Source organism: Anopheles ziemanni, chromosome 2 (genome assembly GCF_943734765.1).
Source record: "Anopheles ziemanni chromosome 2, idAnoZiCoDA_A2_x.2, whole genome shotgun sequence".
NCBI classification, from domain to species: domain Eukaryota; kingdom Metazoa; phylum Arthropoda; class Insecta; order Diptera; family Culicidae; genus Anopheles; species Anopheles ziemanni.
In genome coordinates this window covers 52,709,337-52,853,217 of record NC_080705.1, presented here as the reverse complement: position 1 = coordinate 52,853,217, position 143,881 = coordinate 52,709,337, and the positions used below count along the sequence as shown (strand labels likewise).

The 143,881-nt window shown below is 41.5% G+C and overlaps 10 protein-coding genes across 11 annotated transcripts; 6 read left to right on the top strand and 4 right to left on the bottom strand.

Annotated features, from left to right (window-relative positions):
• Nucleotides 1-13,643: 13,643 nt before the first annotated feature.
• Nucleotides 13,644-16,844, bottom strand: LOC131289223 (activin receptor type-2A-like). The gene is made up of 7 exons (XM_058318438.1): nucleotides 16,710-16,844; nucleotides 15,796-15,969; nucleotides 15,395-15,708; nucleotides 15,146-15,331; nucleotides 14,728-15,067; nucleotides 14,185-14,483; nucleotides 13,644-14,109 (listed from the first exon to the last, which is right to left on the bottom strand). The coding sequence occupies exons 1-7, from the start codon at nucleotides 16,744-16,746 to the stop codon at nucleotides 13,927-13,929; spliced, it is 1,533 nt and encodes a 510-aa protein (XP_058174421.1). The 5' UTR covers nucleotides 16,747-16,844; the 3' UTR covers nucleotides 13,644-13,926.
• Nucleotides 16,845-36,738: 19,894 nt separating this feature from the next.
• On the top strand, nucleotides 36,739-41,805 carry LOC131293849 (chymotrypsinogen B-like). Its single transcript, XM_058321902.1, has 3 exons — nucleotides 36,739-36,856; nucleotides 37,220-37,882; nucleotides 41,792-41,805. Exons 1-3 carry the CDS (start codon nucleotides 36,739-36,741, stop codon nucleotides 41,803-41,805), a joined length of 795 nt encoding a protein of 264 aa, XP_058177885.1.
• Nucleotides 41,806-43,251: 1,446 nt separating this feature from the next.
• Nucleotides 43,252-43,788, top strand: LOC131282499 (uncharacterized). The gene is made up of 2 exons (XM_058311982.1): nucleotides 43,252-43,332; nucleotides 43,426-43,788. The coding sequence occupies exons 1-2, from the start codon at nucleotides 43,252-43,254 to the stop codon at nucleotides 43,762-43,764; spliced, it is 420 nt and encodes a 139-aa protein (XP_058167965.1). The 3' UTR covers nucleotides 43,765-43,788.
• An 8-nt stretch (nucleotides 43,789-43,796) lies between these two features.
• On the bottom strand, nucleotides 43,797-44,547 carry LOC131293848 (perlucin-like). Its single transcript, XM_058321900.1, has 3 exons — nucleotides 44,463-44,547; nucleotides 44,303-44,379; nucleotides 43,797-44,232 (listed from the first exon to the last, which is right to left on the bottom strand). The coding sequence occupies exons 1-3, from the start codon at nucleotides 44,545-44,547 to the stop codon at nucleotides 43,861-43,863; spliced, it is 534 nt and encodes a 177-aa protein (XP_058177883.1). The 3' UTR covers nucleotides 43,797-43,860.
• Nucleotides 44,548-45,705: 1,158 nt separating this feature from the next.
• Nucleotides 45,706-53,331, bottom strand: LOC131293847 (C-type lectin 37Db-like). Its single transcript, XM_058321899.1, has 4 exons — nucleotides 53,193-53,331; nucleotides 46,673-46,773; nucleotides 46,496-46,604; nucleotides 45,706-46,432 (listed from the first exon to the last, which is right to left on the bottom strand). Exons 1-4 carry the CDS (start codon nucleotides 53,329-53,331, stop codon nucleotides 46,191-46,193), a joined length of 591 nt encoding a protein of 196 aa, XP_058177882.1. The 3' UTR covers nucleotides 45,706-46,190.
• A 5,558-nt stretch (nucleotides 53,332-58,889) lies between these two features.
• On the bottom strand, nucleotides 58,890-85,910 carry LOC131282726 (mucin-2-like). The gene is made up of 5 exons (XM_058312261.1): nucleotides 85,634-85,910; nucleotides 71,531-71,554; nucleotides 68,988-69,509; nucleotides 65,804-65,818; nucleotides 58,890-60,813 (listed from the first exon to the last, which is right to left on the bottom strand). The coding sequence occupies exons 1-5, from the start codon at nucleotides 85,713-85,715 to the stop codon at nucleotides 59,153-59,155; spliced, it is 2,304 nt and encodes a 767-aa protein (XP_058168244.1). The 5' UTR covers nucleotides 85,716-85,910; the 3' UTR covers nucleotides 58,890-59,152.
• A 2,481-nt stretch (nucleotides 85,911-88,391) lies between these two features.
• LOC131288247 (regulation of nuclear pre-mRNA domain-containing protein 1B) lies at nucleotides 88,392-90,328 on the top strand. Of its 2 annotated transcripts, none has more exons than XM_058317374.1 (4): nucleotides 88,392-88,629; nucleotides 88,705-89,324; nucleotides 89,615-89,758; nucleotides 89,831-90,328. In XM_058317374.1, the coding sequence occupies exons 1-4, from the start codon at nucleotides 88,479-88,481 to the stop codon at nucleotides 89,984-89,986; spliced, it is 1,071 nt and encodes a 356-aa protein (XP_058173357.1). In that variant the 5' UTR covers nucleotides 88,392-88,478; the 3' UTR covers nucleotides 89,987-90,328. The 2 variants fall into 2 exon arrangements, with proteins under 2 accessions (XP_058173357.1, XP_058173349.1); XM_058317366.1 differs by having other exon boundaries at nucleotides 88,705-89,342.
• Nucleotides 90,329-90,818: 490 nt separating this feature from the next.
• On the top strand, nucleotides 90,819-96,849 carry LOC131281791 (intraflagellar transport protein 172 homolog). The gene is made up of 4 exons (XM_058311142.1): nucleotides 90,819-90,857; nucleotides 90,928-92,966; nucleotides 93,038-93,378; nucleotides 94,049-96,849. Exons 1-4 carry the CDS (start codon nucleotides 90,819-90,821, stop codon nucleotides 96,847-96,849), a joined length of 5,220 nt encoding a protein of 1,739 aa, XP_058167125.1.
• A 1,994-nt stretch (nucleotides 96,850-98,843) lies between these two features.
• Nucleotides 98,844-101,321, top strand: LOC131293846 (all trans-polyprenyl-diphosphate synthase PDSS2-like). The gene is made up of 4 exons (XM_058321898.1): nucleotides 98,844-99,088; nucleotides 100,169-100,498; nucleotides 100,577-100,989; nucleotides 101,050-101,321. Exons 1-4 carry the CDS (start codon nucleotides 98,844-98,846, stop codon nucleotides 101,319-101,321), a joined length of 1,260 nt encoding a protein of 419 aa, XP_058177881.1.
• An 8,101-nt stretch (nucleotides 101,322-109,422) lies between these two features.
• On the top strand, nucleotides 109,423-129,452 carry LOC131293844 (uncharacterized). Its single transcript, XM_058321897.1, has 7 exons — nucleotides 109,423-109,627; nucleotides 109,706-109,843; nucleotides 114,786-114,929; nucleotides 117,984-118,137; nucleotides 123,499-123,801; nucleotides 125,085-125,501; nucleotides 128,555-129,452. The coding sequence occupies exons 1-7, from the start codon at nucleotides 109,423-109,425 to the stop codon at nucleotides 129,450-129,452; spliced, it is 2,259 nt and encodes a 752-aa protein (XP_058177880.1).
• Nucleotides 129,453-143,881: the final 14,429 nt, after the last annotated feature.

The following is a 143,881-nucleotide window of genomic DNA, read 5'->3' as shown; positions in this document are numbered from 1 at the left end:
CTGTTTGGTTTGGAGACACTGGCCAATAGTAGTTACACCCAATGTATATATGAGCACAAGCTAATTTGCATTTATATACATTGCCTTGTCTTACTGGATACGTTAGATGTGTATGCCATAACGCGAGACCTTAGGTCCGGAGCCTTGTGTTGGATCCCGAAGAACTGGCCACTTACTGATAACTTACTGTTTTCAGCTGATGTGGGTGCCTGCTATCCATCGAGGACAATGTGTATCATTCGACGGTCGGACACTTCGACCGGGAAGCGCGATCGTATCGGGCACGGACGAGCCGCGCGTGACGTCCGTTTGCGTAAGGCAGTTTGTACCGTTTAGTTTAAGGTAAAAAATCGGAGTTTTAATGTGTACGTGTTCGTCAAAGAAATATAGTTTGCAAATAGAAGATAATTATGTGTGCCCACTAAAAGCAGCAGTTATGCGAAAGAACATAAAACATATAATGGTTTAGGAAACCTAGTGGACTTCAGTTCATCGGTTCGTAAAGTAAGTGCACTTCCAAGAAATTTTTCCCGTTTTAGTTATGACAGATATGGATAGTAATTGTGATTATCTTAGAGCGGGTTAGTTTTAAATTTAAAAAATCCGCATATACAGGCCAACTTGGAGGGATAAATTAAATAAAATATGTTAATGTACTACACAACAACCTTTTACAGATCAGAAAAAATTCAAAACTGACGCGATAGCGGCTTGGAAAAGAGCGATCAGATCTACTGCTCCAAAGCAGCGTATTCTAGAGTTAAATACATTTTACAAACTAATTACGACGTTTCTTCAAGTACAAGTACTTCATTTCATGGTATATGAATTTAAAGTGACAGTAAATAATTAAATTGTAATATGTATATGCGGACATAACTGCTTCGAAAACAAATGCAGCAATTCGTCTCACATGACAAATAGTAGCAATCGGGAGGAGGATACTCACCATACTTGAAACGATCGATTGCTAAAAAACTCCCATCAACAGTTGTTTTCATCTTCAAAACCATGCAAAACATGCATACTTACTTAGTAACAGAAGAAGCTTAAACTTTGAGACTGACCAAAAGTAGCTCACGACACTTTGTTAGCTCCTTTTCATCTTTGTTTCCTCACAAACATCACTTAAATACACTGAAATGGATAAACGGATACATAAATAAATTAGAAAACTATCTATACAATCATATATACAACAACATTAAAAATTATGAATAAACGCTTATGAGTGCCTTCAATTATCTTTACAACTTTATATAACAGGCATGGGAGATTAATTGTCACTTGTTGACAAAATTGATCAATTGTATAATACTTACTTCCAATTAATCAGAAGACTTATTTAGCATTATGTTCAAACAGATTAACTGTACACAACATACCACACTATGCATTCTTTCTGGAGTATTCAAATGTTCACAAAATACAGCTCCTTTTAATGTTTTCATCATATAGGCACTGCCATCGTGCAGTGGGAATGGAGTAGGTTTTGAAGTATTCATTTTCGCAAATATCTCCATTTTATCTTTTATGCTTTTCACTCTGCGCCAACAATCTCTCTACGCTAGAAATAGAAGGAAAAATATATAATTGAGAATGATTTGTTCACTCACATAGAACTAACTTCTACTGCAAGTTGCTGCATCACTTAATCTCATTCATTCGTTGTTTTTACATGCCATACAGAGGAGTCATACAGTGAACGGGAATAGATCTACGTACCATGGTTTGTCTCATTCTCGATGCGGCAGATTTATTACGGTTTTAATCAACGGCATTCCAGCACTTTGCTTTATAGAAAAAAATTGTTTCACGAAACCGAAAAATGTATCCGGACAAGCTCGCATTTCTTCCCTAGTACGACCAATTGGCGTCTGTTTCACAACCGGAAAGCATCTAAGCTAACTACTTGACAGCTCTCACGGATTCTATTCCTAATGTGACATTTATTTTCATGAAATGGCGTTACACAAATGAACAATCTGACATGCGGTTGTAGAGTTCTGTACTAAAATCACATTCGAACTGCACCTACAACCTGTGGTCACAGCTTTCCGCAACCATGCATATGGTTGCGTTTTTGATCTGTCAAACGAGCACAATTTTTTGGCAAAAATAATACTTTAATGTTTGAATATACCACTTATATGAGCATACAATCTCATTAAAGTCTACTAGGTACAATATTTACTGTTGACATATAAAAACGCAAGAGTCTGCGGCAAGAATCAAACTCGTTTGATTTTTTAGTACAGAAACCGCAAGGTCTTGCGTCTGCGGTGACAGCCCATGACAGCTCCTATCTCTCCCATGGGAAAAAACGCAACCGCATGCGGTTGCGCGAAGCTGCGACCAGGGGTTTACTCTTTTTCGGAGCCGACCGTCGAGCTCCGACAGGTATTTTCGAACGAGTTTAGTTGATCCCGAAGAAATCCTCGAAGGTTTAAGAGAACAAAAAGCGTGGCAGGTAACCATCATAAAACGAAAAGACAGTGAGGAGAAGATCGTTAACACGAAAATGGCAATAATAACGTTTAAGGCCTCCAGACTACCAAAATCAATTGACTTTGGGTGGTATCCTCTACAAGTAGAACTTCTTCTTCTTCTTCTTCTTCTTCTTCTTCTTCTTCTTGGCGTAACGACCTCTTGGTCATGCCTGCCGTTTAAGGGCTTACGAGACTTGTTTCCCTGTTGTACATGGATAGTCAGTCCTCTCGTACAGGGGAGGATCCGGTCTCGGTTGGGATTCGAACCCACGCCGTCGAGGTGTTGAGCCCCGGCGCTCATGGGCCGATTTTCTAACCGGCGCTACCGCTCGGCTTTCGCGGACCCGCGTACGACAGTAGAAAAAGTTAAACTGATGGTTCTAGTTAACGAAACACATATCACGGAAGTTGAAGTTTCACATACCAGGATACCGTGTCGAATCTTGTTTGTCAAACTCGCGACATACTGGAGGAGTTACAATATATGCCAGAGACCCGGTTGTATTCAATGTTTTATCCCCTTAAAGGGGACGGGAAACGAAGCGTAATCGCTAGCGTCATCGTGGTATTCTGCTGGTCAATCTGTCAAAAAGAATTTTGGCTCACCTACCCTATAATCGCATGCGTAATCTTGTCAGAACGTAAACAAACGAATCAATAGTTCATTCATCCGTGATTAGTTATCAAATTTCTATGATTATTTAGCGTAGTTTTTGTATTTATTACAATAAACAACAAAATAATAGCAGTAGCTTCAACAAATGTTGCCATTTTTACCAAATCGCAAAACATAAACAAAGCAAAGATGACGCTTGGCCTGAATATCGACGATACACGAGAGACCAGCGATTACGCTTCGTTTACCGTGCCCTTTAAATGAAATGAAAGAAGGCAACTGGTTTTTTGGTATTGCGGTAGCTCGCAGTGTGACAGCGGCGAACTATGGAGTTGTTTATCATTCACCTAGTTCTAGTGACTCTGGGTTCGTAGGTGTTTTGGACGGGTGGCTGAACAGATTCATCGATTTCAATAAACGTAATATTGTGGTTGGTGACTTAACACGTTGCGTACCAAGCGTTTTAGCACAATTTTTAGTACAATTTTTCTAATTACAATTTGTTTATAATATTTGTTAAACCGATTGTTTTCGAAGGCCAAGCAAAAACTTAGCTTCCCAAAATATTTATATAAAATATTACAATAATTTTTATGTTGCATTTTCATTTATTTATAGGTCAAAAACTTTTTTGTACTAAAACTGCCGTCACCCATATTTGGGTGACGCGGTACGCAACGTGTTAAATATCGATTGGTTGAACACTGAAAAGTCGGTTCCCTTAACACTAGAATCCAAATTGGGATCATTTTGACCCCAACGCAATTTTCGATTTTAATATCTCGTAAACGGCTGAATATTTTTACAAAAAAAAAACAAGGCTTTCATAAAATCCAAAATTATATCTAAAACAAAAATTTCAGATTTTTCTGTTCGACCAGTTCCGAGAACCAACTTGACTATACCTAGAATGCTTTTTAGGGGTCATTTTGACCCCTACTTGTAAAACGCTATAACTTCACTATTTTTGAAGATTTTTCAAATCCGTAAACTGTCACTTTTTAGTATATTTGTTGATTATCTTTTGGCGTTTTTGGTTTTTCGATGCATTTCTTCATAATTCCGCAAGCTCGGTGTATAGCAAAAACGGTCGAAATTGCGTTTTTTTCAGCTTTTATTCAATCAAAATCTTTGAATTAAACCTAGAAAAAAAAGTGTGCGCTAGAAAGTTAGTATGGTGAGCAACATTTAAAAAATAAAATCATATTTTTGCCATTACAAATGACTCCATAAATTGGCCGCAAAGATTAAAAATAACGCCAATTCCCATAGTAACGCATCACGCATAACGCTTCGAAACGCTCGCATACGGAATAACGGAACAAAGCGCAGAACGGAAACTTCCTATGGAAAATGTTAAAATCCACATCTTTAAGATCAAGTTGTGGCGTTATTTGTTAACTAAAAAATATGATATTATTTTTCAAAGGTGGCCTAATATATCAACATCATAGCGCACACTTTGTTTTCTAAATTTACATTATACATTTTGAAAGAATAAAAATTGAAAAGGATTAAAATTCGACTCATATCGATCTTTTTTGCTATACACCGAGCCAGCGGAATGGTGAAGTGGTACATCAAAAAACTAAAAACGCCCAAAGATAGTCAATAAATATACTAAAACGTAACAGTTTACGGATTTGAAAAATCTTCAAAAATAGTGAAGTTATAGCGTTTTCAAAATAGGGCTCAAATGACCCCTAAAAAGCATTCGGGCAAGTTTCCAAAGCAATGTATTCTAGTGTTAAAAAGAGCAATGGAAGCAGTCAACTTGAAACAACTGGTTAACCAGCCGAATCGCATCACGAGGCTGAGTAGAACCCTGATTGATCTGTGTACTGCAATGTTGAGTCTTTGTCAGTTGCTACGGTGTCGGCTCTCAAGATAACTGACCACGAGACTCTAGGGTTGAGCCTTCGTAATGAGCATTCCAACATAGTCCAAAAACGTATTTCTTATTTGACCGGATACTCCAAACCATCTCTTTGTAATTTCGTTAGAGAGGGTTTGCAGAGTACAATTTCTGGTTTTAACGAAACGGCTAAAGCAGTGATGTCAAACTCGTTTCACCTCGCGGGCCGCATTTCCTGCCAAAATAGGTTCGCGGGCCACATTTCCTCCCAAAACAGGTTCGCGGGCCAAACCATATAATTGATTGGATTGATGAAAATATGTTCTTATCAATGTGGTTTTATCTTAACTGTCAATCATGTTTTACATTTTCAATTTTTTTCATATTATATTACTTCTTATAAAATTTACAAATTTTGAGTAAAAGAGAGGGTTTGTCGCTCAATCGTTTGCCAAATTTTAACGAATTCAAATCAAGTTTATTGAAATATATGTTGCACTTCAACACTATTGTGTATTTGTAAAGATTTTAGAAAAGTTAAGGTATATAATTACCATGGCTTATTGATCCGCATCTGTTATTTTGTTTGGAATGGTCTTGTAGTTCATCACATTTGTTTCCTATAAGCACTATTTATCCACTTGCCTAGAAAAATCTGTGTAAAACCTTTGCTGTTGTCAACCGCTACATGTCGGCGTGAAGTGGATCAAAGTTGCTTATAACTTTCTTATTGAAATTGTTTAAATTGACATTCGTTCATTTCTTTTGCAATTCGAAGTTCGTGAAACGATTTACATTAAATAATTTGCTATTGAAAGGAAAGCCAATACTCAAGGATCTAAACTTTCGATGTATTGTTTCAAAGGGGTCGCGGGCCGCACCCAATGTTCTCGCGGGCCGCATGTTTGACATCCCTGGGCTAAAGTATTGTGGGTTACTCTGGAAAACGCCATGAAAACCTTTACAGTGGATCGAACTATGGCCTTTAGGGATTCAAACAAGTGGTATAACACAGATCTAGCAATGCTTAGGAGCAGGAGGGACTGTGCCTATGCAAAGTTCTTAAGGACAAACATTTCTCAGCAGTAGTGGGAATACACCGCTTTGAGGAATGAATATACACAACGTCTGAAAGAAACAAGGCAACAGTTTTTTAGCAACCAGATCAGGGACCACCAAGGTAATAGCAGGGGACTGTGGAAAGTCCTCAAGTCTATGATAAAGCCAGAGGATAAGCCTGGTTTAAGTGTAACATTTGAAGGATGTGCCATTTTTGAGGAAAACACCATTGCTGAAACATTTAACACTTTTTTTGTTGATAGTGTCAACTCTATTCATCAAAGTATTCCTTCCGTGGCTGAACCTTTGACATTGAGACCAAATAGTAACCCAGGACAACAATTCAAGTTCGAACCAATATCGATTGAAAAGCTCAAATCGATTTGTTTTAGCTTAGAGAACAAGGCTGGAATTAGCAAAGTGAATGCTCAGGTACTGCGTGACTGTTTCCATTTCCATGGGGGGGTCCTTCTTTCACTGATCAACCAATTATTGGAGGAGGGTATTTTTCCTGACTCGTGGAGGGAGTCTCCAGTAGTGCCAATTCCTAAAGTGTCAGGAGCCACCAATGCGGAGGAGTTTCGTCCGATTAACATGCTTCATATACTTGAAAAGGTGTTGGAACTTGTTGTCAAACAACAACTTGTCCAGTATCTTGACAGGAATAACATGCTGGTGGAGGAACAGTCGGGAATAGAGAAGGACATTCTTGTGAATGAATGCGCTGTACCTTTTATTAGCTAAGTGGAAGGAGTTAATGGAGCGAAAACAACCGATTGTTGCAGTGTTCTTGGATTTGAAACGGGCGTTTGAAACGATATCGCGACCTTTGTTATTGGAAACAATCAAAAGGTTCGGTATCGATGGAGTTGAGTTCGAATGGTTCGCATCTTATCTCAGTGGAAGAACGCAACGAACAATTTTCATGAACTGTTGTTCAAACCCTATCGAAAACATCCTTAGGGTTCCACAAGGAAGTGTTCTTGGGCCAGTGTTGTTTATTATGTATATAAACGACATGAAAAAGGTGTTACAGTCATGCGAAATCAATCTTTTTGCGGACGATACAGTCTTGTTTGTCTCGCGGAAAGATTTAAAACAGGCCAAGGAACTTTTGAATGTCGATTTAGATGGTTGGTTAAAATACAAGAAATTGGCCTTAAACATCAAGAAGACCAATTCATGGTATTGTCTTCGAGACAAATTACTGATCAATCAGCTATTGTCATCAATTAGGAACCAATCGACAGAATCTCCCAGATAAAATATCTAGGAAAAAAAAATTGACAATGTCACCTCAAAAGTGGCAAAAAAGTGTGGTGTGATTAGTAGATTGGGCAACAATCTTATTTTTTTCGGAACATTTCAGCTCTACAAATCGTTAATAGCACCACACTTTGATTTCTGTGCATTAATTTTATTTCTCGGCAATCAAACACAGTTACAGAGACTGCAGAGGTTCCAAAACAGAGTCATGCGAATGATTTTGAGTTGCGGCTGGTATACTCCTTCGGTTGTTATGCTCGACGTCGTACAGTGGATGTCGGTCAAGCAGCGGATAGTGTTCCAAACTGTAGTCTTTGTGTACAAAATTTTGAAAGGCCTGGTACCAACGTATTTGGGGGAAAGGGTAGTGGTTGGGTCTGACGTGCATCGGTATCATACTCGTAATGCCGGTGAGCCAAGACTTCCCAGCTATCTGTCTGGCAACGCCCGAAATTCGTTGTTTTTTAAAGGAGTACAATGGTACAATAGGATGCCGAGAGAGATTAAACAAGCGAGAAATCTAAGGGAGTTCAAACCCTATGCGCCGTATACGTGAAGCAGGTAGTTTGACGCTGTGCTTGTAATATATTTAGTAAATGTTGTCATAAAAATAGGTTTTAACTATTTACGTGTTCCCTGTTCATATAAATTCACATTTTTTTTTTGCCGATTTTTCGACGTGCCATTATTCTAAGGTTGTCTTACAGTGGTACAGGGCCAATAAGATATATTTTGTACCAAAACCAAATTTTTCAGAATTTCGTCCCTATGAAAAATACTGGGCAATCACAAAACTTTGTCTTAGGCAAAGTGGTGTAACAGTTAGAGATGTTCTTGGCAAGAGGAAGTGAACGGAAGTTGCGAAAACGGTGTACCCTTCCACGATACAGGCGCTAATGCAAAACCAAAAACAAAATACGTTAATTTAGAAGAACAGCCACCAAAGAAACATACTTTTCATTTTTTTGTTTTTTTTTAATGGGTTCCCGGTCTATTCAATTTGCTCAGTTGTCTTGGTGCTAGAGTATTTTGTGCGGATCATTTTTGGTCGTTCAATTTCCATTATACGGCATTTAGCGAAAAACAATAGTACAGGTTTCTCACTTTCACAACTTCATTGTTACTATTTACTAATACTACTAAAAATATTTGTTTTTGGCTGACGCCACTAGAGGCGCCACAGTAGCGCGCTTTCTTTGACTCAATTTACTATGGGACAGGCTTTAAGTGATTTTTTCTTACTAGAGAATGCTTATTATGAACCAAATCAACTAATAAAAGTGTACGAATTGCAACATTAATCGACATGAGCGCCACAACATCCACGAAGCAAGAGATGGGCCCATAAATGGAAAAAAGCCAACCGCCGCAAGAAAACTCCGGCGTCCAGTTAAAAACGCCGGACGCACCGGTACTAAAACAAAAAAAGGTCGTTACAGTCCTCTGCTTCCAAGGGGCATTACCAGGATAAAGAAATCCACACCCAGCGTCGCAGTCTTCGTCTCGCGGCCAAGAAGAAGGAGGAGAAGAAAGCACATTAAACCAACATGTAGGAAGAATCCATACGACGACGAGTTGGCCGATGTGTGCATCGTTTGACTGCCATTGACGTTATTGCTTCGTCTCGTCAAGGGACTTTGAAACTGAGATTTTTTAAAATAAAGATTCCCAGAATTGTTTCCAATCAGACACCGCGTTCATTCGATGTGATCGGGTCGTGCACCAACCAACCTAGCGTCGGGTGTATGCGTTGCTTCCCGGTTGTTCCGGTTCCCGATTCCCCATCGGGGGAATAATTTTACAGAGCAATTGAAATCAAAAGGAAATCAGAATCCAATTCTCATGAACAGGATTATCGATATAAGATGGTCTTACCAGGGCTGATACTGTAACAGCATTCAAAGGTGGATTTCATCACATTAAGGAAGCGTTGAATCTTATAGGTAGGCTGACCAAAATGAAAAAAGGGGACAATTCAGGAAGCAAGCATTGTTAAAAAAATGTCTCAATTTGAAATTTGCTTAATCGCCATAATCTGGATTAGAAATTGCAAAAAATTAAGATATCTAATAAGTGGACATATTACCAATGACTGCAAAAATAAGTTGGCCTGTTCAAAACGCGGTGATAAAATTTTTCCTTTCCGTAAAAAAACGCCAGATTTTTGTGAATTTCGGAGCTGAATTCTGTCCTGCTCTTACCGACTACTCAGGAGCTCTATTTAATATTTGACTCAACAGTATTGCCCAGCGGATCGGCTCCAGGATTTTACTCTACGCTGATGAACTTAAAATGTGTCTACATTGACAACGTTTCGTCCTGTGAGTAGTGAAAGTGAAACTCGTGAGGTTTACAATAGTTCACAATGGTCTAACTATTAGTCTTATCCCCCCTAACAGACAAGTTCTCTTCTGTTTGGTTTGGAGACACCGGCCAATAGTCGTTACACCCAATGTATATATGAGCACAAGCTAATTTGCATTTATATACATTGCCTTGTCTTACTGGATACGTTAGATGTGTATGCCATAACGCGAGACCTTAGGTCCGAAGCCTTGTGTTGGATCCCGAAGAACTGGCCACTGACTGATAACTTACTGTTTTCAGCTGATGTGGGTGCCTGCTATCCATCGAGGACAATGTGTATCATTCGACGGTCGGACACTTCGACCGGGAAGCGCGATCGTATCGGGCACGGACGAGCCGCGCGTGGCGTCCGTTTGCGTAAGGCAGTTTGTACCGTTTAGTTTAAGGTAAATCGGAGTTTTAATGTGTACGTGTTCGTCAAAGAAATATAGTTTGCAATTTTTTTTTTTTTTTTATGTGCCACGACATCCCCTAGTGGGACAAGGCCTCTCTCCGAAGAGAGTTTGTGTGACCGAAAGACGGCATATTATAGATCGGTGGTCAGCCGTTCGTAATACCGGAGGGTGCCAGACTTGAGATTCGATCCCACACCTGTGGTGTGGTGTTTCTTCGCGCTACCGCTGCGCCATGGGCAGTTTGCAAATAGAAGAATAGAAGAATTATGTGTGCCCACTAAAAGCAGCAGTTATGCAAAAGAACATAAAACATATAATGGTTTAGGAAACCTAGTGGACTTCAGTTCCTCGGTTCGTAAAGTAAGTGCACTTCCAAGAAATTTTTCCCATTTTAGTTATGACAGTTATGGATAGTAATTGTGATTATCTTAATGCGGGTTAGTTTTAAATTTAAAAAATCTGCATATACAGGCCAACTTGGAGTGATAAATTAAATAAAATATGTTAATGTACTACACAACAACCTTTTACAGATCAGAATAAATTCAAAACTGACGCGATAGCGGCTTGGAAAAGAGCGATCAGATCTACTGCTCCAAAGCAGCGTATTCTAGAGTTAAATACATTTTACAAACTAATTACGACGTTTCTTCAAGTACAAGTACTTCATTTCATGATATATGAATTTAAAGTGACAGTAAATAATTAAATTGTAATATGTATATGCGGACATAACTGCTTCGAAAACAAATGCAGCAATTCGTCTCACATGACAAATAGTAGCAATCAGCAATCACTCACCATACTTGAAACGATCGATTGCTAAAGAACTCCCATCAACAGTTGTTTTCATCTTCAAAACCATGCAAAACATGCATACTTCCTTAGTAACAGAAGAAGCTTAAACTTTGAGACTGACCAAAAGTAGCTCACGACACTTTGTTATCTCCTTTTCATCTTTGTTTCCTCACAAACATCACTTAAATACACTGAAATGGATCAACGGATACATAAATAAATTAGAAAACTATCTATACAATCATATGTATACAATAACATTAAAAATTATGAATAAACGCTTATGAGTGCCTTCAGTTATCTTTACAACTTTACACTGTTTTCAGGGCCAATTCGTCGGCATCAAGCTGCTCTTTGTTGGTAGTAGGCAGTCAATTGCACGCGCACGGTTTTCGTTTGGCATCGTTAGGAACCAGTTTGGGCTTATTAAGTTTAACTTTACCGTTATCGGTAGCAACATTGGCGCGACGAGAAAAGGTCGCGTTGTTGTCGCGGCACCGGTAAAATAAAACGAAGGTAAAGTAAAACGAAGTGGAAAGAAAGAAACGAAGTGAGTGCATCAAAATGAAGCACACTGGAGGACCGACACTGGCGGACCGACACTCGCGGACCGACACTGGCGGACCGACACTGGCGGACCGACACTGGTGGACCGACGCGACTCATGAATTCGTCAATCCATAGGGGTCAACGTGGCGTGAAGGGAAACTTCACCGTCACTCTGGTCGTCCATGGGACTGATATGGCGGTTAACGTGTTAAGATGTATTCTGGAGTTGTTTGAGATCCGTGACGAAGCCTGAGTAAGCAGTAATCTTTGAGGAAATACATTCATTAATGGTTCCCACCCGAGCAAGCGAAAGAAAGTACTGAAAAGGGATTGAACTGTATGCACTTCCTGTTGGAACATGCATTTGATTCGGATTCCCGCTGAGTCTTGTTCGAATCTCTTATTTGGAAAAATCATCCTTATAAACTACCAAAATTTAGCTCAGGGATAAAATGTGTATGTGTAACAAGCAGAAATTACCAGTAAGTCTGTCCCATATTTTGTTTATGTTTGTTTTATTTCCATAATTACTTGTTCATTTCTTTAAGTGCCATGTCGTTACGAAATACAACAACCTGACATATAAATCAATCGTACCGTTAAAATAGACATCTCTTCCGCTTTTAACTGTAATTTTCTCTCATATGAAATTGCCTTCCAAATATGTCGAATATGCTGCTGGGTTTTACTCGACTTACGTTTATGTATTCTAAATTTTGCAAATATTATTTCTCTTTTTCCTCTCCTTCTCTCCCTGGCTCTCTTTCTTTCTCTTTATCCACTTATCTAACTATCTACCTTGTAAGTCTCATTTGCTGGCACAGTTGGTATTTCGACACGTGCCGCTTTTTTCGCATTGGCCGATGATTTTATTTTGATTTGTTTTGCGTTATTCCGTACATGCTGGTGACCCTGAATTGTCCGGCCGTCTTTGCGTCAGCCGAGACGAGAACAGGGGGTGCCAAAGAAAACGTCCTAACGGGAAGACTTCATTCGTTCATTAAAAAAAAAAAACCACGCCAGTACCCCGACTAACGTCCGCCCCGCGCCAACCAAACCCCACCAAACAAATAGCTACCAAATCCTAAATCGTTCCACCCGGGGTTCGTATACGCGGGAAAGTTAAGCCTAAAGATTAGTTGTTATTGAGAAATGGGCTAAGACACGTGTAGAAAATGTCGGAATTTAGTGTGAAAGGATTTGCGGATGAATCGTGCACGTGTGCGGGGGTGTGTGTGTGCTGGTGGGATAAACAATTGTTATATGCTTCTAAATAATGTAACCATACTGCTCTTTTAAGCTCTGTTCATCAAGCTAACGCTTGCGGCGATGGAAACCGCGGCAGTTTGCTCGGTTGCGAGCTGAAATAGCTCCCCGGATACACTTAGTAAAATATAATAAAAGCAATCGATAAACGGCATTGTTGCTCGTCGTCATCTCGTGAACTAAGAGTGAATATAGTGGTGGAACATGCCAATGTAACAACAGTACATATATTATTCGTTCGTATCACTATAGAAAGGGACCGGGAAGATGGTCGTTGTAAGCGACGAGTGGAAAGGATCTGTTGCTTTCAGCTCAACAGTTGGCTTGCATTCTTAAACATAAGTTACTTGTACCAATTTACGTACCTCGCGAGCTTATATACAAACGTAGAAAAAGCTCTCCAGCTCGGCTTTGCACTACTGGCTGTGGCTACCGGAACTAGGTACGTGCGGAAATGAATCTTAATACCGTCCATGCTGAACATCAGAACAAACACAACCATGGAGGGTGCACTCCAACCAGCCTAGCCAAAACAATATACATTGGGTGTCACTGCTTCGGGGTTTGCCCCCGTAGCGCATGCCACTTTATCGAGTTATTCTACCCATCCATATAATTATAAACTGGTATAAGTAGCCTATGGTTAGTAAACTAATTGTCGTTACTGGCAACAATGCCACGCGCGGCGAAGCTAGCTGGGACATCGACAGACCACGATCGGCCCTTTTTGATTCGAACCTCCGAGCGAGCAGGTCCAGTTAAGCGATTTATTATTCAAAGTTAGATTAAGTTTAGTTTAGGTTAGGTTTAATGAGAGTATAATAAATTTATAACGTTTTTTGAAAACATAATTATATATTAAGATACATTTATGTAGTATTAAAGTTTAATGAAGATGATATTTTACATATAGTATGTACATGACGATCGCTGCGTTATATACATACCACATACATATCGTAGAAAATGTAATGTGTCTATGTCAAAATTGTTTTCTATCGTTTAAAAAATCAGGGGTCACAAATACTTCTCACCTCGCCAGAACGCATTCTGGTCCGATCAATTGCTTTCACCTCACTGCTTCCAATGCGCATAAAAGCAACGGTGATCCGTCCTCCGTCCTATCCTCGATTCTCAGTATCGCAATATATTCGTGCTGTCCCACGCAATTCTTGGCAATGTTTCCTGTCCGGACGGAACTCGGCAAGGGAGGGACACATCCGTCCGCACCCGTTCCCCTGCAGCGTACGAGAGCGGCTTAAGCTTTCACACGCTCTCGGACGCTATCTTCGTCGGCAGCTCGTTGGTGGTGTTGGTGGCGACGAAAAATTGGCGTGTTGGAAACCGGGCGTACTGCGAGAGCCGCTCGAGCACGCAGGAAGATGACAGCCGGGCCTCGGCATCGTGATCCCAGCAGTCCTCCATCGTTTCACAGATTGCATTCAGGCCCTGTGAATTGTGGTACGCGAGATTGAAGGCGTTGATACATAGAATTGAAATGGTATTGCATTGAATTTTACTCACCGCATGGTTTCGCCAGGGATCAAAGATGCTCGGGCGCAATTTCTTCGTCACCACGTTTTCCTGCATTTCCTCCAGCGTCGGGTGGGGGCCAAGCTCGGTTTCGAATGGCAATCGGTACTCGTCGACTGGGCCGCCGTGAACGGTGCAGCGTGATACCAGCTCCCACAGGACGAGCCCACACGCGTACACGTCGATGCGCAGGAATGCGTCCCGGGTGAAATTGATCGCTCCCTCGAGCACCTCCGGTGCCATGTAGCGGCGCGTACCGACCTGTCCGTGCGTATCACCGCACGATTTTCCTACGGGCGACAAATGTTAGAGGAGTAACATGGAGGGGAAAAAGCGTTGAGAACAAACGAAAATATCCAATCCAAGGATTTAAAACATGGCACAAGTTTAAAGTGAAGCGAAAACCGACCACAACGATTCAAACGAGGTTTTGATTGACGTTGGAGATGCAAACACAATAAGGCTTCTTGACCCGAGCTCCGGAAGTGTTTATCATGGAAGTAGTGCAAGGATTGTAAAGGAAATTTAACTAACCTGGTGTGAATACTAGGGCCAAGCCGAAATCAGCGATGCACGCAGTAAGATCCGCCTTGAGCAGCACGTTTTTGCTCTTGAAATCACGGTGGGCTATCGAGGGTTTGAGACCGTCGGTGCGCGTACCCTGTACCTCCTCGTGCAGGTGCGTAAGACCACGCGCCATCGTACTGGCAATCTTGCATAGGTCTGTCCAGCTGACGGTGTGTGCCTTCAGAAAATCACACAACGACCCATTTTCACAGTAGGCCGTGATGAGCCAGAAGTCCGTGCTGGCCATGTCGACACGCTTTTCGCAGCCGATAAACTCCAGAATGTTGGGGTGGTTCATACGAGGCAGCTAGAAACGGGGTGAGGATGCCAATGGCGTTAGCGTGCGTGCGTTTAGGAAAGGTACTGTCCTGAATGATGAAGCTACCTTGAAAATGTCCTGCTCGGTGATCCACGACTGGCGCTCCTGCATGGGGAAAATCTTAACCGCCACCTCCTGGTTACCCAGCTGTGCGCGCCATACCACACCGAATCGTCCACGGGCTTTGATGTCCTTGAGGTCAATCGGCCGGTTGGAAATGTTGGTGGACGAGCTCGAAATGTCCGGTTCAACCTATGTGTGGGAGGGGAAAAGAAAGCGTTAGAAAACGAAAACGGACCATGACGAGATACCAACCGTTGGAATTTCGTTGAACATAGCTTGCTTCTGATGGGTGAAATAGTAGGCCCACAGCAAGATCAGCGCAATCACAAAGGACGTGAGTGAGATGACGGTAATGATTGGCCAGTTGGCCTCCGCGGCAACCGACTCAGCCAACTCCGGTGCCTTCGTTGAGATCGGGACCCATTTTTGCTCCTTGTTGCATAGGTTACCGCGACAGCAGCAGAAGTTGAGATTTTTCCTCATATCGGTTGACGTGTCGACGCACTCGGTATGATTGCAGTCGGTCGGGTGCGTAAAGCAACCTTTCATCGTTACGTTGATCTCGTCTAAAATGATGCAGGTCGAATACAGATTATGGAAACGGTAAATCAAATTAGATCGATCTATGAGCTTAAAGCAGCTCCATAACTTACTGGTCACATTGTTCGTCATCCACACGACGAAACACCCTCCGCACCGTTCGGGCTTCGTCTCGTCACAAACTTCCTCTCCTTCCATGCACTCTCCATCCTTGCACGCGTACGTTACGCACCGAAGTTCATCTGCAAGGCGTGCCCGACTCAGCGAACCCTTTATAACCATCAGCACTGGAAACCGAGAGCACGAGAGGCCCAAGAGGAAAGAAACACATTATGAAACATGTGTATTGCACTATTTTTGGCATACACTTCTATATATGATCGGAGCGATCCGCTCTGCCTCTCCTAGCCCGTGCACGCCTGCCACTATCTGCTTAAAATACAGTCGACTCTCGATAATTCAAACGTTCGATAATTCGAAACTCTCGATAATTCGAAGTATATTAGTAGTCCCTTGGAAAACTCTTACTATTTCGAATAAAAACAATACGATTTGGTACACTCGATAATTCGAAGTAAAATTCAAAGCTAGTTTGCTCTCTTCACGCGGTAATTCGAAGCTGTACCCACTCAACTCGCAACAATTCGAAGTTCTGAGCAAGTTGAAACGTGGTAGAACGCGTCACATTGTGGGTGCCCTGTAACACTCTGTTGAATGGATACGAAAATGTTCGTCCGAATTAGACTACATGGTGTAGACGGGCGGACGGACATATTTGGGGCACAACTGCTTTGTAGGAAGGTGCACAAAGAAAAGTGAAGAAAAAACAGTTAGCGAAAACCGTAGCTGCTTATTTCCTACCACTCTTGATAATTCGAACTCTCGATAAATCGAACTTTTTTCTGGGTCCCTCCAACTTCGAATTATCGAGAGTCGACTGTAATAATATGCGTGAGCAATCGCTTCGTAGACGCAACGGGTAGGCGAACGAAATGCACTCGGTGAATAGAAAAGAATGTTTACTTACGGGAGAGGTAGAAAAGAAAATGCACCAAGCCACACATTGTGCCCTTATGCCTCTGTGGCTTGAGTTTGGAAAAGTTATGCGCAACGATTACGCTTACACGATACACACTGCACTATTGAATATTGGCTTATTGCATGTTAGAGAGGTAAGAGATACCGATCGGTATGTCAAGCCTTTCGCGATAGGTACCAATTGTAGAAGAGATTCTATTCTATTTATTCTTTTCCGCTCCTCAAATAATTTAGTATTGGCAGAATCGGGATTCGGAAGATTTGATCCCTAGACGGATTCTAAAGACTCGGATCCCATCCGACAGATTCTACACATTTGGATCCCATTTGGCGGGCTCCAACTGCCGATAGGTTGGAGTGGTGCCGTTTGATGTTTCTCGGCGTCTTTCTCGATGTAATCGCTGAAGTGCAGGTGGCGGTGACGTAGCGCAGGATAGATTTAACTTAACTTTCACTGTTTTTAACTGTACTGCCACTTCACTATCCGAATGTCCAATCTATTCGGGCGCCAGTTAACGTTCCTGGATTTCGGGGGTGAAATCAATAACAACCAGGTTCTTTGAGTTCTGCGTCTTTACGACGTTTATTATTCGACTGGTGTACTGAGAGTGATCCATACATTGCTTGACTAGCTTTTATATTATTCTATAAGGTATAGTTCATGAATGTGGTAATTAAGCATAAGACATATCGGCTTACCCACCTCATTTATAGGGGCAATGATGCTGTATCACACATACAGAGCATACTACCCATAACAACATTAAGCATACTGCAGATTTTGGCAGTATATACCTGATTGGTAATTAAGCATAAGACATATCGGCTTACCCTCTTTCTCTTCAACAGCTACCACCAATGTAATCACGACCACTGTTAACCACGACCGTGACAGTAAAAAAAAAAAGAAAGAATATCGAATCAAGTGTGCATTACAGGTAGTGGCTAGGTGAGGGAAGAGGAAAGATAGCGGAATGAGGAGGGAAAACAGACCTAGAGTGGATATTATTTTTGAACCTAGATGGATAATTTTTTTCGAACCCACTATTTTGAATTTGAACCCACCATCAAATTTGAATCTGACAGCCCGTCAACATCGCTGTCAAATCGGGTCGAAATTTACTGCGCATCGTGCCCTGGACCGACCCGTTTTCGCCCGACCCGTACGTCAAAATCTTTGCGGTTCGTGTAGCCGCGTTTTGTGGTACCAATTCAGTGAGCCACGCTACACGAGCCGCAAACTCAAAAACTTTGCGGCGCAAAGAGGTTTTTGTTTTTGATTTTTCAGTTAACTCAAAAATCTTCCTTCAAAGCAAACAAGATCTTATTTCAATTCACACAAAAAGTAAAAGATGGATAATCTGTTGATGAGTGAAGTGTGGCTAACTACCCTATCGCGGGTCATCGAGTTGAGTACCCAAAACTTGCAACAACGCAACAGGCGTATTGTGCTGAGGCAAGAAGATGGCAACCGTTTGCTGGACAATACTGTAGCAGAGCAAGCACATGAAAATATAATTAACTTTCTTTGCTTCAAGAAGGAAGATTTTGATGTTCTCAAGTTACATAAAAAGTGGTAGGATAAAATATTTTAATCTTTATCATTAAACTTTTTGAAACTTTTGGATAAAATCAGTTGATGGGCCGGACTTTGCCGACCCCTGATCTATGATGAAGTTATAATTGATATTCTAGCTATAAAATGACAAAATATTACCTTCTTCTTCTTCTTTCGCTATGCGAGTCGGGGTATATCCTCCTACGCTAAGTCGAACGTTTGTTCCCTTACTCGTAATCAGAGGCGTACCGACTCTGTCCGAACTCCTATGAAGGGGCTCGTCCTTTAGGACCGGCTAATAATAGCCATATGTCCACCCGCCGGCCACGGGAGGGATAATTCCTTCCGTTGTCAGGACACAAGAACTCGTGGTCCGCTTGATTGACTCAAACAGAACGAGATGTGCGGCAGCTAGGATTTTTCTGACCTGAGCTCCAGCTCGGGGTGACCACGCGGTCGTGCCGTAACCTTACTTTTCCGCTAACCCTTTCAGGAAACTTATGCACTGCTAACATCCGCTCTGATGCACTACCGAACTGGAACTGAAAAAATATTACCGTAACTACAAAAGAAACACGTAAATTTATCACCATATGTTCGTTTATTTTGTTTTTGAGATTTGTTATGTTTACATTTATTTCTTTTTCGTTTTCTTCTTCTGACGCATTTGAGTTTGCGGTTAGCTGCCAAAAACTTCGCGAGTGCAGTTTTCAGCTCACGGAGCTGAAAAGTTTTTGACGCAAACTTTTCGGTTGTTCCCCTCTTCGCGCCGCAAAGTTTTTGAGTTTGCGGGTCGTGTAGCGGGGCTCTTATTTCGCTCTTGTTAACGTTAAATTCGTTAGTAGCGGATTTACTCGTATCGATTTCATTGGGTTTAATTCGAGATAGAGCATCCGCTACTACGTTTTCCTTTCCCGGTTTGTAGATAATCTCTATGTTATCGTTTGAATTGTTTCTAACTGCTACTATAGCTCTACCTTCCTTACTGTTATAAATGCCGGGAAGGATTGGCAATTCCTTAAGATTTATTTCATCGTTTACAATGAAGTCGCCTTCCGTTTCTGACAGTATTGGAATAAGGTGACTTTCTTGGGCGTTAAGAGTGCATGTTTCTTGTGAGAGGTGCTTTTTCTCGAGATGCAATATTTTCCTTCCTATTTTGATTTATCCTTCCTTTCCTTATATCCAGTGAAGTATGTCTCGTAAAGTTTCATACCCTATTAGGCCGTCAAAAAAAATTATGAAAATCGAAAATATTGAATTTAATCTTCTTATTTATATTGAATACGTCGAAAGATGCTAACTTTGTAATGATGTGTTTGCCTTTGGCGTTTGTCACGAATATATCTTTTTCAGTTTTGCAGTTCTGTAGATTCACGTGAGCAGTTGATATATAATTTTTGTTGGCGCATGTATCAATAAAAAATTTAAGGACTTCCTTAGTTGTGAATATTTCTAAATAGGGAATAAAATTATTGTTTATCAAAGTTCTTCCTTTTTTTCTGATTCATGAGAAAATTTAGCTCATCCAGTTCAGTATCATTTGTGTTTGTAAATTGTTCTATATCATTATTATTTATCTGCATTTTAGAATTCACGGTTCTCATTGAGGCATCACTAGCCGTAATCTGTAGGGGCTCGTACTTTCCAGATAAAGGCTTTGGACTTTGTCCTATCTTACGCGATCCGTACGACGTTGACGGTAGCTCGTATGTATCCGGTTTTTTTTTGTCGATCCTGTATCGGTAAGCGTTCTAACTTTTTTCGGTATGCAGCGTTCGTTTATATATTTTGCGGATATGGAATACGCTTCGTCTATATTTTTCGGTTTGCTACCCCTAACGTATGAGGATAACGATCCCTCAAGGACATCGATGAAGCGTGTGATTGTGATAACTCCAATCAAATTATGGACCCCTTCAATAAAATTTTTATATTCTTCGGTCACTGCGGTGATTGCCCTTATTTTAGATGAAACGCTTTTTAGGTTGTTATAATATTCTAGCAGGGTCTTATTTCCCTGCTTTTCGTAGAAAAGGATTTGTAAATGGGAAGTTCAATCCCTTTTATCGTCAAAGAAGTTTTGCAATACTTCCTTTATCTCGGGCCACGTGCTAACATTCCCGGCGACAATTATTGCTTCTCTAGCTTCCCCGATTATTTTGTTTTTCACTGCCCTAACTATTTGGTCGTAAATTGCACTATTCTTATACTAGTCAAAGAGTTGAAGCGCTCACTCTCTACGTCCTCGATCCACACGCGAGTTTCGTGTTTTTTTTCCTTCGTAGGTGGGTAGGTAGCGGATGATGTCCGGCGTTCTAAAATGTATGATAGACTCGCTTGACCACGCTTTCAGGCTATTCATTTCCCTGACGAGTTCGTTTTGCGCGTTAGTGAGTTGCCGAATGTGTTCCATCAACTCTTCCTGTGTATAGTTTGGTTCCATTGTTTCCACTAAACACACTTTACTCACGGCCAGAATATTTTCTCTGCTTCCTTTGGTGCTGCAGCGCGTGCTCTGGAGCGTTCTGAGTATTACAGCCTTTTACGATGGATAGCATAAGTTGAAACGCGTTGAACGCCTTTGTAAACTCCGTTATCGCATCTGGAAACTGGAATATGACATCTTGCAATCCTTCATCGCGTTTGTCACCTTCATTAATGATTCTTTGAACTCGAATATGACATCCTTAAACTTCATTATCGCCCTGTCAGCTTGCAGGCCAGTTTGTTTTGGGTTTCATAGATGCAAATTGTGTACACATACATATATGGTTAACCATTCGAAAAAGATCATCTCCCACAATTGTGATATCATCTGCCACGATTGTTGTATACATGCCTCACTTGGCTTGTTATCTGTCACGTTTGTGAAATCATCTACTGAGTTTGTGATATCATCTGATTATTTTGTCTAATCAAATGGTAAACCCTGTAAGTAGGTTGAAGCCTTTGCAATGGGTCACAACCTTCATCGCGCCGAAACGATCCTCCACGACCTGTTCCGCTTGCATGTGGAGTGGGTCGTCAAAGAGCAGCAGCAGCAGCAACCCGTCTTTGGAACCCGCCACAAGCTCACCATCGCGCTGCGCACAAATCATTGATAATGACCCCGCATATGCCTGCTTCATGAAGCGGCCGATAACGTTGGAGCACATGGGTTTGCTCTCTTGCGCGAACGAGATCGCCGCCTACGACTTTTCGCTGCCCTCGAACACATCCATTCGCTTGTACTGCATGCCGTGATGTTTCAGCGACCGGAATGTGATATGGTTAATCCCGATCGTGATGATCTGCCCTTCCTCGATCGGATGGAACGTCTCGATGATCTTTCGTTCCCTCTCCGCCGTCTGCTCGTCCCAAGTAGAGATCTTATCCGCAAGTCGTCGATCACAGCCCGAACGTTTCCGCTGTCCGAGCAACTAAACGACAGGCAGCTGATCGTCCCGGTAAACTCCCCGCAACCGATCTGGTTAAGCATGACGTGCGCCACCGAGTTCGAGACGAGAATGTGGGGTAGAGAGTCGTGGCGATCGTTGCCACCGTATTGGCCGCTCGCTTCTAGCAGCTTGACATCGTACGTCTGCCCAAGGTCGGCAGTGCTCGCGATCGGCCGGGCGTTGATGCACATATCGTCGTTTGTGATGCACACATTATGGTTTTTGCGCTGAACGTCGATCAGCCGCACCAAATCCCGATCAACCATCGTCGTTTCCTGGGTGCATGATGACATCGTGATCTCGTCAGTTTCGTTTTTCTGCGATACCTCCAAAGTGCATGTGGTTTCCAGAGTGTGTGCTGTTTCGAAAACAAGTGAGGTTCTAACCTTCATGGGCTCCGTTGGTGGCGCGTCACTCCTCGGTCTCCAGGACGGCAAAGATTTCTTTGTAGGCAATTTTTCCCCGTCAACTCCTGTGCCGTACTCCTCCGCGTGGGCAAACATCCAAGGTTGATGATCTCTCCTTTCAACCTCCACTCTTCTCGCGTCGGCAATTTGCAGATCCAGCATCGCCAAATCAAGGAGCATTTTCCGTCTCCATTCTTCTATACGAGCCATTCGACTCGTCTCACTGCGCGTCGTTGCTTCGGCGGATGTGTCGCTTGACGACAATGTGAAGGATGTTGATGAAACTTGCCAACTGGGCCCCGAACTCGCAGGTTTCGCATCACGCAACGTAATGCATCCGGCGTTGCCCTTTGGAGGCATTACTCCTTCCGCAGCCGAATAAGATGGTCCCGGGCCGAACGGTTTGCTGTGGACGCCATCGCGTTCTGTCGTTGGGCTCCTCGCGTGTGAAACAATGTAACACCTCACTACCTCACTTATTCCCTGCACCGGAGTATTAATTTTCATCTTCACTCCGCTGTACTCGCGAACTTAACGTCGGCTTACTTATAACGCACGCTATCACGAAAAAATGATTCGTCGATATGCAGATTTCTACGCGCACGTACCCGTTTCACGGACGAATTTACGGCGCGAAAGCTCCGACAGAAACTCCCAGAATGTTAGTTCCAGACAGGATTTTTTGAAATGTTAAAGACAGATTGTCTTTAACGGGCTCTACGTGGACCGAAAATAGAAATTACCCAGCTTTTCTTGCCTTTGTGAAAAGATCTTTTTTATTGTAATAGCAATAGCCAAAAAAATCGTCTGGCTTTCTCATTTACGTTCGAAGAGAACGAAGGCGCATCCTTCGATCTCTTTTATACATTTACAAAAATATCGCCGTCGCGGCGACGTTTCCGTTCGGCCAGCTTCGTTGGACCGATACATTACAGCGGTTCCAACAGTCCCCAAATAATTTGTTAATTACATATTTGAATACTGAAAAAGATCTTTCACCTCTAGCAGTAGGAATTGGTATCTATTCTACAGTGACCGGCAGGAAAAAGTGCCCACTTCGAATTTTGTTGATTTTCGCTCAATATTTTTTTCTCAATCCAACTAAATATACTGCAAGTATTTTTCGTATATTGATTAACATATTTCATATAAGATCAGCTAATGAGTAAGCGAAAACAAACATATTTTGATTTTGAGAAAAAATTAATAAAAAAAAGTATCTAAAAAAACAGTGACAAGAAAAAGTGCCGCGACTAGGTAAGACTATTTGCTCAATATACATTTTCCCCTCCAATCCTTCCATCCCCCCGCAAATCACCCTACAAAGTGCAATTAGTGCGACTTAGTCCCCAAATTGGGTGGTCATCCATTAATATCGCCGTGTTCTTTCATGCAAACCTATTCAAACTTAACGTGTTTCAGAGAATTTCGGATTTCTTAAATGATGAATGATCTTGATTTCAATTTCATCAATTTTGTTTTGAAGTTTTTGATGTCAATAATTAAAATTCTTATAAACAGCGGGAACTTCTCGCATCTTAAAATAATGAAGCTTAATTGAAAATTTAACTTAAAAAGGGGTGCGCTTTGTTGCCTGCTTTTTGAAAATGGTAAAAATCGCTTCGAAGGTATTAAAGAAGTTTTAATTAAAATGATTGAATATAAAATAAATGGTATAACATGCCTTAAATATAAAATAGATAGCACTAAACTGTTAGTTTCTAAAAAGGCCTTTTAATATTGATAAATTTACATGGTCTTTGAGTAATAATTAAAAAATACAAAGTGCGGCATTCAACGTTTTCTAATTTTGAAGGAATTCCTCAATCGCCGCTTTGCACTCGCTGGAATGCTCTGCTTCATGCTCTTCAGGTTTCCCAAAAAAAGGTATTTTTTGTGGAATTCGGCAATTTCTCTAGAAAACATTGAAAAAAGTATAGTTTGTAGTTAAATTCACGTTATTTTCAAAAACCTGTGAATTAATTAAACCTACGTTGGTGTAATTTTTCGCTTCGCCAAAACTCCTGATTGTCGTTTTACGCGAGATGTTGATTGTTCGCTTTCCCTACGAAGAAAAATAGAAAGAATCTTAAATGTTATTGTCATTTAAAAAATTATTTATATAACTGAAACATTCTAACTAAACAAATAGAAACATTAGGGCCTATTCCGAACGGAGACGTCAAAGGTAAACGATCGTTAAGCCAAACATAACCCGAGTAACAAAAATAGTCATGTTGCGCTATGAAAAGGGCGCTTTTCATGGTATCATCAGGATCCTGCCCGACAAACAAAGTTGCCCGACGGCGAGGTTAGGTGCAACTTTTTCCATACAAAACGCCCGGGCGATGAAAGGGCTACCCCAGTGCTCCTCTCCGCGAGTCTATACTTGCAAGCGGTAGCACAACCTCGCGAACAAAACACCGCGACGAAGCGATGCATCAGGAGGAATTTCCTCGTCCCACCCCTGATCGACCCATACTTGCAGATGGCACTGCAACACGGACAGGTTCGGACCAAGGCGTGTTAAACAGGGTAGGTTTGGTAAATGTCGTTGAACTTTTCAAACCATAAAAACCCTGCGGTTGAATCGGAAAATTGATTTATTTCATAACTTAGCCATGGCTCAAAAAAAAAATCGATGAAAAAACTCACAAAATGAGTTATATTAAATACCAATGAAATCAGTTTTCTTAAATGCCAGTACTTTCTATGTATTGCTGCGTTAAACGCGGTAAGGGACTTTCTCTCGCGCGTCTCAGGCGACATCACACTTCGCAGGAAGTTCTTGAACTTCTTGCTTCAGCGTATATACTCGATCAATAGGTTAGCAAAAAATTAGCACTGCACTTGTTTTATCTTGAGCAGTTGGGAGAGTAAGAACGATCGCTCGCACAGCCACCTATCGATAACGTAACGCTATGATGTTCTTTGTGTACGGCTGGTCAAAATTATAGTTCATTGATTACTGCGAATGCGAAAAACCAAAACAATCGCTATACATCTCTCATACCATGATTCATCATGATTCATAATGTAAAGAAACAAAATAATATGTCAAAAACATGGGTCTTCTATCGAGCTATTACTTTCAGTCGAAGAAGTGTAGCGGAGAATTAAAAAACACTTTTTTAAGTGACTGAAAGCGAAATAAGTGAACCAGATCCAAATATTGCGCAAAATAGAATCAATGTGTTCAGCTTTATATCAATCATCACTTCAAACATTGCTCATAATTACCAAGCGATGAAGAAAAATAAAATATCATTTTGACAATTAATTATGAATTTGAACCAAATGTCAACAAGACAACGTAAACCAGCCTACAGCTCTATAAGCCTTAGGCAGTTTTGCCTGCTGTCAGCAGAGTTGTTTTGATCTTGCCACCGCTCGCAGAGTAAAATTGCAGTTCACCAAAAATTTGAAGAAAATAGTCATAAAGCGGCAGTTTTCGTTAATAGTCGGTAAGTAAACGTTATTGAGATAAATAAGAATCAGAAAGAATCCAAACTGAGTTAATTTTTGTGCATTTTTTCTTCCAAAGTTCGACGCAAGCAGCAGCGGCGCCAGAAGATCAAGCGCGGTGTCATCGGTGGAATGAAAGTTTGCTGCAAGGAGATGGCTTATTTTTGCGGTCTCAAGATTGCGGCTCCAAGTGAACAAACGGTTTGTAAAGTGGTTAATTATATTTGAATAAAAAATGTTCTTTTAATATAAAATTACGACTCGGGAATTTTCCTTTGTATGTGATGACAATATATTGAAAACATCGCCTCCATTAAAACACCACGCATTATATAAAAAACATCGCGTCACGTCGTTTTTGTCACGCAACCTACATATTTCACGGGTAGCTACCCATACTGGCGAATTTTGTCTCGTTATCATATCGTTATCATCTCATTTGTTAATTTTCGATCTCCATAACGAGACAAAGTGTTGCACCAAAAAAGGGGTGGGCATGCAACATTCAATCGGTTATTTTGTGGTGGTGTTAGTGCCAAACAGAGGTTACGATAATGGCACGCACACAACTATATAATCCATTTCGGATGTCAAATGAGACGAAGAAGACGGTGTTGTATTCTGCTCGAGCCGCCAACGCGGAAATTTTTATTTTTCGTCGAACTCCTCCGCTTCTTCAACATTCTGCTCTCCCAAGGGCGGCTTCTTCCTCCGGTGTTATTTCTATTGAACGAAACAAACCAAGGAATAGAATTAGTGAATCGCTGTTATAAATGGTTATGATTTTGCACTACCACTTTGTTTACTTACCGATTCTAACACATGAGCTGACACTGTTCTCGACTTGTTGATGGATCCTATTAGTTTCCGTTTAGGCGCCATGAACATTGAAAATTCAACACACTTTTGCGGAAGGTACAACACTTAACATTTTTTCACTTTGGAAAAACACTTTACACTTTTCAACACGACTGTTCTGGCGCTGGATGTTTCGAAGACTGAAAACTTCATCGCGTCGCGATTGACAGTTGGTGCGTGATGGCATTCATACAGACGACCTTTTTTATTCTCTACATGATTTGTCCCTGTCGTGGAGTAATAATTGTAAGACACACTGTAACCCACTGAATTAGTTCCTAAGTTAGTTTCGTTAAGCTAGATAGGGAGTACCCGAGCGGGGCACTCACGTTAGGATATTATTTAAGTGCGCATACAGTGGGTTTCCGGCCTCTTTGGCTCTTTGCCTCTTGGCCAATAAGGCTCGTTCACGTACAACAAATAAAAGCACAGTTTGTAACAAACATAACATGGCGATCCTGCCAGGAGCCCTCTTATCAGTAGAGGAACCGCACCGGTGCTAAACCAAAGAAAAAAAAAAGGAGACCAGGAGAAGAGGCAAGTGTTGTAAAAAGCGCAAAACGTCACCATCGCGCTGAGACGAAGTGATCCGGATGCACCGTAACCGATGAAGAGGAGTGAAGACCACATCAACGCGCCGAGCGATACTATCGCGCATTGTCGTCAAGCTGAACCACGATCCTGTTAAACCGCTGCTGAGAAGGAGCAAACCATCGCATCGACCGTCGCCATCGCGAGTCCAGAGCCACAGATCGGAAGAAGAAGAAAGTGCAAGCCGCACCCCACGCATAGCGTCATCATCAAGCTGAGTACGTAGATCCAGCAGCCCTACTACAAAAAAAAAAGGTACGTGAAACCCACCATACACTGATAAATGCGCAAAGAAAGAAACATAAACCGAAAAAACGTGTGTGAAATGAAAGCTAGATAGGAATTAGTTTGTAAGCGTGAAATTTTTTTTAATTTACTGACAGTGAAAATTTTTAAATTGTGTGTCAAATCAAGTGATAGTGAAACGGAATAGTATTACCTCAAACCAAAAAAAAAAAAATTTTAGAATAGAGGCAAAAATCAAGCATCATTCTTGGCCGTGTGTACCCGTGTATTGTGTTTGATAGTGCGTTGATGCCTCGTGTGCGCATCGATAAATAATACTTTCGCGCGACCATAATCGGTCCGACCGGTCATTTGCTTTTTTAAGTGTCAATCAACTCGCTTAAACGTGCAATATTCAGGACAAATAATTCTCAAGTAAAAAAAAAAAAATTAAAATAAAAAAAAAAAAATAAAAAAAATGTTCCATCTATTCGTACATTTACATACATACTAAAAAAAAAAAAAAAAATTATTACCACATTCGTTGAAAAAGATTAATGATTAATTTAAAGTGTCTTTTAGCTATAATTATTTTCTGTTCCTTTAAATTGAATAACTAAAGCCAAAATCATCTGCTCTCTACTTAATTTTCTAAATGATAACTAGACTCCACTCCACTAGAGCTCAAAATACTACTACACATAACGTACCAAAAAACATGGCTACCACTGACCCGGCAAACACCAAGTCAGCTAGGCTAGATATTAATCTGGCATTAAAGCTAGTTAAACCCTTTGATGGAGCAAACACCCTTTTAACGGCATACATCGAAAGTGTTGAACTGCTGTTAGATTATGCTGAAGGCGTCTCAGAAAAAGACATAATAAAATTTTTGAAAACCACCTTGACTGGTACGGCTCATGGTGTGATAGACCCAGCAAATACCATCAAAGAGGCTTACAGCCTACTTCGTACCCGTTTCAGTGTTCATTTAACACCGTTAGCGGTAGAAAAAGAATTAACAGCATTAAAGCAAGGCACTAAATCGATTACCGAATTCGGGCATGAGATGGAAAAAATGGCTACCAAATTAGCTGCAGCACATGTTTCGTCCGGAAATTTTACTACGGAATTTGCCGCACATAACATAGTAAATCCAATAGTAGTGCGAGCATTTATTCAAGGGTTAAACGAGGCCAATACGAGATTTTTCTTACAAGCACGCAATCCGCTTACGTTGAATAAGGCAATATCCGATGCTTTGGAATGTGAACCCATTGAGGATAGGTCAACGGCCCTTTGGTATCAAGCACCTCAACAACCACGTTATCATAACTCGTATTACCCAAGGCAACAATTTAACCAATCGTATAGAACAAGAACATTCCAACGACACCCAAATAATCAAAGGGATAATAACCAGCAACGGCATTTTGTTAACAATAATAGCCAACGTGGAAATAATGGCAGAAATTATACCAATAACCGCTCTGAACATCGTTCGTCGAGCGAAACATACACTAGTCGGAATAATAATAACACTAGAGTGCATTTGGGAAATGTTGATTTGAATGAGGAATGTAACGAACCGGAAACCCCACCAAATGAGGAACATAATGAAATAGTTAATTTATTTCGTTAACTTACAATTTGATACAGGCGTCAAAGCCAAATTTAATTTATTTGGAACTTATCGCGACCTTGTCATTGATACAGGAGCTACCTGTTGCGTGTTAAATGTAAACTACGTCCCTAAAGAAGCAGTCATAGATAAAACTAAAATACTAAATATTCATGGAATTAATGGCAATACTAAATCTTTAGGATGCATTGAAACAAACATTTCAGCTAATACACAAAGTTTTACAATCGTGTTCCATATCATAGACACATTACCCTCACACATTGTAGGATTGTTGGGTTCAAACTTTCTTAGAAAACATAAAGCTATTCTAAACTTTGAAAATATGAATTTGACTTGTGACACCGCTCACAAGCCAACATGTTTAGTAATCCCAGCTAGAACAGAATTCATTACCTACATCGATACTTCACAAACTGATACCTGTGTTGTTCTTAATGAAATTCTACAACCTAATGTGTACATAGCAAATACAATAGCTAATCCACAAAATGGTAAAATACCAATACGTATAGTAAATTTTCAGAATAGAACAGTATCTATTCCACAACTACAACCTACTATTAAACCGGCCGCAGATTTTAATATAATCCAAATCGAAACACCACCACACGATAGCGATCATGCAACCCAATTATTAAAAGAACTTGATTTATCGCATTTACCCGATGATGATAAAGCTGTCATTTCCAAAATTTGTGTCAAATATAATGACATATTTTGTTTACAAAACGACAAACTAAGCACAACTAAAATTTATGAAGCTTCTCTAAAAATTAAAAATAATACCATGCCTATATATTCAAAATCATACAGACTACCATATGCACAAAAAGAAGAGGTGGATAATCAAATCCGCAAAATGCTACAAAATAAAACCATTGAAGAAACACAATCGGAATGGAACAGTCCCATATTATTGGTTCCCAAGAAGACTTGTACTGATAAAAAGAAATGGAGACTTGTAATCGACTATCGCAAGGTAAACACAATACTGCAGGATGATAAATTCCCTCTACCGAATATCGATGAAGTCATAGATACCTTGTCTGGATCGAAATATTTTTCACATCTAGACTTGTCACAAGGGTACTACCAGTGCAAATTAAGAAACAAAGATCGACCTATTACCGCTTTTACCACACCAACTGGTCAATACCAAATGACGAGATTGCCCATGGGACTTAAAATAAGCCCATCTACTTTTTCAAGAATGATGACAGTGGCAATGTCAGGCTTAAACGCAGAACAATGTCTTGTCTACTTAGATGATATTGTCGTGTTTGGTAAAAACATGCAGGAGCATAACAAAAACTTAATGAATGTGTTCGAACGATTACGACAAGTTAACCTCAAATTGAATCCGGAAAAATGCAACTTTTTAAAAAAAGAATTGATTTATTTAGGACATTATATTTCCGCAGAAGGCATAAAACCAGATCCACAAAAACTTAATTGCATTAACAATTGGCAACCGCCAAAATCCGCAGATGAAGTTAAACGTTTTGTTGCTTTTGCAAATTATTACAGAAAACATATACAAAATTTTGCTGAAACATGTATGCCCTTAAACCGTCTAACAAGAAAAGGAATTCCATTTGAATGGACACCCACTTGTCAAGCTGCATTTGATAAACTTAAACAACACTTTGTTAAACCTCCAGTTTTAGATTTTCCCGATTTTAGTAAAAATAATACCTTCATTTTACACACTGACGCCTCTCAGCATGCCCTAGGAGCAGTTCTTAGTAACCAAAACGGGAAATCAATTTCATTTGCAAGTAGAGCCCTCAACAAAGCCGAACTAAATTATGCAACAATTGAGAAAGAATTATTAGCCATTGTTTGGTCTGTCAAACATTATCGCCCATATTTATATGGAAGACATTTTAATATTTTTACCGATCATCGGCCTCTAGTGTATCTGTTCACTATGAACGATCCTTCGAGCCGTTTAACTAAATTTCGACTTGCACTAGAAGAATACAACTTTACTGTGTGCTATAAAAAAGGAACTGAAAATGTAGTAGCTGACACCTTATCAAGATTACCATTATCTGAACTAAAAGCAATGAATGCACAAGAGGAAGTGCTAATATCTACAAGATCCAAAACTGATAGCAACGATACTTGCCAAAATGATAGTAATTCAGCAGTATCTAAAGTAAACTATATTTCGCTGCAGTTTTGTCCTAATATAAAAGATCTTGTTATTTCAAAAGATAAAATCATGTTGCCACAATCCAATACTATTGTTTACTTACGAGGAATAATAGTGAGGATAAAAGCTTATATTAAATCATTAAAAGAAAAAATATTTTTGGTAATAAAGAAACGTGATGAGGCAACCAAAACATTTATGAAACAATTAAAAACCCTCAATGAGAAGGGAATGCCAGAGATAATTGTCCTCGATGAGCATGTAAAAGTGATAGACGACCATGAACAAGCAAAGAAACTAATCATAATGAACGACTATCATACCTTACCGACTGCGGGACACGCAGGTTTTCATCGTACTGTCAATACAATCAAACAAAAGTATACATGGCCAGGAATCGATAAAGACGTTAAAGAAATGATAAGAAAATGCAAACAATGCCAATTGAATAAACCAAATAGACCGCTAAAAATACCCTTAAAAAGAACAGACACAGCAAAAACATGTATGGACAAAATATTCATAGATTTAGTAGGACCTTTAGTCAATTCTCAAGGCTTTGAATATATTTTGACAACCCAATGTGACTTAACCAAGTTTGTAACAGCCACGCCATTAGAAAACAAAAGAACCGAAACTGTCGCAAAAGCATTCGTAGAAAGAGTCATTCTAAAATACGGAGTGCCAGAAACAATTTGTACGGACAGAGGCACCGAATTTTTATCAACATTGTTCACCGAAATATGTAAATTATTAAATATTCAAAAACTACAATCCACCGCTTATCATCACGAAACTATAGGAGCCCTCGAAAACTCACATAAGCAATTGGGCAACTTCTTAAGAATATATAGTGACAAAAAGGCATTAGATTGGAATAAATGGGTAAACTACTATGAGTTCGCTTATAATAATACCGTACACACTGCTACAGGATATACACCGTTTTACCTGATGTACGGGAGACATGCAAATATACCATCTAACATTGTACATGAAAAAATTGATAGAGTGCATTACGATCTTGATAATTATGCAACCATTTTAAAGATAAAATTGAACATAGCGCATGAGGAAGTTAGAAACCGTCTAATGCAAAATAAGTCCAAAAGCAAAGAATATTATGACAGCAGAACGAAACAAAAAGTACTTCAACCCGGCAAGCAAATATTAGTAAGAGAAGAAAACGTAAAGAAATTAGATGCACCATACAGCGGTCCTTTTAAAGTATTAGAAGATAAGGAAGAAAATGTAGTAATTGAAGAAAAGGGTAAACCAGACTTGATACATAAAAATAGAATAAAAGAATGGCACGAATGAAAAAAAAAAAAAAAAAAAAAGATTGGGCGTGTCGTGGAGTAATAATTGTAAGACACACTGTAACTCACTGAATTAGTTCCTAAGTTAGTTTCGTTAAGCTAGATAGGGAGTACCCGAGCGGGGCACTCACGTTAGGATATTATTTAAGTGCGCATACGGTGGGTTTCCGGCCTCTTTGGCTCTTTGCCTCTTGGCCAATAAGGCTCGTTCACGTACAACAAATAAAAGCACAGTTTGTAACAAACATAACAGACCGACATAAAGTGCACCAACACACATTCGGGTTGCTGTGCAGTGTGGGAATGCTACACGATCGGCTCCGCTATTGCAATGTGTCAGACTGAAAGAGAAGATGTGAAAGGGCAGATGTGACTTCTCCCCTAGCACACCGGTTCATCATTAGAACGAGAAGGAAGACAAAGTGTGCAAGAGAAAGCTGACAGTTCTGGACACGCGGGGGTAGGAATCTGTGGAAACGGAGCAATGTTGCATGTCGCCGTCAGTTGGGTAAAGATTAGCCAAAATGTGTTGCGTTGCAAGGCAACCCAACTGACGGTGACATGCAACATTGCCCCGTTTCCCCACATTCCAACCCCCATAAGTCCAGTTCTGTCAGCTTTCTCTTGCACACTTTGTCTTCCCACTCGTTCTAATGATGAACCGGTGTGCTAGGGGGGAAGTCACATCTGCCCTTTCACATCTTCCCTTTCAGTCTGACACATTGCAATAGCGGAGCCGATCGTGTAGCATTCCCATACTGCACAGTAACCCGTGTGTGTGTTGGTGCACTTCATGTCGGTCAATCATGTACAGAATAAAAAAGGGCGTTTGTATGAATGCCATCACGCACCGACTGTCAATCGCGACGCGGTGAAGTTTTCAGTCTTCAAAACAACTAGCGCCAGAACAGTCGTGTTGAAAAGTGTAAAGTGTTTTTCCAAAGTTCATGGTGCCCAATAGGAAACTTAAAGGAGAAAAAGTGCATCCATCAACAATTCCGCGACGGCGTCAGCTCATGGACGATCTGGTCCGTCAAACGGATGAGAAGTTTGATCGTTTGGAAGGATCTTGGAATCGGTGAGTAAACAGTGTGATAGAGCAACATCATGACCGTTAAAACAGCGATTTGTTTGTTTCGTTGATATTTCCTTTGTTTGTTTCGTTCAACAGAAATAACACCGGAGGAAGAAGCCGCCCTTAGTGTTCCGGGAGAGGAGAGTGTAGAAGAAGAGTCCGACTTTAATGAAGAATAGAAATTTCCGCGTCGACGGATTGCGCAGAACACAACACTGTTTTCTCATTTGATATCCGAAACGCATTATATAAATTTGTGCATGCCAGTATGGTGAAATAACACGCACACCTTCATAACCCCCTGTTTGACACTAACACCACCACAAAATAACCGATTGCATGTTGCACCCCACTCCCTTTTTTGGTGCAACACTTTGTCTTGTTATCCATCAAAAAAATTAACTAACAACATTGTTGCAAATGCAACGTGAGTGAGAAAAACAAAGGAATTCTTTAAGAATTTCGCTAGTGGAATAAACTAAAAAATTAGTCCTTTATTGCTATTGCATTTTTTCACACTGAGTCTGCCACGTCTGTGGCCCCCCCCAGGAGGCAGAAAATGTCACGCGTGACATAAAAATGTTGTATACCCCGCGCAATTAGCGCGCAATTGGCGCGCAATGTAACAGCTAATTGCGCGGGTCTGAGTTACCCTCGGGAGCGATTTTGCGCATGCGCATGGATTAGAAATGGCGGCCCCCGAGTACCCTGTATAGTGATGGTCATCATGCAAACATAAGTCCTCCAGTTCCGTAATATTTTTATCAACATATATATTTATTTCGGTTTATTTTTAATTACCTACACCGCTTAAGACTATTCTTAGTCATAAATTTCACTACATATCACTGCACTACACACAACACTTGTACACTAGAGAATATCTTCGGATTCGCATCCGAGCAGCGGAATCCAAAACAAGATTCCGACGAAAGATGCTCTAGAAATGAAAATAGATAGGAAATCAATTACTATTGATGTTTATACACAATCAATGATGGAATACTCATCTTTTTTTGTTTTTTATCGATTAATTCTGCGAGAACGGATCGGACGCCAGCAGCAGCAGTACCTCTCCGTGCGGAAGAGTAGCGATGTAAACAACACTATCTATCGATTAAATATGTCGTTTTCGGGCTGAATATGAGCAGCAAAGCAAGCCCACACACAATTTCTTCACTCTTATCGATAAAGATCACTAAATAACACAGAAAACACCACTAATTTACCCACTTTATTTTCACTGCGCTCGACGCACTCCAAGCCGGTCCCGGCGGCTGCCATCACTGAACGCTCCCTTGACAGCTTGACTGTGAGCGTGGGTTTGAGACTATGGTGGCTAAAAATAAGTGTGATCGTTGAACAAAAATCGCGTGTGACGAAAGTTTATCTGTCCTAAATTTTTTTAAATTTGATAATGTTTTTTTGTACATGGTTGAGGTTTCGCCTATTCAACAATTGCATGAAAAATCGGTGATAAAAATAATTTATCCACCCGCAATAAACTTTGTCCACAGGACAACCAAATCCCACAATAATGTAGGCGGTTTCGCTTGGCATTGAGTGATTGAAAATCTGGTCGAAGTGTGAATTTGATTTTCATTGTTATTTTCAAATACATGGACGTAAATCATATTGAAAATGATGGAATCGAACGCATAATCTCTTTTCTATGTTTATATCCGTTGTAAAATGTGCTGGAATCATTTGAAGTGTATTATGGACATGCTTTTTAACTTTTTTATTCTGTATAGTTACGTACAAAAGTACAAATACTTTTGGAATTTGACAAATTTGTTGATCATTAATCAAATCGACGTTATTTATTTAAGTTTTGCAAAAATGAAAAAGGTTTGAAAAATTGACTAAGTCCCAAAAGAGCGAGTACGAAAATTCGGGGTCGAAGGTGAGAGAAGGATGGCCTGCTGATTGTAGCAATTGACCGTTGACGATGTTGCACATCGTTTGAAAAGTGTGGGCCAATGAGGGGTGGAAACGGGTGGAGACGGGAGAGACGTAGACGTGACACGGAATTTTGAGTTACCGCTGCCAGCAGGGCCCTTTATATCCTTTTGCCCGTGAGTTCCACGGGCAAAATAATCCGTTGGTACTCAGCCCGTTACGTTAAGCTGCTATCGTTACAGGGTTTCTACAAACCATTTGTAACAAACATGATAACAATATGTTAACAAGATAAAATCCGCCAGTTGGGAAATGATGCGCAACAATGCCCGCTGGGGTATACGTTGAAGGTCAACATTCGGTTCCGGGAATGCTGTAGGCTTGCGAAAAGACAGCAGATCGTCTCTTTTTTCGAGCGTCCTATTTTACTTGCAGCAGACTGTAGAGAGATAGCCGACCTTTGAAACCAGTTTTGCCAGTTAATCAACCCACGCAAGAGTCACGATGTTTCTTCTTTTCTCCCAAGATGGCAATAGAAGCTTGGAAATAACATTATAAGCTGTGGGGGACTTTTTGTAAGCTTAAAGATCAACGCTATATCAGTCATAAGTTTGATTTCGACTTGTGCAGATTCGTGTTTAGTGCCAATAAAGAGAGTGAATATTGTGAAAAATGTCGCGTTTTAAAATATCATCGTGCAGCAATTTCAAATTGCTAAACACTCCTGCCTCTTGGAGGCATATTTTATTTGTCATCCTGACACTATGTGCTCGTGTGTTTGAAACTCAAGGCGGTATTGTTCCGCTTATTCATAACGGCGTGGAAGCAAAACCGGGGAAATGGCCGTGGCATGCCACGTTGTTCATCAGAGATGCAATATGTGGAGGAACTTTCGTTGACAACAACACAATCCTGACTGGTAAATAAAAAATATACGGTGGTAAATAAACAGTGGCAGGCAGTCAAAGCCCTGCTTTGACCTCAAAATGGACCAAGCTTTACATTTTTGAAACATTTTTGAGAATAAACATTCTTAACACACTAAAATGTCGCAACACCTCACAAACTCGTTCTTCGTTTGAGAGGATTTTCGCCAGAGTTTCCTATGAGTGCCCCTGGTACCCAAGCAGCTATAAGTTGGAGGCCCCAAAAACATGCAATATTTTCATCATTTAATTCTATATCCCAAAATATATAAAATTTTAAATTAGAATAAACCACATATTTTTAATGAGGAGTCGAATTTATTCTGACATTTTCATATTCTTAATTTACTTTCATTCAAAAGTAAATTCATAACCTCATCACGCATTTGCTAAACAAGCAACTTTGTTGTAAAAGAATAAAAATAATTCCAAAGTTGAAATAAAAAAAAATGAGTCTAAACGACGGGGCCTTTCGAAAGCTCGGGGCCCCAAGCAACAGCTTAGTTTGCTTACCCTATGATCCGCCTCTGTGTATGGACTTCTCGGGTAGTCTGGTTGGACGTTTACGTAGGTAAATTTGGTTGAACGGGTGAAGGTTAAATAGTTGCGCGTGGAGCGTCTAAAATATGAAGAGTTGTCGTTCATAATCGCAAGCGCTCAGTATCATGTTTTGCTCGGAAAAGAGCCACCCCTCGCGCTCCTAGCGAGTTATAGATGATTTTTTCGAACAACTATTCTGGAAATTCAGATAAGAGGAAAGATTGAAGAACTCCAGAGAAGGTAGGTGTCGTTAGCAACTCCGATGATAAAGATAACTTGACTCACAGTAAAACTATTGTCCGATGGTTGAGCGCCCGACTTTGATTACCTGCCACTGTACATTCAGGAACACACCGATCTTATATTATTCATAACTGTTTCAATTCTCAGCCGCTCATTGTGTTGTTAACGGTGATAGTATAAGAAGTAAATATGATATAGAAGTGTACGGTGGCCGTAAATATAGAGATGCAATAACTGAAAACCTACAAGAACTAGATGTGGCAAAAATTATTGTACATCCTGGGTATAACTACTTAGATCTTGTGAACGATATTACAATTCTAAAGTTAACGTCTGATATTAACATTACGAACTTCGTACGACCAGTGTCTACTTGGAATGTGGATAATGACGAAAATCAAATATTTGGATCGCTAGGAACCGTGATTGGATTCGGTTTGAACGAAGATGATGAACCATCTGATACACTTCAAGAGGCAACGATACCTGTATTGGACACACCAACGTGCCTTGCGTGGGACAATGAAACGTACGGAAAGCACTTAACAACTCAAATGTACTGTGCTGGTGGAAAAGACGATGTCAGCGCATGCAACGGAGATAGTGGAGGAGGCATGTTCTTCAAGATTAGTGAAACGTGGTACTTGAGAGGTATTGTGTCATTCAGTCCAATTCGACCGAATGAGACTGAAGATCTATGCGACAGTTCCAAACCTACGGTATTTACGGATGTTACCAAATACCGCAAATGGATTTGGCGGTACACGAACACTACAAAGTGGATAAACGATCTGAAGCCTTGTAAAGACGGTACGATTGAAATAGACACTGAATGCAACGCTGCGACTCGTTTTGATAACGGTTTCTTGTTGTTGGTATTACAATCGGAAGTTAAAAATGTAACCGTCAAGCGCATTTCGTTAAGTGACGAACTAGCCTTCAATGGTCGTGAAATTCTAGGTGTTAATAGTTTATACGGGATAGATAAAGATTGTGTTGAGGGTCGGTTTTACTGGACTGAAAATGAGTCGATTTTTAGTGCAAAGTATGATGGGACGAATAGGAAAGCTGTCATCACTAAGGATCTAGATCCATCAGAATGTGCAGTGGACTGGATCTCGCGTCGTCTATATTGGGTTGATTATGAAAAAGAAACTATCGAGGTTGCCAGTATGGACAATCCGGACTTGCGGACAACGGTGATGCTCAATGTTGAAGGTAACAGTAGAATCGCTGTTGATCCGTTGCAAGGTAAACTATACAGAACAGTTGGGAATCGAGGGATTGGATGGTCCAATCTCGATGGATCAGAATCAGAACTGTTGTTAGAATCTTCAGGGATCAATAGTATAACAGCTTCCATAGCCACCGGAGAACTTTGTTACGTAAACCAACACACATCCGCGATCGAGTGTATTGATACTCGCAGCAAGCGGACCCGTACGATCGTCAGCAATGTTACCGACACCTTCTACTTATCCGCAACCTATGACATAATGTATTGGTCGCATTACAAAACGTAAGTATTATTATGGTTTGTGCACCAACAAACTTTCTAACATTCTTCTGTTCATTTCATAGTGGTACGATCGAAAGCATTAACCAGCAAGGGGTGCGTCAAAAGCCCTTGTCGAACAATGTAACGGAATTAGGAAGTGCCCCAGTGATCCCAGTATCCGATGTCTGCCCAATGCTCTACAGTCCATGTGCCGTGAAAAACGGTGGCTGTACAGAAAACACAATCTGCCTTCCTAGTCCACGTACGCGATTGGGTAAAATCTGCAAAAGCACCATTTTTCATATTGATGACCTACCGGACCCACCAACAATTATACAATCCAAACCTATTAAGTCTATTAGTCATGGCGACGGAAAACAAAGGAAATGGCCATGGCATGTCACGATATATAGTCCGCTGATAAAGAATACTGGCTATTTGTGTGGAGGATCCATCGTTAACGAGAACACTGTAATCACTGGTAACTCTTTACTGTGTACTATATAAACACTATCCCAACATATGCATTAGTCTTATATTTCTTTTATGGTTTCAATTTCAGCTGCTCATTGTTTTTATTATAATACTACTGAGGGTTATCGCGTAATACGTCAAAATGAATTATCTGTTCGCGTTGGAACTGATTATGTTGATGGAATCACTGCCGTTACCCAATTATTGAATGTGGCACAAATTTTAATTCATCCTGATTTTAACCACTCGAGTGTTGTAAACGATATTGCAATCCTGAAACTATCTACCGATATCAAAATAACTAACTCCGTACGACCCGCAAGTATTTGGAATGCAGATAGTGAACAGGATCAACTTGTTGGTATGAATGGAACCGTAATTGGATTCGGTTCGGACAAAGACGGTGAGCCATCTGATAAACTTCGAGAAGCCAACTTAAGCGTAATTGATGCACAGACATGCCTAGCTTACGATAATGCAACGACCAGAAACCGCTTAACAAGTCATAAGTACTGTGCGGATGGAAGTAATAGAAATAATGTTTGCAACAGGGATGGTGGAGTAGGCATGTATTTCAACGTAAATGACACATGGTATTTGCGAGGAATCGTGTCGTTGAACACAATGAGACCCAATGTCAATCCTCTGACATGCGATAGTTTCAAACCTATGGTGTTTACAGATGTTACCAAATACCGCAAATGGATTTTGCGCTACACGGACACGACAGAGTGGTTAAAAGCACTAGAACCTTGCAAGGATGGTGCGATTGGAAAAGACACTGAATGTAATGCTGCGAATCGTTCTGACTCTGGGTTCCTGCTTGCTATACAAAAGGGAAGCATCTTTCGAGTACCAGTGAATGGTGAACCATCATTTAGCATAAGTGAGGGAAACATGGTGTATAACCTGGATTATGATTGTGTTGAGGGCCGTCTTTATTGGGCTGATTTTTCAGTTAAATCGATTTTTAGCGCCAAGTACGATGGGACGGATAAGACAAATTTCATCACGGAGGATCTCGCACATCCAGCGTATGTTTCAGTAGACTGGATCTCACGTCGTCTTTATTGGCTTGACTATGGAAAGGAAACCATTGAGGTGGCGAGCTTGGATTACCCGGACTTGCGGACAACGGTGCACGTTAATGCTGCTCTAACTTATGGCATCGCCATTGACCCCTTACAAGGAAAGCTGTACAGATTACGTGGAGCTAACGCGATCGCGTCGTACAATCTCGATGGATCTGAACAAGAAGCTTTGTCAAAGTTAACCAAATTAAACGACTCGTACACAGATATTAAGATTTTCATGCCCAATGGAGAAGTCTGCTATGCTGACACCTATTTAAGAATTAGTTGTATAGAACCTCGCAGCAAGCGGATCCGCACAGTCGTCGGCAACCTTACCAACACACGTCGTTTAGCCGTGACGGATGATTTTTTTTATTGGACGCAAGAAAAGTGAGTATTTTTCTATTTAAATTATTCTCGCAACAATTCATCTACTTTTTTTTTCTTTTATTATAATTTCATAGCATCATCGAAAGTATTAATTATCAAGCGGTGCGTCAAAAACCTTTAACACTGTTTGATACGACGAGTGACATTAATTTCATCACAGCTGTGACCAATGTGTGCCCCGTATTCTACAGTCCGTGTGCCATCAACAACGGCGATTGCCCGTTGAATACACTCTGCCTTCTAAAGCCAAGCGTCGCGTCGGGCAAGATCTGCAAATGTATTAAAAATTGCACTGAAACACTGTCTGAGGACTAAAACCGTCGAACAATAGAAATAATAATCTTGATTTTGAAATGCTACATCGTTTTCATAATTTATCCCGATTCGATGCTGTGTTATCACACTAAACACCAATGCCAACATGGCGAAATCAAACTGAACTTTCAAAAATGAATCTGAAGAAAGTCTAGTTTTATCAATTTGATCAAACTACTTTTCGTGATACACCAATAAACTATAAAAATAGCAATCCTGTCAAAATTATGACTTGGAATAGGTCATCTTAAACTACTTAAACCTTAATAAACTTAAATGAGTATATGGGGACCGCGACAGCCGAGCAGTAGCGCCAGTTTGCAAATCGGCCCATGAAGCTCACCACCTCGTCGGCGTTATGACAGATATTGTTGATATAAATATAATATTCCAAGACTAAGATTTTTGCGTCATTAACTATACTCACTATGAGCTATAAATAACACAAAAGTTACTATTCTAAATCATCTATCTGAGTCTCTAGTTTGAAATGTAATAACAGATTTGAACAAAATAATATAGAATGTTATGTTACAAACATTTATACAGCACAAATCGGTAGCAAAACTGTAATAGGCAGAAATTTGATTAGAGATATGCAATAAAGTAAGTAAAATCTGTTGCCAGGCATCAACAAACAGTCATAAAAAATTTAAAACTTCTAAAAATAGTTGAGAAAAACAAGTATTAAATATAAAAATTAAGTGTTCTAATTTACGTTTGGCTAACAAAATTGTGACTTTTTGCATTTTCGATCATTGTGCCGCTTGGTGACCAATTTTTAAGTTCTAGTTTTGCACATGCTTCGTAGAAGCATGAAACCACAAGCATCACAAAGAAGATGTGATAAGCGAAATTCACTGTTATCAGTTCAAAGTGTTTTTAAATTGACCTCAAAGGCAGACAAGTATTCATTTCTAAGTGCCCCTCTTACCGATTTGTATTCTGTATAATCGTTCTGTATTTTAGTTCTTAATTGCTGAAAACCATATGAAGCGAAACAAAATCAGCCCCAGTACGGACTTCGATCGAATGAATCCGAGGTATCAATTTTTATATAATACATATTGCGTCAAAGGGTACTCGATTTGATCGAATTCATTCAAACGAAGTCCGTGCTGAGGCTGAGTGAAATAAACTCTCACTCCACCTACCACTCCGTTGGGTGATGGGTCATCTAACGGAATCTTATAATAAATCTTCTTCTGTAAACTGATGTAAAATAATATTAACCACTTTTTTCATATTATACGTCTTATTTGAACAAAACATAGTTGAACACGATGCAACCAGCATTTTTCTAATGAAATTTCTTCGGGATGAAACCACCTTGTCTGATACTCCACATTGAGCGCAACTAGTATGCAGCGTAGGTTGATCTGGCCCCGGTGGCAAAATCATCATGCTTTCTCGTTCTGTTGGTATCAATTGTCAATTGGACAGAACGAGAGAGCATGCTGATTTTGCCACCAGGGGCCAACGTTTTCCTCGCAACGAACGTCCCACGTTAAACGACATTACAAAAAATACCGTTATACGTATGCAACAATTGTCATCGTCGTGTTTTGTTCGACTAGAAGAAGTTTTGATATAGTAAATTAATTTACTTGCGTACTAATTCATGTTTTAGCATTGTGTTCAGATGAAAGAATGAAAATAATAATTTGTATTTGTATTTGTATTTAATGTAGTTACCGTAGAGCATTTTTTGGGGAATAATAATTACATTTTTCGATATGTCCGTTATCGATAAAAAATAAATTCTTTAAGTAAATTTTGTTACTTCAATAGTCAATGGGGGGTGCCCATGGCGCAGCGGTAGCGCGAGGAAACACCACGCCACAGGTGTGGGATCGAATCTCGAGTCTGGCACCCTCCGGTATTACGAACGGCTGACCACCGATCTATAATATACCGTCTTTCGGTCACACAAACTCTCTTCGGATAGAGGCCTTGTCCCACTAGGGGATGTCGTGCCACATAAAAAAAAAATAGTCAATGAGCCTCAGAAAATGTTTCTTCATTAATGGTCCAGGGAGATTGGTTCTGTTCATATGCTATCAACGTAGTTCCCTATCGGTGTGATAGTGGGGTTTCCCTCCTCGTCAGTTGTTTTGAATCCGTGCTGGGCGAGTTAATCAGGCAGTTGATAAGCCGTTCGACTGCCAGCAGCTCGCAGCATCCCCTGTATATTGACCATTGGTGCTTGTGAATCGCGTAGTGGTGTCTCGGGAAGCTTGGTGCCAAACTTTAAGCCTTCATCATGAAACTGTGCATAGTGCTCGCTGGGGGACTGGCGTTCTTGTTGCACGCCTTAACCTTTGTCGATTGTAACGTCCCCAGAACGGCCCAGGGTAAGGTTTCAAGCAAGCAGACTGAAATGAACTGTGCCCGCCACTGAACAATCTCACACTGATTGATTTGCAGAAATGCTGACCCAGAACTTGTGCATCTGTCCTTGCGGCAATCCGAAAGGGGGAAAACTTTACCAAGTTTCGTATGATGTGGTGGTAAGTATATTCAATGTTTCGGAATTGGTAGGATCCTCTCATCGACATCGTTCTTCTTGCCACTCCTCACCGGACCGAACCTCACGAATGTAGGAGAACTGGTACGATGCCGTGGCGCACTGTAACGCGTTGGGAATGTCGATTGCGTCGATCGAGGACGCTAGTCAGCACGTGCAACTTCAGCAATACTTGTTCACACACCGCTACAACCGCAACGTGCAGTACTGGATCGGTGCAAACAACCTGGTCTCGGGTCGCAAGCTCCGGTGGGGTCTCACCGACCGGGAGGTGCATAACGCAAACTGGGTCGGCGCCAGGGAACCGCGTTTCGGTCCTTCGCATGCGCTTTGTGCCACCATCAATGGATATAGCATGTTATGGTCCGGATCGGACTGTGAAGCGAAATCAAGGCAGGTGATTTGTGAATATTGAACAAAGCAATAAAATAGAATAAATGTGTGGCTGCTGATTCTTTATTCGTTCGATCTATTTTGGAAGGCGCGTAGTGTATCGTGCTCGTCCATGCTCCTACCAATCGTTCCGAAACCGTTGGCAAACGAATCTCTTTTCCTGTTTGCACAAGAAGTCGTTCCACTCGAGGGTACTCTTTTCAACTGCAACGCATCTCTCCATGGGTCCGTCCTCCCCTTCTACGCGCGCATTGTTCGGTTCCCCGGAGGCCCAGTTTGTGTAGGTAACGGTACGTGTTGTCAGAGACCAGTCGTACCGTCCTGGCTGGACGAGATCGTTTGCACCGATCCAGTAGAATTCCAAATCGGAATCGGAGTCCTCTTCAGCAAGCGTTTCGCGCAGCAGTTCCGCCTCAGCCTCGTTCAACACTTCGGCCATTTCCATCTCGGACGAACGGCAGTAGGACACCGCTCCAAACCAGTCGCTTGTCTGCAAATGTAAACATTCCACCAGTTCAAAGGAAGCCCACTAGACCCTGGCGTGATAACAATATACTCACACGGCTAATCGGGATGTAATATTCCTTAACAGAAAACGGTTTGCATGGACAGAGGCATTTATTCGACATAAGGATATCTATAAACAATTGGGAGAACAGTTTAAGAATAACTTCCGTTTTAATTTAAAAACAATGTCCTAAAATGCTTCCAAATACCTACCGTTTACGTTTCGTGGGCCAGAACTTTGGCCGCACACAAGGGCGATCAGTAGAGCAGGAATCAGTAAAACACTTGTCGAAGCCATTGCACTTGACTCTGATTGGCGTGGTTAAGAACAACTGCTGCCTACTGTAATAAACTAAGTAACGCAAATTGTATGTGATTCGTAGCAATGTCGTGAAGGATCTGCCCTCGGGACTTTTCTGTGTGATTGCGCGGAATGATTGAATGGTAAGAATGGTGATAATGGAACGTAGATGTTCGGCATACGCTCGAGTGGTCAGCCTACCTTCATTCGTAGATAACGATTCCAGAGTGTGCTTTTTTGCCAGTAATATTAAAATATTCTTCCGTTTCAGTGAAAGATAGGAAGAAAACTTTTGAAATCACGCACGAAGCAAAAATTAAAATTATATTTCATTTTTCTATTTGCAATTTGTACCTAAGCACAAAGCTACTATCAAAATCTTTATTGCGTTAACTAAAACCCAAATCCTAAAAAAATATTCAGTTTTTTTAATCGTATTTAATAAAAAAATTTCAGGTTTTTGTATTGTATTTAGTTATTTTTATTGTTTTTTTTTCTTTTAAATACTTCTTTTTTAGATAATTAATTAATAACATAGTAGAAATACAGTTTATGTTGTTTAAGAGTTCAGTTACTGTTCATCTCCACATAGCGAACTGTCCTCCGACGAACTGTCGAACTCAGTTCCCGCAACAGCTGGGAAACTCGTAGGAAACTGGTAGGAAACTCTTGACAGCACTAGCAAAGCCCCTCGTTCTGACGTTTAATAACTGACGGATTAAGAAGAAGCGAAGAAGACCGAAACAAATGCGTGTCCACTTAGCGCACTCGGGAAACTCGAAACTCCATACAACTTTGACAGGAGTTTCACCAGAGTTTCCTATGAGTTCGCTATGTGGAGATGAACAGTAACTGTTACGGAATAAAATAAAACTTGGAGCATGTAACATTTTATGCAACGTTTCCGCTATTGCTTATATTTGAAATTAAACGATTTCTTTAAGAACAATGACAATAGATTTCTTTCACGTTATAGCTTTGTATGTACCCATCAATATTACCCGGTGGATTGATTTTTTTATGAGTATGACAATTTATTCGTATATAATTAATCTACACATTTCTGGCCAGCAATGCGCAACCTTATTTACACATACTCCATTGAACACGATAGTAGAACACGACACAGCGATAAGGGAGATAAACCTAACCGTGGCATGAGGGAAAGATTCCGCGGATGAAAAATAACAAACTAGCTGTGAATGTAAATAGCGTCAAGAAATAGTCTACTAACAACACAAAACTTATCGTACGTACGAGTGATCTTAGCTCGCTAGGTGTAGTTGTGCTTCAGTATTTGTCTGTTTGCTTGTTTTCCACGCCCTCGGACGGATCCAGACGATTGAATCCGCATGTTGTATGTTTGAACTACATATTATAAATACTACACGATAGAAGGGAAAGAAGTTGCATCGAGAAAGTGGGAAGCAGGGAGTGAAACAGTGGGAACAGATGGGATGAGCGGATGAGGGTGCTTCACTCTCATTCTGATGACACGGATTTGATGAACACGTGGTCGGTAGAACGCCGATGTCCGCTGGTACGGAACTGTCCGGCGGATAACGGCAAAAGATCTGCAGGATTGAGTTTGGCATTCGGAAGAAACGCTGCTTCCTTCAACGACTGCTGTTCATACTCATCTACACCTCGCAGATGAAATACGTCTCGAAACTACACGGTGTGTCGTTCCACTTCAAGCCCTTGCCGTCCCGATTCCACAGCTCCAGGCAGTGCTCCTCTTCGCCATTTTCGTAGCGGAAGTTGTTCGGCTCACCGGCGTTCCAGTTGGTGAATGAAAGTGGCCGCCCGTTCGAGACCCAAAAGAAGCTTCCCTCCTCGGCTAAATCAGTACCGGACGTCCAGAAGTGTTCCGTTGCCAACCCTAAAGCGAAATGGAATCGTTAGAAGGGACCATTACTCGCCTTAGGCGCAAATGTTTTTTTACCGTAATCCTTCACGTATTTTTCCAGTCGATCGTTTTCCTCTTGTGTCTGTATGCTGGCTAGCTGCATTCCATGGAACCGGCAGTACTGTAGAGCCTTGAACCAATTTGCCTGCGATGTAACGTATTTCCAAAAAGAATTAATCATATTAATTGATTCAGACAACACAAATGGCATACCTTGAAAAAAATGCTAAGGTAGTAACGCTTTTCTCCAAGTTTTAGCAACGGCATCGTCCACCGTGTCGGTGCAGAGGACTCTTCGACGCAGTTCGGGCAATCTATAATTTAAAAAAAAAATGGGTAATTAGAATATTTGTTAGGAAATTGAAAACCATACTCGAAGTCAACACAAGCAAACGATTTCTGTTTTTGTCTAATTGATTCGTACTATCCGTATGTACTATCTATCTTTGTTGAAGGAACACGAATAAAACCTTATGCGATGAGGAGTCTGTCCATGAATACAAAAAGCTCCAAAAACAAATAGTATACTGTATACAAACATTATTGATTCCTTTAATTTCATACAAACGTATCCGTGCTAGGCCATAGTGTCTTCAAATCTCAGGTAAATAATTTGGTTCTTTATTTAATTTCTCTTCCGTTTTACGTTTTTAATGGTCTATGGTTTTTTTTTATTTTTTGAGAAAAGAATACAAATATATATTCAAAATATGTATCGTTTAGACAACGTTAATTTAATGTATTTCTTTTTTACATTTCCTTTTGAACTATTCCACACATGCGGCTCTAAGTCCCTCTAATTAGGACGTTAAGTTTATTGTTGGTTCTCCATCCAGGCGATAGAAAAGGCTACGAAATGTCGATCTGAAGCTAACGAATGCCATGGCAAAGAAACCTCGAACGAAGCAGTAATTTAAGACCATGAAAAAGAAAAGGTAAAAAAAAAACAAAAAGTAGCTAATCTGAGCACAAAATTTGAATAGAATTCCTATAATTTGGCATTATATCTCGAGAGATACGAGGCTAAATTCGTGCGCTGGAATGTGTTGCAAGCGCGCGTGCGCTCCAAAAACCAGAATCCCAACTAGCGAATTATTTAAAAAGTGCCATCAAGATGGAGGATACTGCCACGGAATTTACGACCAAGAGCCTGTCATCTGTGGATCCTCTGAAAGATCAAGTGAATGTGATCGATGATCATGACACTTTGTGCCACTTGGATGTCAGAACTAACCAGTGGTCAATCAGAGACATGAAGCATGCAAAGAGCGGGAGATAGAAGACAGATTAAAGAGACTTCTGCATTGAACACGCAGGTGCATTAAGGTTAAGGTCACTAGCATTCCTGCGAACTGACGTGAAGGAAGAAGTTCCTGTGATGGTTGGAGAATATCGACATGCTTTAATGAAATGATTTCTTGAAGCAACCATGCGGGAAAGGAAGCTGGACAAATCAGCATGAACCAGCGTTCATTTGCCTTCGGAGCAATAAAACCGAAGAAACAAAGCTGTTCACTGTTGTTACTTGCTCGTTTCAAGCCAATCAGCGGCGATCATGACAAGTTTTGATTTATAACCTTGCGACGGAGATTTATTAAGGTTTCAAAATTTTACGTCTTATACCTTTTAATAATAATTATGAATACTATTTCATAACGCTTCAGATGTCAAATAATTCACGTCTAAATTAAAATCTGGTAGAAACGTTATTAAATATTAAGTAATGTTTTTTTAAATAGAGGTTATATTAAAATACGGTCTATTAATGGAACTTCCTCTAATTTTCCGTTGTTATTTTGTTCTGAATAGGAATGTATCCAACAAATGTAATTACAGTATAAGGTAAAACTTGTAAAAACTATTTAAAAATTTGATTATAATATATTCTGCATCCCTTAAGGCCATATTTATTCTACTGGTTGAGGCTCAAATTCAAATCCTGGCAATTTATATGTTCAACCCAGGATTTGCAAGTATCGCAAGATAAATTGACTTAATATCCCGAGGATGAGCTCAATATTTTTGTTTCTTTTCTGCGTTGCGTCCAGATAGAGCCGAGCATGCTGCACCCTCTTTGGGTTCGTGTTTTCCGTCCATAAAAGCAACCAACCGCCCTTATGTAAGCAGGGTTCGTACCAAGGCGTCGGATCGCCGGAATGGACACCTCGTAACGCCAGCCACCGACGAAAGCGCTTGCGCAACGCGTCGCGGTATGGAGATAATTCAATTTTGACATCTTCTCGCGAGGACGGAACCCTGCGCAGCATGTGATGGTAATCGTGGTGCGAGTGTCGCTCATTTAATGTTCAGGTATATTTTGTCAATTTTAATCGTACCTTCTTCTCCCCCCCACGATGGCCTCCGCGACAGCATGATGGCTTCTGGCGACGCGCTGCATCCTCCGCCGATTTTCGGTGGCTTTTAATGCAAGATTAATTATGTGGTAACGCCTTGACATTCATTCCGTACCCCGAAAGTGCCACTCATCACCTACCGCTGCAATGCTCAAACCGGCCTTGGGTTCGGCGTCGGCAATTGCGGAGAGTAAAACGCTTCTGCGAAACGTATGTAAACACCGACAAGTGCGCATCCCGAGTCAACAAAATCGAGGATGCGACACGTTGGGTTGAGAAGGCTTCACCCGGTGCTTTTACTTCTCAGGGATCGCCTTGACACAAACAAAGAAAAAAGTTTGAAATGTTGGTAAAGACTCGTTTTAGGGTGTGTTCAAAATTATCGGATTAAGAGATGTCATTAGGTGGTGCTTTAGTGTACACATCTTAACTAAGGTTCTAATTAAATGCTGCTTGTCTAACTTAAGTTTATAATGAGCCAGAAAATTATTTTAAATAGAACTTATATTGACATTACTATAAAGGAATGCAAAAATTGACTGAGAGAAATTAGATGTTTGTTTTGACTCAAACAGGTACTACTTAGAATAAAATATTTTGAAGTTCATTTGAAAATGATGTGTATGCTGCAACGGAAATACGGGAAAATTTTGAAAACTACACCTGGTTTTCCAATCCAATTTACTTTTTTTGTTGTTTGGCAGTCTTGTTGTGGCAGTCTGTGTGAAGTTTAATTTTTCTCTGACTGCGGTACAAAGCTTGATACTAAAAACAGTAAATGATAGCTCACAAAAAAAAACATACCAGCTTGCGATCTTTAGTGCCAAAGCTTTAGTGCTTGTAGTGGCAAACTACAATCTACGTCGAAAACCGGAGGCCGAACATCTAATGACCGTAGTAAAGAAGATCTATCATCGTCACCGCGGTAGCTTTCAGATGGCTTTCCGACTACATTTCCCACATTGTGTTCCCCTCTCCAGAAACAGCCGTGGTAATCCGTCCCATCTCGGTTGCCTTGCCCGCGGGCAGAAGCAATGACGACCGTGAAGCATCGGTTTTGATTTCATGGGTCTTTTCATCGGGCCAGCTGGAAAATTGTCGGCGGTCCCCGATTGCACCAAAGGAGGACCGCGAAAGATGTTTATCAAACAACCCTCTTAGCGTTTGTCTCTGTTCGATCTTGAGCTAAAGGGGCTTGAGGTCGACTCGACTCGGTCAAGAATGTGCAAGCGTTGCAAGCGAGAGAAACGTATCGGTCACTATAAAACGAAAGCACTGCTAGAGATCTGATGAACCGTCCGACGCATGATGACTTTTTGAAGACTCAAGCTGATGAAAAACAACAAAAACACGGATCGAAATGTCATTTAATTCACATGGACGCACCGAAAGAGGAGAAGGTTAGTTCCTAGGGAAAAATTAACTTTAAACCCTGACCCAACCTTTGGCGGCCTGCGGATCGACTCGGCGTGAAGTTTTTCGTAATTCGTGCATTCGAGGCCCGAGAAGCGAGAAGCGAAAAGAAAAACCAAACCAAAGCAAAAGTACCAGCGGGGGCCGGAGGAAGAAATCAAACGAAACAATCGTCGTCCATTTGTCAATGGATCGGCTGGGACTTCATGATCTTGGGCTGGCAGGCTTGATCGTTTCGAAACAATTGTGTACCCGATTGGTCACATGTCTTCCGCCAGCGTTGTGCTCGTTTGGCATCCATTGGAAACATCATTATGATCACCTTCGAATGCCTCAATTGAAACACGTGTCTTGCTTGGTAAGAATGCGGTCCGGTTTCCTCGTGCAGCCTCCACCGTGCGTGCGTGCAATGGGGCAATGGCGGTGGTGCGTGTTAAGTGATGGCTGAGCACGAGATTCCGCACGCACACGCGTACCGAGTTCGCTGCAGCTGGTTCGATTTGAATACAATCCATCGTTAACGCTACCCCTTATGAGCTGCAACGCCGGCATGCGAGTGCTGAAGTGTCACAATGTGCACAATATGAAGTGTAACGCGCAGCGTGTGATTTATTCGAAACATTTCTGGTTCATTTAAAGCCACGCGACTGAGCTTGGCTCAGAGCCGAGGGAAGGACGCATTCATTCTGCGCTAGAGTGAACTGCCAAAAATGGACCTGCTGCTTGATGGAACCATGACACGAGAGGCTGTGATAGATTCGTGCCTTGGGTGTGATTGATTTGAGTAAACATCATTACCCCCGAAATAGGACCGAACCCCCGATTGGAAACGTACGTGAAGTATGGTCACAATTTCGAATCGAATCATCGCCTTTCTAGGCTGGCTTAAGCTGCATGGTATTTAGATTTAGGGAAGTGAAAGGTTAAACCAATTTATTTGCAATCACGCTGCTATTGATGAGTTTCGTTAACTTGATTGGGTAGATGACGTTTGCCTGTTTCTTCTAGTTTTATTCCATCCAACAGCAAATGTCAATCGTAAAACTCTTCCCATACGATCCAGGTCGAATTAATGAGGAACATTATTCATCCTGAGATGATGAATAGCTTTCACAGTCTTTACATCCTTTAACTTGATAGTTGTTATACACCAAAACATCTACAAGTACGTTTTAAATCAATCTCATCGTACCATTTTTTCCATTTTACTGTTGTCTATTCAGTTCAATAGAAGTGACAACTTATTTTCTTAATTTTTAGGAGTGCTTGTGGAAAGAGATTAAATATATTTGGCATAATTATTCGGTTTCGTCTCACGAACAACAAATCTCGAATTTTGATTGCATATAGAAGAATGCAACAATCTCGTGTTAATCTTACGTTTTTAACACGTTTCCTGCTACGTCCCTCATTAACTGCTTTGCTCTTTGCTTTCTTAAAACGTTGGTTTATTAAATGTTATGAAATGTTCTAAAACAGTGTTTAGTAGCAAAACTAAATCAAGTAAATAAAAATTGTTGCAATCTTAAATTTAAAACTTTTTGACAAACTTTTTGAAACCGAATTTGTTATGAAAGCTAGACTATAATAAGACATATAATAAGATTGTGTATTCTTACATAAGTTGGTAAAACCAAATTATGGATAGTATATGAAAATGTAATTTAAGAAAAAGCAATAATTCGGGATGATAGCAATACAGTGCCTTACTCATTAATACTAAATACAGGTTATGCATGAATATTGTTTAAGTTGAAGATAGAATTCATACCAAATAATTATTAGCGGGACGTTGGAGAAATCCGAAACACAGACGAACTATCATTGCCATGAATGAATTAGCTAAATGATTTGCCAGCAAATTCGTATACTTTATAGCAGGCAAATTCATCCAAGCACCCTCCCTCCGAAGCGCCTTTGTTGGCCTACGAAAGGGCCCGCGTTTTCCGATGGTGAAAATCTCCATCTCAACGCACCGGCGCCAATCAAACCGGAAGCTTACGACATACGCGTCGCACGGTTTACTTCACGCGCCGTGAAGCCGTTAAAGGCACGCACGCCGTATCGATCGCAGCTGGTGCGAGGGAGACACTGAAAACAGAAACGAAACCCCAAACCCGAATGCGTTTTACGTGAGGCTAAGGTGAGAAAAAATCGCTGCACCATGGAAGTCATTGCGCGATCGGGTTTCTAGTGTGTACGTATTTGTTGACTGGATCTCTCTCTATCGCCTCGTGCTGGCACGCATGTGTGTGCGTATATAATTAAGGTCATTATTGCGAAAGGACATGTAAGCGAAGTAGCATAACATTGAATCGATCTCGTCCATTGATGGATGGATCAACCGTCTCCGGCCGCTCGGTAACGTAATCTGCACCGTAATCCTGGAGCTTGTTTCGGCTTGGCACTGGAAACGAGGGGCCGGGAAAGGCTTCACCCCTCTTGCCATCCCCAAAGCAAACCGGGTCCAAAAGTCAGTCGAACCGAAAGGGTTACTTTCTTCGGGCGCAATTATGCTAATCGAGCGATTCCCTTTCGTCCCGCGTTCATCCCTCTTATCCTGGCCGTAAGTTCATCTGTTATGTGGTACGCACCAGGAGAAAGGTCCAGTTTTGCCTACGAGTTTAGCATTAAATAATTTTGGGAGGCATTTCGTCTGCATACAGAAATTGTTGTACCTATTTTTGGAATTTTATGAAACATCATTGTCAGTAATATTTATTTTGTTCTAATTTCCAATCGTTTGCATTTCATTGGTGGTACGAAGTATTTGATGTTTCAATGTGAGAATATTTCCATTGAAAAGGAACGAGAACCACTAAACTGAAAACGATTTTATATGAAAATCACAAACACCGTGCAAAGAAGATAAATAATTACAAACAGTAAACTAAAACTGCATTTAAAAAAGGTTTAAGATACAATACAACAAGGAGCAAGCATTTTTACACTAGAACAGTCATTACTAGTACCGTGGGAGTTGCCTGCGAGAGCCTTTGGGGTCGCGCATCGAACAACACTTTCACTGAATATCACGAGCAGCACGGCCAGGATGAACCCCATTCGGTTCCACTGAGCGCCGGGAAGCAGCTTCTGTTGCACCATCGTGCCTTAGGTTTGATTTCAATCGCAAATTGCCCCTTCCGAATCCAGAACACCGATCGTCCGAGGGACGAAAGCTCAAAAGGAACAATGCACTTCAGGACAGGGATGCTCGGATCCCACGCACGCATGCGAATATAAACCCACTGGGAGGCGGACGACTATTAGGAAAAATACACTGCACGATCACACACGGGGAAAATCGGATGGAAAAGAAAAAGAAACACTCTGCACTCGCGAGCTTCGTGACGTGACGACTGCCAAACCGCAACTAAACACGCACGCGCTCGGCCAAAGACGCGCGCGACCGGTCGGTGCATGTGCGAGCCTTTCCCCCACCAAACGCCGCGACCGACAACAAAGCCACCCCCGGGCGAAAGGAAGGGGTTGAAGAAGTGATTGAGAAGGGGGCATTGGGGAGAGAAAAAATACCCGACAACTGGGTCTTTACCGCGTTGAAAACGATCCACAGCAAAGGCGAGCGTCTTCGGTCACCTTCCTCGAGGTTCGTCGCTTCGATCGAGCGCGGTTGAAGTCTTTCGTTTTGTTTGCGCGCCCCCAAAGCGGCGGACGGGTGACGGCAAATGGTGCGACGGAAAATCGAACCACGAACGCGAAACAAGCTTTAACTAGCCAATCCGCCGAGGATCTCCCCGCGCGCGCGCGCCGTTATGCTAATCGGTTTTGCCGTCGAAGGATTTGCAACAACACAAACAAAACCAGGGGGTCTTAGAACCGAATGGCCTTGGAGTGGGCAAGGTGTCTGCGGTCGCTACCGTTCGAGGCTGGGCATGAGGATGGGTGAGCAGAGGGCGAGATCCACCGGGCACTAGGAATGCAGTTTCGGTTTCACCATCGCGTCAGAAAGCGCGAGCGGATTCTATGCTCCCCAACAAGTTGGCCCCGCGCGAAGGACACGTCGGGCGTCAAAATTGAATAACGTTGTCGTGCAAACTGTAAACATCTCCTGTGAGCAGCCTGAGGCCGGTTGACGTTGTTTGGGATGTGCCTTTCGTAGCGACATTTCACTCTGGTTTTGGTTCGTGCGTAACCGCGCGATCCCTTTTATGGGTGGGAAGTAAGGGAGGGAGAGAAATCTGGACCTCGAAGAAACGGATAAAAAAAAGCTCACCAGGTGACTTTACATCATCACAGCCGTCGATTTGGGGAGGTGGCGCTTTCGGGTTGTACGTAACGTTGGAGTGATCGTGCGCATCGTTCCTGGAAATGTGGCGCATGTTAACATATCGTGGCCAGACCTGGCGTCTCCAATCCGGTCGATCTGGGGCTGCACAAACATACAGAAATATTACGAGCCTAACGTCCAGCAAAGGAGTTCCAGTCAAGTTCGCATATTGCTCGCCAATCCCATCTGAAAATCAACGTTTTCTTTGATCGAATGATTTCCATCTGACCGCTGTTGTTGGAAACGCTGCAATATTATCAGTTTTGAAAGACATTTTTCTGACTATGAACTGCTGCTGATCTTTGCATTGTTAGTTTCTTTAGTTAATTTCCATGTATCGAAAAGTAAAACTATTAGCCTGTGCCATAGAAAACAAATACTTTAAACGCTATTCAAAAATAAGCTTATTTTATATTTTAATGATTAAAAATTACGCCAATAATTGAGTTCAAAGTGGCGAATTCCACAATCGTCCATAGTTTGTTTCCGTTTAATGGTTTGCTCCATAATTTCGTACGCAAGCGTCTCAATGCGTGATGTGGGATGCGGTACTATGTTAATTTGTATATCTTTTGATCTTTGACGACTATTCAAGGCGCAATTATTCATCTTAAATATATTGAACTAGTTTTGGACTAGTGGTTTTTTCAAATATTGTTTTATTATTGGTGCTTTAAAGAGAACTTTTTTTCTGGGTTAATATTTATTCTATAAAAAAAAAGATTGAAAACATGTTTTTAAATGTTGAGACCCGATTGTATCCCTATATTGATCCCTGAAAAGCATATGGACATGCCGCAATTTCAAAACTTGACTGCTTTCGTTGTCTAGCGTTAAAGAAAGGAAAGAACAGAAAAAAGAAAACTTTACAGACTAACCAAAGATGCACGTGTTGCCAAATAAAACATTGTTATGGAATTTGCTAAGTGCATCCTCAAATAGCGAAAAATATGGAATTGTTACGCAATCTCCATGTAGGGTATGTTTGACAAATTCATAAGATATTTTTCTCTCAGTACGAGTTGATAATTTGTTCGATCGCTTTTTCTCTCTAGTACAAACAATACGTTGGTGCGAATTTTGGGCGTCAATTCAGTCACCCAATCGTCATGGCGTTCCGCTGTTTTTGGTATGGAAAGAATGTTTACCGAGCGCCAAGCCGTGATTGGCCCATAAGTCACTCTTACTCCTTCCGTGCGACTGCCAGTTGTCCTCGAACAGCTAAATGTTATTGCATATAAAATACCGCACCGGTTGTCCGATAATGGACTGCAAACGCTGCTACGTACGTACGGAAAGCAAAAGCCGCGCGTTATGTACGATGCGAGGGGTCATTTTGAGGTTTTCTCCCCTCGTGGCTTTAGTTTTCTTTCGCCAAATTTCTGGCCGATTGGGGACAGCCTTGGGACTTGTTTTGAGACCACGACATGCGGAGGTTAGTTGGGTAGTCGGTTTGATTGGTCCTGATTAAAATTTTTGTTCAACAACACCGGTCAGACAGCCGGCCTTACAGCAGGTGAATGGGTTGAGGTTTCATTCAGTCGGACTCGAAAGAGAGTAAAATGGTAGCATTCGGGTTTTACTTTCTACGTTCGGTGGAATGATTTTGCTCGGTGACAGTCTCCCTGTACCATTTATTCGAAAGAATAAGTATCTAGAAGAGAAAGACAAAATTCAATTAAAGCTTGTGCTATTTTACTCCGTCTGGAATTCAACAACGAATGGATTTACTTATTTTTTTTTTCTTTATGCGTTGATTTTAGTACGCCTTCAAGCACACCGACTTTTATACTTCGCTTTGTTTCGCGCTTCTTGATGTCAAATGAATATCATTTGCCCATTGCACTCACTTGTTTATACTACCCAATCCAGGTTAATTAATTTCGATTTTGATGTGGATCCACATGTGAAAATATACTTTTCAAGTTAACTTAAAAATTGCTCAACCTATTTCGTCTGGATCCAAATAGGAATGACTTCTATTGCGTGTTACACAACCAAAAATACAAAATCTGAGTGATCGAAGTCTTTGGCACGCGCTTCGAGCGTAAACAATAATTAATCCTAATTAATTGGCACCTTCTTGGCACGTTACATAACCACCGGAGCATTCTTGGGCTTGTTTAATAGAGCAATATGCATACACAATTCACTTGTCCACTCTGTACGGCGCGAACCAGATCATAACAATTAGAGGATATGGATTATTCATAAAGCAATCATCGGATCAGCATTCTGTACGGTTTTACGATAGCTTTGCTATATGTTCTACTCTGTTATGTTTTCTATAGACCATCCAGCTTGACATGCACTAATTGAAATTCCTTCGAAATGGAATTTAGGAGGCATCTAGTGCTACGAGGTAACGATATTGTTGGTTTGCAGAATTGTTTGGGCTCGAGAGGAGCTGTAAATGAGTTCGACATTCCGGTTTCGGAACGTGGCGATCCGTTTTCTGTTTGTTTTTTTTTTTGTCTTTTTCCCATTCTAGTCTAAAGTTGCAACTGATGAAAGGTGACGACGTCCGGTTGTTGTGTTGTTTTGTGCTGGGGTTCTCCCCCTTCTTTAATTCTTGTATATTCTAGAACCTCAACCGCCATGGCGTGTGGAGATAAAAATAGCGTTCAGCCTTGCGATGGTAATTGAGAAGTGGGCTCGCGCGCCTGGTCTGCCGCTCGCCGGTAATTCTAGAGCGCCTGCGGCTGGAACCATTCCGGTCGATCTGATTCGCGACGCATCGACGATCAGCGCCGGGCGCGGAGGTCAATGTGTTCTGGTGGCATTTCGAAACCGGTAGAGGCGGTAGGTGCGGTTCGGGTTTCCGCTTCGAATCGACTTCGCGTGATTTGGTGCGAAGATACGCAAAATTTACATATTAGTCTCAGCACAGTCGGGAAGACAAGTAGAAGCGACCGCGGTGACGGTCAGAATTTAACAGGAATTATTCATTTCAGTTTATTTTTTCACCACAGTTTGAAGTGTGAAAGTTCAAACAGCACCGGGAGGATTTGTTGGAGCACAATGAATTCCGGAGCATCTTCGTAGTTTTTTTTACATACCCTAAATTGGCTGTTAGCAACGAATGTAAAATGTTTGGTATCATTCTATCTGCTTCGCAACCAAATGTCATCCGGGAGAGCGTTTGATCTTTAAAAGGATCTTTGCAATAAATTACTCTGCGGCATTTGGGAAAGAACTAAAGAGCATCCTGTTCATCGGTTTCCTCTCGACAACACGAGTAGGACATTATCCTGGTTTGAAGTTTACGACCGTGGTATTCTAAATTGTACATAATGCATAATTTCACTTGAAAATTTAATTTAAAATACAGAAGATGTTAAGATTTTAAATCAGGGATTTTCACGAAGTAAAAAGTATTCAGGAACAAAGGGATGAAAAAGAAGGTGGAGGTTTAATAGGTGAAGTAAAATGAGTCCATGAAGCATAGATGTGCATTTAGTTTTGATTTATCAAATTCTTATCATGCTCTAACTATTGCCATTTACGCTTTGGTGTTCCAATATATCTGACGATTAGCTTTAAATTCACCCTCGTTCATCCGGCGTACTTTTTGAATGGTTTGTTCAAGAGCAAGGCCAAATACTTGTAACGGAAAATACTTTATCATTTATTCATTTCAATAAAAACAAAACAAATCATAATCGTAAAATTCGTACACGTGAGCAACATATTCTTGTCCTAAATTTAAACACCAATATTTTTCTCAAAAGAACGGTTATGTAAAACAAAGAGTTTACAGAGAATTGATTAAAATGGAATGATTATAACATATTACCTGGCAAAAAATGAATGGAATTCAAAAGATTAAAAGAATGTTCTTCAGAATAGTAGTAACGCCACCAGGAACTCTAATATACACACTCTCCAACAACATAGCCTCAAAGCTAATCCCAACTAAATCTACAAGCGCAAACAAAACACCCGAAGCAAAACTGGTTAGCACGATCGATTAAACGAAGAGAAGTGGTTTAGAGTGAGGAATTACCTTCTTACTAGGTTCCGCTCATCAGCGCTACCTCCGCAGATCTCCACTGTGTCCAATACTCACCTTCGACGAGTTTTCCAAACCACCGGAACGCCAACGAACAGGCCGCAGAGACACCTGGCGGTCAACACAGCGCTACTACTAAAGACCTACAAAGGAAACCAACTTCCATTCCATCTTCACAGATTTCACTTGTTTTATTTATTACAAAAAAACGGCACACCAGGTAATACTTGTGTGTGCATGTGTGTTTACCATCTACTCAACATTCGATCTCGGCCTGTTTTTGAAAGTCATCTTGGGTACCGAGTATGGTTCGTGTCGATTTACAAAACTAAAACTAGCTCGTAGGGTGGGACTCTCAATAAACAATCTCCCTTGGAATAGTGGAAAACAAAGTCAACGATGGCGTGGTGGTGTTGATGGGAACTACCTTCAGTGGTCGTCGGTGCGTCGGGGCGGGTGATAGTTTGGTTCGCGGTCCAAAGTTAGTCTACTTTAATCTGGAATAGTAAACGAAAAGTGCGGGGAGTAGTAACACCGGGAACTCTTCGTTTGCTGGGCCAGGAAGAGGTTACCCTAAGGGTTTGAATGATGCTAAGTACTGGTGTGCGGGGAGTGGACTCGCACCACTACGTGCTGAAGATGGTGGTGAACGATACACTGAACTCGCCGGGATGCTGCCCAGAGACGTACACCTTCGACACGGCACTGGTGGCGGTTGGCGTTGGAGCTATGGTTGGGGGCGTCGTGGAGACGAGCGGTAGGGAGGGCTCGATGGCGGACAGTAGTCGGTTCTGGCGTTCGCGTTCCTCGAGCAGTGGCAACAGGAGGCTCAGCTTGTTGGACAGATCATCCGCAGGGTTTGCCGTGGGCTGGACACGAATGGTGGAGGTGGTCGGAATGGTCAACGTTTCGGTGATGAAGGATGTGATGACGGTGCTGGTGACATCACTTTCGTATACGGTCGTAAGTATCTCGCGCCCCTGGAAGGTGATAGGCAGCACGATCGACTTGGTTTGAGTGAGCGTCTGGACGACTTCTTTAACGTGCGTCCGGTAGTCGGTGGCAGTCGTCACCACGAGCTGGTAGCGGTTCGGGTCCGGAAGGAGCTCTGTCGGGCGTGGGATATAGTTCGGTTCCGGACCGACGCCCAGATTTCCGAGGAGCAGCTGCGACAGGAGGATATTCGCCAGTGGAGCATTAGATAGCACGGAGTTCGGATCGGCGGCCGGTTTGCCACGCGTCTGCACGAAAGGCGTAGCCTCGTAGATGGTGGTGGAGATGGTAGCCGAATAGGCGGTGGAGCGACCACGGAACGTGTTCTGTGACACCGAGACGGTCGTGGTCGGTGTGGAGCTCAAGATGAACTTGGTGATCTCGAATAGGCCGTCGTTATTGAAGGACGTGATCTCCTTATTGAGCACATGCACTGGAAGTCCATTGGGACCCTGGGTTAGGGAGAAGCAGGAGGTGCAGATCTCCTCGATACTCGTCGTGGTCGTTTTGATAAGGCTGATCTCGGTCTTGGAGTTCGCCACCACCGACACGGTCGTGTCCGTGGGCAGGAAGAATGTCACCGTGAGGGCGGCCGTACTTGGTTGAATGTTCGAACTGCCCATGCTCACCGTCTTCCGACGCCAGTCCTGTGCCGTCGCGCCCGCCTGTCCGAAGCGGTTCCACTTGCGGCCCTGCGGTGCCTGCTGCTGCTCTTCCTCGTCTTTATAGCTGCCCCGGGAATTTCCGGTACGGCGTGTAGTTCCCGGTCGAGTCGGTCCCTTATTGTAGGCGGACAGTGTGAACGTCGTCCGGCGGCTGTTGGCATTGTACACGTTCGGTTTGTAGGCGAGCGACTTCAGTGTGTTGCGATTGCGAGATCGAGCTGCGTTCCGCGCCAGAGTGGTCTGCGTCGAGGTGGGACGTGGCCGGCTCGGTTTGACCGGCTCATTCACCGAGGCACGGCTCTTTGAGAGCAACCGATACTCGGAGTAGTTGTCCCGGAGATTCTTGTTCAGTCGTGGTGTCGTCGGGTAGTCGACATAGTCGTCCGACGTGTAATATCGAGCATCGACCCGATTAGTGATGGTCGGTGTTTCGCGGAACGTGACGCGCCCTCGGCGGGACGTGCGACTGTTGACGGCTTGTCGCTTCACTCTGCCACCGTCGGCATGCCCCTTTGCTGCCTCCTGTCGCAGCCGGATCTCGTTGGTGATCTCACTCAACACACTCAACTCCGGATAGTCCTCGAAGTCTTCGTCTAGGGCGTTCTCGTCAAACTCACCCGAATCGGGCACTAGGTCCGCCAGAATCACCAGCAATCATCAGCACGGAATGTGATCATGCACACGTTCGCGACCATATTAGACATCGCGTGCCCAAGAAGGCACAGGAAAAAGGAAGAAAAGGAAGAGAGAGAGAGAGAAAGAAAGAGAAAAGAGAAAAGAAAACACATAATTAGGCTAAAGATGACCACCAACGGAGCGAGTGTGCGGCGGATGGCGTGTAGTGACGGTGTTGTTCTAGATCGGTGTACGAGTCGAGTCCGTGTGGGTGGTGGTGCTGCACGCATAGGGTCTGTTGTATGTCTCTGGTGTAAGTTTGAAAATGTCAAAAAACCCGTGCCAGTGGTTCCGAGAGCGCGAGCAGTGGAACGTGACCAACCGAATGTATATACAAAAATCCCAATATATATTCCCAACGTCCTTGCTGTACATATGAGTTAGCTTCAACCAATCAATCGTACTGGGTAAAGGATGGCGTGAGGTAGTGTGGTAATGTGGGTTGGAGTAGTGTGTTAAATGTGTGAATTACCATTATTCTAAACATATAAATACAAAAACAGGTTGAAATCATAACAATTACATAAACAAGGTTGTTGGATTTTGGATATGGCATGCGGGAGGGAGAGGATTTGAACAAAGGAAAATGGTAGAGTTAGTCAACAACACAATTCGGAGAAAGGAAATCATCTGAGAAATTTAAACGGTAGAACATTACAGGAACTAAAATAATCCGTTGATATTTTATTACACTTACAAGGGTGCAATCGAATGTGAAAAATTAATATCTAAATTACTATAAGAAAATAGTTTGAACTAATTTAAAGTTTGTGGGTTGATTACCATTGGATAATCTAATTAATTAGTTATTAATCTGAATGACTCTCTACTTTGATTTTGAGATTTACGAATCATTGAATGAGAGATTCATGCATCCCAAATATTCATGATTCATTAAACATTCATTGAACAGATCAATGAAGCCGAAAAGTCACTAAAATGGAAAGAGAAGACCCCCTTCTTCATTCCCTCGATCCACACTCTCGCTTATCACTTAGGTTTGTACAATTCGAGAACGAAGCAAGGCATTTGTTGGAGTGAGAAATTTTGCCAAAATCCACGAACATTTGTCATAAGAAGGATAATGAATTATATAATGATCGAAAATACGACGGGCCTGGTTTGAGGTTAAATTAACAATTTATTAATGATCTTACTTGTCCTGCCTCTACTAAAAAAGGTTTCTCAACAAGAGTAAGAGATCCCTCCTTCCTGTTTGGCGTACTCATTTAGGCTAGACTTTTTCTATTTGCGTGCGAGTATCCTCACCTCTCTTGTACTGGGGTCATAATAATATGAAATCAATATAATTTACTTCTCGTCTGGTATGTGATTTTTCGTCGATGCCTTTTCAATTAAGAGAGTGGTCCTTGATTGACCCTGATTTTAACATCTGATAATACTGTGTTGGCATGTATAATCGCAAAATAAGTGAAAAATAACAACACCTTTTGGAAGTTTTCCATTCTCAGCGGTAATGTTTTTGAAAACGCTCATAATCGGATGTCAAGCGGTGCTAATGATACTCACGCGCCATTATTGACCTTCTTTTTAACGGTTCAAGTACGGCTGCTCTATAATCGGTGTCGTAAACTGGTTCTAGTTATCGGACACGCGGCAAGTAACCGGTAATATCGTACGTCCTTGAACTTGATAAGCGTATGCATTTCCTTCCTGTTCGTGAAAAACGAGACCCCAGGTGCCGGAACAGGGAAACAGTAAATGAACGCGAGCTCCAATTAGAGGCCGCTGAGGAAAACTTGATCCTAACCGTGAGGGTATTGCTGTGGAAATCCGGAATTGCAACGGAACAAGTACGATGTCAGCCAACGGTGCCCCCTATGGGCGTCGTATTATTTTTATGTCGTCATTTACTCCCCACTGAGGATCGGCAAAGTCCGGGGACTAGTATGGGACGAGTTGAGTAAAATAAGTAAAACATCTTAAACCCGTCCTCAGCCCAGCCAACCAGTTCGGACGACCTTTAAGTCGACGAAGCATTCCGCGACTCCGGTTCCGAGCGCCCGGGTCGATTGCAGACGCCCGGAGAAGTGATGTCTGCCAGAGGCTAATTGGCGCGGAATGATAATTGCGATCTCCCGTCGGGGATGTCGCTCTACGTACTAGCGCTCTGAAGGCGTCGCCTGTCGATCATCGATGCGTCCAGCCTCGAAAGGCCGCCACACCGGCCGACTATGTAAACGTAGCGATAGGTTCGAAAGGAACTCATCGGCGACACCGTGTACCACTCGTGTGAAGAGGGATGCAAATGTCAAGGACATATTGTAGGTTTACCATCCGGCGAATCTGCTTCGAGAGATGTTTGCTTTTAGCCTCGGAGACGTACCTTCTGGAATCCGACCAATTTATTAGAGGCAACCAAGTGGCGCAACCTAACCATTACCGATAGGGCGCTTCCGTCCGTAGACCACAGAAGGTTGTAAAAAGTCCAACCACTACGGACGTCTTTGGCTAATGAAGTCACCCTTGAAGAGTAATTTCCGACCGAAACAGGTGGATAAGGGCGGATTGATAGCTTCACAAATTAATGAAGAAGCCTTGAATGGTCTTTTGGGCAACTGTTTGAACCAGTGAGACCAGTAAAGGGTCATACTCCGATTGATGTGAACTAAAAGACCACTGTTTTTTAGCGCTTTGATTATTCAATGGCAATTCATTGCAATCTGGCATATATTCAGCGTGATGGATTCAAGAGACGGAAATAAAATTTCGAATTTTATGTCTCCAGACCAATTGGTTTCTGTTCTGTTGAACTTACGAACCAAAAGCATAAGAATCCCTACCTGAATGCTATTTACGTGAGACAATCGTAAAACAGAGTAAAACGCTGTTCACAACTAAAGCCATAGTCAAGAATTGAACTCGTAATCAAGATTTGGGCTGATCGAGACGATGCTGTGATCATACTAAATAGCATATATAATATCTGATGTGATAAAGTACAATTAAATATAATTCTATAAGATAATAAACAACTCTTCTCGCTAACGAACCTGCTCGCTAAGTGATGAAAATAAAATTGAACCCAAGCGAATTCTATAAACTTGATTGAAGGTTGAACTAAATCTTGCATAACTCTTTGAGAAAACGTTAGATTTTCTTCGCGTGCCAATCGGTACACCTTTCACGTGCAATTACCAATTAGTCTTGTGTTGCATAAAACTATTCAAAAACAGGTGGCTAAATCTAAGCGGTACCGTTTTGCTAAATTGATCCTCTCCGAACAATCCACTTAGTAGTTACTACTTATGCTTCGGAAAATGGTAGACCACGGCATGATACTGCAGCAAACCCATAACCTGCAACCATTGTGCGGGGTTAACTATGCAGCACAGTGGCTTCTAATCATAGCGTCTCATCATCTGCCCATCCCCTCCCCCTCGCCGATACTCCCACGAAACTGGAGGGCCATTATCCGGTGGTTGGAAATGTTCAGGAAGCCAACACTCAATTAGCCTGGGAACTCGAGCGATTGCGGCCTTCAGCCTTGGATTTCATAGCGTCTGCGCCACGGTGGTGGTTTCGATCGATGCCTCAACCGATCTGATGGATCAAGTACCTTCTCCCATTTCTCCCACCTAGCGGCTGCAACGCGTGCCGAACGCAGGCATCTTGAGCAGAGATCTCCGGCGACGTCTCGACTCATCGCTGCAAGAGGCTACACGCTTGCCAAAGCGGGCTTAAAGGTTAATTACTGTTTTGTTAACGGCTGTGATGTTGTTCGCACCATGTACTCTTATTTCGGAGAGTGTGTGTATGTGGGGATCACTTGCGGGGATGATTTTGGGGTTTGATGCTTTATTTTTTTCACAACGGTTGTACCATTCGAAGTTTTCTTCTCTTCTTCGCGTAGCACGTCCGTATTTCTTGAAGGCTCTTAAGAAGTCATACTTTCTTTAAAAAACTATCTAGCGGTGTTCAATGAAAAAGAGCTGAACCGTGTAAGCATATTTCAACGCACCCCGCAGTGGCTCAATCAAAACCGCACAAGGCTCCCATGAAAAACGAGTCTCGGCAATGCAGGCAAAACGCATTAAATACCGGCCGACGGGCTGCGGCATTCGCGGAGAAGGCGTTCCGGATGCATGCAGGAGATGCTCGTAAAATAAAATTGTGCCCTCCAAAGGTCACGTCCGAGCGGTGGCGAGCTTTCTCTGTTGCGAGAAGAAGTTTGAGGTTCATTCCACAACCACGTTATGCAAACGAGTGAATCTCGTAGTAAAAAATATATGCATAATTTAAAACGCATCCTACAATGGTGTGGAAGGTAGTAATTTTCTGACATTACTCGACGACAACTACCCCTTCAGATTAAAGTATTTTTGTTTTTCAATTTCAATTTGTGCACCACTAGAAGCTCCCAAATAATGGGCTTCGGTGCCGGGTGAAGGAGCTCTTGAACTTTACACGTGTTTTGTTGGTGCGATTCTGCGTACGCGTAGATAATGTCACAACGTGGTAAGCGGATCGGGGCTTTACTTGTCGTTGAGATACACTTGAAGTTCACCCGTGGGTTGCTTCACGGTGACGTTATCCTTAGCGGCGATCAAGGATGCCTAAAGTTCACTTTTGATCAAAGGTTACGGTGGAACATTGCCTTTCTTAGAAGACTAACCAAAAATAATGTGCGGCTTTCCTTAGTCTTCAATCGTAGTGACGTTCGATTTGGAAGTAAATTTTGCATTGTTCGAAATAAAAAGAGTGTAATTTAGGTAAATTTGAAGAAAATGTTTTCATAAAAAATTCATCGCAACGTTCATCGATCGATCGCTCGAAGCCATAATTCTTATTCATTTGCACAAATGCTGTGAAAAACGGATCAAAATGAATACTAAAAATAAAAGAAAACCATGATAGTGGTAGAATTAATTTAAAACAGAAAACATTTGCCTGCATTTACAAACAATCTTCATTTCTACGTACCCGAGAGCTGGGAAGCTGTAAAGAGAGGTAAAGCAAGAGAAAGAAACATTGTAGTTGCGAAGAGTTTTCCGTGTAGAAGAAAATTTGTAAAAATAAACCTCAAAGTAACAAAGTAAAAATAAAATTCTGCATTAACCTACCCCGTTAGTGTGCAATTGTTAGGACACTTTCTTCCATACAAGCAAATATGACCTAAATTTCGCTTCCATTCCCGTTGCGGTTAGGTGCTACAAAGTAGCGAGCGCTGCTAGAGATAGCCTGCCGGTCCCAAAATGCATTAGTCCTTCTCCCCGTAAGCAGCTACTAATTGTTGCCCCGGTTTGCTGTCGTCGCCGGTCCATCATTGCCTTTTCGAACGCTTTGCGCGAACCACCATTGCGTAACTGATCATTAGCGCCTATCAGCTGCCACTTATCTTGTGCACTCTCCGCTGTCGCGTTCCTGTGGGGAGGTGGCAGGCGACGAAACTGTTTCACCCAACACCGACATGCTATATTTGATTAGTTGTCAAACTTTTCATCCATCAAATCATAACCCCCGTCCGCTGGTGGTAAAATGGTGAACGAATGCATTCCGAACTGTTGCGTCGCCCGAAGCTGCGAATGGAGTGCGATCGGTTTCGTCGCTACATTCCTGGTGCAATTGGCAAACGATCCTGCCGTCTGGGACAACTTCGGAGGCACAGATCTGTACAAGACACGCCGCAGCAGTGACTATAATTACCTCCATCTATCGATCGTTCGGTTGTTGGACCAACGCTCCAACGGACCGGTGGGTGAACCGGCGGAAATGGCGATGAAAAGATCGCAAAAGAGCATTCAGCAAAATTGACTCACTTCGAGCTGGTCGATAAATAATGTCTAATCGAAAAGCTTAACTGCCCAGGATCGTACAAATGAACACTTGCTGCAATCGGTTCGCTCGTAGGCTCGTCACTAAAGCTCCCCGGGAGTGGGTACAACGAATCGGGAAGGCTTTAAACTTGCGGAAGTCAGCACATTTCCTGGTTGCCAGATGGATAATATAATTTTTCACTGTTGTAATTGCATTATGTTACATCAAAACGTTCCTTGGCTGTTCCTTGGCTGTTCCTTGCATTGCATATTACACGGACTTGACACGGAAAATATTAATGTTACTTTTTTCCAAGTCTCGTATAAATAACCAATTGTAGCTGATTTAAATGTTATTTTGTTATACCAAACAAACATGAAATATTCAAGTTCATCTTAATTAGTTTTACAGATGAAAACTTTTATAATTCAAACTTAATAATTTATAGTAGCATAAAAATTTAATCTTTATAGCTTTTTTAAGCTTTTTTAACAGTAAACATCACCCGTTTAACTGGTAACAGAAGCATCCCTTTGCACTAATAAAGTAGTTCAGTTATGCAGAAGTAAGCTACAGTAATCACACACAAATATTCTTTAGAACGCTTAGTTTCCCAAAAAGAGTTTTTATTAAAAATTTCAACCAAATTTCGTCAAAAATGATTGTAATAAAAAACTGTACTATAATAGGTTGGCAGTTAACAAATTAATGTCATGGTCCGTAATTTTTCCGGACTTACAATATTATAATGAGTTGTTTAGGCTTAAAAAGCACATATTTTTGTATAAGCTGATTTTTGTCTTTCAGCTTCGCTTTTATTTTGCTTATTTATTTTGTTTATAAAAACTAAAACAGTGTCCATCAGCTGCTGGGCATTGTATATGTCAATATTTTTACACAAGATTTTCCACCACGATTCCCATGCCGAAACTAATAAAATCATTTGCATCTCTCATCGCTTGTTTCTTATTCGTGGAAGATAGACAAATCACTGAAGATTCGACCTAACCTCGTAACTTGTCTCGCTAACCTTCTCGGGACGTAACCGATCGTTAAGCTCGACTCTCATTTCCTGTTTATGTTTTAATTTATCGATCATTCACCGATGGCCGGTCTGGGTTGCGTTTGGTCTACGAGATTTCGTACGTCGCGTTCGTGGGGACAGTTTCGTTTAACGCATCTCGAAGCAAGATGTTAAACTTTTAACCGTTCACGCCAATCTGTTCGCCACGGATTCGGTGGTGGACATGAAACTTTCACATCATGCTTCTTCTCCACCTGCTATTGTTGGCTTCATGCTGGGCCAAAGTATACCAGCCGCATCGAAACGGGTGACTTAGAGTTGAATGCACCTGGAATGGGTGATCGGGCTCTTCGATACATCGTTTGCATAATCAGTACACTTTTTGTGGCAAGATTTTCTACTCCCACCTGACCTGACTGATCGAAAAAGTTGAAATTGATTTTAATTCTATTGCAATGGCATTGTGACAAGTTCCTATCAACACCTAAGAGATCAGATCTCCGTTCACCTTAACATTCGTCTAACATGTTCCAGACCTCCGGCGACTCGTTATGCAGAGAGCGTTTGAAGGAACATTTCTGAGCTCTGATCTCTGAGGCTAATAGATCACGATCGTAAAAGACTGGACGAGCTTGTTTTATATGCCTCTCAATGGATATCCTAAGGATATTTCGTTAGAGACCTTGCTAGAAGTTTGGTCAGTCAGGTTCTACGGTTTCTACCATTGCGTAGCTATTCTCCCTCTTTCTCTCTTTATTTCCGTCTTTTGCATACCTCTTGTAATTTGATTTCCACTTTTATTGTAATCGAAATGGAGCTTGTTAGGTAACGCTGCTAGAGACCAGGCGCGCTCGTGTGTCCTTGGCAAAGAATGTGCAGTGTAAAGGTCCGTCACCACCGTCACCGGCGTCGATGATATCACGATCGCTCTCGATATTCGACTGCCACGAGCCACGAGGTGGCCAAGGAACCGGACCTCCCTCGACAATCTATTTGCTCGCACCAACGCTGTTAGCCGTTTGTTGTTTGCTTGGGGTAAATTATGGGTCAAGATCAGAAAGCATGTGGTGAGTTGTTCGCGAGTCCTATGCCACTGCCGGAGCTACCACCATCACCACCACCACCACCACCACTACCATCCAAATCCACCCCCAAAGTCGACGCATGCTGTTAAAGTGAGGTTAGGTCCACTGAGGGTTGGCATGCACAGAGAACTAAATCACCGAACCGATCACCGGCGGAGAACACGGGAAATGGAAACTAAGGTTGCAACTGGGCACTGGCATTGGGATCGGGGAATCGGCGGGGACACTGCGTGATAATTACCTCTCTGACGGTGGTAGTGCTTGTCGCGGTAGAACGAGTCCACGTGCTCCGACTCGCCCGATTGCAGCGACTCGATGTCGAATCGTGCGCTGTCGAACCGAGCGGACGAACCGAGCTCGTCATCGTCGTCGTACTGGTCCAGATCGAGCCGGCCCTCCCGGTAGTCACCGCCGCCCTCCTCGTCCTCGTCGTCCCCGTCGTAGTCCTGCTCCTCTTGCTCCTCGCCGTACTTGCGTCCCTGCCGGCCGTCGAACAGATCATACCGGGATCCGCCGCCACTACTGTTACTATTACTACTACTACTACTACTACTAGCGTCGCTACTGTTTCTGCTTTGGTTCTGCTGCCGGACGTCCCGCACGGACGGCAGGGTGGCGAAGGGCTTCGGTAAGATTTCCTCCACCGATGGCACGCGGATCTGTGGCTTGCGGCCCGGATGCAGCCGCCGCTCCAGGTAGCGCTGGAGGATCTTCTGCGTGATCAGGTTCTGCCGCTGGATCTCCAGCACCTGCGGGTCTATGTCTGCGAGTGTACGCATGTGTGTGTGTTTGTGTGTGTTTATGTTTGTTTAGCAGGGACACGGTCCAGCAGGGTGATTATTCGGTTCGGTATTCGTGGTGGTGGTGGTAGTAGTAGTAGGCCGGTTGGTGGGGTGTTCAGGTTTTTCGGGCATTAAATTCGGAATGCAAGCAAGTTGGAACATCCGATGCGATTGGAGGAAGGAAGAAAACACAGATGAGAAAAGGAAAAATAGGGGAAAGAAAAAGAAAAAAAAAGCGGAAATAGAGATAGAGAGAGAAAAACAAGAGGAACCAACTGTAAGTTGCGTAACTTAGGGAAAACAGAGGATACGCCCCGAAACCCTCCAATATCTAGTATAAGTTGGTTGAAACGAACGTCTCTAAACAACGTTTTTCAAAAGGAAAAAACGAGTGGTCAGATGTGAGGTCAATGGATGACTTTCGTCTGCTCCTGGGGAGAAACACATTTCAGACGGATTCCACCCTACATTGGACGACACATGCGTAACATGGGATTGGTTTGGAACTCAGGGCGATAACGACACGCACTGCGTGTGGAGTTATTGGACAGCTATGAATAAAATTAATATTTGATTTGTGCAGCGCACCCAATGGGTGGATGATGGCGTTAAAATGAGGATAATGGTGAGCATTTGTATGCCTCCGGAGATGGTTCCAAACACCGTAACTCATCCAGTGCGGGGTTTATCTTACACAAATAGGTTCATAATCCTTGAGGCACAGGTGAATGTATCAGTCGTAAGCATAATTAAACCCTTACCCTAGCAAAAAGGAAGCTATGAAGAACAGTTTAGGAACTATTTGATGCTGCTTTTGAATATTAAGTGGAAAATGTAAACATTCCATTCAAAATAGCATAGTATCCATAGAATTATTTATTAAATCCATTTCACTTACAGTAGATCTCCAGTTACCAAACACAATGATTTACAGCCATTGCCATTACAATTTATGTCGACAGCAGATGGTGTTGTCTATAAGGCACCAAGATTAGAAATAGCTGAACAGCTTCTGTCTCTAATGCATCTGAGTTTGTCTCTAACTCGTTAGTTTTTGTCTCTTTCCGAAAACATGAAAACTAAATGGGTTATTGTAGTTTTTTTAGATAATTATACTGTAAAATAAAAAAAAAATTCATTCATTTATGCTTTTAAATTAACATGTGCCTGAATGAATTGTTTATCAATTTTTATGTACGAAACCCCACAAGGCGTTAAATTCAAAGGAATAAATTTATAATATATAATATAAATAAATAAATAAAATAATTATATAAATTTATAATCATTCCAAATAACAAAATTTTTAAATAGAGAAAACATTTACATCAGGAGACAATACCCGAAAGTTGAAGTTGAAAGTTGTAAGTTGAAGACAAACTCAGAAATCTAACCCAAACGATAACGAAGGCGCTATATAAATCATGGGTGGGTTAAGAGTAAATATAAATGGATACGTCCATATAATGGAGAGTCTTAGTTAGTTAAAAGGTGTTATTTTCAACTTCCTGAAAATTACGATTTCTGGTTTGTTATCATCTGGTTTAGATAAGAAGATTTAAACATTCAATTGCACTTCACAAACTCATCGTTGCCTTGATGGAAATATGCATATTTTATCGTCTTGTCTAGGGTTTTTAACAATCTTATTCGAGTTTTTACTATAAAATTTTTTTACCAAGTTTCTTGATGTCCCATAAAGATGTTTTAAATCTATTTCAGTGAATATTCTATCTACTTGAGCAAATCACTCGATATAAAATAACTTTACTGATCGATACCAATTGTTTCGAAAATGTATCATGATTGAGGTCAAGGTGCAAACATTTAAATTAATTGAATGTACAAAGTTTTCTCTGATATATTTTTTCATAATTCTAACGAAAACGGGGGCTGTTGAAATTCTTTGTGTTTAAAAATATCACACGATCGTTGGATACTTTTCACACCAATTTTTGCTGTGAGTCGTATACAAAGTGGTCTATTGAAAGATAAAACTCACCATAATTATGCCCGCTTTTGAAACCTGTAAACAGTGAAAACAAACAACAAGATTTTCATTACCAACAGGCCAATAGCTGGGCACGGGGTATGAGGAGGAGGAAAAACAAGAGGCAAAGCTTGGCAAACTACAGGAGGAGGGAGTACTACGGTGGAGGTAAAAGCGAACAGGAGGGGCAGAAGCGTGAAGAAACACATTCTTTCGCCAAAGCATTAGCGTAAAAGCGCGCCCAGCTTCCCAAACCGCCAGCGTTGCGGGCGTGGAGCCGTCGGAGGGGCGGGTTTGCGGGTCAAGTTAGCAATAATTTCACCGTCGGATGTCGTGTGTGTGCGCATATTCGATCGATTTCAATTTGTTTGTAGGACATGGTCAAGTGGTGAATTCGCTGTGGCGTCGGCGTAAAATTATTCGGAACGCGACAGAGGAAAAGGTGGCAAAGGCGCTGGGTCTGACGATAATGACAAGAAAATTGTGTTTTTTGTCTTGCGTTTGCGGACACTGATTGGACAAAAAGATGGTCAGTGAATGCAGATGCTCGACAGTGACCTTGCAGGGATTACGCAAGCCGTGTGTGAGATTACGAATTCATCTAATGGGTGTGTTGCGAGCATGTAGTTTTTTTTGCATGTATATTGATGAAGTAAAGGCATCTGCATGGCAATTTGTTTGACGAACGTTCGAGTTTGCCAGTTTAAGATAATGTTTGATTTTCATTGATTAAGCTTGTTTGAACAAATGAGAAATTGAATTGCTTGCCTCATTTGTCGAGTTAAAATCATTAGAGTACTAGATGCATATCGTGCTTCTTTAACCTTAAAATATCTTCAAAATTTATCCTTTCAAATATCTACGACCATCCATTACAAATCATTATACATGAGGGTGAATACTGCATTCTTCTTCTTGGCGTTAACGGCTTACGAGACTTGTTTCCCTGTTGTACATGGATAGTCAGTCCTCTCGTATAGGGGAGGGTCCGGTCACGGTTGGGATTCGAACCCACGCCGTCGAGGTGGTGACCCTCGGCGCTCATGGGCCGATATTCTAACCGGCGCTACTACTCGGCTGTCGCAGACCCCTAATACTGCATGCGGCAAGTATTACCCATTTCATCAATTTTTTGTCAGGAAATATTATGAAGGTGTAGTTGAAAAGCAATTAATACTAAACAAATAATTCATCTCAACTTGACAGTTAATAACGTAAGTGAGATAGATTTTTTTAGTGAGATAGATTATAACAGCTTACTTTATAAATTCTTTATCATATAGCTTGTCTGCAAACTTTGTTTTATAAACGTCAAAAAAAATCAAAAAAATTGAGATTAGAGACCGATCCAACTGGTTTATTTAAATAGTGTTTATTGCACGACGAAGAATGAAATTTTCCATGGTCCTGCTCAGCGGGTTTTCGACGATCTTTGAGAAAAAACTTTGCTGAAGAAGAAACAAATGCACGTTGCTCAACAGACACTTTTGGGACAGCTTTGTCGTTTCTTGCCTCATAGGCAGCTGAGAAACTTGTGCAGTCTTAAGCAAGCCGTAGACGTTACATATTAATCTGCTCAGATGTTTGACGTCTACAGCCTTTCCTTAGCTATTTCCAACATCCCTCGAGATATTCGGGATATCTGGAGGGATGTTTGACAGACGATGGGTACGAGAGAACAAAGGAAATCTGTAGACGTCAAAGATCTGCACAGATTAATATGTGACGTCTACAGCCAGCTTTACAGCGTTTTACATTTCACCTAGCAACCGCGGCAGTGTATGTAGAACAGCAAGAATGATAGCCTACTGTAGAGTATTTGATGTTGAATCGCAAAACCCACAAGTGGCAACACAAACGGGTAAGTAGAAAATTCATCACTTTCTAGGATCTACCAGAATGAAAGTTGTCGCGGGGATGTTTGTAGTAGGCACGAGTTGCTAGGTGAGATGTAAAACGCTGTATTGATCTGGATTAAATTCGCTCGTTTCATCATTATTTTCAGAACGAAAGAATAAGATTGGCCATATGAAAATGCACCCATTTTGCAAACATCATTTGATGAGATGCTCACGAAGAACCATAAAACGACTATATGCTATTAACTGTAATAAACTATAAATTATTAACTTCGTATGGCGCATGAACGAACGAAACAGTAGTCAGTAAATAGTGCTGCAATTTCAGTATTAACATAACCGACCTAAAAACTGTTATTAATCCAAGTCTGACTTGTGGAATTGTTACATGTGTTCAGACTAAGTCAGCTACGCATAAACCCTTGGCTAAGGGTGCAAAATTCAAATAGAGATGCAACATTGCATTTTGGTTGCATTTTCTTCACGCTTCTCGATGAACGCTAATATCTCTTGATTTGTCATATATCGTATCTTATGTGAATGTTCTGCCAGTTTTCTAAGGAACGATACTGCATGAATCATATTTCAGTATTATAAACTGTGCAGCATTCGTTACTTAGCAAGTTAGATGAGTAATAATAAAAATTAGATAATTGTTTCCTATGGAGTGCTATCCATTGATGATTATATCAGCTTTGTTTACTTTGGAGTGTTTTACCACTTCTGCAATCAGAACACCCGTCGAGTTAGCGGCCAATTAGATAACGGATGTGCCAAAAATGGAGCGTTTTCTCCACGCCGTTTCACCCATTCACTTATCGGGCATAATAAGAACAATTCCTAGCAATTTCTTATTGTAGTCGGTGTTTTGGCTTTCAAAGTTTTGTAGCAACCTTTTACTAATTTTTTTTCTAACCTATGCTGGTTACGAAAACATACATTGATAAACAACTTTATTGAAATAATGGCATAGAATGTGAAACGTTTATATTCCAGATGCCTGAATAAAAAGTACAGATCAAATCAACAAGCAACAATAATAAGTGGCTTGGAAAATTATCCGTACCAAAACAAAGAAAATTGTATTGCTTTTGGGTAAGAAACAAAGATTCAATTTTGACGAAACTAAACTAAACAAGGAAAAAACACATGATATGTGTGTAAATATAAATTTAAAATTTGTGCATTCTAAATACAGATGTTTAAAAAATAGTTTAAAATCAAGTATCATCACAATAATTAAAGAAGATTCAAACCTTAATAGCATAAAAAAAGCTTTTGGCATTTTTATGAGGTGCGGAGGGCTAAACAAAGATATTTCTCTAGTGATTTTTTTTTCTTCTTGAATGAATGATACTTCACAGGTAATCGACATTAATTTAACAACAGTTACTTCAGATGTAACATTATTATCTTTCATGAACCCCTTTGCTTCGATTAACATTCTTGTAAAAGTCATTAATTACAGGCCTTGTTTAACTGAGGTTAGATCTAAAGATGTTTATTTTTAGGATCTGGAACATTACTCAACTCCTTGTAACCGCAAATCAGCAAACCACAGAATGCCATTTACCGACTACTTCCGCCATAGGATGCCTTTCAATGCGCACACCGATATTAAAAAGGCATTCCTAAAAGCGTTCCCCCACCTCCACCCTTGGTCACTATGTTGTGCTAAATAATAATAATAATAAGTCATCGGTTGCTGCAGAAGGCTTATTTCTTGTGTCCCCCGGGAAGTTTTGTGATTTCCGGATGTGGGCTCAACCAAACGGTCGGGTAGTCCGCCGATAGACTCGATCCCGAGCAGGAAGTGAAACGATTTTTCTCCCCCTTTATTGTGTTGCACAATTGCTTCGAAGCAGTGCGATTGTGGGCCGCCCTGGCACTTTCTCCCATTGGGCGTCTGGTCGGTAATGAATCGTGCAACGGTATGGATTAAACGGAACTGAGTACAAGCGCCACCATCCCCCGTCAACGTGGCGGAGGATGGAAAATCCTTTCAACGGTCGGACGTGGGGTTGGTTACTGAATTTCCATCGAAGCCCTGGACTGAAACATAAGACTGCTAACTCGAGTGCGAAGGAAGAAAGCCGAATGGTTCGAAGCGCGCGCGTCTCGAGTTCCATTGGTTCGCTACAGCGTGTCCAAAATCAAGCCTCCCGATAAGGAAAACGGGTTTCCCGAACGCTCGAAACGTCGCTCGGAACGGACTTTTGCTGCCCACAACCCTCGCCGTTTTTCTCCTCGCCATCAGGTGTCATTGCCATTAAGATTTAGCTCAGTGGTTGGCGAACGGTAGGAGATAAAAAAAATGGCAACACTTGAGCAAAAAGCTATTGGTAACAAGCTTCACAAAGTTCCGTAGCGACCGACACAACGTTCGTTTAGCTTCGATCGGTAGTGGAGTTGACCTTGTACACCTCTCTGGTGACGCGTATGACGATGTGGTCATTGAGCTGTTCGAGAGCAGTAGATTGCGATCAGGTATCTGATCGTAGAGAACACCAGTTAAAGAAGAAGTTGATACGAGATCATTTCGCTAATAAATCGAGTTTGCTATATTTTTGAGAGCACTCTGCAGCATGATCAGCACCTATTTTATCTCTTCGAGTTTGCTAAAAAATCAATTTGAACCACGTTTGCTATCGTCATCGAAACTATTGCGGCAAACAGAATGAATAAGATTCGAAATCTGACCATCAGGCATCTTTTTTTATGTCCACTTGTTTGTTGTTGTCATATTCATAGCGGATCCGACTCGATTACGATAGGAGAGGATGGCATTTCATGGCTCGCCACGTACGAAAAAGTCGGACCGGCTCCGAACCGGTGATCTAGAAGGACGACCAGTGTTCCGGAGACCACCCCCCAAAAGACGCACATTCTTGAAGCTATCAGGGAGGCAACGCTTGGGGCGTCTTGCATGGCGATTCTTTTTTTATGTATCGTGCGTCAAAAGGAAGCTAATAAGTAGTAATGTTACTCGTCAGTTTAGGCTTCCAATAGTTTGAATCATTTGTTTTTAATCTTGATTCCTTACCCGTTTTATTTTTGAGGATTGTAGGAATCAAAACCATTTCAAATATCACACTAAAGTAGCAATAACATTCCAATTTAAAAAACGTCGTAGAAGAATAACAAATATGAACTATTGAAGAGAGAAATTTTATTAAATTTTCAATAGCTGCGGAATAACTTTGGGAGTTGTAGGGTTGTAGAAGTGGTTTTACAATCAAGTGTGAGACGTATTTAAATTTTGTATGAACACACTATGTGAAGGCATAAGTAAATAAGTAAAACACTCAAGTACTATTTTAAGTTTTATCACGATTCTAAATTTCTATTTCTAAATCCCGTCTTAAAATTAATCATTATTACATTATGTGATAAAACCTTTATAAACCCGTTTTCATTGTAAGAAGTAACATTCTACAGAACGTTATCAACACAATCCCTTACAACTATTTCTAAACTATGGTTTGAATACGTTATTATTGTTATTGAATGATTCGCACAGAAATGAGAATTAATGGTCGGTTTTATGGCTTTCTTTAAAAGGTTTTATAGATGTTGATATTATTAAAACAGTTTTGCATCATAAGAAATCTACTTAGTAAACCCAACATGAAACATTGATAAAACTTGTTTAAGCCTGATAGGTATTGTAAACGTTGCTTGGGCGAATGTTTTTATTTAGAAAAACCTTATCTAAGTGTTTATTTCTTTTATCTGATCAGCGTTTATCTGTTTTAGAAACTCACTTTGAAATTCCAGCTATGCAAATTAGTGTGAAAATTATGGTGAAAACATTCTAACCGGATTAATATTGTATCAATCCACAAACTGGTTTCCACAGATCTTAAGCAAAGAAGAGAAATAGAGCAACACTAGCTATGGTAAAAGTTGCTGAAATTTTCCCTTCCAATTGGCTGTTCCTTGGAAACCAAAAGATGTATGACATATTTGACTTAATTCTCCTGTGTGAGATCAAACCATTCTCTTGAACTTACTTTCACTATAGTAACAAAGTATCCCGTCGACCATGATGTTAAATTCGAGCAGTCTAGAGGTTTTTTTGTTGACTTTTGTTCACGCCACAACGTGTGTGCATTTTTCACCATTCATTCGCTTACCGGTGCAGTCGGTCAGTGCAAAACGTCATATATGCAGTTCGGAGAAACTGCCAGATCTTCGGGAAGCACCTTCACTTTTTCGAAATGGACCCGCTCACTGTGGGCAACAAGCCGGTTTACTTGCTTGTCTGCTTGGTTTGGCACCTTCGGAATCCCGGAATTGAAATCCTTTGCTCGAGAAAAATGGTTATTTCCATGATACTTTCTTTTATCCTGTGCGGTGCAAGAGCGCGATTTAGAAGATCTAAAATTTAACAACCACCAGAGTAACGGAAACCAGTTTTTGCTCGAGGCAGTAACGAGGCTTACCATGTCCACCCGCGTTATGCAGACATTGTGCACAAGTTTCACGAAATTAAACGATCGGTTACTTAACGAACGGTTGGTCGAGGAGCAGTTGCTCTGACGTTGAACACGATCAAAGCTGTCTTCTGGTTGACTTGCAGTGCAAATTCCTGCATCCCTTTCACTATTGTTTCAACCTTAATATGCTCCATTTTCTTATTTTTATATTCTCCAAACCGCTCAGTTTTGAGCTGCGATGAAGGAAGCAGGCAACTGCTGTAGCTTTTCAATATTTCTGATCTTTCGAATTATGCGAATGTAGATTGAGCGTATCGAAAATAGTTTGTACATAAACACTTATTCAATTGGAACATCTAATTTATATGAAGATTTTGTTTTAATTTTCTTTAAAATTTATAAATAACAAAGATGAAAATAAAATGGATGGTTATTTATGCTGCCAAAACAACCAAACATATAAGGGGTTATCATGAAATCGTCGTTTCGTTTTAGCGGTCGCTAAAGGTGCTCATTTGTTCATTTCAGTCGCTAAAAGTTCATTATAATGAACAAATGAGCACCCTTAGCGACGAATGAGCGCCGTTAGCGACCGCTAAAACGAAACGACGATTTCATGATAACCCCTATAGTGTGTATGAGCAATATAACGTTTTTCCTGCATTATTCTCTTTGATTTTCGTATTTTGAGCAATTTTTCAAAAATGGAATACTCTTTTCGACATAATAATGTATCAACACCTAAACATTTTGTTTGCCAATTGCTTAACATTTTCTATTGAGAATATAATCTTCCATCCACAGACAACATCATTTGAATTTAACCAAAGGCATTTGCTGTTTAATTGTTGTTAAAGACAACAACTTCAAGAACCACTGACTAATCCTTTAGCAATTTATGTGGCAAACTATTGCTGCAGGTTTCCAAAAGAATGTACAAAAAGACCATAAAAATAAAAATGTCTACGTTTAGTTCCATTGTCTAGTTTATTATTTACTTTCCCTTAGTGCTCGCGTAAATAATTTTGTTTATCAATTGATGTAGCTGTAAACGCTTTCAAATATGTTTTTTTATTTTGGAATTATATTATTCTACCAGCCTTTATAGTCTAGGACTGTCAAACTGGTGTAAAGAGCAAGCTCATTTCACCAAAGGTTGACAGTACAGTGGCTTTACCACCCCTTCTTGGCAGTACAGTGGCTCTACCAATGCCATCATTGTGACCAATGTGATAAGGCCATTAGAGTTTAGTAGATTCAGATTAGAGTTTTGATGGAGAATTTTTCTAACCTTGAAGGTTTTTGATAAGAAAAAAAATCTTCTTGCAAGATGGCATTCGTCTTCTAGCACCTTTATATCGACCCTTTAGATTATCCTTTACAGTCATCAACATTCCAGCAATAGCGTCACATAACAAAACCGGCTACAAAAACATACTTAACCGATCAATTACATGTTCCCATACCATGCATTAGGGTTTATTGCGTTTATTTCACATGTTTTGTGTCGATTAGTTTGTTTGCGTGATTGTGCCACTCTTTTCGCGATCCAGCATTGCCTATAAAGATGTAATTGCATACCTTAGCGTATGCAGACAGCTATGTACAGATGCGTGCCAGCAGCTAAAGGCCAAACGGCTGGGAATATTTTCCTCCCATCTCGTTGCTAAACTACCTCACTGGTTTTCTTGGCATTAAATATCGGAATCTTGTAACAACCATCTGTCTTTTTTTTCTCCTCTCGCGGGAAGGTAAATCATTCTACGGTATAGCATAATCTTTTAATTCCATTGGCCCTAGTTAAGGACCGCCTCGAGTGTTTTGATTCAGGTGCGAGTTCGAGGGTGAGCATTAATGCATCTACACAGCCTGGCACGGAAATCTTAGGTGAATTGATTCGCGTGTGAAAATCGTCCCCGTATCGTCGCAGCCTCCGCAAGCAACCGGCGAGGAGCGCAATCAATTTGCAGACCTTCTCCACTGACAGCAAGCACATTTTCCTCCACCTTCTCATCGGTCGTCTCACCGATGTTGACTTCTTCGTGCTTCTCCACAAAATTAGTTACCAATCTAGTTCGAAAGGCACGTTTGCCGGCTTCGTTTCCGAGCATCTGCGTGTTACCGACGATCGCGTGCCTGTTTCATGCTCCAACACATTGTGCACAACATAAAGCACAACACGGGCTTGTGAAGGTTCCGCCATCGCGGGCTTTGGCCGGCAACAATGGTGGCTAGCCGCCGGTAGATGGGTAAACGATCGGTGGCAATCCGCTCGGTAGCTGTTCGGTTGTGCAAGTGGCAATTGTCAAAGTTTGCCGACAAGCCGAGAATCTCGCTTTTGACGCCCACTTCGTCCGCCCCGCGGGGCAATTGTTCTTCGTCGACCAGGGGAGGGGTTAGAGCAGAGGTGAACAGGGTTTCTTCCTTCCAGCTCCAGCTCGGTGGCTCCTCCGATGGTGGTCTGGCGTGTGCGCGATAATTATTGGGAACCTTGAACTGATCACTTCGGTTGGTAGTGCACCATTGGAGAGCAGAGTGCGCGAATGGTTTTGCACAACGCCACAAAGCCATATGTGCAGTATTGCAGCGACGTGTTCATGTTGAAAGCAGCATAATTGTGGGCATTTGACCAGGCGTGTTCACATGTTTATAATAAGAAAGTGAACTACTGAAAAGGGTAGGCATTGTAGCTTGTTGAGAAATCTATTAAACATCTTTCCATTGTTGCGCGAACGGTTTAGATAAGATAAGATAACATGCATCAGATAAGGTAAACGCGTAATGGAAGGGCTTGCTTGCTAGTGCTTTACATAAACGACGGGCTTTTCTCTGAATATCGACTAAAAGTACATGCTCATTTTCTAATTCCGGTTTTGATTGGATTTAAATCGGTTTAAAAATCATCAATCAACCGTGCGATATTTTTGAATGTTAATTTTGGATTAATTATTGGCTTTTAAATGATCAAATAAATTGAAGAATAATAACTTAGAATTTTTTGTTCAGTGCAACTGAAGAAAAGTTAATAAACATTATTTTCAAAACATATGGATATTTTAGATATAGAACAGGCATTTAATTATGTTATGGAGTAAAATTTTATAATCTGCACATGTTTACTATTTGTAAACAAATACAAACTACCTCCAAGTATATGAGCAAACCGGCTTAGACATATAAGTTTGAGATTCTGTTAGAAATAAAATATTCAAAAAAATATTCATGTCGGCTAAATCAACTTAATGAAAGCATTAACGCACTCTTTTTTAAAGTTTGCAATAGCGCTAGCGGTAGACTCCACGACAACCGGCACAAAAATAGACCCCACGTTCAACGGCCATCGCCAGACATCCATTTCGTCAGAGTCACCGCGAGAAGTTGTTTTTTCTTGCGCTGCTCGGAAAGCAGAAACAAAAACCGCACGGGGATCACCGATTCGCGGACATTTGTTGCCCAACGGTTTGGCCATCGTCGAAGGTTCTCTCCGGCGGATGCAATGCAGATCATGCCGAGCTTGTTGCGTTCGATCGACGGCCGCGGCGAAATGTTACGCCACATCTCGTGGTGGTGCTCGTGGGCCACCAAAGGAAGCATCTTGCGGCAAAGTGAGAAGCGGCGTAAGGTAGCTGCATTGCGACCGGCTTCGATCGTCCAGGCCAACCATCAGCCGGATGGCCTCCGCAGAATCTGGTTCTTCGCCGGTTCTGTCCGCGACGAGTCGAGACGAAACCGAAACCGGGTCTTCGAAGCGACTCGAATCCTATCTGACCTCATCTTCTTCGGGTGGATCGAGGTACACCATTCGATTGGCGCCCCTGGCCCGCTCGCGCTCTGTTCCTAACTACGAACCGAGAACTCAGTGCCATTAATCACCCGGAATGGATTAATTGAAATTCAAATTCCCACCGCCACAACCTCCCGGAGCAGCATGTTTTTTTTTTGTGTGGGCTGCTTTTCACTCGCCGCCTTCGCCGTCTCGGGTTACAGTGAAAGGTCTTCAGAGGCTATGCCTCTGACTCGTGAAGACACCCGTTGCAAGCATCGGTGCCGCTACTGGCGCGTGCGATTATTGACGACCGTTGCGGACGCGTCAAGTGGCGAAACATAAATTCTTCTCACATCGCTACCCATCTATAGAATTTGCTGAAGAATATATATGAAAACAAACGGTGTATGGCGCAGACAAGCAAAACAAGCAGAAATCAAGACCATCTCACGACCGGTCCGAAGAACAATGGCTGCGTATGCTAATGATGGGCACATGCGCGTCTACCAACCGGTTGCAAACATACATAGGATGAGCTAATAATAGAAACCCTACGGAATCGCGATAAGATTGCTCTTCCTATGCTGCCCGTCATCGCTGATATAATCTTTTTCTACCGGGTAGTAACAATGTGCCGTACGGGTAGGAGATGAGATTGTAGAGAAAAGAAAATAAATGCTGTAACATACAAACAACAAACAAGAAAAATGTTTTACTTAGTAGCTTCAAAATTCCTTCGAAAACTGATCTTGGATGTTTAATTTATGCAGACTGTGGCGATCATTTCTTCAAGAATTAGAATTGAAGCTGTAAAACATTTTCTTAAATAGTTAGTCAATTTTTCTTGTTATTGTTTTTCCAAACGATTATGTTTATGCTGCTCACTTAATTTATTTTGGTTATAAAAATCATAAAAATTTCGACATGTGTCTGAAACCAAGACATGCCAATCCAACAAGCATCATTTAAAGTTACCGAATCAAGTCAATGCCTGCATAGTAATGTTCAACTGCATCCATCTGCTATCGATGACTTTCAAGTGTTTGGGATTCATCAGTGATTTGATACAATAACGATGGTTCAAAATTCACTTTCCCTCTCTGTTCGTGATCCATCGTTCGTGCATGCTGATGCAACATAAGCATCATTCAAGGTTGTCAGGTGTAGGCTGGAACCGCCTGCATCATTTCCCTTTCATCCGTAGTGCGGAAATTTCCCCTCCCGAAAGTACAATCAGTAGGAGGCTGCGGGAGCGGCAGCTTGGAACGGGGGACTGAAAGATGGCCTGGGGAATGCCCAAGATGCGGCGCTACATCCAATCCGTGAAAAAGAAAACAAACCGGTTCACAACTCTCACCTGATCGCGAACCACGCTCTTCGACCAGCGGCGTTCCTGCAGTCCCAAATCCGTGGTGCATGCGCCTTTTTGGCTGGTACTCCACATTCGAATGCCCGGTATTTGGGTCACCCACGGGTGTGCGTGCGATCGTGGCGGTGTACGCGAGCATTTCTGTGCTTTATATAAAACCGATTACGTCAGGACGGGTTCGTCACTTCGTCACCGTTTAAGTCTTTCGTTCGATGGTACGAGACTTTCGCTCGAGTCTCTTGTTTCCATCGGGATGAACACAAATGGGCCGTCGATATTAAAATAATAAGCAAAACACATACCCACAGCGATATGCCTAAATCTGCACATTGTCATGACATAAATCTAATATTATTCATCCCAAAACCAAAATAGCAAAAAATCTCAAAATTACCAAACCCGGCTTGTATCGCTTCTCTATCAGTTAATAATGTAAAATTGAATCTTTAAGAGATACTTGTCGGTATAAATCTTTTTGAAAAAAAAGATATTATTCATACGCAGATCTTTGTTTTCCTAATCTGAATAACCTTTCTTTGCGTGGTTGCAAACCGCTAACCGGTTTCTCCTGTGCACTAACGTCTTGCATCAATGCATACGATAATAGTGATATGCAACAGGGTCTGTATTGCTATTGGGTCGGCATCATCGTTCACGACACGCGTGACATTTTTTACGTTTGGCAAGTGTTTTCGTTACAGAGATGGAAAGCATGTTGGAAATGCTAGCCAATCAATGTAATGCTTCTATGTTTAGACGTCCAAGCGCTCTAAATCTATCGAGACGTGGCGTGTTTAAATTGGCATGCTGGTGTACTGGATTCTTATGGTTGACGAACTAAGATCGCTTACGTAACTGGTCAGTAAATACTACGTATAGATTAAGCAACACAGTGATCGAGAGTCGCTCCATCGTAGAAGGTATTGAGCGCTTATTATGCATAATATGAATTAAACTTTGTCATGAAATTTTATTTTCATTCATTCAACATTCAAAAGTCGCTTTATGGAACTTTTTAACGGGGTTTTTTATCATTTGTGTTATACTTTCATCAAAACTAAAACATCAAAGAAACGGAACGAATGGATTTTTAGTATAGTGTAATCTAACAATAAATAAAAGAAAAGAGCTTTTTAGGATGGAATGGATTTTTAGTATAATCTAACAATAAATTAGAAAAGAGCACCTACTGATAAACCCATTAGCTACCGTTTGCCAGAAAAAGCCATTTAAATTAATTTTGACGTTGATTTGCGGCAATTAAAATGACACAAGTGCCGATTATGTGCTCTTTAGCGTGCCATAACATAATTCGCCAACTGGCAGCGATCTCGTCAACGGGTCATTTCATTTGCATACGGCCACACTCTCAGAAATTAGAAATAAAAAACCCCTTCGACCTGCATCATCAATTTGCGGGACTTTTGGGATTTCTGCCATTGCAAAATCATATGGATTTATTTTTTTATATTTTCATTTGTTTGGAAAACTTTCAATCTTTGACCGAAACGAATCAGCAAAACACTCCCATTTCGGATTTAGCAATATTATGAAAGAGATCCCCAAAGAAAGGACGTGAACTTGTGAGGAACAATGTATGAAGAAAACTCTCCCTTTTCGTCATCTTTCGCCTTGTACGCTTCTTGACGGAGTTCTTCCATGGTTCACCTCCGTTTTTTCGTCCTCATTATCACCGTTGTCGTCGTAGTCTCCGTCATAATCATCTAGCCGGTGTTGAATCAGTGTCCCCCGACGGGATTATGTAAACAGACCCGATCTCATACCAAACGGCAAGCCTTCGCGCACGCATACATAATAGATGTGCGAGACATAGCGCCATTCGCCGCCAAACTGCGAAGCTCCACCCTTTACCATATGATTGGGGTCATCGACGACTTATGTTAACTGTCGTTTGTTTGTTGGTGAGCGTTACGGCCGGGTCGGGTCAGGTCAGGACTTTTGCAAACGAAAACGATACAGGATGGGGACGGTTCGGTAAAGGAAGAGTGCAAAAACGGTTCCGTCACGTGGTTATGTGTTAGTCATTAGCAGCGGGGCAGTGGTGGTCGCTCGAACGATGCTTTCACGGTTAGCAAACCACAGGAATGGGGGGCAGAGATAACGGTGCAAGGTGCTTGCAAGGATAACAAGGATATACGAGAGTAAAAGTGAAGGCCACGATCAATGCGAGATGTGAATGTGCAAAAGCAAAACGACGATCTGCTAAACCGGTTTGGTGGTTGGGTTTTACCACAAATGTGTCTTCATAAATTCTTCAAATTTTGAATTTTGAATTTTCATATTATTTAAATTAATGATAGATTGTACTACATGAAAAAGCATAAACAACTAAATTTAATCAAATCCACAATAGTCTCCTACTTGAGTCTTCAATCTTTTAGATTACAAAGTAAATAAATAAAAATTAACACAATAATTTGTTATTACTGAGTATACTGGAATGTACATCTAGCCAAAGTTAGTATATGGAATCAACATTGGAAGAGCGGCAACTAAACCGCCAAGTTGGCACAAGCGTACTGTGTGTTTCTCCTGGGGAGGACACATTATGCAACGCTTATGTCTGGAATCCACAACACCAACTACGACCATAGGAGCCCCGGGAGACACCAAACTAGATGTAAATATGATTTCGGCTCCGGTACACGGTGCAGCACTCACCTTTCTCTTTGAAGTTGAAATTGCTCGGTTTTTGCGTCGTCGCCATCGACACGCACAGCAACAGAACCACCAGACGCACCATGTTCGCAATTTTTGTCACCGACTGACTCGAAAGGTCCTCGGAAAGCAATCGCACTGATGCTGGTGGTGGTGGGGCTGGGTACTGGTTGGGAAAGTGTCACTATGGCTGATACACTTTGTGATCCACACAAACAAACACTTCGAACCACACCAAATTCACGCTTTTCGTTCACCGTTTAGTCTGTATCACAAGTTGTTATTGACCTACAGAAGGAAGCAAAACCGTTATATCACTAGCCGAATAAAAAATAATTAAAAGAAGAAGTCTAAACCCTCCAGCACGACAGCGTTCATTTGATTATTTAATTTCAAGTGAAAGTCAAATGCACATGAACTGCACACGGTGTAATGTAATCAAAAGTCCGCGAAAATAAGCTTTCATCATTCGATCACGATCAAGGGTGAATTCGATCGAAATATCTCACATATAATAATTGTATTTTAATTGCTTGTAAAATAAAAATATTAATAAATACAGAAAGCATATTTAAATAACGATAAAAAAGGTGTTTTAAACCAGGTAAATACAATTACAAATTAAATCAATTGAGCTAAACGACATTCACAAAATATAAAACTTGGGAATTTTTTATGAACACCTGAATTAAACATTCGTAGTCCTTTTAAAAATCTAGACCATTGTTTCTACCACAAGAACTTTCAAAGGACACACGGTTCTGAAAATGTCTACGATCACAAACACACATGAACACATGCGCTTCCGGAATCGTACGTTTGCGCGTTATGCCGAAATGTGAGCCCGACGTAAAACAAAAAATACGGTTTGAATAACGGAAGAGGTGCAAAAGAAAACAAAAAGTATCCCCAAACCACTCGACTCGGATTCGCGCTCTCCACTCTGCAACAGCTACTCGACGGCGCCAGCGAACTATGACTACTGAGCACGATCTTAGCCCGCGGATCGCTGAAGATCGATCTGGCGAATGCTGCCCTGGGTGGGCTGCGGAGGCTGTACCACTACCAGCACCATGCTGCTAAGAAAGCTGGCCGCGGGAAAGGGAAAGAGAACATGAGCAGCACCTCGCAGTCGGTGTGCCGTTTTGCACCGGTTTTCCTTTTCGGACGTGATGAAACTGAACTGACCAAGAGGTGCTGCTGTTGAGGCTCGATGATCGAGTATTTGTTCCTCTGTTGGGGCCAGTATGCATCTGACTTTTGCTGCTGTCAAACCGGGCCGTTGCACAACGGACACCAACCGGCGGCGTCCGACACACGGTGTGTGCCTGTGTGACCACAAACAAGGCTCGATCGAGGATAAGCTTGCAATCGCACGAACCTTCCGTTTCGCCGGGGCGATGCTGCACTAAAGAAGGTCGAACGGCGACTGGACCTGAGGCTGCAGGAATTGAATCACTTTCGATTTTGAATAAACGTACCCGTACAAACCGGAGATACCTGAGACTCGACCAGCTTCGTGCTCCCGGTGTCGCCCAGCTTCGTGCTCTACGTTCATGCCACACATGTCGATCAGGCTTGTTTTACCAGTTTGAGGGTGTTTTTTTTTCCTTGACTCACTGTATAACATTCCGTCTCGAGATCACACACAAACATACGAGGAACAAAGTGGATTCGAAACGGGATGCTGGACCTCAAATATCCACCATTGCAAGCCACCTACGCACTCTAATCTTGCTTAGGAAGCATTGATGATGATGAAGGTCTAAATTCTGTAAAGTTACACGAAACTCGGATTCTTTCCAGTCAGCTTTCGTTTACCGACTAAAAATCGATAGGGTCTACTAAAATAACAACACAACAAAACGAATAATTCCACCACCATGTCTCATTTGGGTGCACATTAGAGCGGGTTTATAAATTTAATGAAAACTTGAAAATGTTGCAGATATTGCATTGAAACTTGTATCTCAATTATTATAAACTGTGAAAATGAAGGTGATCATGTATTTTCTAGTGAAGTTATATTGATTTAAAGATAAGATTGTGTCTTTTACCAATTATATTAATTTTTTCAAAAACGGTTCGAGGTTCAAAATAAATGTTTGAATAGTTATCGCATAACTGAAATCAGACTGTTGAATACATATACAAAATTTTGCTCTAAAATTTTAGTTATAACTTTTCTATAATAAATTGAGAAAAATATTTAAAAACGATTTATTTGATTCATTTTACTTTTTAAAGATTTATTCGACTGTATACTCTTTAACGGTTTTTTCGATTTCTCTTCCTTTTGAATATTGAGTTTGCTGAATAACGAATTGAGGTAATGCAGCAGCCCTGATTATTATGCTGGTAAACAAGGTTCTTGTATCCTCAGGTAGAATAGTGCTAGCCAACTTGACATTTTTGGGGGAATGTCCCGGCGTAGGTGTGCGGAATTCATACTTCAAACGTTTTTCACAGCCTTAAACAAATCATGTGTTCTTTTAAATCTACATATACAGGTCAAATTTACATACAACATATTCAGGCAAAATATGCTGGCATAGCGTTCTTTCGCAATGCCGGGCACGAAAGGCAACTTAGTCTCACCTTGTTTTTTATATGCTCCTTGACTTTGAATGTTTTCATTGCGACTGTCATGTTTGTTTTGGTGGACTTGGAAAGACGAAATCAACAGGGACGCCCAAGTGAGAATTGTTTTGTTGAATTACACACCATATTTCTAACGTTAAAATCATCCTAAACATACGCCACTAAGGTTTTACCTTACCATAGTATCGGGGAACAGAAGTGCTCGTTGGTTGGTAGCACCCGTAACGATTGGAAGTGTTCCGTCAGCATGTCTTCGTTTACCGAGACGGGGTTGGTTAAGAAACTTCTCGATCTCAACAGCAGCCAGCAGAGCATCCAGACCCTTTCCCTTTGGTTGATACATCATCGCAAGCATCATTCAATTATCGTCAAAACATGGTTAAAAGAACTGCAACGAGGTGAGAACGGGAAATGGTTGAGCACGTGTGCAGTAACCGGAAGTTAATTTGTTGACTTACCGTACCTACTTACAGCACCCTCGGCGAAAAAGCTTACGTTTATGTATCTAGCTAACGATGTGATACAAAATAGCAAAAAGAAAGGGCCGGAGTATGGGCGTGAGTTCGAGCATTACCTACCAAAGGCGTTCAAATACATAGCGCAATCTTCGCCGGAACCAAAAACCATCAACAACCTCAACCGGATCCTCGGCATTTGGGGCGAGCGCGGTGTATACGAAGAGGTCAAAATCAAAGAATACTCGTTGGCGCTGAATGGGACCGAGGCCATCCCGAAGGTGGAAGCAAATGGAAACGACAAGAAACGAAAAGTTTCTGAACCACCCGCCAGCACCAACGAGACTGAGCCATCGAAAAAGGTTAGCCCGTCGGTTGTGCCAGAGAAGAAAGCCAAAAGTGAAGTGGTAGAAGTCAACGGTAAGGTGGAAACCCATATCACCTTAAGTCCGCATCAACCAGACGGTGATCCACCGGAACCGGAGGAACTCATCAAGGTGATAATGGAGCTGGAAAACTCCGCGTCCAGCGACGGTGATGTTCGGGCGAAGATAGCAAAGTATGATGAGGCAGTGATGAAACTGGCGGCACTAGACCGGATGGAAGATAAACAGACCGCGATACAGCTCGCAGCTGACGTGAGTTTTCTGACAAAGGTAATTGTACCAGTATTGGCGCTAGTACCAGTATTGGCAACTAATTTCTGTATTACTGTAGCAAAGGTGAAACACCGGTGTGAATACTTATAAACTTACATTTTTTTACGATTTAAATTTTTAAACAATTTAACTTGATTTCTAACAATAATTTTCAGGTAAGACAATAAGGTCAGATATAAAATCCTAAACATGCTGATACTGGTACACGTACCCTTATGCCACTGTACATCCCTTTGCTTATTAATTGGTTTTTATTTTTTTAACGAAAGGTAAATAATGCAATAAAAATGATAAACGATTACAACTCCCGGCTTGCAACGGAAATGGACGACCGCAAGAAGCTAACGACCATGCTTAGAGATTTTCACCGGGAGCAGCAGGAGTTGCTTTTGCAAGCTGAAAATCGGCTCGAGGTTTGTACGCCACGTGTTCAGCTATAGTTCACGATTGCACATGCCATAAGTTTTTTGTTTGTTTAATTATAGGAATATCAAAATAAGCTCGCCAAAATCAAAGAAGTACAAAAAGAAGTGAGAAACCATCTGAACAAACTCCCAGACCTTACCTCCCTGCCGGATGCACCCGGCGGATTAGCTCCGCTCCCTTCCGCCGGAGATCTGTTCAACGTACATCATCACTAGGGACAGATGAAGCTGCTGAACGTTTGATTTTCTGCCTCGTAGCACTAATACAATGTGTTTGTACGATATCGTTTTTCACGGTTTTCTGTAGTCCGTGCAGGCAAATTGTTCTTTTAGGAATGAAGCTATAGCAAAAACTTACGGTAGTTGAAAAACAAGCTTAAGTATCAGGTATTTTTTTTACGTACTGCAGACTATGAAAACAAGCTGAAGCAATCCAAACAATAACGCGTATTGGAGGAAACAAACTAATTGTAGGATTACATCCTCACCTGTATCCGTACTGGATGTGTTACAAAATGACTAATAAATAGTATTGTGTTTGATGAACACAATGTTGTATATATTGTTTCACATGACTTACGATGACCACAATTTGAATCGCGTCTGCGTGAATTTGAATAAAAATGGGAAAATTTGTAGCTTTTGGTCAATTTTGATTACTAGCGATGAAAGCCAAAGCGTGTGAGAAAATTGCAATTTTTTAAGTGTTCAATGGACACATAAAAATGAAATATTGACATAAAGCTAGCATTAAATTTTGCCAAAACGCATGGCTAATAACATTATCCTCAACGATTCGCTAGCTCATGCGCATCGCGGGCCAACAAAATGAACTTCCCCAGCTGCAACCTGTTGATGCATAGCGGTTGGCGTCAGCATGTTTTGAATGACCACGTGTTGCAAAACCATGCTTTTATGGTAACCACGGCAACGGTCGCTAGGTAGTTGTACACAACAATCAATTGTAAAATCGATACGTCAAAGGAATGGTCGTGAAAAAACAATAAATGTGTTTTCTGAGGCTCAATATAATCGCGGAAGAATAAAAATGCAGTTAAAGTTTATGAAAACCATCGTCGAAGCACAGGTAAGGAAAAATGGATGCCAATCGCATCCAATTATAGTTATTGATCGTTATACTCTTCGGTTAAACGCAGGACCACCTGTACCGTATTGCGGGGTTAAGCTGGTCGGCAAACAATCAGAAGCTGGCGGTGGCCACGGCTGACCGTACCATCCTGCTGTTCGACGAGAATGGCGAGCGGCGGGACAAGTTCTCGACCAAGGCAGCCGATCCGAATGCGGTCAAAAACTCGTACGTTATACGCGGGATTACGTTCAGTCCGGACTCGAGCCGGCTGGCGGTAGCCCAGAGCGACAGCATCGTGTACGTGTACAAACTGGGCGAGCAGTGGAACGAGAAGAAGGTGATCTGCAACAAGTTCCCGCAGGGTGCGGCCGTCACCTGCATCACTTGGCTGGCGGGAGGGTTGATCGTAGCCGGACTGGAGGACGGTAAGGTGCGCTCACTGTACTGTAAGAACAACAAGTCCAAGACGCTGTACGGTACGGACAGTATGGTGGTGACGCTGGCGCAGAACACCAAGGGTACGGGTGTTCTGTCGGGGCACGAGGACGGCTCGGTGGTGCGCTTTCTGCTGGTGGAAGAACCGGGCGAACCGACGGGCCGTCTACTGCAACATCCGGTCGCACCGGTCGCACTGGCCTGGCCGCAGGGAGGCATAGTTGTTGCCGGCTGTGACAAGAAAATTTGCTTCTACGACCTACAGGGTCGCCCAATGCGTACGTTCGACTATGGGCGGGACGAGGCAGAGCGAGAGTTCACGGTGGCAGCAGCTAGTCCCAACGGGCAGGCCGTCGCGGTTGGAAGCTATGACCGGCTGCGCATCTTCAGTTGGAGTCCCCGTCAGAACGCCTGGACGGAGTCGTTGTGCAAGACCATTCCGAATCTCTACAGCGTGACGGCCCTTTGCTGGCGTAAGGACGGTTCCCGGTTGGCCGTTGGCTCCCTGTGCGGGGCAGTGTTGGCTTACGAGTCCGTCCTACGGCGCACCATCTGGCAGGACAAGTTTGAGCTCACGTTTGTCGCCCCCAGTCAGGTTCTGCTGAAGTCACTTCATGAACCAATCACGACCATGCTGGTAGAGTCGCAGCTTGGGCTGGAAATCGATGACATCCGGATCATGGGTAAGGATAACTATCTTGTCGGACGCACCGAGGACTCACTGATCCTGTGTGATCTGACGCGTTCGTTGACGAGTGAGATACCCTGGATCGCCACGGGCCGACACGAACGATTCTACTTCGAGAATCCCACGGTGGTGCTTATCTTCAACGCCGGCGAACTGTCACTGGTGGAGTACGGCGAGAACTACATCCTTGGCTCGGTGCGGACCGAATTTGTCAATCCACATGTCATCTCGGTGCGGCTGAACGAGCGTGGCAACACACGCAACAACAAGAAGCTGGCCTATCTACTGGACATGAAGACCGTGTGCGTTGTTGACCTGATGCTTCAGTCAACGATCGCACAGATTTCACACGACTCCAAGATCGATTGGCTCGAGCTGAGCGAGACGGGCCATAAGTTGTTGTTCCGCGATCGCAAGATGCGTCTGGTGCTGGTGGATGTTGGCAGTGGCCAGAAGCAAACACTCCTGTCAAAGGTGGCGTTCGTTCAGTGGGTCCCATCAAGCGATGTGGCCGTCGCGCAGAGCGACACCAACCTGGCCGTGTGGTACAATATCGACCTGCCCGAGCACGTTACCATTATGCCGGTTCGGGGCGATGTGGTCGATGTGTTGCGTGAGGATGGCCGAACGGAGATCGTGACCCGTGAAGCGGCCTCCGAGCACGTGTACCCGCTCGATGAGGGTCTGGTTGAGTTCGGGACGGCTGTGAACGACAGCGACTTTGGTCGCGCCATATTCTACCTAGAATCGCTTGGCGACCGGCCAGCGGCGAAGGCAATGTGGCACAATCTGGCCAACATTGCGCTGGCCCAACAAAATCTTCGAGTGGCCCAACGCTGCTTCGCCGCCCTCGGGAATGCCTCGAAAACGTTCTACATCGGAGAGATGATCAAGATCGCCGAACGGTACGAGGAAACGACGGGCCCTGGTATGAGCTGTCCGGAGGTGCGCGCGATGATGGCACTTCTCGGTGGAGATTTAAGGTAAAGCGAGCGAAATTCTTATGAGCTTCCACACTTCGATGTTCTTATGGTTGACGATTTCCATTCAACAGAACCGCTGAACGGATCTACATTGAGCAGGGAGATATCGAGGCCGCACTGGCGATGTACACCAAGTTACGCCGCTGGGACGACGCGATCAAGCTGGCGGAGCGTCGAGGATATCACGGGCTGTCGGAGCTGAAGGAGGCCCAAATGGAGTTCCTACTGGGCACGAGTCAGGAGGAGAAGGCGGGCGAGGTGCTGGAAGAACGCGGCGAAAAGGATAAAGCAATGACACTATACATGAAGGCGAACAAGCCAGTGAAAGCGGTCAAGCTCGCCCTTAAGACACCGCACCTGCTGTCTGATGAAAATCTCGTGACACGAGTGTCGGCATCGTTGATCAAAGCTGGTAAGTTTTGGATGTTAATGTTTGATAATCATAATTCAAATCAATCCAGTTGCTGCTAGATCAAATTAATTTTTGTGAGTTTTAATGAATATATTTGATTCGTTGATATAATTGATAGTCGTTTTTTTAACCTAGAAAGTTTTGAAAATTATTGTAATACGGCGCCAGTATATATATATATTTTCACACTTTGCACATTATCTTTAGCAAACTTCACAAGAATTTCATGCATAGCTTGGGCAGCGTTTTGTCCGTTGGTAAAATTCGGTGTTTTTCATCAGTTTCAGTTAAAATAACTGGCGTTTCTACCCTCTGTAATTAGTTGTAAAGATCTCATTGATACGCTAAATATATGTTAGTTACACGTTATGCATGGTTTTTTACATTCAAACTCCACTGCGATAGAGTGTTGTTATACAAACTGGACTGCTGTATAGGTATTCTAAAAAGAAATTTGATTACTATGTATCCACTATGAAATCGATATACTAAGGTTTAAACTACTTCACTATATGAGATACAATCGATAGATGTTTGTTTTGTTAAAATTCGTTTGTGTTTGTTCGTGTAGTACTGCATGTGTAGCCAGTTTATTAATCTAAATAGAAGTGTGTGTATTTATGCTTTTTATGATGTAAAATTTCACCTTCAAACTGTTGGCCCATTGCAGAGCTCTTTGAACTGGCGGCGGAACTCGCCAATCGTACCGGTCAACAGCAGAGCGCCATCGCGCTCTACCGGAAGGGAGGTGCCTATGCTCGAGCGATCGAGCTCGCTCGGTATGTGGCACCGGACGAGGTGACCAGCCTAGAGGAAGAGTGGGGAGACTGGTTGGTGGGCAAACGGCAGCTGGATGCCTCCATCAGCCACTATATCGAAGCCGGCTGCACGGTGAAGGCACTCGAGGCGGCCGTTGGTGCGAAACAGTGGCGCAAAGCGGTACAGATCGCGAAGGTCGTGGACGATCCGGAAGAGATTCAGAAGTACGCCGTCGAGCTAGCGGAGCATCTGTGCCAGGTGGGTGACGTGAGGACGGCCGAAGAGTTGCTAGTGCGTGCCGAGATGTACCGGGAGGCGGTACAGATGCTGAATCGGCACGGCCAGTGGGAGAAGGCTTTCGATATCGCCGACCGCTGGCTGCCTTCTGCGGACGTCCGGGAGATGTTTATCGAGCAGGCGAAGGGCCTCGAACGGGAAGGCAAGTATAGGGATGCGGAGAAGGTGCTGGTGACGGTGGGTGAGCCGGATCTAGCGATCACGATGTACAAAGAGCTAGAACTGTACGATTCCATGATTCGGCTGGTGGAGCGCCACCACAAGAATCTGCTCGAGCAGACTCACCTAAATCTGGGCCGCCAGCTAGAATCGAAGGGCCGGTTGAAGAACGCCGAAGTGCACTTCCTGGCCGCGGGTGACTGGAAGGCGGCAGTCCACATGTACTGCACCGCCGGGAAGTGGGAGGAAGCGCACCGGGTGGCCAAGCAGAAAGGAGGCAAACCGGCCTCGGAACAGGTCGCCTTCATGTGGGCCAAATCACTGCCAATCGAGGGTGCCGCCAGGCTGTTGGCAAAGATGGCGCTGCTGGAAAGCTGTGTAGCGTATGCGTGCGAAGCTGGTCAGTTCGATTTCGCACTCGAGCTTTGCCGGGCTAGTGGGCGACCGGCGGACGAGGTCCATCTGAAGATAGCGATGGCACTGGAGGACGACGGTAAGTTTACCGAAGCCGAGGCGGAGTTCTTGCTTGCGGGAAAACCCCGCGAAGCCATCATGATGCACACACACAGTGGTGACTGGAAGGCGGCTCTGCGGGTCGCCGAGCAGTACCTACCAGAGGCGGTCCATGAAGTGCTGTTGAGTCAGGCCAATGCTGCGCTCGAAGCGCGCAACTACCCGGAGTACGAGGCACTGATGATCCGGGCTGACCGGCCAGATCTAATTCTGGAACACTACCGTGAGTACAACATGGTGGCCGATGCACTGAGAATTGCGAAGGAGTTCGTGCCGGGAGCGGTTGCGGAGCTGCAAAAGTTGTACGCCCGGGTGAATCGAGTGGGCGAATCCACCGACTCCCGCTATCTGCTTCAGAAAGCGTCCGAACATGCGCGGAACGAAGAATTCCGTCGTGCCACCGAGTGTCTACTGCAGATCAACGAGGGTAACGCCGACGAACCGACGGTAGCTCGGGCGTTACTCCGGGCGGCCGAAATCTGCAATCAGTTTCTCGAAGGCCCGGAAGCGGTCGAAATTGCACGTGAACTCGGCCCCAGGTTGATCGATATCGGTCAGGTGGGGCCTGCCGCACAGCTCTATCTAGCGGCCGAACTACCCCAGGAAGCGGTGGACGTGTTCATTCGCACCGACAACTGGGGTAAGGCACGTCGACTTGCGAAAGAGATCGATCCACAGCTGGTGGCGTACGTTGAGGTACAGCAGAAGGCACGGCTTCGCCACCAGGGTAATGTGGAACAGTTGGCAGACATCGACATTGTAGGCGCCCTGGACCTGCTGGCCGAGCAAGGCCAATGGACGCGCTGCATCGAGAAGGCCAAGCAGCACAGTGTTCCGGTGCTGCAGAAGTACTTGGCGCAGTACGCGGCCCAACTGCTCCGCGACGGAGACTGCATGGCAGCACTCGGACTCTACCTCGAGCACGGAGGTCCACCGGTGGCCGCCAATTTCAACATCTACAGCCGCATAGCTCTGGAGTGCTTTGCATTGCGCGAACCAGATGGGGCGCCCATGTGGAAGAACCTGCGAAACTTCTTGCTCGGACTGGTTCAGGCCCTGCGAGGATCCGACCATTCCGACGCGGAAGTGATCGACCGGTTCGAACAGCTGCTCGTGATCGCGCACTATTATGCGACACGCGCCGCCTGCCGTCAGGCACCGGCTCTTCAGTCACTTGGGGTAAAGATTTCGGTGGCCATGCTGCGTTACACGGACGTGATCCCCTGCGACAAAGGATACTACGAGGCGGGCATGGATCTGCGCTCGCAGGGAAGGGAAGCCGAGGCGTTCGTCATCCTCAACCACTATCTAGACGTGTGTGAGGCGATCGAGGAAGGCTCTGGGCAGCTGGTAGACCATTCCGATCTGGCCGCTACCGACTTTCCCAGCTCAGTGCCGATCCCGGCCGAGCTGCATCTGAAGGGTGAACCACAGTTGCACGAAGAGATCCGCGAGTGGGTCCTTGCCGTCAGCATGGATCAGAAGGTCGACCAGGTGCTACCGACGGACGACCGCAACCAGTACGAGAGTAGCCTGGGGCTGGCCGATCAGGCCTGTCTGGTGAGCGCCTATCCGGTGATGGGTCGCCAGCCGGTGGTGTTCCAGCGTACCCATCGTCTGGCCAATAGGGACGCTTGGAGCAAATTGACGGTGGCCGCTCGTATGGCACCCCAGACCGATATTCCGAACGTGATCGAGTTCATCGAAAAGTGGTGCGGGCCAGCCAACTTTCTTTCTGGTTAGATATGACAACCTTGGGTTCTCAAAACGTTGGAACAACAGTGCTGTTTTATCAACAACTTAACGAGTTTGATGATTCATAGCGCGAATAATAAGTACTATTTGTTTCCATTTTTCATTTGTTCGGCAAAACTGCTCAACACAGACATTAAATTTGTACATGAAACATGTTGCAAAGTACACTTACTGTACTGAATTGCAAAGTAAAACACCTCTTTATTTTTATTTTTAAGCTTTGAAATATCGCCTTTGGGAAATGACTAGACACATAAATTTTAACATTTTTTTGCTTTTTTGCTAGCAGATAGCCGTTTCAGTGATCAGTGACCCACAACTGGATTCGGCCCACAACCGTAGACAGTCTCTTACATATGAAGATTAAAACATTTTTAATCTAGGCAATATGTAAAATTAATCCATAATCCATATTTTTTATTCGATTGAATTGTTTAAGGATACATCGAAAAAATATATTATTTAAAAAAATTTAAAGCATTTTTTGTTCATTTTAAGTATCATCGGAATGATTGAACATTGTTTCAATTTACAATTTAATAATCATGCTGGTTACTTCATTTAAAAATGCTAAACTTATTTTTTATTCCTTCGCAAAATGCCTAGACATTTTGACCTTAATAGACTGTTTACCTACTTATCCTGTGTAAGAGAGGGTTCGGTCTTGGTTGTGACTCGAACCAATGCCGGTAATCGATTCTTGAACACAACATTTCATAAAGTTACTGCTCAAACTTCACGAAAGAACACCCAATAGGAAAATTCTTAAATATAGAATAAAACACTTTCCTGTCTAATGTATTTCTATGCTGCATGTGTAGTGTTGACTGGTTTGATGTATTTAAAATAAGTGAATAAATGAAATTTAATAGTCTAGATATCAAATATTTAGTTAAATTAATTTAGCTAGTGATTTCCTATCGATAAACTTTTTCGGGTGTCAACCATTTCTGCTACCATCGACACAGTTTGTTTTTGTCTTTTTCTTCCACCCTCACGGAGAACTTTTAAAGCCATTGACCGTTTCATGCATTGACCATCCACTCCACCCATCTTGGTGGTCCGGCTTAGTAAACCGTTGTATCCCGCTTTCAGCTAAATAGTATATACTGACCTACTCTCGCATAGTAAACCATAAAGCTAAATGAAAAGAGCATAGGTGCAGAGAAAGAGTGAGTGTTGTGTTTGGGCCAGAAATTGAAAACAAAAGTGACAAAACATGAGTGCGACGTCCGGGCAGGATATGCGCGCATGGCACCTGTTGCGAGCGTCGGAAACCTGTTACGGGTCAACTTTTGCTTTCGCCGAGTTCATGCGTTCCTTCACTCACTCTCTCTCTCTCTCCTTGGGATGCTGTAGATGATTCCCGAATCCGGCCCAAGAGATCGCAGAGCTTTAGCGAGCGAGATACCGAATGCTCGAATAAAGAGAACGATATACTAGAATGGAGAACAGACAAATGTCCACACGAGGGACTCATTTTTGATTTATATTTTTGTACGCGCGCGAAACACCAGAAATGCAGTCATAACGCAAACTAGCTTCATGCTACCTTGTGCAACTTTTGCCAATATTAACCATTCAAATCTGGCAGTAATTCCAAAACGGGTTTGTTATACCAATTGTCTCTTGTTGCAATTGTCTGTATGCATATAAAAAAAATAACTAAGAAAACCAGTACTTTATCTTTGACAATCCGAAGACCATGGTCTTCAATTTACGTTTTTTGTTTGTTTTCCTCTTGACTTAGACTTTGCAAGTGGTTGTATGCGAATACAAGGTGCGACTTTTTTTTTTACAAAAACTTACTCCTTCCATGAAGCGCGTGACTGGCTAAACTTGAAGCAGACTTCACTCTCGTACTCGAACTCCAGCTATCCGCGTGTGCCTTGAAATCCTCCACCCTTCCAAGCAACATGGCCAAAAGCAACTTGAAACGACTCTGTGTGTATTTAAGAAATGTTCAAAATCAACCTAAACCAATGGTACCACTGGATGAGCATCGACGTTACAATTCCAGTACCAGTGGTCAATTTCAAGCCAAGCTGGTCATCAAGAACGTCCCGGGACCGGACTGGATCCGCACGATTCGCGGAGCAGAAAATCTTGTCGGTTATGAAACATCCTTCCTGAGCCTCCGAGAGTTTTTCAACAACGAGAACGAAATCGTGGGCCTCCAGCTTCAAGAACGCATTAGCTGCATGCATCCCCTGTTTAACGTTTTCAAGTAAGCTAAAAGTTTTATATATAAGAGATTAATTTTATGGTTTGTTTTATTTATTTCGACTAAATTTCACTTTGCGTTGATTTGCAGCTAGAAACAGACAAAGATAAATGTAAATTAAATTTAATACATATTTTTAGCATTTAGTGCATATATTGTAACCTTTTATGTTGCATATATATGAAGCCAACAAAACAAAGTTTGTAAACAAACATTAAAAAAAATCAGTCAAGATATGATATTCTTACCTTGGATGTTGTTCATGCTTATTTAGAATTTTACACTTATTTAGAAACATGTGATATGGTTATTGATAAGTTATGAGATATTAACAAAAGAAGAAATTAGAAACGAAAGTGATTCATTTGGAATGTGATTTATTTTAAGAATAAGTTTTATAAGTGTTAAGTGAACCGGGACATAATTTTTGTGTAATCATATGATCTACTTTTTGTGCCAAGCTGGTGTTGAATGTGTACTTCCCTTCACTCTGAAACAAAGATTCCATTTGTATTAAGAATTAGATATTAAGCTGATTGCATTATTTCAGATGCATGAGTATTGATATTATTTCTATGATCATCAAAATTACTTTACCATGACAGCATAAGCAAAGGAAGTACAAAAGCAAACGTTTCAAACTTGAATCTGCATTTGTTTTTTTTTTAATTGATACATGCCTGCATTGCGACATTCCACCAAAGCACCTCAAGCTTGTTCTAATCTGTTTTTATGAAAGCATGTTCTTGTCGCGAAAGTGAACGCAAATTACCTTCTATCTAACCGAAAAAGAAAACCTGTTTCTTTCATGTCTTCCGTGTGCCCAATTCTTCCGCGTTGTTCGAAGAAATTTGCATAACTCGTAAACACATTCATCAAAGATAATCTTTAGTTGGTTTCGTCACACACTGATGACTTATTTGCAGGTCTCTTCAATCGTTTCACTAATTCGTTACGTAAGCGACTTGTTTGGTACGATCTGCAAGAACTAATTCCAGAGGGTTATGTCATTCCCAAGGAGACAACAAAAAAACATTCTTGAATTTAACACAACAGCATTAATTGTTTCTAAATTATTTGCAGTAGTATTACCTACCTGGATGAAAAACTACTCGCTTGGGGATTAGTTATGCTGCTTGTGTCAAAAGCCACCGCTAATGGATCGGACGTTCAGATCGCGGATCACAAACGAGGAAATGCGGGAGTTCTTCAATCTCAACGGACTTTGGCAGAAGTTACCGAGACGGTTCGAACTTCTCAGCTCGTCCATCAAGCAATCCAAAACCTTCCGCCATGCGGCAACGCAGGAAATGATCTGAGCGGGGAGAGTGCCATGGTTTACGGCAACAAGATCGCCCTGCTCGGTGGAGACCATCTACTTGCTAGAGCGTTTCAGCAGCTGTCTACTTTAAGGTAAGGTGATAAGTAGAGGTTCTCTTGTGGACGGTTGTCAAGCCGAAAGTCCTGTATTTTGTTTCATCCCATCTATAGAAATCAGGAATTGATCCTGCTTATGTCATCCGCATTCCGTGACCTTACCGAGTCCAACTTCATCGGCGAACGTGACGATCAAAACAATCCACTCCCTGGTAAACCGCTGTCTGGAGCAAAAGTTTACACTGAAGAAGTTGGCAGTTGGGATAAGCAGGACTTTGGAGACCTAGACGATAATATAGCTCCACTGCAGGTGGCAGGGAACCTCGGAAGTGCCGAGATGGAGTGGTCTCTACGCAACTTACTTGCCGGTGGCAGTTTGCTCGGGAAAGGATGCCAAGGTGCGATACTGCTCGGTGGCCATCCAGAGCATTTGCAAAGACGAGGATATCTGTTTGGAAGACATTTAGCACTGGCATGGCAGGCCAGTCTCGATTTGCAGCCATTTTTGCCGACCAAGCTTCAAGAGGGTAAACTTATCCGATAGTGTGACAGGTGTTTTGACTGATCCTGTTTAAATCTCTCTGCAGGATCCAAGTTCAGCCTAGTTTCCGCACCGATACTATTCCATCTGGAGCACGAGAAAACGCTTTACGATGAAATTGAAAAGGGCCTTGAAACAGTCGACAACATTGACTACACCAAAGTCCATCGGATGGTAGCCCAGGGGCCCGGAGTCGAGAAAACGAAAGTTCTACAACGCAAGCACAGCGCGATGGCGACGAGCATCCTGCACGAGTTGCCGCTCACCGACGCCAGGGTGGCGCTGCAAAATATTTTACTCGCCATGCAGGAGCTTTAGTGCGACGCTGGTGTATAGATGGGTGATGGAAATTCTTTTAATTAGGCTAATACTACCATTTACCATATGCGTATACACTTCTTCTAATCAACGGTTGAAGTTTCCCCAACTTCCCGCCTATTCGTATGCGTTTCTCTTACACTTCCAACTGAGACATTGTGTGGAATCGTAATGGCGCGCTTGGAACCTCCAATTGCCAACATCTCAACATCTACCAAACTGGCTACAAGTGGTTTATCAAAACAAACCTCTCACAAAATGTGCGTCCCAAGCTCCTGAGAGCGTCGGAGAAGAACTGAGAAGGGAAACATCCTGATGTGCATTCTCAGTTTCCAGCTTGCTCTCGGCTTGTACCATAATACTCTGGATGCTGGAGGTAGCATTTTATCCTGTTATCAGGATGCTGAACTCTTTACTCATATGGTTTGGGAAATTTGCGGAGAGACTCTAGGCGAGCAAAGTTATCAGTTTCCACACGCACCAGATCACCAGTTATCAATTTCCAGTGGTCGCGAACGGTCCGTAAGGGTGTCGGTCGGAGTGATGTTAAATATAGAGACGGTCTCTTAAGGTGCTTTTTCTCAAAGTTATCAAAATGTCTTGTTTATTCATCCGACAGAGGTTTTTCCAAGGAGCTAGAATATCAGAATTAATCAGAATATGTCTTCTTTCACCGTGTTTGATGTTGTGTAGTAGCTCAGGGCGCAACAGTTGCTTTCTCCCACTTCAGCGTCCAATGTGCTGTGAATGAAGGAGTGAAAATTATATTCAATCCACATCAATTATCGAGGAGCATGGTGATTTATCGTCGTTGGGAGCATAAATCTATCAGTACATTGGCCTTCGATCGGTAAGGAAAGAAATAATGAGCCATCAGACAGTGATTGGAGTTGTGTGTGAGTTTGAGTGAGTTTTCCTTGTGTGTCGATAGTCATACTGTGCTGATCTATGAGGTGTGTAATTGATAAAAAGCGTGTCCGGGTTCGTTAATCCTTCGACCAAGTTTTTCAAACAAGCAATAATTGTAAATTCCAATACACAGTGTGTGTGAGTGTGTCTTTTTGTATGTGAAAATAAATCAGATAAATGCTCGCAAGCTATATTGCTATGTGGAATGCTCTACGATGTTGTAGCAAATCTTGAGCTGTCGGATAAATAGGAAGGAATCCGAAAGCTATCCCTTGTGAGCGGGAAGATAAATATTTCACCGACTTTGGGGCGGTAAAGAAAGCACAAGGAAGAAAAAATGGTTCCCCAGGAGTACCATGGGTCGTGTTTGCAAACTCCCAGTGTTTGCGCCAGCTAAATAGAAACGTTTTTGGTGGATTGTTACGTGATTTCGCAGGAAATCCACAGGCTTTCTTTTGGTGCTATTAAGTGCTAATTGCGGTCGGGTGTGCGCTAGCCGCATGTCATGGTGGTGAAAGTTGTACCCAGAAGAAGGGGAATTTGTGTGAGGGAAAAGTGAATTAACGAAGCAACAAGTTCGTACAACCGAATTCACAGTATTCGATTGAAGTGATCTTCTTGAATAAAGTAATTTTTGTTGTAGTAATCTTCTTGAATTTTGTGAAAATTTAATAAATTTAAGTAAAGTGCACCAGTGATATTAGCTTCATTGAACAAAGAAACGCACTGTAAGTTTATTTCAAACATATTTAGATTAAGGTTATTTATAAAAAAGGGGTGGCGTTAGTTTTTAAGATATCTTAAAATTTATGAAAACTTAACAACTTATATCCAAGGTAAATGGAAAAAATAATTACTGTATTCTTTATTAAGAAACTGTTAATTTTTTTCTGATATGTACGCCTCTGATGCATTGATTAATTAATCAATCAAATGAAAAGGGTTTGACTGTATTTTTATTTCGTTTTAGAATGTTACTGATTTTATTGCTTTGAAGAATGTCTTCTTTGGAAAACTTCAAAATTTAGCTTAAGATAAAAGTTTGTTGTCCAATGAAAGTGCACCAATGTTGCAAATCGGTTCAATGTAGGCCACAGAACCGACCTCTTCGAGTGGGAAAGGTCGTTCCTTAGCAAACATATTCTCATCACCCATCAGAGTCTATTGGTTGTATCATTTGTAACATTCGCTCAGTTCAGTGCATGCAGCTTTCATGGAAAATTAATACACACCCCCGGGCAACCGCCTGCCGCACAACGAAATTACATTTCGCCCATGGAATCTCCTGCAATATGTTTCGCTACTTTTCCTTTATTATGTCGCTCATTGTTGTGCCTGAGTAATTCTGGGCTACAGTTGAGTTCATCGGAAAACGCTAATGTTTCCTGTGCGGAAAAATGTACACAAAAAAAAACGATACGAAAATCCAGAACAGCGACTTTGCTCGAAACCATACACCACCTAGAACACCAACACAAACACAATAACACTCCTGCACACCTGGTTCGGCGAAGAACGCGAACGAGAGGAAAAATGAAAAATCCACAACAGACTACAAGCACCTCGGGGGTGCTTGCTCTTCATCAGGGTAGGTTGAAGAGTTTTTCCCTACCAAAACAAGCGAAGTACAGAAAAAACAAAAAAAAATTGAGGGAAAATACGCAAACTCCACCATCGCTGGAAATGACACCCGACTGAGTCCGTGCCGGCGTGGCGTGGAAATGACGGAAAGCTAACTTTTGCTTTGCTACTGAAAACGGCTTATTTCGTTACAGGATGACTGATGGGGGAAAAAAATCATCCATTTTTCGTTTATAATTTCTGCCAATTCATGCACCATACGTTCCAAGAAACATTAATGTTCCGGTCATGAACAAATTAGATCTCTATGAACAAATATTTAGGAGACAACAGCAATTATAGCAGTTCTTATTAATGTATTCATATACTTTTGTGAATTATTTTCAATGGCACGGAAACTAAAAATTTGTTCTATTGTTGCTAAACAAATAACCACCCAGATCAATCAAAGCGCAGATCGTGAAACCGTGGCGATGAAGTACGGTGGGATGGATGGGAAAACATCGTACTAATTGGGTGATCCGAGGAGGAAAAATCAACAGTTCCCCGCTCGGTCGTCAGCCGAGGCGCTATCGCCCACCTGTCTAATAGGGATGTCAAAAGTCCTGTCGTTTCAACTTCAGGAACCGCGTTGACCTTTCGCTCCCACGCAGGATTGCAGGGAGTGGAAGTGCAGGCGAAAGCGTTTCCACCAAATGGTGGTAAGGAAAATTAAAGCTGGTTTAATGTCCCGCAGGTGGCTATAAAATAGCCTGCATTCCACCAGCGAGACTAATTTATCTCCATTTTTATCAGGCTATGGTACGCATTGTTCAACACCGTTCTCTTTGTTTTGGAATAAGCAGTGTTTTCGCCATAGGATTGAAAAATTATCATAACGATATAGTGGAAAATGAATATTCTTCTATGTATTGTAGAGTTTTGAATACTACCTTGGAGTTGGACGCTACAGTTGTGTTAAAAAAATATGATTATTTTTATTCTTTCATTAAACTACTGTTGAGGAACGTCCTCACTCGTTGAGTTCTACAATAAAAATAATCTTCTGCCCGACCTACTCGGTTGACTGTCCTAACCAGCTACTATTTCGTTCACGCTCGCTAGCATTCTTTCCCACGCTCACGCTGGAATCTGCTGATGCGATGGGGTGTATGCGGGCTGGCTGGGTCACTGTCATAACTATATATATATATGCCTAATATATGTATGTACCTATGTATCAGATTGAGTAGTTATTTTGCAATGAAAAGAAAATTTGTTTGCAAATATTTAAATACATAAAAAACAGCTTTATAACCATGCAATTTAACTCTTGGCTTGTACATTCTTTAAATTTTTTCATGTCATGTCTTTATCTTTAATTTCGTTTAATATCAATATCAGTAATATACCTATTCTAAACAGTATTTTATACATAATTCAAAGGGGATAGAATTTATGTTCAATGCAATTAGATATAATGAAAAATACATCTATAGACCCTTGCTTAATTCGTGATGTTTAAAAGCCTGGATTTTCTTACGGCAAATAAAGACTCTAATCTAAACATTCAACAAAGCGTCGCATCTCCCGAAGCCGCACTTCGGCGAGTTGCTGGGGTTTCTTCAACGCTCCATTGTAGCCATTATCGTCTCATTATCTCTATTACTCCAGCGTACGCTCGGCAGGTAATTTTCACCGATTCGATGCTCCAGGCTAAACGTCGCTTACAGCGTCTCACACACAGTTAAGCGCCATCGCACGCTTTAGTTGCAATAAATATTTCATGACCCGGCCATGTGTAGGCAGCCTACCGTGTGCCTTCTGCGTTTGGCAGCATCCGATCCAGCTCACACCTTTAAAAACTGTTATAATTCAATTAACTTTCCTCCATCCGAGATTTCACCACTTGCTCGAGGTTCGCATGAGTCCGCAAGGATTGCTTCTCTGCCCACTGTTTATTTCATCGTGGTAAGTAAAATGTCGGCTGAAATGAAGTTGTTCAGAATCGAAATATCATTTTGTGGTAATTAAACGACGGGTCATCGTCAGGACGTGCAAGGATGAACCACTGCACTCTACGTTGTGGTTCTATTCGGTCGTCCTACGAGATCCACTTCGGAAAACCGTTGACATTTTAGGAGTACATTAAGGAAAATGATTGCATTCCAACTTCAAGTTCGAAGAACGAAGCTAACCAATCCTTCCCCCCCTCCCCCTTCCCCCTCTCAACCGCATTCTTGCGTGGCTGGAATGTACAAGTCGGACAACGTGGAGGTTGTATGTGCCACAAATCTTGTCTCCTGCTGAATGGTTTGTTGAAAGCACTGGCCAACGAAGACCTTTGTCATCGAGTTTTAATACCATGGCAAACGTTTTCCACTTTCAAGTCACGTTTGGGAAGCCGGATAAAGCAAACAAGAGATTTGCGAACGAAATGGAGTTGAAAATAAACTGCTTTTTGCAACATTGCTGAAACGTAGCAACTTTTGGGACAGCACTTGGTATATGTTGGGATTTTTTTAAAGAAAATCCAAGATTGAGATACTTTAAACTAAAATAGGAATTAACTTAAAGCACATGGCACAAAATACATTCAAAAAGATACTTTTATTATGAAAATGCCAAAAAGATGCAAAATGTCTCGCCATAAACCGGAGTCAACATTTCTCATCGCGTGGTAACAACAGTCCCAGAACAATCATCATTTTATATTTGCATTCTTTTTTTCATTTCTATCGGTGCAAAACGTAACCACGGAACGTGTGAAACATTCAGCTGTCCCTCTAGTGATAACTTAAGTTTTTTTTAAATGGCAAAAGACGACGAGAATGAAATAACACAAATAAAGTATGGAATTGAGCGACATTATTGTTTAGATTTTTCTAACATTAACTATTTCATAAATTTCATAACGAAGTCCTATACTTCTTATACTACAAGTTTGGTGTTGAACATACTTTTAAATTTTGAATATCCTTCCATAACTTCTAGGTAATTTTTTAGAGCATAAATAACTTTTTAACATCTTTTTCTATTTACTAAATGTTATTCATTATGCGTTAATACTCATACTGTTTGTAGATTAAATTACTCGATTTGCCATTATTAAGAGAGAAAATGTTTTCATAGCTTAGAATAAACTAGTTTTCTTTTAACAAAACAACTCTTTTTTTATCACTTCTTGGATTATCTTAATAAGAGAAGTCAACGCATCAAAATATTTGTTAAATAATAGCAGGATGGTCTAACACGAACGCGTATTATATTTTATTTGTGTTATTCAATCAATTCAACCTGGTTAAAATATAACAATACAGTTGTTCTGAAATCCCAGTCCGGTAGAAAGCCAGTCTAATCTACGATTGTTTGTTGGAAAATAAACTGGCTCTTTGCGTCATAAAAATCTTTTGCTAATCGGTCTAACAACCACAAGGGATGTAAAAATTGGTAGTCTACACACCAAAAACCAAACCCACCCAAAACCGCACCACTAACCATCGTTATGAGCGTTTCTGATTTTTATGGTAAGGTTTCAATTGATGTGGCACCGCAAATGGCCAAGTTGCTCGCCCGCAATGGTTTGCGTGGGCGGAGAGTTGAGTAAGAAATGGCCACTAGATCGTTATGGTCGCGGGATGGATGCGGGGGTTCATCCAAGGCGATGATTGAAGGGGCGTCGAGGGTTTGCCAATTGGTGGTTGAATGTTTTGCTCCAACTCCAGCAGTGGCGGTCAGAGTGATAAAGTTTTCCCATTTTCCGCACGGGTGGAATATTCATGAGGCACAGATTTTTGGATTTCCCAACGGAAGGGCATCCGTTAGTGGTCGTTTGTCGAGGTTTGTTGATTTTCACTTTAACACTTTCCACTATGCTCTACTTGCTTAGAGCTGGTAGTTTCAATTTGAGAAGCTTTTTCCGGCATTCACCCAAACTCTCTCGTTAGTCCTTGTTCATCGTTCTTTTGCATTTATCTTGTTATGCGGTGCTTGTAGTTTTGCTAGGAATTTTTGCTTTTGAAGTTATTCTAATTTACTATATTTTTTTAAAGACACAAACCACATAGATATACCTACATCATTGCTTAGAATTAAACATCTGACATCTCTGGAATGGTATGCACTAACTTACATTTTTCCCGCTAGAAAAAAGGTGGATCGTTCCATGCCACAAATAATCAAGGACCCTCCAAATCGTGCTTTTGCCTTAAATGTTTCTATACGAAAGTCCGACTTATTTGTTTGATTAGACTTATTTTTTAATTTGTCATATGATTTCATATTTTTCTTAAAATTCTGCCACTTGTGACTCGAACTACGAAAAATCTGCCTGGATGACAGTAAGAGTTAACCCTATACGTTTTTCCGTTATGTTTTCTAACTCCGCTACATATCTTTTAACGAATGTTAACAGTTTCACATGCGAAATATCAACTAAAGAGTCTAAAATAATGCCACAGGAAGAAACCGCTTTGATTTATTTTACAATTTCCGATTCAAATTCGATTCAGATTCGTTTTTCAATTATTCCAATAAATTCAACATTCGAGGGTCCGCGACAGCCGAGCAGTAGCGCTGGTTAGAAAATCGGCCCATGAGCGCCTAGGCTCACCACCTCGATGGCGTTGGTTCGAATCCCAATAGACACCGGACCCTCCCCTGTACGAGAGGACTGACTATCCACGTACAGATAGGGAAAAAGTTCTATATGGGGCAGGCATGACCAAACACGGTCGTTACGCCAAGAAGAAGAAGAAGAATAAATTCAATAACAATATTATAAAACAGGTAACTTACATTCCCTTTTCTACTATTTGTATGTTGTTGTAAATGAGACTTAAGAAGTTCCTAGCATTCAGTTAAGCAATCAAAACAAGTTAAAAGGCGTCGTTAAATCGTTAACCGAACGGGCCGCCACTCTTTTAAATACTTTTGATCAATAAATGTTATGCTTTTATTTTGCTATTAATACATTCAAATCCATTCTATTGTTAAAAGAGATATTTTTTTATAAAGTACAAATTGTATGTGATATATTGATTTTTCACCGTTGGAATCGTTTTCAAATTATTAAATCATTTGGTCAATTTCAAAATGGGTAACAATGAAAACCTGGATCAAAGACACTTCGGGTCAAACGAAAAGTTCGGACGGAAACAATACGAACGAAAACATATTCTACCAAAGCTTTGAAGATGAAAATTAATAATGATAAAACAATATCAAAGTAAAATACTTTGTTCAAAGTATACCAAAGCGAGATAAAAATAATAGCGGTGGTGACTTAAGCTCGGGACTCCCCGTCGGTCGCTCGGTCCACTCATAGGTAAACCCACCTCTGCGCTAGAATGTAGCAAATGAACATGAGTTTGAAAAAATTGCGGTTTCTAATGCACATATTTTCATGTTTTTGCCTTTCACCTCCCACTTCCGTGTGATTAACTAATGATCTGACTTTGCTCGCTATCATTCACAGCTTCCCAGTGATAAATCATCTTCCGCCGCATCGGATGACGTGTGTACGTGCGCGGAAGTCGTCGCGGTGCGGCGTCTTGTCGTTCCGGCGCTGCTAAGACACTCGCCCCTCCGCTGTGGTCCCTTCCCGCAGTGAGTCCTTGCCATTGGCTATGCTATGCACGCTCGTGGCGGTTCGCAATGGCAGAGCCGTCGGAAAACGTCGCTCGGGCCGCTGCGGCGCGCCCATCCAGCCTCCGGGGCGACCTGGAACGTGCAGGTGGTGCGGGGGAAAATGACTTCGCGCTGCCTTTGGCACGCCTGCCGCGCCCTCGTCCTCGGAATGGTGCTGATGTTCGTCGGAGGCGCGATGGCGACCGTAGGTACGTGTGCGGGAGTGTGTATGTGTGTGTGTATGTGAGGACCCGCAATCCCACCCGCTAACTATCTCTCCCGCGCAGGATACTACGCAAACAACTTTCCCTCGCTGTCCGACGTCCGGAGCAACAGCACGTCAACCATTCGCGTCAAGAATGAACACCGAGGATTACACCTGAATAATCTGTCGTACGTTGGACCTATTATCATGGGCGTTGGCGGTAAGTATTTTGGAGGTACTTTATTTCATTTTAAGCTCCCTAGCTGACAACATAAATTATAAGTGTGGAATTATAATCAGTGAGTAACGAACGTCCTCTTAATTAAAGTGTTGTCAAAAGGTTAAAAACCATAAAGCAGTGACGAGCGGGAAATAACACTTCGGTCATTGTTATTCTGAGCAACACTTATTTGTAGATTGTTTGAAAGTTTGTTGTTTATTATTCACTCCTCGATCATTCATTCCTTCAAAGGTGTGTTTAACAAATACACACCTTCAAACGTGTGTTTCAAAACAACAGCAACAGTACCCCCACTAGAGCCCACTCTCCAAATCGCACACCGTATGTTCTACATTTTAGATCGAGAATCACGACAGAGAAATAGAATGATAACTTCGATCTAATAGAATTTGAAGCCGTGTTTTAATTTTTTTTTCAAACAGGATTGCATATTTAATACTTTTACTGTGTACCGTTTTTATAATATTTTTTACCCTAACGATAAATTTTACAACTACACTAGGCTACTTCTATGGTAGTGTAATCTACTACATATTTTAGCTTTTTTTATGTATGAAGTTCTGTGTACACTAAAAACTCGACCAATACTGAACCGTCGCTTCTGAAACTTTGCACACATTAAGTTTAAGTACTGCAGATTTTGTTGCAGGTTTGATCGCTATTTTTGATAAATCATCTAAATTTTACTATTTAAACTCAGCTTTACTAACACAAACAAAACAAGCATGTAAACAAATGTCAAGGTGTATCCAACATAGTAACCCTAAGGTTTATACATTACGGGGATATTGATGAAATATCGAACATTTTAAATATGTCGTTATTGTAACTATTAAATTCAAACATATTTTTCAAGTATAATTTAAAACCAAAATTCTTTTCTCAATCCCTTCGTCACCAAGCAACGCCGGGGCGTCAAGCTAGTGCTAAATATTTTAGTATCTGGGTAAAACAAAAATTTTATACCACCCAAAATGTATGTCAAAAGAACTTTTTCATCGCTATCATTTATATATGACCGGTAGTGATAGCTTCGCCATATATTGTCAAAGAAGATCCGTGAAGGAAAACGTACAAAATAATCTTTTGCCTTATTTAATTGATAACCACTGTTGCCTTATTTAATTATTTCATGGGATTAAATTATGGTCTTGAAATTTGAAGGAGTAAAATCGTGTTCTCTGAAAGCAAAACAATGGTTGTGTTTGACTTAAGATTGTTGTATGATTATAGTAAACCAACACCGTTGATACAAATGGATGGATACCTTGGAATTATATTATTCACCTTAATATACGAACCAACGTAGGAATCACTTCTTATTTTAATAGTACAAATTTTAACAAATGAGCGTAAATTATACATGCATTATGAATAACATATTTCATTCCTTTGCCCCAGTTGAGCTTTTATCGATTCATGAGTTGATGAATGGAAACGAATTTAATTTTATCGTCACTATGAATTGCACATTTCGGGCGGTTCAGCCTCGAATTCGTTGCTCAAAAGCTGCAACATTCATCGAATAATATCGCGTTACATGCTAGAGGTAGCGCAATCCCTTCAGACAGCTGCCACGAGCAAGTTCCGCTACTCCATTTGCAGGCTCCATGATTAATAACGATGCCAGACAGGGAAACGGGAATAAAATATGGACCCTGGTAAGCGTAAAACCTCGCAAGGGACAATTCTCACGGGAGCCACTGTTACTTTTGGGAAAACGTGCCGGAACGAGAAAAATATCCATGTTTAATGAAGTGCCGACTGTTCACGACGAACTCAGCGGACACGGCTGGTAGGCTGCTGCATGCAGCATGAGGCTTGTCGCATGTTGATGTGGTTTACATGAAGAAGGATCGTCGTCACGATTACGATAAAAGGAGGGAAAGGCTAGAAGCAACGGAAGACCAAGGTACGCAGTCCGGAGCGGGGCAGAGGCGAGAGAGCACACAATTTGTCTTGATGATATTATCAAAGTCGTACCACGGTGTTGAAAGTGAATCCAAATGATAAAAGAAAATAAACAGTCCGTATATTAATATAACGTTAGTATATTCATGCATTTCATTTCTTAAAGGAATGGAATAGATAAAAGTCTTTCATTCGTCTACACTCAGTCTTTGGCTTGTTTTTGTTGAATTTATTACTTGACATTAAATTACATGCAAATTTCAAGCTTACACATAACGTAAATTCTTTCGCTGTCCTGTTTGCTTCTTAATTACTGTCGGTCTGAAGCTTCCAACGATTGTTCAGCGTCAGCCTTGGACTAATTCATACTGATCCTTCAAAAGGAACAATACAGAAGAGCAAAACAGTTTATTCGCATCCGTCTCCCAGCACCAGGTTTTAGCCGAGGGTTAAAAGCATGCCGTATTATGCTCGTTCCGGCTAAACTTTCATCCCGAGCCACAAGGGCCTGCAAACAGAACCTCTACAATAGAAATTCCACCTCATTCATCCGTTGTCGTTGTTGGATCCAAACACCAAACAAGATAACGATACTAAACAAATTTCAGACATGAATCGGAGAGCCTTTCGGTCGTTGTTGCGATGAAATGAAAATTCTACTCAAGCGACCCAGTGTTGCCCAGGGAAAAAGAAAAAAGCTTGAATGCCGAATACCCTTCGTGAGGATCGTCAACAAGAAGAAGGAAAACCGAAGTGTACACCGTTTACCAACTACCCCACCTCCACAAAACAAGGACACGAAACGACATTGGGGCATTGAATGGAAAATAATACGTTTGAATTGAAAGCACCCACACGACATTTTTTTCGGAGCCGCGTTCGACGAGCATGTGATAGCGAACACGGATTCAAACGCATCTGAAATTTTGGATCTTCGTCTTTCCCCATGCCATCTACACTGGAACCTGGAGATGCAGAACCGCTATAAAGCATATGCGATACGTCTGACAAGTTTATTCAAATTAGTTCCACTTGTCATCTGTGTCTGCCACTCCACGGGGACGAACTGTTCGTGAAAACATGGATGAGTTCCATCATCACAAAAACACAATTTTGTCGAGTCGCAATTTTTTCCGCCGGAATTTATTGATGTGTGAAAACTGATGGATTTCGATTCTGCCCTCATGCTCTCCTTCGTGCAATTTTCCTCGTCTGTACTACCAGCTGACACTGGGTTCCATTGCATGAGTGACGTGGTATCTGCTAGAAGTGGTATTGAAAATTAAATCATACCTTCCTTCTCTACTTATATCGTTTATTGAATAACCCTCGAAGATGTGTTACCACATGTAAATTATGTGGTGTTGTGTGAATATGCAATAAAGCGAAGAAAATGGTAAAAAGAAAGATTCCTTTTGATTGAATCACATTGTACTATACCATCAAGTTTAAGAAAATCTCACTCATTGAATCTTCAAGCATTGGAAGCGGGATAAGATGAATAGACAAACATATCCTTGCTATTGTATGAATCCATGGAATTCATGGAATGTTCTTAAAACGCAAGTCCGTTATCAATTATGTGCATACACTGTATCACAACATGTCAAAAATATAATGTTTTATCAGTTTTGATCAAACGTCAAGTTCAAAAACTTGGAGGAGTAGTAGTAGTAGTCATATTTGTGTTTCCAAATTACGTTGCAATTGTGGTTTTCTTACAATTTTGAATGAACGGCATTTATGATTTGTAAAATTTAAGTGGTAACTGTAACTGTAAAAAACCTTCGATGAAGAACACAATGTTTGATTAAAATACATGTCGATCATCCACATTTTAAATTCATCTTATTTACAACAAGCTTCAAAAATCTAATTTCCGACACCTTTGAAGTTTTCACTTACATAATAACTACATACTTGGTCATGAAAATTTCACCCTTTTAAGAGAATATCTCTGTACGAATAAGATGCCGTTCATTGAACTAACTGAAAATGAAATTTGTTGGTTTTGATATGATATTTTCATCAACTAAAACAAACTGTTGCTTCCTTTTGTCAGGACAAAAAATTGACAAAATATGCAGCCTATTGAAGGAGCGTACAACTCAATATATCAAAAGATTTGAAAAAAGTTTGTCTGAGGTATACCAAATTTAATCAAGCATATTTTTGGAAAGGAGAAAAAACATATATTACAGTTATAGGCTATTATTACATCAACATAAGTAAAAGAATGACATAATATATATTTAGAGAAGAAAGTCAACTTCAAACGGTGCGTCGCTCATAATCCTTCATTTCAGTCGACCAATTCCCTCTGTTACACCCAGTGGATACGCTTTTCCGGTTGCGTTCGCTAATTGCGTTTTCCTTTTTACAGCAAGGCAAAATGGTTGTCATTTGGCGTACAACATTATCTCACGCATCCACGCGTTGGCATCTCTGGTCTGTAGATATAACCATTCGGCGTGGAATTTCAATGTATGTTGTCGTTGCTTTTTCTTACCCAAAACCTCCTGGCAAGACAAAATACACGGTTTTAGCATTTTCCGGAAAGGAGCGAAGGTGCACGTTCAACCAGACACGCGATGTAAAATAAAACGGGAAAAGAGTGCACAAGAAAAAATAGACATAGAACAAAGCGCTGAGAAGCATATCAAAGGAATGAAAAATACACGACATCAAATGGAAAAGATTTGTCTGACATTCAAGCAAAATTGAAATATTAAAGGGATTGGCTAGTAAACCATGGTGAAAACGGTTGGCCTCGAAGCTTCCCTAAGAAGCAATTGTCTTGTGAAGGTCATCTGGAATGGTGAATTTTCGGTTGTTTGTTAAAATATATAGCGTACAAAATTCGGTTCAGTTACCGGTATTGGGTGAATATTATTATCAAGAATTCAATTACGCTGCAATTGTTTGTACCATATATTTTCAGTACGTAAATAAAAAACTAAATTCATATTATTTGACAAACTCTAATTTGCTTTAAAATGCTTCTTTGCAGGATTCATCGTAGTGGCATCATGCGTGATGACCTTCGAGGCTCGTGATTCGGCAGCCAAAGTGGTGCCGGCCCGGTTCAAAATTACTGGACAGAGTTCGGCCCGGAACCCAAACAGCCGGAACAATACCTCTCGACGATCCACAGGTAATCCTCACCTCTGAACTTTATTCCAGTTCTAGAAAAGCGCAATATGTCGAAAATTCCTTATCCAAAATCCTGCCTCCTAGAAAGGTGTCAGTGTCAATTTGGCAGAAACCTACCAATCATCTGCTCTAGATGGTAAAAGGATGCCTGCTTTCTGTATGCCCCAAGAGAGGTTTTACGTCAGCCACCTCCATCTTGAGTACGGTCAGACGAATCGAATCAAGTGTCTTCGTGGCAGGGCATCTCACGCAAGACGAAGAACGTGGAGAAGCATTTGCTCTTCGAAGGATTTTGACGTATGAGTTTTGAGTTTTCACTAAACAGGAAATTAATGATTCCCTAACTGTTTTGATGATTGCCTCTGTGAAGGTTTTGTTTCACAGCTACACAATGACTTTTGAAGCGTTTTGAATTACAGTTTCAAATCATAAAGAAGTATCCAAAACGAATCATTCCACCACAGAAAACGGTATTTTCTCGCATTTTCTTTTTTGCTGTCGACAATTTCCATCTAAAAACAAAGGAAAACCTTATATCAACAGCCCAGAAGCAATGGAAGCAGCGCAAACCATCGCACGATATTTAAAGAAAGCAAAAAAAATCCACCAGGGTATTCCGGTAGAAAACACAGGAAGCATCTAGCATACGCCGGACATTGGGCCGGAAGGAAATGCACTAGTGACACTGCTACAACCATCGGAGGCTCGTGTTGGACTGCGAGTTTCATTACTTGCTATCACAGAGGATGCTGTCGCCGTTACTAGACTAGATGGAAATAAATAGAATCCTTCAGTCCTGACGTGTTTGTATAGCAAACTAGACGTGAATATAGTTTCCAGGCTGCTTCTGGTTGCATCTGACTGTGGGATGCCAGATCCATGGAAGTATAAATAGAAAAATAAATAGAGACCAATAGAAAAATGAGAACCAATGTGAAGAAGGATTTTGCCATGGAAATTTACTTGTACGTTAAATCTGATAGAAAGCGCTTTAATAATGATGCAACAACCAAGTTAAGATGCTACACAATAAAAATAGATACCAAACTATGTTTATCTTTTTTGTTTTTTAAGCACACAAACATTTTCAACATTGAGCAAATCGCAACTCGGAAGCTACAATTTGCTAAAAAGTCTTGAAACACAGTTCAGTTTTCAAGAATTGTAGAACTTTTTTTCATTCTTTCCATCGGTAATCGGTGACGACATTTCTTTCGAGTAAGGTTTGTTCTAGGTTGATGATGACTTTATAGTTCAACTAAACTCATCTAACCCAAAATAAAATGAGTTTTAGAAAAAAAAAACTTGAGTTTTAAGTTGAATTCCTTAAAGTGCATGAACAAGTTTAATGATCGGTGCAAAAACTTTAAAGATTGAATACTACCTTAATTTATCTGTAGAATATTAAACATCATAAATCAAATCCACATCACATCACACAAATTTTAAAATTAGAACCATTAAAAAGGTTAGATTTAACGATTTGAAATCTCATCGCATGTAAAATGTCATAAACAGGCTGGCCCTAGTTTTCGTCAGCCTCAGTTTTCGTCGTTTGACAAATCGTTCGAAGCTGGTTTATAATAGCGTGCTTTGTTCGTTACTCATATGGTTCAATGCATTTTGTATGACACAAGATTCGAACATGGACTCATAAACGAGTGGTACAGGTTTTCTGCTTCAGACTACTTTGCTCAATTAAAAATATCTTCCAATTGAAGCACTGAATGTATTATTGTAAACCTACACGGCATGGAACCCAAAAAGGTATAACGGAATATAAAACGGTTGATGGCCATTAAATTGATGATAAAATACACAAACTTTGTTATAGTTTGAAGAACACCTTCATATCAACCTCTGAAAATTCAGACGAGAAGAATATACACAACCAACGTTTGTTTTGTGTTAGCCAAGTCTTGAGTAGGTATTATAAACGTAAGAAATTTAGTCCGCTAGCCCCGGTTTTCGTCGCTGTCAAAGTCCCGTTTGGTGACGAAAACCGGGGCCAGCCTGTATTCACACAAAGCTCTGAAAATTTTAAAGAAATAATAATTATTGTAGCGTGAAATTTTAAAATACCATTCATAGTTCATCAAGTGTGCATACTGTATAAATTTTGTACATTTCCTGTCGGAAACACAGAATGTACAAATATTATGTACATGGTTTCTTGGCATCACAATTACTACAATATCTTTATCAAGAACAACGGCTGTTTAACTCATCAACTCCTTTTCAATGTCATCATTTCCATGGCATCACTTTTTCAACTACTTTCTCAATCAAAGTTTTCTTATTTGCGGTCATACCGTACTTACCACCGAGACTCATCTAAGTTGATAGAAAATTGCATCATTACGCCGACGTTCTGTTCTGTACACCGTCCTCGGTGGCTGAACAATGCCAAACACACACGCGCACAAACTCCCCGTTGCTTGTTGCATCTTCGTATTGTGGACCTGGAAAAGACTATAAACGGTATAAAGTTGAGCAAACCGCAACCCAAAATTCACAAGTCGTGGCGCTTGGTGTCGCCGTGACATGGCTATTAACTGGCATGACCGAGGTTGGCCAGCTTAGCGAACATCTGCACTGGAAGGAAAAGTTGGAGGAACTGCTATCAACGAAGGACTCGAAGCCTCCACGGTGAACAAAATTGTGTTGCACTACGGCTGTGTATCGAGAATAGCACAAAGTTGTTGAAAACTTCACTTAGCCCTCGAAGTATGGGGAGGAACTAGTTATCGTCCACCTTTGAACCAAGACGCTGTTATTAAGGCTAACAGTCGCTCGAAAGCAATTGAGTTTCATGGCTTCGGCCATGGCTGTAATTGTCACACTTATTTATCTTTTAGCAGAAAATACCAAATACTCTAGGCAAATGTACAGTAAAAAGCGTAATGTTTCTAGTAAACAGTACATCTTAAAAATACCTCTCGCTCTAAGAAGAAAAAAGTTCAACGGTTTAAGAAATCAGACGTGCCGGGAAACAGTCGTAATACTTGCTTCCTTCGGTATTGTTTACCTCCGTTTACTTTTGCTCCTATTTCAGGTATCTCAAACGGGCCGACAAGCCTCGTCCCGGGATCGCAAAACGCCCGCTGGGAGCAACACATGGGAGTCTTCCGAACATCGCCCGCGACCGAACAGGTGCCGGACCGCAAGGCACTTACAGCAGCCCTGGTACACTTCTCCAAAGCCTTAGGGTAAGTACGTGCTTCGTTGCGATGCCGGCCACGGCTCAAGGGCTGTTGAAAATAGTTTACTCTACGTCCGCTGTCACAGGACCACTTCGACGTTTACTACAACGCATTCGTTGTTCAACAATTACTGGAAATTTTCAGCAAAAGGATCAAGTTGGTTTTTACAAAACAATACGGAACAAGACGAATAAAAGACTAAATCGCATATGGAAACATTTTATTTCATTCAACTACCTTATTAAGGATTATAGTGTGTCTGTTTAAAGATAAAAATAGTTAAATTAAAAATATAGACACATACTCAATCATTTGATTTCTATAGAAAATATCCTTTGCCAGAGATATTTATGCAAAATTTTGGTATGTAAATTAATTTTTTTTAGCTTACACTCAATTTGCGCGTACGATAGCTCTTCCATTATTTCACCTTCCATATTTTTTGCTATGTAATAGAATATGTTTTATGGCGATTTTAAACGCCGTTTACCACCATTCCAGTAGCGATATTTTCTTACAATTTCTAACTTGTTGTATGGTTCCTCGGCAAGACTACGGCTTCTTGCAAGATAATCCTTGATTTGTTTCCTGTTTAAACTTAGAAGCATGCAGCAGGTAACAAGTGAACCTCAAAAACTCCTTCTTACAAGTTGAAATATCAATCGCCAATGATATCGATAAAACAAAAGAATAATCCACATGATAACCGCGAGCATAACATTGCAATATGGGAAACTATGTATTGAACTATTGAATGGTTGCATGATTGGAAGATCTCATCAATTTCAAATATATTTCAATTAAATAATATGCAATTGTCATTATAACAGTGCAAGTTGCATTTAAATTTCACGCAAATGTTACTCTTACGTTTCAATTAAAATGTATTAGCCAGTTCCAATAATTTTAAATTAAAAAAAAATTAATAGTGATTAAAGACAAAACATTTTAAAGATGAATTGCTAAATCGATTTACCTTATAAATATATTGAAAATTAAGCGTCCACTTTTAACAATGTATTTATTATATTTTACGTAACAGTTGCTAACAAACCTAAAAACATAACATTAAACATTAGCTAAAGGATACCATTTATTCACTTTCGATAAATAGAAATATGCCGCAACGCTACGCACTTGAAACGTCTTACCCATCCATCGAGAGATGGGGCTATTTTTGGACGCAAATCGATACTACTTTCCTCCAAGCAGACAAATTGATGAAAGTCTACTCCAAACCATTGGCCATCCAGTATTACGTTACTGCTTGGAAGCGGGTTGTGGTTGTATATACATTTTGTTCTTTTTTCTTGTGAAAAAGTTTTTCATCTTCTCGACCGACGGATACGGAGGAGCGGTCCTGATTATTTACTGTCCACAAACATCTTTCTGTGCAGCTGTCTACAGCTATAAAGAGTGCCATACGTGGAATGAATACTGGTGTTTTGTGAAATATAATAAAAATTCTAAATTAAATGTTTTTTTTAATGTTTAGCAAATTGAAATAGAACTGTAAAACTATTTTACATCAAAAAGAAATTGATTAAAGTGATGTTTTTAATTTAAGATGAAAAATGTATAAATTTTAGTAGACGAGTACCCGTTTTTGAACCCGTCCTATAATTACCATATTCTATAAAACTTTACTATAGTGCATAGTAAAAAATAAATTATCGCTATCTTCTCCATCGCAGTATCATTGAGGTTAACTCTAATAGTTGCTGTTCCCATTCGCCTTCTGTATACTCTCCCTTTCTCAAAACAACTCGTACCGGATCCGACCGTATCGAACAGAACCATCTCCACCTAACAGCAGCTTATCAAGTGCAGTATCATCAAGCATTAACCTCACTACGATTATTATCGTGACCAAAGTGGCCCCGCTCCGAAGTTCCCCTGGGGTGATACCGCCGGTTATGCCGCAAATGCCGTGCAAGCGAGAAAATCATTTGTTATATCCTGCCCGATTTCATCTCCACCACCTGCCTCCTTTCTATCATCGGGCGAGTGATCCCTGCCCCCAGGATGGAGTGCCAAAATGAAACGAAGTAGAAAAACCGACCGTTTCTTTCATGCAGCCTAAAGTCCAGTTTGTACAAATGACAAGAAATCACAACATTTCACGTTAGACTCAGCGGTGCTTACCCGTTCGACCACTTACCCGACGGTATGGTTTGGGTTGGGTAGGGTGCTGTTCCAATTTCGCACCCCACCAGCGTCGGAGTCAACAACCAGCTAAGACCTCGTGGGTGGGGGATAATTTTCGCCACGAAAAAAACATGCACAGCAACAGCAGGCCATTTCGGCCACGCCATGTGATTTGTGCCTGACGTTATGGATGTCAGCGTACAGCGAATCACCGAATTGGGGAAGGATCCCGGGAGGTGGCGTGCGGTGACTGTAATTTGGCCATGTTTCTCGGTCGCGGTGTTCCGCCACCATTCCGGCACCACTTGTCGGCGTTGTGGAAATCAGGTTACGAGACTGTTATTCCTTTGTGGACACGCTGTTAAGGATAATTCAATCTGCCGGTGGAGGAAAACTTTCTCCGAGACTGGTGTCGGCTAAAGGATTACAGCTGCTGCTGCTGCTGCTGCTACTGCTGTAACAAGGAAACAGATCTCCGGGAAACAACACTGCCAGCCGGAGCTGTGAAAGTTGAGCATAAATTCAGTTCTCGGTATTGAATCGCAGAATACAACACATTATTCTCACATTGCAAGACAGATTGGGGTGAAAGTTTTAATAACATTAATGATGAGCGTCTTATGTTCAAGGAATAGCAGATGTGAAAGAATTAAAATAATAATACCGATGCACAAAATCTAAAGCCAATCCAATGCATGCGTAAGATATAGAAATCGGGCAAGAGTTTTTTTAGGCTCCTTCATGTAGATTGTGTTTTAATGTATAGTCATAGTGGGTTCTGCATACAGTTCAATTAACATAAGAAGTGTGTACCCTATTCGCAACCAAAACTACATTCATCCTGGCTTTCAATACCGATATAATGCAACCAATTGCAGAAAGGAAAATGAAGTTTCATGCTGAACGAATTTGTGAAAGACAGCTTCGATGGTAATTGAATTTTATTTCCTGCACCAATCCAACTGGGTTGATAGTGTAGTCCTCCGTTTGTGGTGTAGGGAAACAGGGGGTGAAAATATACTCTTAGGAAAAGCAATCGGTTAGATATACTCTACACATCAGTGGTTTTTTTGTATTAAAAAATACGTTGATATCAGTTCAAACTATTTGTGATCACTTTTTTCAAATGATGCACACAAAAATTTCTGGCACAATACGACACAAGACAAATGTCTCGAAGTCCATGTCACGAGGGTTCTACACCGTGTCCAGTGTCTGTAAAGCCACTTAGTAAAGTATCACATACACACTACAATATATTCTGCGAGATTCAAGGCCATAATCTAACGTAAATGAACAAAAAAGTGTTCGGATGCCATGAAAAATACCCAATAATAAACAGAATAAATACCGAATCAAATCCTACTTAAAAGTATCCTTAACCAAATATTACAAACTACAGACAACAAAGATAAGTTTCTTATCAATAAAACATTTTAATTAAACAGAAAAAGTTGCTAAAAGTAGTTTTATGGAGCAAAATATTGTGAGATTGTAAGTGGCTCTATAGAAAGTGGACAGTAGTTTTAAAGCAATATTCAGTAAATGAGTTTAATGTTACAGATTTAGTTGAAACAACTACTAGGAGTTGTTACAAATATGAACCTCTTTACATAATTTAAATAATTCTTAATTGATAAAATAGATAATATTGATCAAAATAAGGTTGGCTCTAGAGAAACTAGACACCATGTTTTTAAAATACAAATAAATAACAGGCATATTCAATAGCACCAACATAGGCAATCGATTCGGAACTTCACTTACCGATATGTTACCTATCAGCAAAACTAGCTTTACGCATTGTTGTGAATACCTGATACACGAAATGGTATTTTATTAATACTCAAAATGCCCATTAGCCCAGGCGAGAATATTGCCCCTTGTTCCCCTACAATCATTACCAAGGGCAAACAATTTGTCTTGTTATAGAGGTGCTATTCCTAGCTGTAATCAAGGTTCACATAGGCGAGGCTTTCGTCGGAAGCAGGTTGTATTTTGAGTACAGAAATGAGTAAAAGAGCAAACAAATCGATTGCTGCCTTATGCTAGGCAGTACTCCATCCTTGGTTGTCTTTCTTCTCGCAATCAACAACTTTGTTCCACTTCGGTCCATGTTTAGATACCCGCTTGCATTTGCAGGAGCAACGAGTCAATGCAGAAAATGTGTTGCGAAGAAATTTACAATTCATACATTTGTTTGCTTGCTATCCATAAAGCTAAACATGCTTGCAGCGAGCAACACATGCTTGCATCTTTATAAGCTTTAAATTTATGTTTAAATTAACGTCATATAAGGTTTGTTTAATGTTTGCCGACCTTTCTTAACTATCTTCTGAGGTGGATGTTTTTTAACCCCTTTACAGATTTTTGTCGCTCGTTTTGTTTCTATTTCTACTTGTTTTTGCGCATCGTTTATTGCGAGTGTACTAATTGAACCATTGTTTTGCTTATTATGGATAAATTATTACTGATCACAGTCACAATGCATGTGCAAACTGACCATGATTTAATAAAAAATTTCTTCGTTTCTACATAAAAACCTGTACAAAAATGCAAAAAACAATGTGACAATTTTTTGAACCATTTTCTCAACTTGGCAGGACTGTGAAGGGGTTATTTCAGTCTATAGTTACTTCATCCACAGTTTTGAAGTCCCTAACCTTTTGGTAAATACATTGAATATCTAAAATAATAAAAACTGACATATTCCGCCTGTTTGGAAATCATCAATACAATTATAGGAGGCCGTAAATATCTTGGCTGCAAGTAAATACGAACCCTTTCCTCGGTTGTCGATTAATCATTTTGAATTATGTTAGCTAATCATAATGTAATAAAAATGATAATAATAATAATAATAATAGTAATGCGGTTGCTATTTCTAACGAAACGGGATCAAAATGGCTTCCTCTTCAGTTGAACGAGTGTGTTTTATCTTTCACAACTCCAAACTCCTCCCAGCCAACGGATAGAAATTTCTAAAATTGCACAATTTATCATGAACACTCGAGTGCGTCCTAGTCGAGTCATGGCTTTCGACAGATAAGCACGACTCTCAAGCACGACACGGCGTCGAGTTAAGAAGTTCGGAAAGAAACGGAGTACTTGCCTCGTTTAAGGCGTCGCTGATGATGAATCGCTGTTGGTTGTCTGGAGGGATTTCGCAATGCGACTCATATTTTTTCCGCTCTCATTCATATCCGTACCTTTCCACAGGACTCCAAAGACGTCCCCGCACCGACGGCCAAGCGAAAGCCAAAGTCGCCGCGTGTCGCGCAGTGGCTCGGTTCCCAATCTGTACGCCGAAAAGCTGAGCGTGCCCTCGCTGACCTCCGGTTCGCCCGCCAACATCCGGTCCGAAACGGTGGGCCATCGGCATCATCGGGGGTCGCGGGTTAGCAGCATGGTGCAGCGATCGACGCGGGACGCCTGCGGTAGCAGCGGTGGATTGCTGCATCCGGGAATGCTTCAGTTTCACCGGCACGCGCTGTCCGTGGATGAACCGGAACCGTTTGCCAGGTAAGCGAATGGGGTTAATCTTAAAAGTCTTGTAAGCTGTAGATTTTCAAACTTGAGGAATATCAGCTTTGTATCCTTATATTTACCTCTATTATACCCATGGTAATGAAGAATGTTTAAAGAATCAATGAAGAAAAATTAATGGAGTTGAATTTGCAAATTAATATATGCTTAATCACACTATTGGTTTTATTTTTTTTTAAATCGTTGTTGTTTCTTCGCATTCAATTATGTTTATATTTTCATAGATATTTATTTGTTCATTTTATTTAAATCTCCGTATTCAAGAAACCAAAATTAGCTAAAACATGGGAAATTTGGAAATACACAAACAGGATTGTGCCGGGGACATGAAAAGTCCAACTGCATAAACTATTAGTTTTGAAAATGTTTAGAATACTGAGATTCTTAAAAAAACGTGCATTAAATACGAATGATTTATAAAAATTAAAAACAACAAGAAAATAGTTTTTAAAAAAATACTTATATCAACCAAACTGCTGTGTGAAAAATTTGTTAAATTTTGTTTCGTTTTTACCATTTTGCAAAATTAATTCCAAAAAGAAATTTATTATTTTTAAATAACTTATTTACAACTGTAAACTTGAGATGCTAAATGTTTGACGATTATATTCAAATAACATAAAACGAAATATAAAACCCCTTCACAGTTTTGCCCGAGCCAGATGGGATTTGTATTATTTTGCTCGTTTTTTGCCACACGTTTTGTTTCTACTTTCGTTGCGTGGCGTTTATTTCGAGTGCACCTGCTTCGAAAACACGATCTTATGTGTTTGTAAATTTTCACTGACTAATTTTGTTGCAATTGAACCACATACTTGCTTGCTATTACCAAATTATAACAAATCCTTAGCACATAAATACTTGCAATTGCTTAATTGCATTCATTAATTGTTTGCATGATTGCAAACTGACCATCATTTAATTAAAAGCAATCCAAAATAATTTGAGGAACATGAAATGTATCAAAAGCTATACAAAAATGATAAAATCATTAACAATCAACTAGAGAGCAATAATCGTAACTGAATAGCTGATGATCCCCATTTAAAGTTATTCGATTTTCTATTTCTGAAGCTTTACAACCTCAGTAAGGCAAGGCTCTTTTTTATCGAACCGTAGAGACATCTCAAGCATCAATATTTCAAAGCAGCATTATTACGCTGTTTGCAAAAAGTAGTTGTAGCTTCTAATTGAAAAGTTATACTTGACTGGTAGCCTGTAACCATTACTGTGCTGTTTTTGCGCCCATCTCACGTCAGGACACTGAAGCAGGCCGGCTCGCACGGTTCGGTGCAGTACGGGTATGGTGGAGAGATCGTGCCGGTGCACAAAATGCGGGACCGCAACAAACGCTCCGACACGGCTCGACGGCACGTGCTGTCGCGTCAGACGAAGATCGAGAAGGACGAATCACTCGGGAGCCCGAAGCATGGCCACATCAGTCGCCGGGCCTCCACCATCTCCAACACGTCCGTCTCCTCCAAACTCAACCGGAGTAGCCGGCGTGCCTCGACCATTTCCAAGACGCCGAGTGTGGATTCGCGGGGTGCCGCCTCCACGGTAGATATCAATAGCCTGGATCGATCTCTGCTAGTGGGTCTCACGCCTCCCCGAAAAGGGGCCCCGTCTGCCACACCTGGACCCATCTCGACGCCGTCAGTGGACAAGGAGTACCGGTAAGTGTTGCACTGTTTAAAAACGATCACTTGAAATTTCCAGTGAATATTTTTCGTAGTTAGCAAGGTCGTCAACGTTCTGTATTTCTGACTATTTAAAGGTAGCTCGGAATTTTACCTCTAAGGAAAATTACTCCAAGTACGAACTTCTATATTTGATATAGCAATTAAAATTTGATTTCAAACCATTTAAAGAAGTCATTAAGTTGATAGGAAAATATTACATTTTGTCGTAAGTTCTATTAAATAAAATGTGATAGCTTTATCACTAGAACATCAATTCTTTACTTTTAATTTTGCGTTTCGAATATATTGAAAACGGTTAAATATTCCAGCAGCATACGGATAAATATAATGAAAGCGTTTCATATCGATGCGTAAAAAAATGTCGTGTAAATCCCTATTTTTTCATAAATGCTATTTAATTGGGCTTCATTTCCCGAGACTGAGCTTGCCTATAGAATACCCCGCTGTGGAAACCTTCCAAACAAGGTCAATCTCCCGGAAGAAAAACTATGATTGACAATCTAATCTAATGCCACACTAATAACACACAATGAGACAAGAAAATCGGGCGATAATCATAACTCCCACATAGCGCAGAACGGGAAGACCATACCAATTCAATCGATAGAGCCTACCACAAATGTCCATCATCTGTTGAGCTGCCGCACGCACCGGGCAAACATTCTTGCTTGACCTCATAACAAAAACAAAACAAAAAAACCCAAACCCACCCCTAACGGGAGGGAACTTTTGAAAGGCGGAATAAAAAGCAAGCTTCCCATTCCATTTTTTTTTCGATCGCCTTTGTTTCTGAACGCCAACAAAGAGTTTCACTGCAAAGTGTTTGTGCCTTCGTATCCATCTTGTAACGTCACATTTCCACTCCACCCACAGTGGCAACCTCAAGCGCCACTCCGAGTCTGCTCAACCTTCGCTGGATGGAAAAGTTCAATGTCTCGGGATTAATTCTTTTGTCCCTGCTTTCTCTCGCTCTCCACAACGGTGTATGTATCGATTTCGGTGGACATTTTCCTTTACCCTAACGCCCCTCCGGGGTTTTGGATTACACGTGTGCCTCACGCGGGTTTCCAGCGCCTCCTTCGGAAAAGGGGTTTTCGAAGATTCGGCGGACTCACAGCAAAAAGGAAAAAGAAAAACATAAAAATCAGAATTCCACAGTTGACTGACCCGAGCGACCCACGTGGCGGGTGGTAACCGTCTGTGGAATGTGTGGCTGCGTGTGATTTTCCTGAATTTTCTCCAAACTTTGATTTGAAGTTCGTTACTGGGTGGCTTATAAATATCGCGCAACAGGGGTACGACGCACCGGGTTTGCCTTACGTTTTCGGACGCACGTTAAATGATGTGCTATTCTTCGCCGTATGCGTCACGCCAAATTCCGTTCCGTCACGACACGATGCTAATGACCGGCCGTTGGGTTTTCACTTTGTTTTGTTTTGGTCGGTTTTTACGAAATAGTGTAACGTTCTTCTTTAGCACTTTGCTGAGCACTTTGCCGTGATACAATTCGTGAAGGGAGAACGCACTGAATTATAAAAAGAACGTTACTTTCATCACCTTACGTTGCACAGTGGGAAAAGGTAGAACAATCAAGCGGGCATTTAAAATGAATGATCGATTTCCCGACCTTTTTGATTGCTTTTTATTCGTAACCCTGAACCTGCAAAGGACAATCTTTCAGTGATGCACAGGAGTGAACTCCTTTTAGAGATTTGAATCAATAATCATCAGACTGATCAATTATTATGATCATTAAAATGTTAACACTTTGACGTTCGCACAATTCATGGTGTCACAACGCTTTACGACCGGCTCGTTTGCACCAGCATCTGGCCGCCCCCTATGTCCCCTTTATTTAAATACACGTACTTACAGCAATGGGGGTCCGCGACAGCCGAGCGGTAGCGCCGGTTTGAAAATCGGCCCATGAGCGCCGGGGCTCACCACCTCGACGGCGTGGGTTCGAATCCCAACCGAGACCGGACCCTCCCCTGTACGAGAGGACTGACTATCCACGTACAACAGGGAAACAAGTCTCGTAAGCCCTTAACGGTCAGGCATGACCAACAAGGTCGTTACGCCAAGAAGAAGACTTACAGCAATACGCCCCGTGAAGTTTGTTTACATTCTATTAGATGTTTGTTTACTTCAAGATAAATACAATATAAGGTAGCGGAATGTAGAGCATTTTGACATTTTTTGCAAAAAATCGAAAAATAGCTTTTGACAATATTCTGATACTCAAATTTGGCATGATTCCTTAGAAGAGGGACAAACAACAATGCTCGAGAACCAAACAAACCGGTTTTTCAATTTCTTTAATTTTTTTCGCATGGCAAATGTTTAATGCTTAGTCTACACGAGGCGGCAAACTCTGAATCCCATCTAGATTATTTTCACCATTTTTATATTAAAAACGTGTATTTTATATAAAATGTCATTCTCAGCGAATTGTTTATGTTACAATACAATAGTTGTGATCAACCAATAATGTGTTTTGTATCACTAATAACAGCAAAACAATATCTAACGTAAAAATGTTCAACCGTTATTTTCTCAAACTGGTGTTTTTGCAAATGGGACTCATATGCGAGTATGGGCAGTATAGCGGTTGCTGATAATATTTCAGTGTACACAATACCTCTGTGCTGTTTTTTTACAGTTAAACAATCAAAACAACACTGAACGCGCTTACATCTGCATCGGCGCACGAATAGGAACGTCTACACGAAGCGAAGAAAAGTGACAGAAAAAATGATATTTTCGCCTGTGTTTTAAGAGTTTTGCGCGTCGTGTAAACTAAGCATAATGCTTAGTTAGCCCCCCCTACCACTTTTTCAACTTTCACGTAGCACACATTTTGGTTAAAATACTATTTAACAGTCACAACTAACAATTTAAGGTTGTCATAATTTCCTAACAAACATTTTGATTTTTCCAGAAATGACCGCTTTTTATCCCATTGTGTGTTATTTTAATTTTGGTTGCTTTTCTTTTTCTTCCCTCTTGCTGCCTCCATCGACCAGGAGTCAGCTGTCCATCTGCTCGGAGCCGGCGGCGATCAGTCAGCGCAATCTGTCCTGTCAATCGAGCCTGGAACCGTGCGTGCCGGAAGAGGAAAGCTCTCCCGAGCAGGAGCACGGCCACCGGGACGAGGCTGGGGAGCGGGAGGACGACCGACCGGCGATGCCACGGGAGCCCCTCTCGGTGACAAATCCTCCGCTGCGGCCCGACTCTCTCATCCTCGAGCCGGACAGTGACGAGCGGACGGCACCGAACCGGTTCCTCTACCGGAGCAACTCGAGTAAAAGCTTCCGCAAGCCGAAGCCGAAGGCGGCGAGCAAAAAGCGCAGCAACGAGTACGACCAAATCTACGTGATTAGCAGTGGCAGTGGTGCTGGTGGTGGTGCAGGTTGCGGTGGGGGTGGTAGCGGAGGCAGCATTTCCGGTGCCAATGGGACGACCGCCACCGGAAGTGGCCGATACCCGAACTTCCACCATGCAACGATGATGGCGCGGAACAACGACGACGACCATTACGACTCGATCGAAGTTATTCACGAGCGGAGGAGCAAAAACTTCAGTAAGTTCTCGGCCTCAGGTGGAGGAGGTGTTGGCCACGATGGAAGGCAGGACGCGGTGGCCGATTCGGTGGACGGCGAATACCGGAAGATGGGCTCGAACACAATTAGCGTGGTGGCGGATATTTCTCCCGCGCCTCCGAACGCACTAGCACCGGAATTGACTGCGGACAAGGATACACGGACTGGAAATGAGGTTTTAGCTGCTAATGGTTCACCCGAACGAACTGAACATACATGCACCCAAAACATCATCCTAAACTCCCAGCCACCAGAAGGTGTATCAGGAGGATCAGAGAAAAGCCATTCTCCAGCCAAGGAGGACGCCACACCGTGTCAGTGATGACAACCGCTTGACCATTCGACCTCACTTCCTGCAGCACGAACGATGAGTACTGGTGACAAGTGAGAAAATCGCTCAAAAAGCGACGAAAAGTAGCTCGAGACTTCTCGCCTGTGGCATCTCTTGCCAATAGCTTCTTCCAATAACCCCAATGTTTACTTCGTCAATGGCCGTCGTCGCCCGTGGATGGCGTTTCTAGAATCTATATTGCATCGTGTCGTTCGTTGGCAACATACACACACACTTACAAATAACCCACACAGAATACTCTGGAACATTTGAACGCCAAGCTCGCCCTGCGGGTCACCAAAGGAACGCTAGTTCTTATACCTTTTCTTTCAACCGGCTCCTCAATAGCAAAGAAGAGATAGATGCCGTTAGTGCATCTTTTCGATTACGTAAAAGAGGATGTGACTGGAATTTCAAGCAGATGCGCTTGCTCTTGCAAAGAAATCGACGATAACTTGCACGCTGTCGTGCTTTGGTGGAATTTTTACTATTCTACGATTGGGTTTCACTTGACCTGACGGTGTTGCTCGTCAGATTATTAGGTTTTAAGTACTGCAGTATATTAAGTTGACCTGCTTGTAATACTTAATGCAGCACATGATAGTATTTTTAAATTTATGCTCTTACAAAGTTTTTACTTTTACCAAGAATGTAGTATTTCATCTAAACCACGATTTTACCAAGAATATAGTATTTCATGTATGGTTGAGTAGTCGGTTGAATTTTCTTCTCTAGATTTTTAAAAACTCCATTTGAGCCATTTTTGATTACTTTTCCATCGATTTCATCTGACATTCTATCGTCAACTGGCGTGAGGATGGTCACTGTCTTCAGACTACTTGCTATAAATGTTTTACTTTACAAAAGACTCATACAACTTTCAGAAGTTTGTAACAAATGTTCAAACCCAGAGGATCTTTTTGAGGCTTCAAGTTTCGTTTTCAATCAATTCAACGGACAAAAGGGGGTTCACAGAAAAAAAAGTTGCACAATGCCTCGATGTCCAACCATGTTTGCTTTTTTCCAATCGGAAACATGCACTTCTTTTTGTGCACACAAAAGGTCGAGTCTCTGTTGTCGCTCGGGTTAGTACTACAAAAACTTTCATTCACAAAAATCTTTCATGCACTACGAATTCTTTGAAATTCTTCACTTCTATTCTCTGATGCTTAAAGATGCTGACATAAGATAAAACTGCTGGCTTCTTAATTCTCTGTTAGCATTAGCCCCGAAAACTGTTAAAAAGATACGACTTTCAAAATACCGGTACACAACTCTAGTGGAAGGTTCAGTTCTACGGAGTGCTGATGCCTGTTATTTAGCGTTGGGAGATCAGCTTCTAAAATAGTTCCTACCCTTGGGCAACAGCTCCATGGTGCTATGGTGGCGCGTATCCAGCAATTTTGTCCCTGTGACAACCATATCACCCTCCTGTTCCCAAACGGCAATCCCTGAACTTTCGATCATCATTTTCACCAGGGTCACCCGGACAGATGATAGAAGACTTTCTTGTGGTCGTTAAAAGAATGGCAGACATTTATCCTAAAGCAAGACGAAAAATACCCCAACAGATTCAACGACGACCACCGATTGGTCGAATTGTTCCGAATGGGCGAACTTTGCCCTGGAAGGGACAGAGACAGGGTATTTTTTGATGAAACTGATCTTATCTGCGACGGTAGTTTTTGTGGAAACGGAACTGTGTTACCGAACCGAGCTTTTCGACCACCGTAGTGTGAACTGAGGAACTATCGGGAAGGACAATGGGTTAACTTGGGATGTAGGAATAAAGGCATCGTTGTGTCGTCGTGTTTGTTTTAGTTCTCGGAGGGGAATGCTTGATGGACGGTGGTTGAAAGCAGGAAACCACATCAAATTAGAAGTTATATCTTCCCAGGGATTGGAAATCATTATTTATATCTCGACCACACTTACTTGGTTACACAAAAAGTAATCTTATAAAATGATCTATTAAGGGAAAAGAAACATTTGTAATTGTTTGTTCCTTCCATGCATTCAGATTCAAATGTTTGATAATTTAATTTTTAGCTTTTTCGTATCATATTATTTGTTTCAAATACTTTACAAAACTCTCAGAATTTACTCTAAGAATATTACCCTCGAGGTGTATACGAATAGTCAATTACAATGACACGTAGCTTACCATCTCTACTGTGCGAATCTGAAATTCCGTTTCCCAACGTGTGCTTGAACTAAAGATTCTACGATACATGTAAGAACAAGAACAGCTGAGCTAACGAGAAAATGAAACCGAAAGAATCATTCGATTGGGTAAGAATGGGCTCATCAAGTGGAATTGAAATTGTCTCTACCGACGTTCGCAAGCTATCGTAGTCGTATCTCGCACTGACTGATAAATAGAAACACCCAAGACAGCGGAGGAGAGTCTAGCAGCAAGGGAGGACAACAGAAACGCTGAACACGGTAAGCATAAATTCCACATCTAACGAATGTTTATACTCGACGCAGGCAGACTTAGAGTGAAAAAACGAAAATGAACCAAATAGGAAAACACAGGCAGAGGAGAAAAGGTCGTGATAAAAGTAATTGCATGCCAATGCGATACCGATTGTATTATCAGATAGAAGATTAAAGAAGCGTGCAGCACACGGAAAGAAACAAATGAACAAAAAGGTACGCGAAGGTGAACAGATCCTAGATACTATGCAATGCAAACAGTAATCATAAGTCGAAGGGATGTAGCAAAACAAAATTTGTTCCCATGTCGTATCCCTGGGCTACGATGAAAAGTGAATGTGGGAAAGGTATAATATGGAAATTATATGTGTTTCTTATCCTCCCTAAGTTCCACGGTACGCACATTTCAAGGTAGTGCTATGCGGTATCCGAAGGGTTTGGCAAAACTCTGTTAGGCGTAAATTCGATGTGAAAGTGTTTGTATTTTGTTTTTATTCTTTCGAGTACGTGTTATTTTGTGCAAGCTCCCATAGTGGTAAGTAGCGAAACAAATGTATGCTATCAAATTACGAACCATACGGCGTAAGGGCACCTTCGGAAAAGCCCACATCCCAGGCTTTCCCCGGCCCCGGAAGCTGTTAAAATGTGCGATAATGCTGGTCGGAGTGGAGTATTCATAAAGAAGGAAGCAGAGGATAGGCGAACATGCAAGAGGAAGGAATTGATCGAAACATGACTATTGAAGACGTGGAAACGAATAAACAGTTTAAGAAAGCACAAAACGATTGCGACAGAACTGAAGTGCATCTCTAGGTTTCTGCAATGTGAAAATGCAATGGAGCAAACACAAAACTCATTCACATCGATAGTCACGTCACGCGAAGAATCACTAGGATTCCGAAGCTCACATCGTAAAGAATAGATACCACTTGTCCAAACCGATTACACACTTTAGAATCAAATACGTCACCAGTCACCACAATTCAGTCTCGAAACACGATAACTAGAACTAACCTGGTGAATGAAGAGTACGAATGTGTTTGTGTAGATGTTTGTCTATATATTTATCGAACCGCGGTTGCGGATCTGGGTACAGAACAAAAATCAAAAAAACGATGGAAACAACCCAAAACTATTTCCCAGCGTTGCTGAAGAGCTTGAAGTATTTGTTGTCTGTTACTTGCTCGACGATAGAGATACGTGTGTGGCGTGCGTTTTTCATCCGCCTTTTGAGGATCTACAGGTTTTAACAGCAAAGACGTTGTTAGGCAATGCTTCAAGGCAAAATTTCAACTAATTCATTTGATAATAAATGTAATCTTCTTAATTATTTACCTAGTCATGGATAAGAAACAAACAAACATTTAAGTTGGAATTCCTTACAGCGAGTTAATCGTAAAAACTTGTCTTTGGTTAACATTTGAAAACGCACCCAAAGCAACGTTCAGTAGAAGAGCAAAAACACAATTGTTACCCGACGAAGTAAAAACTCACGCAAACTGTTCTAGATTGTTTATACAAAGCGTGGAAACGTGCTGGTTCAGTGCAAAAGTTGACTAACGCTGCACCGGAACGTAAATAAATGTGGTTTTGATGTACGAAGTGGTGAAATTTTTACTCCCATTCCTCCTTCTTCCATTCCTCCTGAGAATCGCTAGGAAGCTGTTTCGGCAGCAGCGAATGAAAATTTTCCCAGCAGTGTGTAACGGTAAGTAATGAAAATCCACGCTTTAACATTAGAACTGAGCATAAGTCTAAAGCTTAGTTTACACGAGGCGCAAAAGACTGAAAATACACGCGCAAATATCAGTTTTGCTGTCATTTTTGTTCGCGTCGTTCGCTTCGTAGACGTTGCTATTCGTGAGCCGTTGCAAATGAAAGCGCATTTAGTGCTGATTTGAGCATTTAACTGTAAAAAACCAGCAGAGAAGTAGTGTATTCCGCGAAATATTATCAACAACCATTGTACATCACCACAAACAACTATTTTTCATCCGCCGGCACTCTATACCAGGTGCGCAAAGTTTTGCAAATCTGTTTTTCACTCGCCGACCGAAAAACACATTTGCACACATTTTGACAGTTCACTGACCAACTGACAGCATTTTAGCGTTTGCAAAGGTTGCTTTGTGTCCCGTGTAAACTAAGCATAAGGTATATATTTTTCATAAAACATGTTTACGATGGAGGCGCCTGGTTGTTTTGAATTTATTGTTCATCCCCCGATAATTGGATTAAGAATCGAGAAAATGTTAGTGCATCCACGATCGTTTGATAGCATCACTCAAAAAAAATAAAAAAACTGCCAGACAAATACTAAACGAAATAAATAAATAAATAAATCACTTTGTGTACGGTGGTTCAGGCAATCGTCTTCAAATATGCACATTTTAATAGACTAAGAATTGATATTCAAAAAATATTTAGAACCACACGAAAATACCTACTTTTATTTCTCTCCATTTCCTGCTCCAATCTTTTACTCCATTGTGCAACTAATATTTCAACACCACTTTTAGTGAAATCTCATAGTACAATAAATTATCAAATGTATCGGCTCTTTTATTATCTGCCGACCAAAACTTTGATATAAAATCAAAACATTCTCGCATGTTGTCATCGCTGCACAATGTTTTTCCTTCTAGCTTACCTGTCCAACTCTTACAGATTTAGATGGAATAAATAATTATTTCTTTATCTCTGGATCGCAATGTGGAGTATCAAACAATCTATGATATTGTTGTACACCGACAAAGCTGATTTGTTTTGATACTTTGATTTGAATTTTTACTCGACTTGTGGTATTGTTTATGATTGAATTTCTATAGAACAATTCCAGCTATATTCATCCTGAAAAGTTTTCCCATTGTTATGTTTCTAACTAACTTTTTTTTTAAATTTTACATGAAATAGCTGTTATAAACCCAAGCGCTCAAATTTATGTTTAAATGAATGTCTATTCACTTTATGAGTGTCTTTACTTTCGTTTTATGCTTAAATTTTATACTAAAGTAAAACGCATCCCCCTTGAACCTAGAAAATGAAAAAGTCATACGAGAAAACACACCAACATCATCATTAGCCGCAAAGTGATGCTAATATTCAAAACACGGTGCTTTACCGGCTGTTTCGTTTTCATGTATGCTAATAAAAAATATGAGTCGTTACTGAAATACTTAAAACGCACACACCCACATTACATTCAACTAACCCCGTATGTGCGCGCACATACGTTTGGGTGTTATTGAAAAGCATCGGTTCTCGGTGGACTCCTCCAGGTAATGTCGTCTGTCGTGAAAGCCACGCCAACGATAAGACGGGCAGCACTTGGATGATTAGAAGGATGAGAGCCTGCAGCAACCGACCATTTCTACCAGCTGTCGGCGAATGTAAATACATAAGAGCGTACGACGTAATCAAGCACCAGCAACGCGTCGAGTTTTCCACAGAATCGTAAAATGGGACCCACTAAAACCGCTTTCGAGTGTGCTGGGGCGAAAAGCTGTCCCCGCTCACCGTGGCGTAACTTAGACAATGGGAAAACATTCCGCGTGCCTTTCCGCTGAACGGAACAATCTCTTATTTCTCTGTCATGTTTGTTCCTCTTTGGGATGGTTCTGTTTTTCACACTACCACTTCCTGTGGCTAACGAGCGCCCGCAAAGGATGATGTACAATGGAAACATTCGGAAAACCACGCACCGCATGGAAAGAACAGAATGATCTAGAGCAGGAGGAAAAGGCATGCTAGATAAAGCTAAAGGATGTTTTTTCGTCCCTTTTAGTATGGTCTGCATCAGCAGCTACAATTATGCACAAAAGCTCCTTCCGGGAGCTAGCTTATGCTTTTGGATCATTCATTCCGTTTGATTAATGTTTTTGCATCCCTATCTATGTTTGAGATTTTTTGTCTCACACTCTAAGATGAGTGTAAAGCTCTTTTATAGTTTGCAACTTTGTATTGGTTTTCATACCTTGGAGACTTCTAATTTAATTACATCTACAGCAAGAGGCGCTAAAATAAAAGATTTTCTGTCATCCATGAAGATGGTTTTCAGTAAACGAAACATAGCTTGAAACAAACAAAATAGTTCGAAAAATAATTCTGAAGAAGAAAACAAAGTTTTGTCATGAAGTTATTCATTAAATTCTGTTCGGATGCTTCGCGTGACCGGAAGCATCGCCACCATGCCCTGAACCACCCTCTTCAACGAGTTCTGTCTTTGTCTAAGTTATACATTTTCTTTGTGCTCAACGCGTGAGAAGTGATTCAGAAGCCAACGCCATTGACCTTTTCAAGGTTTGGAAATTTTTCCCACCCGAAAGGGTACGAAGCTACATGTAACTTTTCATCATAATCTCGAAGCAAGTGTTCTACATGACCTTAATTGAATCTTTTCTTTTTCACAACGTCAGACAATAGCAGCGCAAAAGTGTGAATTACAAAATTCGAGCCATAAGGTGCAGTAAAATTTGATTGTTATATTTGGTAGAACTAGGGAAACTCTTTTTTAACCGTATCGATTTTCCCTTGATTTCCCGTGGCAAAGCTCAAGGGCATGGGCTCGACGGAGAAAAGAAAAACTTTCATTATTTCCAGTGAAACGCTTAAAAGCAGACCACTTCGAGCTTTTCCTGAAGCTAAAGGAAAATCTGCTACGGAGGGGGATTGAGCAAAAACTGAAAGGCAAAACACGCCTGCGAGGTCCTTTGATTGGACGCGGTGTATAATTATTCCATCGTCCGCACATAAATATAGCGCGACATGCAGAAATACCCTGCCTCATCCCGAAGCATGCCTCACACTTAGGCCGCGAAGCGAGCGACAATGGTGACGACGGACGGACATAAAACCGATTAGGGTATAGGCCGGGGAGTGGTTGAAGAAATGCGAACGCGAACAAAAATAGGTACAACTTCGTCATCAACTTCGGTGACGGCACAACTTCGGACCCAAACCGCAAACGGACATTTTGTTACGCAAAGGAGGGAGAAAAGCGGTGCCCTAGTATTGGCGGGTGAGTTTTATTGCTTCAAATAGATTTCTTTGTAAAGTGGCACGACGGACGCTTGCTGGTGGACTGTAGACGAGTGGAGGCGCAATTCTATAAACGTGCATGATTTATGCTGGCACGCGGCAACAAACTTTTGCCATCTTTAGGTTGGCTTTCCTCGCTTCCAACGGACACTTTTGCTCTTTGCGGGCCCGCAAAGTTCAGGCCCGCTGCCAACATGTCGATGAAAATGGAACCCAGATGGAAGGGATTGTGGAGAGGAGATATTCCCACCGGGAGCGTAATTAAATCAGCCAGCGTACGCCCTAGCGTTCTATAACACCGGGCGACAGGAAACAAGGGAATCCACTCGGGTGTAATTTAATTTTTGATTGCTTTACAATCACGCTCTCGACGCACGCGTTCCGTTTCGGTTTCGATTGATAGGACGAAATGGGTACGGAAAACGGTTACTTCCATCGTTTAGAAACTAGCAGCTAAACGTTTCCTGGGCGAAAGCAGCACTGAGAGCTATGACAAAGAAAAAAAAATGTGTTCACAATCAAGGAAAACCGAAAATTGTCACACTGTGATACCCACAGAAGGAAAAACGAAATTTAACCGTCAGACCGCCATAAAATGGGCTGCGAAGTGATTTATTGCCCCATAGTCCCGAGCAATGAGTGGAAACGATTTCGTACGATTGAGCAGCAGAAGGGAACATTGTTTGTTAACGACACGCGAATAAAAATGAATAGGAAGGATATTTTTGAAATATGTATTTTAGAAGGTATTCAGAAGAAAGAATTAATGGACAGCTATGAAAAAGTTCGACTGATTAACAGTCAGTATCAGTGATCAATAAATTGATAACAAACAACTGGTTAATTCGTACTAGTAATTAAAGCCTTTTAGACTCTCTTGAACCACTCCAGTTTGAAAATAGTTTTACTTCTTTTATTTGAACTTTTATTTCACATGATTGTTAGAGACACGACTTACTCTTTTTCCTCTGTTATAAGCACAACGAAGTACATTCTGTTACAAGCAACCGGAAATAAAGAGTAAATTTTTGGTTTTACTTCTACCCCGTGATTCCTTAACTGTACTGACAAAAGGGTCCTGCTACTCACTTAATCGATTGCTACAAATTAGTTCAAATTCGAAAGTGTTTCTATACGATCAGTTTCTGCAAGTCACATTCGATCATCAAATTGAGTGGAAAATGTTCACGAATGAACGGTCATTGATGATTAATGCTTTCATCTACTGGTTGATGTGCCAAGGACGAACACTCTTTGAACTAATTCGTTGTGTGAGTTGTTGAAAATTAACTGTAATTACTGTGCTTGATGAAAATGAATGGTAGAGATTACTTTTACGGGGCAGCATTATAATTCATATTTAACAACCATCTGGTAAGAGTTCAGGAAATGTTATCCTACAATCCTCGATCGAGGGGTAATCGATAAATTTGGTTCTACTCGACAAAGTGAAAAGTTTGATACCGCTTGGGTTCACAATGAGTTACAACTTTTCCGATGAGGTTCGGGTTTGTTCTGGCAGAGAAAAGGTTATCTTTGCTGAGTGTTGCATCAGGTGTGCCTGCGGAATGTAAAGTATCTGTATAAAAAGTTTAAAAACACCCCGATCGGACCCAAAATCAAATCGATTTTCATCGGTGTTCCTGAAGGAGATTATTTTTCCAAAAACTTCTTTTTAAATTGTATGTCTGGGAATTTTCTATACTCTTTTTTTTTCTTTTTAGTTTCAATAGTATTGAGATTTTATTTTTCACTAAGCGTACCAACTTTTTCAACTGATATTCTTTATATTTACATTACACATATATTTAATAAGCAAACAATCATTTAAAAAATTTATAAAACCCCTACAAAACTATCTTTTTGTCGCCATAGTGTTAGATTCGTTTTAATTTAGACCGTTATAGTAGACTTAGAGTACTTGAAGGTTAATACTACCTCGTAGAAACCATTTATTTTTGAATATAGCTGTAGTGGTTAGCACTGATGGAATCAATGAATTGCTCTGTGACAATATTTAACACGCATTTATCTTGGCGATCAGCATAGAAGAGTAATTAAACTTTACATAACTTTATTTAACGATATCAAAGCGTGGTATATGGGTAATATGTAGGTCAAAGGAAATAAACTGTTATGAAACTTACTGATTGTTTGTTTTGCTTGTTATCAAGCTTTTGCTGAATCCATTAGCCTTGTCCTTGCAATAGCATTCACACACCTTAAAGTAATCTGTATGCAAATGCTGCAACTGCTCACGGCAAGACCTTCAAGTTGTTTCACGACATTATTTAAATTTTGCACAAATGTCTCTCTAAACTTCAATGATTCCATGCAAAAAGGGCAACGCAGCGTGCGGTCTAAGACTCGCACAAATGCACCGATTACTATCGACCACTATTGTGCAAACCCGGACGAGGTGAGCAAGAAATTCCTGCCGGCTTTCTCGCGTTCAGTAAAACGCACCTACCGGAAGGCGGCCCCCCATTGAACGCGGGAAAAACCGACCAACAAAGGGCACGTGCATGATGGCAATCGATTTTCGAGCCCGTGCACGAACCCAAACGGAATGCAACGCTACCTGCATCGTGATGCAGCCACCGTTACGTGATCTTCATCGCATTTCACTGCCATCCAGCTTACGACTGGCGCAAAGGAGCCCGTCGAATTGAAAGGAATTAATGCGCTGCACGAGCGTTTCCCCGCGCAAAAGCTCCACCTCCGGAACGTTCCACGATCCACACATTATGCAGATCCTTCCCCGGAGTCGCTTATGTCGGGTCCTTGCGCTCCAAATGGGTGTGGTTGCATTGCTGGGCAAGTTTAATGGGCTGAAGAGGAAAAATTACTCCTCATCAAAAAGACGGTTCACGCCGACGGAATCATGAGCACATGACACGATGCTGACAGAAAAGTGGCTATCATCAAGGCTAGCAAGCGTACGATGTACCTTGACGGTTTGGTTTCGCCCGGTTTGGATTGGAGGAAGAATTGGCAAAAATTGCATTATTTGCACACCGTTTCATCACTTTTGACTGCAACACGATGGTGCCATGTTTGCTGACCTGACTCAACGTGAGAAGTACATCAAAACAAAACCTGGTATACAATAATTTTTATTAGCTCACGAACAACAACATAAAATTACTGTTCTAACTTCCTACTAAATTGTAAAAAATCGTTCTTTCAATGAGTTGTTCATTCGAAATAATTTTCTTGAATCAAATACCAAAGTTGCTAGACCGAAAAAGCGGGGGTCTGCGACAGCCAAGCGGTAGCGCCGGTTAGAAAATTGTCCCATGAGCGCCGGGGCTCACAGGAATCCCAACCGAGACCGGACCCTCCCCTGTACGAGAGGACTGACTATCCACGTACAACAGGGAAACAAGACTCGTAAGCTCTTAACGGGCAAGCATGACCAACAAGGTCGTTACGCCAAGAAGAAGAAGAAGTTCAGTAAACAAAATGTGTTAATTTGATTTAAATTGTTCAGTTAAGTCAAACTTGTTTTCTCATAAAATATAATAATTAATATGTTTCCTTGTTTAGAATAATTTATAAATAAAACATAGTAATTTAATTTGTAAATTTTAATTACAGGATACCAAGTAAAATTGTCTTCTCCAACGTAGCCAAATGACTCATCAATCAATCCTTCAATCAAATTTACAGTCTATTGGAGTAAATCAGTTTGAGTTTATTATTCAATTTGATTATTATGCATACAGAAATAGACGAAACTATTTCGTCCACTTTTTCTTCTATCCAGCTATTAGCCTCGAAACGATACTCAATTTTCGTTGCTTACACAGAACAAACTTTGTCTTCTGCCATCATGCCCCGATAAAAGCCCTTTAGCTTCCTTCTACATTGTGCTAACTTTTGCAATATTGAACAAAACGAGGACACACAGGAAAAAGCTAGAAACTATCTGCAATGTAACGTCCCTCTCACCAATCGTGACCGCAAGTAGTGTTGTGTGCAGCCAAAAAGATAAACATTCCGTCCGCTAGACGTAGGTCGGGTTCCATTTGTAGCATTCTTGTTTCGACATTAAACGGAAGTTCGCCAAGAATAGAATAAAAGCGAATGTCGCTTGTCCACCGTAGTTGGCAATAGTAACCTACACACCATAGCGAAGGTAGAAGAAACTTTCGATAGTTTTTACGAGAAAAAAACATCTCCTCTCATTACAATCCGACATTTTCCTTTTGCAGTTACAAAAGTCGTCATAGAACAAGCGGTTGGAGAGTTTTCCAAAGTTTTCCGCGCTTCTGCGCTAGGGTACGAAAATAAAATTCAAACTATTACGATACTTCCGATACCAGCCCGTAGCGACGACGACGACGACGTAATAGGTTAAATGTCTAGTGTACATTTGTTAGCATCAATTTATGTATCTTCCTCGTGCGGGGCGAATGCTGGACGGTGTGTTATTTCGAAACTTGTACCATACAACCACAATGATAGTATTGTTGGTGCCGGTCGCATTGGTAGCAGTGATCATCCTTAAGCACAGGGAATGCATTGTACATAAGCAAACAATCGAAACTGATACGACTTTGGAGCCGGTAACGCGGGACATATTTTAGCATTCTGAAAATCGCAAGGTCATTTTTGCCGAACGGAAAACACGAAATAAAACTGTGCCGTTATTTAATTAAAACGGGAGTTGTGTCGTTCCCACAGGATGGAAGGATAGCAAACATAAAACGATGTCGAAAACTTTTTTCAAGGGATATTATATTGTCAACACCTTGTTTCGTTTGTTCCAATAGGTTTGGGCACTACTGTAGCAATTAGAATAAAGCAGTAGAATTTTTTTTATAAAATAGGAAAAGATTTTCCATAAAATAAACTCCAACTGTATCGGTTTAGTTACAAAAAATGGTTAGCCACTGTTTTTTTATGTTCATAGAACAATTTCATTCTTTTCCTTGACTTTCTCTACAATGTGATTTATTTTTCTGGGAAAATATGATAAATTGTTACCTCCATGTGAGTGCACATCGAAGGAAAAATCACGCACAGTGCGAGATTTTTGCAAGCGAGAATGTGTATCTCACTCAAAAAAGAGAAGTATTCTTGTTGGTTCATCATCGTGAGCCCAATTAATTCCCACTTAAATAAGGGTGAAAGAAGTAACGGTGCTAGTGATTTATTGGCGGCCATTACTGGCGGCGCTAGACGCAATTCTCTACATGAAAGAGAAACAGAAAAACCGAGAGATAGGATTGAATTCGCAGAAAGCTGGTCTGAACAGAATGTATGCTTTAATACTGTTACCTTATTTAATGCCGCTGGCGTTTGCTTCGAGAATACGCCAACATTAAATTCGTGAAAAAAGAAATACGTTTTCGTCTTTTTCGAAAATTCAAACAATCATGACAAAATCATTTTTAACAATAATTCAGTATAAAACAGAGAGAAAAAAAACTGTCCTGTAACCAATACAAAATTATCCTAGACACAACGATTCGTAGCTTGATACTAGAGTTTCGATCCCATGTTTAACCAGCTGTTACCAAAAGAACAATAATTTGCAATTCAACCGGCACGGAGCGTTCATTACACAATGCCAGATATCCCAAGGGAACGTTATTATGAAAGTTTTGGCATGTTTTGGTATCAGTTTCATTTCCTTTTTGAAGTGTAATGAATCGACTTTCAAACATGTTAGGCCATTTTCTTTTGCTTTAATAACATTTGCAGTTTGAATGCTACGTTCAATTTTATTCTGTGGCATGGAAAAAAATTATTGACCAAATTGTATTACCCCCAGCTGAATATTGAAAAACTCATGCTCTGAATACATCAGTTTATGCTTCTGAAATATGATTGGATCTATCCTATAGACTATCAAAATAAAGCAAAGCCACTTCGTAAGCTTTTTTTAAACTACTTTTATGAACGGTCTGTATTATAAATATTAAACACTCAAGCTTTATTCTTTGAGGTAGTATTGGAAATTAAATTTGGGAAAATTTTAAATTAATAACACTTTGACATATTTTTATACGTTGTCCAAATCAATATTACATCTTCAAGTAGGCATTGAGCTCAAACCTCAACATGCTTCATGTCATAGCTCTAAAATATTATAAGGTGTAATATGTTTCCACTGAAAAATAGATCACAAACCAACATTTCAATCTCGAAACGTACGCACACGATGGAATCTAAACACCAATAAGCCACGTATATTTCCGCGTGTATAAGTGCAGCATTTTCACGCGTGTCTAATGCCTAATTAAAGCCCATTTCAAGGAAGACTGCTCGAAGGAAGCCTTCGGGTCGCCGCTAGGCAGACTCGGGGATACGTTCTTTACCCAAAACCCGCTGCGAAAATGGTTGCATCTCGACTAGGTATGTGTGTGAAAACGGAGCCGAAACTAATAACCGCTAACCGTGCCAACACGGCACCAATGCCTACGTCGACGGGCGGAAGTACGCCGACAGGCTAGGGTGTAGAGGAAGGAAACGCTTCAGCCATTATGAACATAGCACAAAGACCTGAAGCATTTCCTCCGCGCACAGCTAAGACAGCCCCGCGCCGCCAGTCTCATATGGTGGAATGTATTTCGGACCGACCAAAGAGTCTCGCCAGTCGACAGCAACTGTCCCGACGAGAATTCCTGTCAACAGGGTGGCTCGAAAGAGAGAGAAAGAGGCGAACGAGTAGATGTACAAGTTTTTCTTGAGTTCCGTCGGGAAAGGAATCCAAAGGGGCAGGCTATATGTATGCACGGAAAAGGGCGCCTGTTTGTTAGTGTGAGGCAGTTTATTCGCTAAATTCGTTGCAAAGAATCAACATGTCTCGGTCTGCCGGTCGGGTGCCCTCTTGACTTTCAACCTAGGACCAATGAATTCAGTCGCTGCCGTGAAAAACAGGGTAATCTATGAAACCAACACAAACACCGAAATCAGAGCGATCGGCCAATGAT

Coding starts and splice junctions, on each gene's coding strand:
- LOC131289223 (XM_058318438.1), bottom strand. CDS start 16,746: ATGTGTGGCTTGGTGCATTTTCTTTTCTACCTCTCCC. Junction 15,332..15,394: donor TGTTCAACGAAATTCCAACG/GTTGGTATCTCG, acceptor TCCCACACATAG/GTTGAACCGGACATTTCGAG. Junction 14,110..14,184: donor ATCCCTGGCGAAACCATGCG/GTGAGTAAAATT, acceptor CACAATTCACAG/GGCCTGAATGCAATCTGTGA.
- LOC131293844 (XM_058321897.1), top strand. CDS start 109,423: ATGCACGCTCGTGGCGGTTCGCAATGGCAGAGCCGTCGGAAAACGTCG. Junction 109,844..114,785: donor TATTATCATGGGCGTTGGCG/GTAAGTATTTTG, acceptor GCTTCTTTGCAG/GATTCATCGTAGTGGCATCA. Junction 123,802..125,084: donor GAACCGGAACCGTTTGCCAG/GTAAGCGAATGG, acceptor ATCTCACGTCAG/GACACTGAAGCAGGCCGGCT.
- LOC131282726 (XM_058312261.1), bottom strand. CDS start 85,715: ATGGTGCGTCTGGTGGTTCTGTTGCTGTGCGTGTCGATGGCGACGACG. Junction 71,555..85,633: donor TTTCAACTTCAAAGAGAAAG/GTGAGTGCTGCA, acceptor CACTGTTTACAG/GTTTCAAAAGCGGGCATAAT. Junction 69,510..71,530: donor CAAAAGCGGGCATAATTATG/GTGAGTTTTATC, acceptor GTACACTCGCAG/ACATAGACCCGCAGGTGCTG.
- LOC131293848 (XM_058321900.1), bottom strand. CDS start 44,547: ATGGCTTCGACAAGTGTTTTACTGATTCCTGCTCTACTGATCGCCCTT. Junction 44,380..44,462: donor TGGCCCACGAAACGTAAACG/GTAGGTATTTGG, acceptor AATTGTTTATAG/ATATCCTTATGTCGAATAAA. Junction 44,233..44,302: donor ATTACATCCCGATTAGCCGT/GTGAGTATATTG, acceptor TTACATTTGCAG/ACAAGCGACTGGTTTGGAGC.
- LOC131282499 (XM_058311982.1), top strand. CDS start 43,252: ATGCTGACCCAGAACTTGTGCATCTGTCCTTGCGGCAATCCGAAAGGG. Junction 43,333..43,425: donor AAGTTTCGTATGATGTGGTG/GTAAGTATATTC, acceptor TCACGAATGTAG/GAGAACTGGTACGATGCCGT.
- LOC131293846 (XM_058321898.1), top strand. CDS start 98,844: ATGGTACCACTGGATGAGCATCGACGTTACAATTCCAGTACCAGTGGT. Junction 99,089..100,168: donor CCCCTGTTTAACGTTTTCAA/GTAAGCTAAAAG, acceptor AATTATTTGCAG/TAGTATTACCTACCTGGATG. Junction 100,990..101,049: donor GCCGACCAAGCTTCAAGAGG/GTAAACTTATCC, acceptor ATCTCTCTGCAG/GATCCAAGTTCAGCCTAGTT.
- LOC131293849 (XM_058321902.1), top strand. CDS start 36,739: ATGAGTCTAAACGACGGGGCCTTTCGAAAGCTCGGGGCCCCAAGCAAC. Junction 36,857..37,219: donor TAGTCTGGTTGGACGTTTAC/GTAGGTAAATTT, acceptor TTCAATTCTCAG/CCGCTCATTGTGTTGTTAAC.
- LOC131288247 (XM_058317366.1), top strand. CDS start 88,479: ATGTCTTCGTTTACCGAGACGGGGTTGGTTAAGAAACTTCTCGATCTC. Junction 88,630..88,704: donor GTTAAAAGAACTGCAACGAG/GTGAGAACGGGA, acceptor ACCTACTTACAG/CACCCTCGGCGAAAAAGCTT. Junction 89,759..89,830: donor AAGCTGAAAATCGGCTCGAG/GTTTGTACGCCA, acceptor GTTTAATTATAG/GAATATCAAAATAAGCTCGC.
- LOC131293847 (XM_058321899.1), bottom strand. CDS start 53,331: ATGGTGCAACAGAAGCTGCTTCCCGGCGCTCAGTGGAACCGAATGGGG. Junction 46,605..46,672: donor ACCTTAGCATTTTTTTCAAG/GTATGCCATTTG, acceptor GTTACATCGCAG/GCAAATTGGTTCAAGGCTCT. Junction 46,433..46,495: donor AAAATACGTGAAGGATTACG/GTAAAAAAACAT, acceptor ATTTCGCTTTAG/GGTTGGCAACGGAACACTTC.
- LOC131281791 (XM_058311142.1), top strand. CDS start 90,819: ATGCAGTTAAAGTTTATGAAAACCATCGTCGAAGCACAG. Junction 90,858..90,927: donor AAACCATCGTCGAAGCACAG/GTAAGGAAAAAT, acceptor GGTTAAACGCAG/GACCACCTGTACCGTATTGC. Junction 92,967..93,037: donor CTTCTCGGTGGAGATTTAAG/GTAAAGCGAGCG, acceptor TCCATTCAACAG/AACCGCTGAACGGATCTACA.